Source organism: Lipophrys pholis (genome assembly GCF_963383615.2).
Source record: "Lipophrys pholis genome assembly, chromosome: 13".
Classification (NCBI taxonomy): Eukaryota; Metazoa; Chordata; class Actinopteri; order Blenniiformes; family Blenniidae; genus Lipophrys; species Lipophrys pholis.
In genome coordinates this window covers 2905128-3049306 of record NC_137632.1, presented here as the reverse complement: position 1 = coordinate 3049306, position 144179 = coordinate 2905128, and the positions used below count along the sequence as shown (strand labels likewise).

At 42.1% G+C, this 144179-nt stretch overlaps 3 protein-coding genes across 6 annotated transcripts in view; 2 read left to right on the top strand and 1 right to left on the bottom strand.

Moving 5' to 3' along the window:
* tent5c (terminal nucleotidyltransferase 5C) overlaps positions 1–1169 on the top strand; it is a 3905-nt gene extending 2736 nt beyond the window's left edge. Inside the window, exons 2-3 of one of the 3 annotated variants that reach the window (XM_080478370.1) lie at positions 1–160; positions 317–588. The exon at positions 1–160 is cut by the window's left edge and continues 717 nt beyond it. In XM_080478370.1, coding sequence (XP_080334496.1) covers positions 1–160; positions 317–457 — 301 coding nt within the window. In that variant the 3' untranslated portion in view covers positions 458–588. The other 2 variants (XM_080478368.1, XM_080478369.1) reach the window with 2 other exon arrangements.
* Positions 1170–33199: 32030 nt separating this feature from the next.
* Positions 33200–83648, bottom strand: gdap2 (ganglioside induced differentiation associated protein 2). Its single transcript, XM_080478681.1, has 14 exons — positions 83420–83648; positions 81761–81972; positions 74378–74517; positions 73773–73926; positions 72714–72802; positions 72135–72211; positions 70912–71071; positions 66695–66842; positions 65770–65846; positions 64420–64496; positions 61226–61365; positions 47869–47923; positions 45189–45332; positions 33200–35801 (listed from the first exon to the last, which is right to left on the bottom strand). The coding sequence occupies exons 2-14, from the start codon at positions 81943–81945 to the stop codon at positions 35760–35762; spliced, it is 1488 nt and encodes a 495-aa protein (XP_080334807.1). The 5' UTR covers positions 81946–81972; positions 83420–83648; the 3' UTR covers positions 33200–35759.
* Positions 83649–84838: 1190 nt separating this feature from the next.
* wdr3 (WD repeat domain 3) lies at positions 84839–106581 on the top strand. 2 transcript variants are annotated; one of them, XM_080477955.1, is made up of 26 exons: positions 84839–85068; positions 86969–87170; positions 88600–88809; positions 88884–89002; positions 90159–90237; positions 90529–90624; positions 92922–93026; positions 93141–93242; positions 96583–96683; positions 96893–97228; positions 97318–97411; positions 97616–97717; positions 98000–98082; positions 98886–99021; positions 99174–99230; positions 100155–100255; positions 101143–101254; positions 101412–101546; positions 101632–101682; positions 101887–101952; positions 103372–103464; positions 103976–104026; positions 104719–104762; positions 104856–104984; positions 106122–106215; positions 106287–106581. In XM_080477955.1, the coding sequence occupies exons 2-26, from the start codon at positions 86997–86999 to the stop codon at positions 106440–106442; spliced, it is 2826 nt and encodes a 941-aa protein (XP_080334081.1). In that variant the 5' UTR covers positions 84839–85068; positions 86969–86996; the 3' UTR covers positions 106443–106581. The 2 variants fall into 2 exon arrangements, with proteins under 2 accessions (XP_080334081.1, XP_080334080.1); XM_080477954.1 differs by having other exon boundaries at positions 98883–99021.
* Positions 106582–144179: the final 37598 nt, after the last annotated feature.

The window sequence follows — 144179 nt, the reverse complement described above, 5'->3', positions numbered from 1 at the left end:
GCGGCCCGAAGAAATTCGAGGCGGCGGCCTGCTCAAGTACTGCAACCTGCTGGTGCGAGGCTTCCGGCCCGCCAGCGAGGAGGAGTTTAAGAGCCTGGAGCGCTACATGTGCTCACGCTTCTTCATTGACTTTCCAGACGTCGGAGAGCAGCAGCGCAAGGTGGAGGCCTATCTCCAGAGCCACTTTGTGGGCGAGGAGAACAGCAAGTACAACTACCTCATGATCCTGCGGCGAGTGGTCAACGAGAGCACGGTGTGCCTCATGGGCCATGAGCGGCGCCAGACGCTCCACCTCATCTCCATGTTGGCTTTCCAGGTGCTGGCGGAGCAGAACGCCATCCCCAACGCCTGCTGCGTCACCTGCTACTACCAGCCGGCGCCGTATGTCCAAGACCGCAACTTCAGCAACTACTACGTGGCCAACCAGAACATTCCAACATGGCTGCCGTGTAAATGACGGCGCAACACGAGAAGAGCAGAGGTTCACGAGGGTCTCGCCCCTGCTGCTTCTGACAAGGGACAAGCAACGAACCAAAAAAAAAAGGCAATAAATGTTCTGGTCCTCTCAAGGCACAGATGTGTTGAAGTAGACAAAGTTTTTTGATTTTGTGTTTTGGCATTAATTCTCATTCTGATCTACAGAGACATCTTTGGTCATTGATTAGAAAGTGACATTTTTAAGTGTTGTTCAGGTTGTTTTTTTCTCGACCATGATTGGTTTTTTCCCCGTCTATCAGCCTCATATGTGCAGTTTCTTCTGCCTTCACCTCAAGGTGTTGTTATCTCCTCTGATTCTTTATATTTTTTGACAAAGTAAAAAGAAAAACGCTGTAGCCTTGAATTTGGTTTTCTAAAACAAAAACAAACAAAAAAAATTCAAATGTGAAAAGGCAGAAAAAAATCTAAAAAATATTTAGTATGGGAGAAGCCAGAAGGGGTTTAAAAAATAAAATAAAAATGTAGGTCACCGGTGTTAAAGGGGAAGGGGAAAGAAGGTGGTACCAAGACTTTGGATCGTATTGGGAAACAAGAATTGGTTTTCACTCTCACACGTGAGCTGTCTTTCTGATGTGTGATTTCCCTGATGTGCCAGCAGTGCCTGCAAGTTGTAAATAACGCAAAAAGACAAAGTATTTTTATTTTCAACTGTGAAGACTTGAGTGTGGGTCGATGTCCTTTCTGTCCAGTTTACTCGGCCTTGTACTTCTGGTAAACGGAGAAAGATAAACCGCCGGTAGTTTATCTTTCCCCGTTTTTACGTGGCTCCCATGAGCCTCGGCGGCGACCTCCAGATGCCACAGTGGTTTGGTTATCGTTGGGGAGCTGACTGATGGCGCAGAGTGAGAGAATGTGGCAATGTGGCTCCGGTAGTCTCTTCCCTTAAAAGGAGCAGCACATGGAGGCTCGGCAGGTCGACCCTCGCCACCAGCTCAGGCTCCAGAGCAGCCCTGAAACGAGATCCTCCTCTGACGCAGCTCCTCGTCGAGCTGCACGCCGTCTATAATTATCTGTTTTGGACGAGGAGGAGGAGGAGACACAGTGTCAGAACCCCTTTTGTGGTCAGGGGAGGATGGCAGACCCCCCCCCCCCTCCCCACATACACACCAACCACCAAAACACCCTGCAAAGCCATGAAATCTCTATTTTTAGCACGACTTCTCATGAGCTGATAATTAGGAGTGCTTGCAGCGTGGCACGTGGCTGAAGAGGTGCTCAATGTGGTGTCACTGCATCCGGCTCTGAGGGGACAAATGTTGCCCCTCCCCCTCCTCCTCCCCTCACTACTTTTGCTTGTGGTAGCACCAGATAACTGGAAATGTGTCTCTTATCGTCACCGGTGCTGCTTCCAGACTAGTTGAGGACAGTTAGCCCGGCCATGCCGTCGGGGTCGAGGGCACGCCTCTGGGTCTGTGTCGAGGGCACGCCTCGGGATCGAGGTCGAGGGCACGCCTCGGGATCCAGGTCGAGGGCACGCCTCGGGATCCAGGTCGAGGGCACGCCTCGGGATCCAGGTCGAAGGCACGCCTCGGGATCGAGGGCACGCCTCGGGATCGGGGTCGAGGGCACACCTCTTTATCGAGGGCACGCCTTTGGGTCGGGGTCACGCCGTGGTGGCTCGGCTGCAGCAGTCTTTTTATAACAACGCCGGACCAAAGTCTGCCTCACTACCAGCAACATGACGCATTAAGTGCCTGTTTATATTTTTAAGGTTTTTTTAATGGTGATCAGAAGGGAAGGCTTAACAAAAGTCTCCTCACGTTTTGACACAAGACTGTCATCGCGGTATTTGGTATTAGTTTATCGGGACAATAGTTTTGGAGACGAGGAGGAAAAGTCATTTGTTTTGATTTATAATTTTTTTGCTTTTCCCATCTGTCTAGTCATTCCTTCCAGTTTATCTGTGGTTTTCCCAACAAGTTTGAGCCTCTGTGGCTTCACTCTTCTCCAGATGTCTTCAGCATACATCATCGTCATCATCATCTCCATTTGTAATGTGTCTGCCAGGCAGAGCGTCGCAGCTCCACCTTCTCCCGAACAGCATTTCTGTCTCAGACAAAACAAACCAAAGCAATACCTGAAGTGCACTGAGGATCCGGACTAGTCCCCCAGCAGAAGCACTTTAAGGAGGCCTTGTCTGACTCCAAACCCGCCTACCTGAGAGGAACGTCAATAAGCTAAGGTGGCGACTTGCAGGGGGAGTCGAGCTGCTTCTCAGGGACGTTCAGTTTTGTACTTTTCCTTTCGCTTTAAAGGGAGAGTGAACTAGTTTTCTCTGCCCTGAACACTCCTCTTCCTCCTCACCTTGATCCTGTGTGTTTTCTTTAGTGCCCCCCCCCCCCCCCCCCCCCGTCACGTCAGGCCGCCTATAGACCGTAGCAGTGGCCTGCAGCTGGCCAGCTTCTTATCAGTGCGTCCGCCTGTTGAGTCCTTATCGTTCCCCGGAGCGTCGTCCCCTCCGGGGTTAGTGTTGCGCTGATCATCACACTCGGGCCTTTCAGGGACTCCACTGGAGTGAAGCTTCAGTCTCTTGTTGACGTCGCTCACCGACATTAAATGTGGACGGAGTCAAAGAAAAGCATTGTCTGGACGACAGATGGCGAACGCAGCCTGAATGTAAAACCTGTTTTTGCCCTGCTTTCATGTGTTGATGGTTATCGTGGTGACTTTTCTTTTTTTTTTTTGACTTGCTGACATCTGATGACTTTGAAGGCTTTACAGCCCTCATGAGATGAGAGTCCCTCCTTTGTCAGGGTCAATGTCCGTACGGTCATGTCAGTCCATGCGTATGTAATATGGGGGGATCCAGAAGATGAAGTGTACCCCCCCCCCATATTCTGCTTCCCCATGTTTTTCTCTGCTGTAAATTTGTCTAATATCCTCTCACTCCCCTCGGCTTTGCTCCTGCAGGCCGTCGTTATTCAGTGCAGTGTGTTTCCGCCTCTCGTTTCTTTTCACTCTGCCGGCCGAAGTCCCTGGTTGGAGGCGGGGAGGCAGAGAAACCTGCAGATTAGATATTTAGTGGTTGTGCTTGTCTGAAAGAACAAGTCTTACACCATAGGAATGTAACGGAGGTCGTCTCGAAGACCTCAGTTTGTATATGAAGAGAGTTGTGAATTATATTTGCAGCAGCTTTGTGTTTACATTGACGCGTGGATGTGTGTGTGCGTGTGTGGATGAAGGGATGCTTGTGGTAATTGAAAGATTACACACACAAACAGGTGTGGGGGGTTCATGCATTGACTTTGTTGCACTATAGTTCTATTTTTTTATTGAAATTGTTAAAGCAGAAGTTCTTTTTTGTCGGCTTTGTGCCGATGACTTTGATGGTTACTTCATAATGCTATTTCATTTTTCAGCACTTTTACCTCACTTGAGTTTTTTTTTTTGTTTTTTTTTTTTTCCTTTAAATGTACGCGTACATCAGGAAAATGGGTTTGAAGAGGAAATAATAAATAAAAATGAGTAAATGCACTCTGGGCGTTATGTGTTTTTGGTGTGAACGGAAGTTGAAACACTTTCAAATAAATTTTCAGTTAAACAAATCAGAATCCCTTTTCCGTCCATCACCTGCACCGTTTCAATGGATTGAGTCGATCCCAGGGGAGTTTTCATGCCTTTAATCACCTTCTTCATTTATCTCTGGGATTTAACTGGTGAGTAAATTCATAATGAAGTGTGCAACAAATCAAATCCAGCAGAGGCTCCTGTGATCTTTTTTTTCCTTTCCAGTGTGTTAGAACTCCTAATCACCGTCTTCAAGGCCGCCGTGCAGCGACGATGAACCTGGCTGCAGTTCAGACGCGACAAAGCAGCAGGGAGATAAAGGCCATAAAACCAATGAGCCACCACAGACCGGAAATACACTTTAAATACTCACCTGAGCGCAGATTAATATATTTAGGAGTTTGAAGTCTTCAGTTCACACAGCCGTCATAAAACATTCTCACCAATGCAGAAATAAAAGTGCATCTTCCACATGGTAGGCGGGTGCAGTTCAGACGGTTTGTTCAGGACAGAAGATGTGAAAGAGAAAGTCCGGCTTTCACTCTGATATAGCGACCGACTTAAAGAAAGAGTTCACAGTTTACAAACCCTAGAAGACCTTGCTGAGCGGCTGAGCAGGTGACGAGAGAAGATTCCATTAAATTCTGGAGGTGATCTGGAGTCATTGCAGGTCATTTTGTGCTCGTTTTATGTCTGCATGTTCTTTTAGAGCCCATTTCTCCTAATTTGGCATCTCGTGAGGCCTTTTGTGTCTTTCTGTTGATGGTGTGTTTGTTCTGTGTCGACATCTCGCTGTGGTCTTTTCTCATCTCTCTGGTTACTTTGTGATTAGTTCATCTCTTTTTGAATAACTACAGAACGTTGGAATGTCTTTTGTTTAGCCTATTTATGCTCAGCTTGTGTCTATAAATATTTGATGACCTGTTTCCAGTAGTTCTGGACATTTAGTGTTTGTTTGCTGGTTGTGATTGATTTTCCGTCTGTGGTCATTTTGCGGCTTTGTAGTTCTCCTGCATCAGGTTTTGCTTGTACTTCTGAGTTGCTTCTGCATGTCTCAGGTTGTATATTTGGGCTCCACCTGATGAGTGGCAGGCAGGTTGTCCTCATCATAAAAACTCTGAAGCTTTGCTCGAGTTCGGTGGGCGTCCTGACGGGGATGTTTCCCGTCTCCCTCACATGGGAAGCGCTTAGCGGTGAGATTCATCAGCTCAGCAGTGAGGACTTGAAGTCCCGATCTCATGTGAGCACAGTGGAAAACAGCTCCCCACTGCCAAAGTTTTTATTGGGTAATAACAGCTTTTTGTAAAGATGGAGCGTTTCGAGGACTTTGCTTCGACTCCACAGAAGCTTCAGTTGCACACGTGTTTATCTGCTGCGTATTTATTGGTAATTTCCCTGTTTGTGTGAACGGTGGTGTTGTGAGTGCCGATGCCTCCTCTGACGCAGCCTGTTGAAGTTTGACATCTCCTGCAACGTTTTACATTCAGACAGACCCCCCCCCCCCTTCCCCCCCGTTGCTAAAACCTGATGGCTTTATCTGAAGCCGGTGACTCATCGTGTGGACTTAAGGTGACGCAGTCATCGGCCTCTTTTTCCACTGTCCTAAGTCCTGCAAATGCTTTATGGCCCCCAGTAACCTTTAATTTTCTAATCCAGCAATGATCCTCTTCCTCCTCCATCTCTTCCTCCTCCATCCTCCTCAACTTTCCCCATCGTCTGTGGTTTGTTTGCAGTTTCTTGTCACTAAAGCAGCCAGCATCTTACAAAATGTATTAAATCTCCTTGAGCTTTATTTGTTTTGATATTTTATTATGAAAACACCTAGTACAGTTTAGAAAGTTCCAAGATTTAAGAAAAACACTCTTTATCAGATTGGTATAGAAAATAGTTTTTGGTCACCGATTTAAACTAAAAAAACATCCACATTGCAAATAAACAGTTGATGAATGAGCAACTAAAATGTTTGTAATACGCATTGTTCTGAAACTTCGTATACATGCAGGTTTGTTTTAATAAAGGAGGTAAAGTCAGGAGGTTTGTTTTTTTCTGCAGCAGCTGAAACTCTTTTCCCAACCACGTCTTGTTGGTGTCACTTGCAAAGCAGCACCTGCTCCTCCAGAACGAGATCCTGCTGCGTTTCAGCATCTTCTCATCCGTCCACGCTTCCTCTCTCACTTTGTTTATTATGAAACTCATCTTCGTCACGATGAAACTTCCAAACGCCTGAAAAAAATCTTCCCTGACAAGATCTCGGATGAACTCTGACATTTGCTCGTCTGACTGGAAAAAGTAACAGACTTACAGATAAACAAGCAAATTATTGTTTCTGTTTTGTTTTGACATTAATTGCTCATCGTTTCTGGACTTTCTGGACACAGTCGCATCTTTTAAAGAGAATTTACTGCATCTTATTAGTTATTCAGAAGTTATTCTCTGATACTGACTGCATAAAACACTGAACTGGCATTTTGTTGTTGTTGGGGGGTTATTATTCTTTTATAGGAGGCACAAACAGCTTGTAGTGTGGGTAAACATCATTTTCACTCTGGGTTAATGGACTAGTGAACATTTCAGCATTTTCAAGTTCAGGTGAAAATACACCCAACACTAATTCACATGTGGTTATTTTGCTTCTCACAAGTAAAAATATAAATTACAAAATGAGGCCACGAGTTGACCAGAGAGACTTTGTGCTTCTTCTAGAGCTTCAGTATTTGATTAGTTAAGAGAGTTAACTTTCCTAGTGAGTCGACATGTCATTACCAGTGAACTGGTCAGAGGTTTTTCCAGCTCACTGGTTTACTAGTTAAACTCTTTATTCTTTGTTTCATGAAGGCCATCAATGTGTCCAAAGTCTTACTGGTTTGTGTTTTGGTTGTTTCAGTCTGAAACTCGGCATCACTGGTGAGGTTTGTTTTACTTCTAGTTTGACCAAAGACACAGAAGTGTGGAAAAAAAAAACAACAAAATCCACAAACTCATTTGAGTTTTTATGATTTTAATTACTAAGACAAACTAAATTACTTGTGCCTCCAACAAATGTCCAACTAGAACAGGAAAGTGAAACACATTTTAGTTCAGGGGCCACATGCAAGCTCGTGATAAATGGGGCGGACCTGGAAAATATTGCCATATTAACCTTTATATTTGAACTTTATAGTTTTGCAGTTGGGGTTGTTCAAATTAATAGATATGGTTATAAATAAGGAATCAAATAAATACATTACTCAATAGCTGCATGAGTTCAGCTTGGAGTAATAATATGTGTATCACTGAGATAATCTCCTTTTGGCAATAAAAGCCTGAGGTAAAGTGAAGAATTGATCATTTTAAGTGGATTAGTCAAATTATACAGAGCAATTGTGATTAAACAGCCACAGTGAACTTACAAAAATACATACTACAAATAAATATTTTAACTATATAATATATTGATTAGTCAAATTTGTTTTAACTGTAGCTTTAAAGCCAGTTTGTGAACATGCCCGTATGCATCATCCCCCCAGCCCCCCCCCACCCACACACACCCACATATTATTCATGCAAACACTCTTCCGTGTGCCACACAGTCACAAAAAACAAAAAACCCTCCAGCAGTGTTTGGTCAGGTCAAACAATGCCCCATTTCTGGAAAAATACTGGTACAAGTGAGCAGAGGGCTGAGAGACAATGAGTGGTTAACACAGAGCACAGGGGGGTGTGGAGGTGTTGGAGGGGATTCAAACTACTGATAACACCCTCGAAATGCTCTTTTATGACATCTTAATTCTTTTTTTCTCTGCAAAGTTAAAGTAATTTACACTTTAACGTGCTACTCAACCATTTCTGGAGCCAATTTGGTGATGCTGTTATCAGTGGAATTTCTAGATGTAAATACTTTGTGGGGCAACATTTTATTTCAGGTCTAGTGACTCCACTGAATTCCATTAAAACATTAAACATTAAAACCATATAGGTGCTGATCCCGTAAAAATGTTGAGCCTGGGAGATAGCCGATCAGTTAAATAAAAAAATGTATTTTAAAAAACCCAACAACTCAATGACAGGATTCAAACCAGGTCATACTGATTCAAAGATGGTAACTCAACCACTGGCTCACCGGTAAAACTTTGTCACCACGACATTCTTAAAAGATTTTCATCATCACTCAGTTTACCACTAGTTATCTTCAACTTCTCTGCTAAAGTAAGAGTTTCAAACTCGTACTGGTAAATAATCCACCTAATTAATTTGGATTCTTAACTGTTTGTTAGCTTTAGCTGCTAACAAGATGGTATTTGTTCGACTCTTTCCGGTTCTGTGAAGCAGAGCCTCAATCAGCAACAGCCAATCAGCTCTGAGTACCTAAATGAAATTGTTAGTGGGCGGGGCTTCAAGCTTCAAGACCCACGAAGCATCAAAATCATGTGATCTGAATGAACGGAGGCACAGCCTGAGCATGAACACTTTACTGCATGCAATACACACTGCATGGTGAGAGAGGGGCGAGCTACACTAATGCAATACACACTGCATGGTGAGGGAGGGGCGAGCTACACTAATGCAATACACACTGCATGGTGAGGGAGGGGCGAGCTACACTAATGCAATACACACTGCATGGTGAGGGAGGGGCGAGCTACACTAATGCACCATCAGTGTAGATCAGGAGGAAACAGCCTGAAGCAGCAACAGGCAAAGACGATCATCTGTATGAAAAAGATGAAGTAGTCGCCCCCCTCTTCCCCACCGTGGTCTGTGATGTCATCAAATAACAGCAACAATCAAACTACAAGCTCTGGTGGCGCTGCAGAAGCTACTGATGCTAGCAGCAGGAGCAGCGGGGCCATAGACCGAGACAACTCAGTTATGAATAAGTTTATAAGCGGGAGTCTACTTCCAAATTTCTATGTGCTCCGTGTGTTCTTCTGCGTTTTTGGTGTATTTGGTGAGTCACAGCGCCCCTAAGTGGTCAGAACAGAGTAACGTGTTACCGGCATCGCTGGTCGTCGGCACGTCAAAATCATGTGTTCTGGAAAATACTTTTCACTTAACTGTTTTCAATAATAATAACGGAACGTTTGCGACCGAGCCGCCATGTTGGCCCGGTTTGAAGACCAGGAGCAGACAGACCCTGAGACGACCCGTTTGTCCAGTCAGGTGCCGAGCGACATGCTACTTGCTAAAGAGTTTTAGGGCTCACACACCTGCGATACTACGTGCTAAACATGATGCAAATATGACTGATACACACACACACAGATAATGAGTGTGTGTGTGTGTGTGTGTGTGTGTGTGTGTGTGTGTGTGTGTGTGTGTGTGTGTGTGTGTGTGTGTGTGTGTGTGTGTGTGCGTGTGTGTGTGTGTGTGTGTGTGTGTGTGTGTGTGTGTGTGTGTGTGTGTGTGTGTGTGTGTGTGTGTGAGATTTCTGCCTGGACTTTGACCAGTGAAGGCAGCAAATGAACATTAAAAAAAGGAAGTGTGAGAGTGAACAGCTTGTGTAATCTGTCCACCCTCCAAAGGAACTGAGCAAAGCTGCTCAAACACCAGCGAACCGCCGCCGAGCCCCACAGGAGAGCTGCAAATATAGAAGGACATCAAACTGAGAAACAGGTGACGGGTTTGAGCAACTTGTGGCTGAAACAGAGAGGAGAGGGGAAAAAAGTCGCTGAGCGAGTCGGCATGTTTTTCATGTATTTCACCACGCATGGTTGGTTTGTTTCCCAGAACCAGCTGCTGTAAATCCTTCAGCTCACACAGATACGCCGACGTATCAGCACGATACAGTAGGCACACAGTCGTTTCAGGTCTCCTGAAGATTTACATTACCTTTGGTATTTGAAGTAACATCTGTGTTCTCTGTGTTCTGCACATTTCCAGCACAGTCCAGCATCTGTTTGGCTCAAAATCATAATCAGCTCGACTGTATTGGCTTCAATCCCTTCTAAATTCTGCAAATTCTTTTCTCTGGACTTTTTTAATGCAGTTTGACACACTGTTCCCATTATATCCCTTCTTCCTTTGTTTGTCGGGGTGTCTGATGCCCCCTCCAGCTGCATCCTGTCAAACCACCTCAAGTATGAAGTGCAAAAGGGGAGATAAAGTCAAAAGCTGCATCACAAAGAGGATGTTGATTCAAACAACTTTATTCCAAGTCCAAGAAATGTAAACGAGCTTCATAAGAGAAAAGTTTTATGCGATAAGTTACACAGGCTGAGATCCTGGTGAAGAAAAGTGGTGGGTTTTTGTTAGTTTTTTTATACCGTCAATCAAAGTTAAAACAAATTCATGTGAAATGTATGAATAAGTATTCCTAAATAAATATATAAAAACTAGGGATGTCCCTATCACACTTTTTTGCCCCCGATACCGATCCGATTTTTCAGAATTGAGTATCGGCCGATACCGATACTTTCCCGATCCGTTACTTACATTACGATTGCAAATATACTCAATAGTCTATTTTTGGAGCAACAAAGATGTCTGAAGCTAAAAGCACTATTGGCAGAAGCTTTGTTTACCTAGAAATTATTGTAAAACTCACTTATTGAATCAAAATTCTTCTCAGAATGACTTAAACATAAATGCTCTCAGGCTCCAATGTAACTTCTTTGTGTATTAAATTTCAGTTTACCTTAAAGCAGTATGAGAGGTTTGACCTGAATTGTCACTAAACATTTACATTTCAATGTGAATTATAAAAACTTAATTCCACTTCAAAGTGGTAAAACCTGTTTGACAAAAGTACTCTGAACATAGTTCTCTCAAAAACTTATTCAGAATATCCCAGTCTCCTTTCAAACTAGCGTAACTTTCTGGGTTATTTTTTTCACCATATCGCTCCCCTGTGGGGACTGATCCTTTATTTTAAAATCCTTTATTTTAAAATCCTTTATTTCAAAGCCGCACCGAGTTTGCTGCTTTGGTGCGGCTTTACTTTAGTTGTTGTTGTAAACTGCGGTACATCCACACGACGATGTATTACACATACCAGGCCTTTAGGGGCGCTGTGACTCACCAAACACAACAAAAACGCAGAAGAAGACAGACTACATAGAAATTTAGAAGTAGACTTCTGCACATAAACACATAAACCACTATATATAACTCTAGTTTTATAGGTCTATGGCCCCGCTCCGCCTGCTTCTAGCTTCTGCAGCTCAACCGGAGCTTCTAGTCCCTGATTGTTGTGGTTATTAGGGGACGTTGTGGACCGCGGTGGGGGAGGAGGGGGGTGATTACGTCATCTTATGTTCCACAGATGATGGTCTTTGTTGAGCGTACTCCGCCGCATGTTTACTTTTTAGATGTCTTATCAAATTAGTTGTGTTCAACGAAGCTCTGGTGCTCCACCTCTCGGGACTGTGGTGAAGCTCTGGTGCTCCACCTCTCGGGACTGTGGTGAAGCTCTGGTGCTCCACCTCTCGGGACTGTGGTGAAGCTCTGGTGCTCCACCTCTCAGGACTGTGGTGAAGCTCTGGTGCTCCACCTCTCGGGACTGTGGTGAAGCTCTGGTGCTCCACCTCTCAGGACTGTGGTGAAGCTCTGGTGCTCCACCTCTCAGGACTGTGGTGAAGCAAATAGTACAACTGGCTGCTGGACTGGTTTGGTTATCCACCTTAAAAAAAAAACAGACTGCTGGTTTATCCTCTCAATGGCTTTAGGCTGCTAACGTTAGTTTACGGCAGGTTGCCAACGGGGCTCGCTTTACGGCAGCTGACGTGAAAATTCTTTACATTTTAAAAAAATGTTTTTAGATCGGCGAGGTGATCGGCTGGATTTGCCGATTCCCGATCACTTACAAATCACCAATATTGGCCCCGATCCGATATCTACCGATCTGATCGGGACATCCCTATTATATAGATAAATTTGTACAAAGTTCCAATTTTCCACTCTTCATAACAGATGTTTGTAAACGATGCCCTAAATGATTAAAATAAATATGAATAGGGGGCCGTCCACACGAGAACGCAGATTCACGTCACTGAGCTGTTTATGGCCGATCATCCAGACGAGGCGTTTTAGAAGCTGTAGAAAAAGATGACGTAATCGCCCCCCTCTTCCCCACCGTGGTCTGTGATGTCATCAAATAACAGCAACAATCAGGGGCTACCAGCTCTGGTGGCGCTGCAGAAGCTGCTGACGCTAGCAGCAGGAGCAGCGGGACCATAGACCGAGAGAACTCAGATTTATATACAAGTGCATGAGAAGGAGTCTACTTCTAAATTTCTATGTGCTCCTCTCTTCTTCTGCATTTTCAGTGTATTTGGCGAGTCACAGCGCCCCTAAAGGCCTGGCATATGTACTACATGCCCTGAAAGCTCGTGCTGAGCCGTGCTCATAGTGACGTGTGGATGGATTTTTTTGAGAACCTCAGGAAAAAAGGGTTTTGGCTCATGTGGATGTGGCCTAAAACAAAGCAAGAATAAATATGTTAATGTTGCTTACAGGTTTATGTTCAATAGTGTCAATATCATAGTATCACTTGCATTAAGAATTTTGCAAGGTGGTGTTTATGTGATAAATTTGCTTTCTCTTTCACTGCATGTGCTGCTATTATTTACTTAAATGTTTTATTTATTTTATTTTGTAGCACTGTATTAATCCCTGAGTGGAAATTCATACGGTTTGGCCCATTGGTGGCAGCCGCACAGAGCAGCACACAAGGGGAGTTGGGGGGTCTTGCTCCGGGACCCCCAGTGCATGTTTTTGGGAATGTTGGAGGAAAACCCACGCACACACAGGGAGAACATGCAAACTCCACACAGAAAGGCCCTGGGCTGGATTTGAACCTGTGACCTTCTTGCTGTGAGGTGAGAGCACTAACCACTGTGCTTTTATTTTATTTTATAAAAGCAATATGGGAGAAGTCAAAGCTGTGAGAAAAACACGGCAAACACTGATTGTGTGTGTTATTTTGTATGTGTGACATTGTCCTTGGTGTGCTCACCCAATCTCCTGCATGCTCTTGTTTTTCTATCTGCAGCCTTTCATGCATCAGGCCCTTTGCATGCCTGTTTGACCACGTTTGTTGTTCAGGACAACGAGTTGAAAAGAAATGACCAGCAGCCATCATTGAACTCACCGCTTTACCTCAAATTAGACTTAAACTTGTCAAGAGAAAGAAAACATAATTTTGGGATTCCTTTGGGGGAAAGGACTTCTCAACACCTCGTGCTTGGGGTCAAGGGTCTGGGTCAGGGATATGCAGTGGTTTTTCTGTCAGGAATGGGATTTGAACCTGTGAACTCTGGATCCCCAGCCCTCCTGAGCTCCGACCCCGTCATGCTCCCGCCACATTAAGCACACAGTGTTCAGATTTTCAGACTCGGGGCGGGCGGGTACAGCTTTAATCAAGCCAGCACTCGCTCCGTTTGAACCTCCGTCACGTATCTGGGCTGTGAAACAAGAGTCCGTTTGACCAGGACACGTTGGAAACACAGAAATACCAGCACACTTCTATTCCATAAAGCTGTTTTCTCGCCTCCAGACAAAGTTTGAACACCATGTGTTTGTAAGTAATCTACTTTTTATGGAATAGTGAAGCTGATTGTAATCTTCACGGTTGAGGGTGGGTTTTCAGGCAGTTCTTTTCTCCTCCTGCAATATAAAATGTTTCTGCCTCAGCGGAGGACATTCAAACTTGGTTCTGGCTCTTGGTGAAAGGACTGCACAGTGGTTAGTGCTCTTATGTCATAGCAAGAAGGTTATTGGTTTGAGTCCAGGATGGGCATTTCTGTGGGGAGTTTGCATGTTCTAGCTGTGCCTGCATGGGCTGATTGGTGACGGAGAACGTGAGCTTGTAATGTGATGGACCAGGGTCTACATAACCCTCCTTCAGCTGGTGTCCAAAGGCCCAGGACCATGACTAAAGCCATCAGATGGTGGACGGACGATACGAACAGATTAATGTTTGTGGTTTAGAATGAAATACAATCACAACTACAGGAAAAACCTGAACTTTTTTCAATAGATGTTCAAGGTCCATCTTTTTTCCTCTTAGTTTTATATGATTTTTCTCAACATGCACAACTTCTATTAACCTAAAAAAATGGAAAGTTGGCAATCAGCCAAATATTTCAGATATTTGAGTTTGTTTGTTTTTTGGGGATTTTAACGTTTCTCCCCACATTCAATGTCTTTTCACCTCCTTATATTACTAAAACTGGCTTCGTCCATTTATCCACAATGAGTCTGCATAAGGTGCCGGAATTAAAGATGATCCGAGTTCTATCAATAATGTTTGAAAGCCAATACTTTCTGTTTCAAAGATTTAAAAAAAAAATAAAAATCCTTCCCAAAAAGTTTTAAAAAGAATACATCATGATTGATAATAATTTTTATAAAATTTTTTAAAATAATTTAGATTCAGATGCAAACCTGTGATACAAGTTGACTTGTAGTCCTGCGAGCGTGCATGTGTGTGTGTGTGTGTGTGTCTTTTCACTAGTGTTTTTACAACTGTTAACGTGCCACCAAAATTCTCAAAACATATCATTTCAGAGTGAATGGACTTCTACCTTACAAGCGAAGACTTTGATAGTTTATCTATTTAATTAGTTTGTGCTCCTGGTAAAGACCTAACCAGTGAGCTGTTGCTGAGGGAGTCTGAGTTTTGTTCTTCGGGGTCCCAAAGTGGGCCGTATGGTCAGTGGCTGTGGGAAACACAAAGATCTGGAGATTTACTTTGGTGACAATTATAATTTAATCAGAAACGTGCCAGAGAAGTTAGATTAATACTTTCGTTTTGTGTTTTTAATACACAGGTTTTGCTCTTTGTACCGAACCAAAGAATTAGGAAGGTTTACTCTTTGTACTTAACGAAAGAAACTAAATTCCGAGTATTAATTATGGGGTTTTATTATCCTTGTAGCCCTACGAAGGAATGGGAGCAGAGACTTTGACTGGAGTCCCAGACAGAGTAAAGGTCATCACATCCTCTGGCTGGTTTATTCTCCTGGTAAAGCTTCATTGTTTGTTTTAATGGATTTCTTTAATTTCTTATATTTCTTTGTAAAACACTGTGACTTGCCCTTTGTTTGAATGGTGCTCTATAAATGCATTTGCCTTGCCTTGCCTTGCCTTGCCTCACCTCACCTCGCCTCGCCTCGCCTCGCCTCGCCTTGCCTTAATCAAACCAATAACGGCTGTAACTGCACCTCACACACGTCTGTAAAATTTCAGTTTCAGACATATGTTTCCTGTGAGTGAGCTGTGCACCATTTTCTGTCTTCAAACCCTCTTGGTGATGTTTCTCTACCTTTATTTGGAAGAGCGGGCGAGTTTCATGATGTCGACTTCCCTGGGGGTCAGAAACACTTGGATATCATGTGAGTATCAGCTACAGAGAAGCACAAACCAACAGCCCACTGGACCAGCACCAGCATATAAAATGCAGCTGTTTCAAATCTCTGTAGAAAAGCTGAACATCCACCAGCACCAGAAGAAGTAATGACTTTGGAAGCGACTCAGCTCCTCTGTGTTCACTGGGAGGCCTCATTAGTGCACCACACACTTTTATTTTGATGGTTTTGACGGAACACGAGCTCCATGAACAGGCCACCTCATCACACCTCAGCACTTCCACATTCCTCCTTGACTTTGTGTAACTGTTACTAATTACCCCGGAGGAGAGTTTTCCATTTTTCCTCATCTGGACATCAGACCTGTCTTTTCATTTCTGATGGAGGGGTCGCAGAGTGCAGGCGCGCTTCACACAACATGGCGAGGAGGAAATGTTGAGTGGTCATCAAAAGTCTGATTGAAGCCACACATGCGTGCTGTCCATGCCGTTTACTGTGTGTTTCATTCATGTTTGATTTCACGTGGCCGTTTTCTTACATTGTCAGTCGTCCTGCTTGTTTGAAAATGAGTCCGTCTCATTCTCAGCCTCTCACTTTTCACGGGTGTCTCCACTAATGTGAGAAACAACAGGAGGCTTTATTAAACATGGATGTTTTCCAACATTGTCATGCAAAACAGCTGCACAGTGGTTTTAATCAACTGGGTCGAGTCACCAGCACTGTTCAAAACTACTTCTACTAAAGTACAGACACTACTACTATTACTACTATTACAGATTGGTAACTTACAAAAATGAATTAATGACCTTGAAAAGTGATTAACTGCACTTTTTAGAATCTGACTGCGTGATATGCTTTTCCAGATTTTGATTTGTCCAGAGAACAGAGGGAGTGGTTGTGTTTTTACAATATTGTTCCTTATTTTTCACAAATTTTTGACAGCCAATTTTGATTAAAGAACAGATGAAAAGAGTCCAGCCAATTTTAACCAAATCAATTTAAAAACTCTACTCCAGCTAAATAAAGTAACCTGGAGTGTAAAATCATCAAAATAACAGACAGAACAATGACAGTCTTTTTATAAAGACTTAACCCGTTTGGTCTACAGATCTTTGTAGTTGTTAATATCTCAGCTTCTCGTGTGACGAGGAAGATTGTGAGTGTTAATTATTTGACACTCTGTGCTCGGAATTCCAGTTCTTAGAAGAATCGGTTGTTTTGGCTCGGCTCGCTAAAAGGAGCCCACTCTTTTAGCGGGGTTCAGCTTTTTCAATTGCTTCAGATAATTTATCACTAACAGGTCAAACAAAATTACTGCAGATAATACTTCTATTACTATCAAATGATTAGTAACTGAAAACGCAAATTCGCTGGAAATAATTTATGGCGCTATTTTAAGAACTGTCTGTCGCTTGGCAACATTTTAAGTGAAATCACATTGTTTTATGTTTTGGTATGATAAAAGTTACACGTTTACACGGCAACGTTTTGAAAATGATGTCAGTTTCTATGGAAACGGCAGAAACACTGAAACAATGTGGTTTTCCTGTTGGGCCTCTAGTAGGTGCTGTTGTTTTGTTTTGTAATGAAAGCACACACACACACATGCATACAGAGAACAATTTACTATAAACCTGAACACTGGGAGAACACCGACATTCTAGTGGACAGACCACAAAGTTGGGTTGTTATTACACTCGCTGTCAAAATAAAATGAAAGTTACGTACGGAACTACGGTTCTATGAATCCCTACTGACCGCCAGAGGTTGTGCTTTAGCACTAGATATCTACGTGTCAGATTATTTTAACTTAAATTCTTCTATGTAGTCTGCCATTTTAGCTTCACTGATACTCGAGAACAATAGCCTGTTGATGTGTAAACAAGGAAGTGACTGCAAACAAAAGCCCACCTCAGACAACAGAGTCCATTGTGATTGGTGCAGAGTGTAAAACAGGAAGTGGTCACAAGGAGGCGGGTCACAGAGACGGAAGGAGAACCGCCTCTCTGATTCAAAAGCCAGTGGCCGTTTTTCAGTTCTACAGGAAGACTACAGATGCAGCTGAAACATGTCAGCAAGGTAGAATCTTCCCTGCATATAGCTGTGGTTAAAAACGAGTCTGTAATATATGAGGCTTATTGATGTGTACATTGACAACTGGGGATCTGTGCAGGATGCTCTTGTCCTGCGCAGATCCTCCATGCACCAGCAAGTACTGGTACCAGCTGGGTACTTTCTGCTGGGTGATGGAGGAAGTACTGTATCCACCAGGTACTTTCTGCTGGGTGATGGAGGAAGTACTGTATCCATGCATGCAGCACACAGTTGTTATTATATCACTGTACTGGCAACCTGCTTTATCTCAATAATCACAATCATGAACACTAAGGAAATAATAAATTCTGATTAATGACAGTGAGGACGCCCAGAGGGACCTGGCAGGAAGTGATGTGCGAGTGAGACTCACTGTCCAGCTACCTGCTCCTGAAGAACGACCTGCAGAACTAGATCCAGACAGGAAGCTCTCCTCATGTGGTCATGTTCTCTACTCATGTGTAAATATATGCAGATAGATGGATAAAGACAGAGAGATCGACAGACTGTAAATGATTATTTATGACTGTAAAATATAGAACTTAACATTTCTCTGTGTTGTTTGATAAACAATGTAATGTTGCTTTAAAGAAGAAATTTTCTCGGGTGAATTTCAACAATTATGAGGTCTATGAGGAGAACATAGAACAAAAAGAATGACACACTACCAATTCAGTAAGTTCTTAACACATGTATGAATAAAATATATACATGTAATAATTCAAGCATCAATAACAATCCTCACTCCTCATCTGGAGGAGTTCCTCTTCTCCACTGGACCAGGCTTCAGGTTCCTCAGGAGTCCTGGATTCAAATAGTGCATGGTGTTAGTTTGAATCCTCAGAATCCTCCAGTAGAACCAGTGGAAGCTCCAGTAGAATTTCCAGTAGAACCTCCAGTATAATGGGTAGAACACTTTAGTGCAATTGAGACTAAACAATATGGCCAGTAGAACCTTCACCTCTCAGTCAAGTTAAACAGTTTTAAACAGGATCTTTCCCCTCAGCAGCAAAAATAAATGTACATGAACACTGTTAGATTTACACTAAAACATTTAGATCTCATGTTTAACCACAGTAGAGAACCACAGCCGGCCTCGTCTCAGTCTGGATCCACAATCTCTGCAAACCTCAGAACAAATGTTCTAGTCAGCGTGATCTTGTAATATCAACCTCATAGCAACATTTTAAACAACTATATTCTGGAATAAAACTCTCTTAAAACTACACTCTTGTTGGGCTGAAGATTCCATTGAACTGCTCCAGAAGATTCTTCCCCAGAGGAGAATCACCAGGGACAATGAACAAGCCATAAAACAGCCTGGAAGAAGCCAAAGACCCGAGGAAGTTTCCAACCCCCCAGGTTGGCAACCAATGAGGATGGTCGAACCCGACCCGAACACCACAGGGGTCCGAAATTCAAGCTTGGTGAAGCTTTTCCTACCAACTCTCTCTGCTTCTCAATCCGACCTCCAGGAGACACAGACGTCTCTGGCTCAGGATGGTAAAGAGAGCACCAAGTAGGTCCAAGAGACAGAACCAACGCCAGCCCGCTGGATGAGCAGCACACAGTTTGGACTACTTCTTCTCTTTCTTTTTTCCTTTTTTGGGGATTCTGGAGACCAGAGCCAGCGTCTCCTCTCCAAAATCATCTGCCTCGCTGTCCACTCCTGCAGCTGAAGCCAGGCCTCTGAATTAAGGACGCTGAATTCAGACCCGGTAACAACCAGTTACCACAGCCTCACAGAACCGCACAGCACCATGGACGGTGCTGTCCAACACAGCAGAACCGGACAGTAAGAGCTTTTGTCTGGGCAGATGATTAGATTAGCGTGAAGCTAACATGAAATGTGTTTCAATGTGCCGCTGATAAGGCCGCAGCATCTCATATGTTTGTGTACGCTCGTTCACGCGCACCAACCAAGTCCGGGAATTGGGTTTTCCACCTCAGAACCAGAGTTCCAAGTGAGTTCCAGTCCACTGGAAGTTCTGTGTGGAGGAACCAGGGTTCAGAACCGAGCGTCGCCAGAATTCTCTGTCTTTCTCTTGTCTTCCCCCTCTCTCATTCTCCCCCTTCTTCCACTAACAAGGATCTGCCCACAGCCCTGCGCCCCTGTTATCTGATCAGATAAGCTCACAGACACACACAGCTACATGTAGCAACCAACTGTTATCGGTTGCAAGACCACATCTGCCTCCATCACCAGAGTTTTAACTGCATGTCCCGACATCCACTTAGAACTCCAGCGCTCAGAACCGGGCCAACGGAACTGCCCGTTTGTTACGCCCTCGGTAGACTGCCTCGCTCCAAGACCGCCCTCGCGCATGCGTGCTCGACGGACGTCTTGTTTATCTGGCCGCGAAGCAATCGCCGCGTCCCCAGAAAGAGCGAGTCAAACGCCTCTAGCGTGGGTCATCGCAATCCCTCTTGACGCATCAAGCCATTGCGCTCTCCCCCTGCGCACCGCCGCCCACCCCTAGTAGTTGTCACGGTCAACACACTGACCCGCCAACGTTTGCCTCCACCTTGTGGACGTTCGGGGTCATTACGCCCATCACCCTCATCACTCCATACCATAAACGCCTGTTAGTTGAATTGAACGATACTTGGTGATTATTGTGTATTTATTGTTGACAATTCACTGGTTTGTAACAGTCTGTCCTCAGATCTCACACCTTCCCCTTTTATTTAAGATTGTTATATTTTATGCAGAAATATTAACTAACTTAAATAAATCTTTTACAAACGAGACTGATATTTTGGTAATTAGCTATTTCCAGTTTATCTGGTGGTGCCCCAATTTATTATTAAAACATAAATAACAAATTTATGCAAATTAATAATTTTTCATTAATAAATTATTTTTGATAATTTATTCATTTTTTTTTTTTTAAGTAATTACTCAATTACTTTAGGAGTTGTTAATGAGTAAATGACCATTTACTTCCATTAATAAGTTAAATTTTTCATAAATTACTTCCAGTGATTTATTACTTTCAGTAATCTATTACTTACAGTAATTTAATGCTAATAACCAACTATAAATCCCAACACTCTGTTAACCAATGACGCTAATATTTCAGATTTTTTACTCACCGTTGTGTGTTTCCTCCTCCGGGATTTCCTCCAACATCTCTTGCCTAATGCATTATGGGTAAATTGGCTTCCCAAGACTGCACAGGTCCGTTTCGATGCATCCTCAAAGAAGTGGGCGGAGCGAGGACACATCCAGGTATTCCATGTGTACTCGGTGAGAAACTACCTAAGAATTAGCACAGTACTTGGTCTCCCACTGATGACGTTTCACGGGTACACGAGAACACAAGTATGGACAGTATGGGGATTGGAAAATGGCCAGTGTTTAGGAAGAGTCTCTCTCTTTCCATCCTTCAGCTGGGGGGAGGGGGGTGGGGGGTGGGGGGTGGGGGGGCGTGACCTGTGCAGCTGACCATGTGGTGAGAATGTCTTTGTTTAATAAATAGATCTGTTGCTTCCATCAGTCATCCACAGTTTAGGAACATGCAGAATCAAGAGAAGTGAGGTAGAAAAATGAATCTAACAATTGGTGACCCTGACGTGAGCTGTGAATGTTAGCTGGCTGTTGGAACAGGTTAGAGTTCCAGCAGGCTTGGCGCCACCACAACTGGTAAGCAGAAAACTTTTTCTGACCTGTTGTGGAAACTTTCTGGATTGTTCATGTTTCTCCTATGCGAAATTAATATTGAATTTTATAGAAGTCATTTTTGTAACCACATGGCAGTTTGTACAGGTTTGTATAGTCAAAGTACTGAAGTAGTTTTCACAGTTTGTGAGGCTGTCGATGTCCTCCCCGTGGTCCTCATAGAACCCTTCCCATCCAGTTGTCTCAAAACAGTCTTTGAGAGCCTCTTCTGCCTCATCGGACCAGATTTTAATGGTGCGGGTCACAGCTGGTTGTCTGTGTACCAGAGGTTTGTACACAGGCAGGAGGTGCACAAGGTTGTGATCTGATCGGCCAAGGGGAGGGAGAGGAGATGAGGTGTATGCCCCCTTGGTGTTGGCATAGAAAAGGTCCAGTATTTTATTGTCTCTGGTGCAGCAGGTGACATATTGTTTGAAGGTGGAGGAGATGGAGGCATGATTAAAGTCACCAGTGATGAGGAGGAGAGCCTGTGGGTGGTGTGTCTGCAGCCTGTTTGTGAGCGAGTGCAGGACATCACACGCTGCGTGGGCGTTAGCAGAGGGGGGAACGTACGCAGTTTATCGCGATAACGTGCGAGAATTCCCGCGGCAGGTAATACGGCCTCATGCTAACCGCTAACAGTTCAATGTCCTTACAGCAGAGTTGTTCTTTAACAGTGATGTGCCGGGAATTACACCGTCTATCGTTCACAAACACTGCCAGCCCTCCTCCTTTCCTCTGACCCTCCTTTGTCCTGTCTGCCCGTGTCAGTTGGAAACCATCCAGCGTAACGTTCGAGTCCGGTGTTAGCTCCGTTAGCCAGGTCTCCGTGAATAGCATCAGGCTACATTCCCGATATTCCCTCTGATGCCGGGTTAGCGCCGCGAGCTCGTCCATCTTGTTTGTAAGGGATCTTACGTTCCCAGTGACGATCGATGGTAGGACGGGTTTGTATTAGATTGAAAACTACAGCCTACAAAGGCCTGTTTAAATTAAAAAACAACTGAGTAATCTATAAAATTAATCTGCGAAAATTGTGTTAAAAGTTTAGAAACTGAGTAGTTAAACTGTTTAATCAAAGCGGAGATTTTTATTCTGGGATAATATAAAATGGTTAAATTAAGAAGTGGATGACGTAAATACAGTAAAAAGACATTTCTTTGTTTTGTTTTTTGTTTATTTGTGAGTGTTAATGATTGTGTATGAGTTCACTTTGCAGCTCTAAAGATGTTTGAATGGAAACAAGTGTTGTGGAACACAATCTGAGGAGAGACTGTGAGTCGTTCACTGATCACGTTGTTAATAGAACGGTGAAAAAATTATGTTATTAATGTTTGTTTTCTTTGAGTTTTGTTTGTGTTACATATTTGTGAATAGACAATCACCACTCCGGTCTGCAGTCCTCCACCCTGCTCCATCACCACCAGCAGCTCAGGATGAGGACTTCACTGGAACCTTAAGAACAGACTTGAATATAAACAGTAAGGGGGACTGTATTCACGTCTTTGTCATGATTGGTGACAACTGTATTGTGTTTTCTCTGCCCTGTTGAGATTCTATGCAGAACAGGAGGTGTGGCTTTGGGAGCAGAGAACACACAATGGAACAGAGAGAGAACCGGTTCTAGTGGAGCCCAGAGGAGCTGGAGGAGCGATTATGGACCAGCGTGAGGAGGATGGTGGAGGTGATGGATTGACCTGCAAACTTGGACAATTCAGATGTGATGTGATGTGATGTGATGTGATGTGATGTGAACTGGATGAAGGTTAGAACATGAACACTCACAGAAGGGAAGCAGACACACATTCTTGAAGAGGTGATGACCAAGTGAGTAAACATAAATATTTAGATAGATTTGTAAATTTACTTTAGACTAGATGATTTTTTTTTTAGTCTCAAATTACATTTCTAGACTACATAAGATCAAACTTTTATATAGATGACAAAATATTCAAATAATGGTTCTATACTGTGTTTTGTTAATCTCTGAGGGAGATATGTTGTAATTGAATTAATATTGGAATAAAACCTAGAGAGTAATAACTGGCTGCAGTAAAATTATGACAAAATGATTCATATTTGATAAAATTAGTATTAGATATTCCTACAGAGAAGTACATTTATGGTATGTTGTTGTATTGAGCCATGGATTCTCTCATGTCTCAACAAGAGGGAAGGTTCATATCATGAATGAGATATTTACAACATTTGGATTTTCAAATTAGATTAAAAACTTTTAGAAAGGCCGATTAGATAAAGGATAGTTTTTAATTAGAGAACTGATTCAAACACATATGTATAGATTTAATTGAAGTAAACAAATGCAGTGATAAATTAGTTGATAAAATTCTGTTACAGTTGTACCTCTCAGTAGGGTAAATAAAAGGAACAAATAGAACAATTTAAAATAAAACTTAAAAAGTATGCAAAATTTGTGACGTATGATTGATAAATAAAAATAGGGACAATTAGAAAGAAGAGCCTCTAATTATTTTATCAAGGACCTGAACTAAAAGTACAGAGAGAAAAATTAGATGGAAAATGAATCCCATTATTAGGAAAAGGTTTGAAATTTTAAAATTAGTGATCAACTGTAATATTATATAGGGAAAAATTATTGTGGGAAGTCATGTTGGATAAAGTTAAATGAATAAAGAAAAATCAGTTTGACTGTTTTATGGGCATAATATTAAGCTCAATACTAGGGACAGAGCCATTCCCTGTGAATTTGAATAAAGGTAAATAAAGTAAATGAAGCATCCTAAAAGTGTTGGCCCCTCTCCTCCTGCTCGTTGAAATCCTCACAGACTCTCAAAAGACTCAACTGTGGTTTGTGGCATTAAAGGGAAACACACCTGCCTAAGAAGGAAGGTTCAGGACAGAACCTGATTCTCTGTAGAGGTTGATGAAGGTTCAGGACAGAACGTGGTTCTCTGTAGAAGTTGATGAAGGTTCAGGACAGAACCTGGTTCTCTGTAGAGGTTGATGAAGGTTCAGGACAGAACCTGGTTCTCTGTAGAGGTTGATGAAGGTTCAGGACAGAACGTGGTTCTCTGTAGAAGTTGATGAAGGTTCAGGACAGAACCTGGTTCTCTGTAGAAGTTGATGAGAAGCGTCACCAGAAGCACCTTGGATGAAGAGTGAGAGGAAGAGGAGAAGACCACCTCATGTGAGATGTTGTTTGTGGAGGAAAAGTCTCATGGGAGGAGACACATGGACGCAGGGAAGGAGAAGTGAGGTGCAAAATGTGAGACCAGGGATGCTTTTATGTGTTAGTATAAAGTAAAATGTCATTTGAAAAATACCTAATTAATACTTTTGTCTGAATTTTAATCATTTCGTATAAGAGGGGAATGGTGATAGTTAAATAAATAACATTTTAATTAGGAACATAAGAGTTCAAAGGTAATCTGTACAACATTTGAAAATAGGAATAAATAAAGAAAATTTGATAATCTCAGGGAGATTTAAATAACTTTAAGGTAAAAACTTAGAAATACAATGATTTAAGTAATGGTAATGGTCGATCATAAATGAAGATGTGTTGGACTGTCTAATGATCTGATGTGAGATGTTAAAGATGGACCACAAGAAGGACGGATGTTGAAGACGCCACCGACCAACATCAACTAAAGTGCAGCAGCTCAGGAGGAAATGATTTGGGACTTGGCTGTGGACCCTGAAGGGAGAGAACAATGACTCAGCAAGATCTTTGTGAAGCTCTGGAAGAAGACGTCTTTGAAGAGCACAGAGACTGGGAAGCAAAAGTGACGTCTTCCAGCCACTTGTGAACAGCGCCCCCTAGTATTTATAGGATGAATTTGATAATAAAGAATTTGATGTGCTTGATTAAAATTGATTATAACAAATGTGATGATGATGATGATGCAAAAGGGGGTGGTGATGTTAAGAGGATGTGCTGTTTGCTTGTTACTTTCTGTGTTAATTTTTTAGTTGTTTGTGTTTTTGGAACATAGCATGAGCCAAAAGGGGGAATGTCAGATTATTTTAACTTGAATTCTTCTATGTAGTCTGCCATTTTAGCTTCACTGTTACAGAGACATCCTCCCATGTATTTTCCCTCCATTTGCCTTCATTTTGTACCACGTGATTTCATTGGTACTCGAGAACAATAGCCTGTTGATGTGTAAACAAGGAAGTGACCGCAAACAAGAGCCCTGAAAAGACACTTGGTGTCTGTTGTCACCTGTTGCAGAGTTCTCCTGTGGGACACCGAGCTGCAGTTGAGCTAGGGCCCCACAGATTATAGACCGCATAGGGGTGTCCTCAGCCCCATGCAGTAGGCTCTGCCCTGAGGAACGGGAGAGCGACTCCGAGGTATGCGACAGGGAGTCCACCGCAAGATCTGTGAACTGGGTCGCTGATGTGGCGATGGACATGGTGTCTTCATCGGCCAGAGTTCCCATCTCTGGAGGTGCCGGTGCGGCGGCTCCAGGCTGGAGGTCTTTCATCTGACCCAGCTCAGCCGACAATCGGTCAACCATGGCTGCCAGCTTATTACCCCTAGGTCTCCTGGCCCTTGGGGCCGCCACGGCGCTTTCGACCGCTCGTTTGACCGCTGGGACCTGGCAGGGGAGAAGCTGGTCGTCCAGGGGAGGGTTGGCCCCTTCCCGGGCCTGCTCCACCCCTCTCAGCCTGGTCATGCGTACCGACCATGGCATGTAGCCACAGTTCATGTATGAATCCTCCGATAAACCTGTCCTCAGATGATCGATGCCCAAACAGGGTGGGCAAAGATCATGACCATCCTCCTGCTCCAGAGGGGCCAGGCAATCCACACAGGCGTGGGACAGGGCGACAGGAGCGCACCAGGAGCGAGGACACTGCCTTCACCGGGAGATACTGCGCCGCGCGTCGACAGCTTGAGCAGGAGCACTGCTGCTGATCGAAGCAACAGATGCTGAGAAGAAAAGAACAATACAGCCTCGGGGCGCGTTGTTAGTTTGAGCGTGATCACTGCCACTAACGACGTGCTAGCCACACTGGCTAAGCAGAAAACGACAGCCTGAGCTGCGAAAAACTAGGTGGGCTCTAAGCGCTTCGCTAGCGTGAGCAGGAGCATTGCTGCTGACGACACGCTGCTGTATCGAAAGTAAACAACGAAGCTGTGAACATAATACTGACCGGGGCTGTAAATTGCCTCGTGAGCTCGAGTGAAAACACTGCTGCTAACTACGGACAAACAGCATAAAGCGACAGCTAAAGCCGGGAAAACACTGGCCGGGGCTGCAATCACCTCGTTAGCTTGAGCGAAGGCACTGCTGCTAACTGTGGCTAACCCAGCGCCGCGGTCAAGGTAACACACGGAAACAAGCCGGTTGTACGATACCGTATTATAGCGTCCGATCCAGCCCCTTGGAGGGCGAACACAGGCTCCAACCTGTAAGGTCGCGGGGCTGCCGACACCGCGGCTCGTTCAGAAGTTTTCCTCTCCACGATCTTCACGTCCAATTGACCATACGTGAATGAGAAGATTCCAAGGAAAAGATCCACCGGTGACACCGGAACTTATAGACTCCGGGGGGGGGTCACTCGGGGGATCACAGGTGACTTGTTGGTATAGGTGCTCGACTAGTGTGTACATGAGCACTGGATATCTGGCGGTCAGTAGGAATGAAATAGTACCTGATTGGATTGTTATCACGGTGACTGTCAAAATAGAAGTACCAAGTCCAGGAGAGCATGGACTGGGAGTCATGACACCACGGAGGAAACTTTGTTCTTGTTGTACTTCTACTGAGCATGTGCAAAACAACTACTTACCACAGCTGTGTTTGCTGTGCACAGCAGCTGCATCTCCACACAGAGACGGAGCCCAAGTGTTTCCAGAAAGTTCTGTTTTCCCCATTTACACGATGATGAAGTTGGAGCATTTTCTCATAGTTCAAAAGTTGTGTTTTTAGTGTCTCCGAGTGGCGCTGTCTTGTAAATAGACGTCCAAAACAGAACTAAAGTGTTACGTTTTCACTTGGAAACGTCATGTGAACTGGCCCGAACTTGCGCTGAGAATGTGTGTGTGTGTGTGAGAGAGAGAGAGACTCATTCTTGTAAACACTGCCACATACATCCAATAACTCATAAGATCACGATACCTCGACACATTTGACATAGTAAGAACATAAAAACGTGGTAGTCATGAAATTGTTGTAAAACTGGGATGAAATCAAAGTAAAGAGTTTGTAAAAACATCGAACAAAACAGAAACAAACAAATAACATTTTAAGTTGGTATATTACATTATGGTGTGTATGCAGTCTTATTCCTTCAAGAAATGTCAAAAATGTCCTATTTGAAAGAATACAATAACTGAGCCACCTGAAGTACCTCCGATCTTCTCGACATGTAGGAGACTCTCTGGTCTGTTGGACATGTGTGGGACAAGTGTATTGTCTTAACATCCTACGTTTCAGATGCTTTATTTTTCAGATATCATAAAGTCTCATCATGCAACACACATCCAGACTCCTGCTTTAGACCCTGTACATCCAATCCTTATTAAAGTTGCGTGCAGTGTACCAACTGGTGTGAGTGTGTTGGCTGCAAATATTGGCCTCTCGCTGGTTTGTTTCCTCAGGAAAGGTGGAAACACATAAGTGGTTGAATAAGATGGATAAACAGCAGGTGTTGCACTCAGTTTCTTTTCTTTTCCTCTCACCACCGTCTCTCCACACAGAACAGCATCATGTTCCAGGAAGTGAAGTGGCCGCGTGCCGATTACAAACCTCCTGCTCCTCCTCCCATCCTGTCACCTGCCCACATCCCAGACTGGATTAGAGCAACGAGCAGGGGTGAGGACAGGAGGATGTCCTGTGAAGGAAGAGCGGTGGAGAGTGCAGGAGCAAATCCATCTTTCATGGACCTCCCCCCGTGACTGGCGGGGATTAGCTGGTTAACGCTCGCCGGAACAGGAGGCCAAACCAGGAAAACACAGACCAGAATCAACTGCTTTCTGCCAGTAAACATTACATCAAACAGATCTCTTCTGAGGGTGCACTTGAAACACTGGAGAACAGAGCTAAAGGCTTGACTCAGTTGTCCTCAGTGTAAACATATCTCTGATCAAAAATCATCCGTCAAATTCTTATATCCTTTGCAAGTTTGGATTGGGGCCCTGTGATGTCACGATGACATACAAGTAAGACTAGAACTCAGTAGCATGTGCCGTCGCCAACGACACATTTGTCACCATGGAAACCAATGGATTACAAAATCTAATGGATTGGTACTTGGATGATGACAAATCAGGCCCCCGGCCAGCTCAGCTGGTGGAGCATGAGACTCTCAGTCTCTAGGTAGAGGGTTCATGTTCCACGCTGGGCGCCACCTTCCTGTGGGCTCTCCACCTGCAGGAAGGTTCTTAATGGGTCAATGTGATCTGGGTGACGGTGCTCAGACTGACACCCCCACCACCCGGGAACGGATAAGAGGGAGGAGATGGATGATGGATGGATGGATGGATGGATGGATGGATGGATGATGACAAATCATCCCTGATCCGTTCATCCAATTCAGATAATAGTTTTATGAAAAGTTGATTACATACATACATACCTTGAAAAAGCAATCCAATTATTGATTACTAGTTACTCCTTTAAAAAGTAACTTAATTACTTAGATTACTTGTTTTTAAAAGTAACAAAGTTTGATCACAAGTAACTTTTTAGTTACTTTCAGCAGCTGCCACAACACAACACCCTCCACGGTCTCAACATAATAATGACAACCGGTTTTACCAAAAGCTCTGCTGATCACTGCCTCCTCTCCTCCTCTTTATAGATATTTAACCTTTGACCTTCATTATTTGTTGTATTTACAGGTACGTCTCAAAAATTTGAATATCATGAAAATGTTAAATATTTTCTGTCACTCATTTCAGAAAGTCAAACCCATATATGATATAGGTTCATACAGTGAAATATTTCAAGCATTTATTTCTTGAAATGGTGATGACTATGGTTTACAGATGGTGGAAACCCACAAACCAACACTGCAATAGTAACGCAACAATGGTAATGCTACAATAGTAATGCTACAATAGTAATGCTACAATAGTAACGCAACAATAGTAATGCTACAATAGTAATGCTACAATAGTAATGCTACAATAGTAACGCTACAATAGTAATGCTACAATGGTAACGCTACAATAGTAATGCTACAATAGTAACGCTACAATAGTAATGCTACAATAGTAACACTACAATAGTAACACTACAATAGTAATGCTACAATAGTAACACTACAATAGTAATGCAACAATGGTAACGCCACAATAGTAATGCTACAATAGTAACGCTACAATAGTAATGCTACAATAGTAACACTACAATAGTAACACTACAATAGTAATGCTACAATAGTAACACTACAATAGTAATGCAACAATGGTAACGCCACAATAGTAATGCTACAATAGTAATGCTACAATAGTAAAGCTACAATAGTAACGCTACAATAGTAACGCTACAATAGTAACGCTACAATAGTAACACTACAATAGTAACACTACAATAGTAACACTACAATAGTAACGCTACAATAGTAATGCTACAATAGTAACACTACAATAGTAATGCTACAATAGTAACACTACAATAGTAATGCAACAATGGTAATGCTACAATAGTAACGCTACAATAGTAACGCTACAATAGTAATGCAACAATGGTAATGCTACAATAGTAATGCAACAATGGTAATGCTACAATAGTAACGCTACAATAGTAACGCTACAATAGTAATGCAACAATGGTAATGCTACAATAGTAATGCAACAATGGTAACGCTACAATAGTAACGCTACAATAGTAATGCTACAATAGTAACGCAACAATGGTAACGCTACAATAGTAACGCTACAATAGTAACGCTACAATAGTAATGCTACAATAGTAACGCTACAATAGTAACGCTACAATAGTAACACTACAATAGTAACACTACAATAGTAATGCTACAATAGTAACGCTACAATAGTAATGCTACAATAGTAATGCTACAATAGTAATGCTACAATAGTAATGCTACAATAGTAACGCTACAATAGTAACGCTACAATAGTAATGCTACAATAGTAACGCTACAATAGTAACGCTACAATAGTAATGCTACAATAGTAATGCTACAATAGTAATGCTGCAATGGTAACACTACAATAGTAACTCTCCAATCCATCCATCAATCCATTGTCCACCTCTTCTATCCGGGGCCGGGTCGTGGAGGCAGCAGTCTAAGCAGGGATCCCCAGACTTCCCTCATCCCAGACTCTTCCTCCAGCTCTTCCTGTGGGACCCCAAGGCGTTCCCAGGCCAGCCGAGAGACATAGTCCCTCCAGAGTGTCCTCGGTCTGCCCCGAGGCCTCCTACCGGAGGGACATGCCTGCATCACCTTCATAGGGAGGCGTCCAGGGGGCATCCTAAACAAATACCTGAGCCTCAGCTGACTCCTCTGGATGTGGAGGAGCAGCGGCTCTACTCCGAGCTCCTCCCTGGTGACTGAGCTACTCTACAATAAGAACGCTACAATAGTAAGGCTACAATAGTAACTCTACAATAGTAAGGCTACAATAGTAACTCTACAATAGTAACACTACAATCGTAACTCTACAATAGTAACTCTACAATAGTAATGCTGCAATAGTAAAAATACAATTATAACACTACAATCAAAATGCTAAAATAGTAACACTACAACAGTAACTCTACAATGGTAACGCTACAAGAGTAATGCTACAATGGTAATGCTACATAGTATGGCTACAATAGTAACACTACAACAGTAACTCTACAATAGTAAAACTACAATAGTAACACTACAATGATTACTGGTTTGGAAATAGTAATGTGTTAGATTACTCGTTACTGAAATGGGAGCAACGGCTTGCTAATTAATGTTTTACCGGCAAAGTTCTTTGTTTGTTTCCCGTTTTGTTCGATGTTTTTACAAACTCTTTACTTTGATTTCATCCCAGTTTTACAACAATTTCATGACAACCACGTTTTTATGTTCTTACTATGTCAATTTATGAGTTGAGGATGTATGTGGCAGTGTTTACAAGAATGAGTCTCACACACACACACACACACACACACACACACACACACACACACACACACACACACACACACACACACACACACACACACACAAGGTAAGGTTTTTTAACATTGGACCAAAGTAAATCACTGGATCTTCGACTGAATTGATGGAGTTTGATCTGTTTTCAGCTCAAGACGTAGGATGTTGTGATGTTGTGACTGATGCTGCATGACAGCGAGGAGAACCCGTCTCCAGTCTTTGTATATTTCATTCAGGCTGTCTGTGTGAGGAATTTTACTATACAGATTTCTTTTGTGCTGTTTGAAGGGATAAAGCTCAGTTCTTTGACGACCTCCTTACCAGAGGATCATTGAGTTGAGCGAAGCGGTTCCAGGGTTTCGATCCATGGCTAGACCGTCAAACAATAAACTTTAGAGTTCAAGGAAGAACATTTCTGAACCATCCAAGAAACGCAACACGACTCAGTCCACCGTGTCGGGCCGCTGAAGCCGCCAGCGACCAGAAGGATGAGTTCGGCCAGAGAAACTAAATGTACCAAGTCTCCAAACAGACATGCTACAACTCTGTAAATGTCTTTTTTTCCTACTGCTTTCCCATGAGCTCATAGTGGGCCACTGTGCTGTCCGAGATTTTTCCACCTGACTTAGAAATTTCACGCAGACTGCAGAATAAATATGAAGTAAATGCAGTGTTTTGTCTCGAGGCTCAAGGTTTTTTTTTTCTTCTTCTTTCTAAATATAGAGTTTTACTGAAATTATGAGCTAAAAGTAAATCTCCTGCACATACATGTATGTTGTCTATTCATTGTGAGATGGTGGACATGAGGCTTTTTGCTTTGCATCGTCTCTCTGGTGAACAAAAACACACTCGCTGTGCTAATCATTGACTTTAAATATATCTAGACCGTGTAGTTGTGTGCACCAGCCTTTAGCGGGGCGTGTGTTCGTGGGGATTCGCTCTCAATACCTGCAACCCTGAGCTGAATAAAACCTTTATAGATGGTTTGACTTGGAGATAATAATCTCTCCGAGAAACAGTAATGCATATTTCTGCAGAACAATGCTCAAGCACAAATAGCGGAGGCGTAAATCACATTTTAGTTCAGACGTCACATTTTCTCCCTCTTATCCGTTCCCGGGTGGTGGGGGTGTCAGTCTGAGCACCGTCACCCAGATCACATTGACCCATTAAGAACCTTCCTGCAGGTGGAGAGCCCACAGGAAGGTGGAGAGCCCACGGGAAGGTGGCGCCCGGCGTGGGACATGAACCCTCTACCTTGAGATTGAGAGTCTCATGCTCTACCTACTGAGCTCGCCGGGGGCACGACTCTATCCAGCGATAATGAAATATTTCTCCATTATTTGCAGAAGACTCAAGTCTTCGACAGTGAACGGTGCCGATGAAGTGCAGGACACTGTTATTGTGACTCACTGAAGTACTGCGTTGAGGCGGTTGTCCCCTTTGATTCAGTGGAAAACAACATTGTGCACGCAAACTAACTGTCAAACCTAAATCTATGAAATTCACATCGCAGCATATCAGGTTAGAATCTTGTCAAATAGAACATCTGTAAAGACTTTTTAATGAAACACACACATATACTGTATATATTATATATATATATATACATACATACACACACTTTCACATGCACACTCCCACAAATATACATACACACAAACATTCATGCTACTACAGAGACTGGATTATATCACTGGGATTAAAAGGACACAATCTGAGTTGTCTGCAGTGACTCGCCTTCTGACGACCAGCTGTTTGTTGCTTTCTGGCCTCTCCTTTTCTCTCCTTCTACCCCTGAACTCCAACCAGAGAGTCTCCACCTCTGACCCTGGTTCTGCAGGTTGCTTCCTGTTAATTTAGGATTTTATTTCCACCGTCACCTTTGTGCTCGCTAATGTGGATTTGTTGGGTTTTCCTCTGTAGACGAGCTCTGACGTGGTTAAGTTGCTATACCAATACAACTGGATGTATATAAGCACCATCATGTACATAAACATGGAGATAAACAAGCATGCACACACACACATCAAAAAGTAAGTCTAAACACACATTTACAGAGAAAAGCACTTTAATCAAGGTAAAAAAAAAAAAAACCAGCACAGTAAATATGAACACCAATGAAGTCACTTTCTATAAAACTTAGTTATTGAAAACCAAAAAGTGTCCAGTCATCACTTTGACATTTAATATATTAGCAGAATAAAAAAGACAAAAAAAGAAATAAAGGAGTATATACATTTCCAGGAAATCAACGTTTGGCTCATCATTCATATACATTCTTTGATAATCACAGTATGGACAATAAGATTCATGCGATCTCGCCTGAGACAACCCAAAGGAAAACATAGTCGTGGCACGCGAGTGTCTTCCTCCCACCAGGACACACTGTTGTGAACACATGAATTGCTTTCATACTCCAAGTCCAGATGGACTAAACCAACAGAGCTGGAGACACCAGGAAGCTGCACTCTGAAAGTCATGGTGGTAAAACCTGAGCGACCAGCAGCGAGTGGAGATAAAGAGGCCACCTTCCCTCCAATGTTGCTGCGGCGTCGCCGTTAAGGCCTCAACATATTAAATGTGTTTGCTCGTCCGTGGCGCCATCTCCTCCAGCACACTTCAGTCTGGGCTGAACTCTGACTACTCTCTACTGTGGCAACTTGCTTTATAACTAAGGAGCCGAATCGCCTGAGCATGAAACGCGTTTCTACTCCTCACATCTGTAGAAAAGCTGCGAAGCAGCTCCGAGTCGCACTGAAGCAACATGATATTTCCTTCGCTGGTGAGTAAAGCCACAAAAAAAAAAAAAAACTGTTGTCAGCACGACTTCAAGAAAACAGCAGTGGCTGAAGTGAGAACATTTTTGTAAAGAAATTAAATGTGCTCATAACAGTGTGTTCTAGTAGTGAGAGGCAATAGTATTATAGTGACGTATCATACGAAGGTACGACTACCCAGCACTTCTTTTCTCTGTTTAGTTGTGTGGAAGCACAAAGGGGGGTGACAAGAGCTGAACGTGGAACAATCACAGCCTCCTTGATGGTTTTTGATTTGGTTGTATATCTGCTCATTTCTCCCAGAACCGGACATTTCACTGGACGAATCCACCAAATCAGGCATCGTGTACATTTTCATTGATACAGTTGATATTTTCGACATAAAGATGAACAACTTTATCGTTCTGCTCGACAGATGTGCGTTTGTGAGTCCTAAAGCATAACGTGTACCTTTCTGGTGTGTTAGTGCAGCAGAAGGAAGCAGCCTTCAAGGAGAACAAGCCACGTGCAGATAAAACCCAGCGACGGAGGAAACGGGGCGACGTCGAACGCTCTGGTGTGATAGTGTTACTACGTACGGCTGCTACATGCGTGACGGCTTCAGCCTCGGTCAGCAGGAATGTTTTCAAAGCTACTTGATTCACGAGTTCCCCGATGAGGTGAACCCACACGGGTCAAGGAAAGAATTAGTGCATTGTGGGAATAGGAAGTAGAAAAAAGAAAGTTAGTGAGGACAAATGTTCATTTTAAGTGAGAAAAGTGATTAAATAATTCAATAATTTAGCTTTCTCATTGGTTTTTGCTTATGCTCCATTTAAAACAATGCGTGTGATAATGAGGTTAATACTGGTGCACAACATTTCTTGAGTGTTAAACAACCGCAAAGTGATTAAACCAAAACAAGCCGCTGATCGTCCTCTGACTTCATGACTGTCCAGTCCTTTTAATTTGTTGCATTAGTCTGAATGTTCACCGCAAAGAAATAGTGAAATCTTCCCATCAGAGCCTCTGAGATCCAGTCAAATGAGTTTTTTTAAGATTGAATTTGAACACAAAGCGTTTTATCCAAGCGGACTGAGTGTTTGCATATTTATTCACTGTTTGAGGGAACATGGAGCTCTCAGCGCTGCAGGGGGATCTCAGACTCCCCATGAGGGTTTTGCCTACAAAGCTTTGTGAGTCGTTGATGCTCAGCAGCAACAGGTCAGCGTTTTGTGGAGGAAAGAAGAGGAGGGGTCCCACTCTGAAGAGTATGAAGCTCCAGCTGTTTGACAGTATTTTGCAGGTTTACTTCTGGAAACTGACTCTTTCCCAGTATTTTCTGTCTGTGGCTTCATATTTACACACAAATCAGAAAGTCATTTTAGTTGATCGATGAATAATTGAATATTACTCTTGTTGAAGTGAGGGTTTTTCTTTTTTTTTCGTACACGGGACCAGCTCATGCAGGGTGACTTCATTTGAGGAGGAGCAGTGCTTTGGTGGAATAGGGAGGGTGGAATTACCACGTACCAGCTGGGAAGTTCCCACTTGTAGCTGAGCGAAGGCCATCGTTGGTCCTCATTTCACAGCGTCTGCATTCCAGTTTGGTGAGGAGCAGAATGAAATGATGTGGAAGAGCCGTTAGCAGAAGTCTCAGCCGTCTTCTGATGCTTCGTATTTTGGGATGTTTGAGGAAATTACTGAATAAAATTTCTTGGCGTAAGGCAGAATCCAGAAGGTGAACGGGACGCAGGATCAAACTTTGGTCTGTTGGTCAGAACCCTAACGGGGGAGGAGTTCAGACCAAACTGGCAACATCGTGTCCATCAACAGCTTCATCATCCCAGCTGAGGGTCACAGGCCGGACGCCACTGCAGGTTGGTAGCGTCCATTCACCTGCACAGGAGGAGGAAATACGTCAGCGCAGTCACAGTCTGTCATGACTGTCATAGATTCTATTACCTTCAGTAAGAAGAAATTCGGGGCAAAGTTGCTAATATAAGTCGTCGGCTGGGATTCCCATCAGATTTCCACTGACCACATCACGTCACACAAACACGTTTGATTTAATGGGAAATTCCTGCTGCTGTAGTTTCTCTGTGTGTGATTCATATTGTGACAATATGATTATGAATTATAAAGACATCAGGGACAAATAAAAGATTATCCCGATAGAACGTCTGGAACGGATTTCGATGACGGTGATTACGATGAAACAACCATCATTAAAATAAGTGGATGAAAATATATTTATGTTTGAAAAGAGAAACACAGACCTGCACAAAAAGATCAATCCAAACACTGCAGTAGATGATTTTAATATCTTAGTGCATTTCTTTTTTTAAGAACAGATCTCAAGGCACATTCACCAAGTTTACATTTTTAATTGGATATTTGCAATTTTTGCAAATGAATTGGGATTAATTGTGCTATTCTTTGACATTTAACACTGTGGTTTTAAATTTGCAGTACTTGAAACATATTTTATTGCATTTTAGTGCAAGATGATATCAAAACAATGATATATTTGGAAATATTGTGCAGTATAAAATGATGAAGATATTGCCCTTTTAAAGATAATAGAGAACATATTTTGGTGAACCGAGTAAAATAAAAGGCAGGTGACATTTCCCACAAGTCTCTCAGTTTATTTATGATTATCTGAAATAATAAATGATATATTTCACATTATATTGTAGTCAATATAAAATAGCAACATTAGAAATAAAACAAAAACATCATCTGCAACTTTATCCTATGAAAAAAAGACAAAATCATAAACTTTAGATTGTGTAGTAGATTTACTAAAGAAAATCTTAAATTCACAGAAGCAGACTAAAATAAAATTAATCTGAGATTAGGAAGGAAAAAAAACTTTCCTGAGCAGAGGCAACTGGAGCTCACCTGTTAATCTCTCACGCCGTTTATCACTGTGACTCCTAATAGAAGCAGCTCTGGAACAACATGTGCAGTTTTAAGCATTTTTCCCACGTGAAGGAAAAAATCTCTGATGGTTGTTCTGGTACCAGGAAATACTGCAGTAACCTTGTGTATGAACACGTGAGTTAAAACCTCTCTGCTACTAATTCAAGTTCTCCACACTCCACAAGAAAAACTAATCTTTAACAATAACGACATCATCCGAGGCCTTCACCCCCCACCCCCCCCCCACCCCAAAAAAGTCAGGGATTCTTCCTTCACACACACGAAGGAAGATCTGCTGCAAACAGACGAAAAGTTCAGGCATTTATCTCATCCTGTGTTTGAACCAATGAGATTATTCTGGTCTGTGCAACGTGCCAACTCTCTGAAAAGCAGCCGTCCATCTGGGAATTTTCCTCCAGCTTGTAGCCACAATTAGTTGTTTCCTTCTTGTGCTGTCAGTCAAAAACCGAAGTAAAGGAGGTTTATTTCTGCTACTGTAGCAGAATTCTGTTGTCCAAGACTGACATCTAGTGGTAACAGATGGTATGCACTGCTAGGTTTAATATATAAATATATACAAGGCGCATATGACGCAACTTATGGTCTACCAAATCGAGACGCCTTTCCTGTGTGGTAGATTAATGTGTGCAATTACAGCGACAAACGTTTTGTTCAAACTTCTGGTGACGTTCTCTGTTTGGGATTTGGTTGTTCTGCTATCGTCCCAAACGATCGAAGGGAAAAATTTCAGCTTGCTTCAACAAGGATTTCTTTTCTTTTTTTAACTTGGACCAAACAAAGTTTTAAAAACTACTGCTGGACTGCTGCTGTGACGTAAATCCTGTGATGTAACTTCTAAAGAAACGCTGTATCCTCAAGTAAGGCCCTGTTTACGCAACAACGGTTTCAAGTGAAAACACCAAACTTCAGTTGTACATTGGGAGTCTGTTTACATGACAACGGTGCTCACTACTCACCACTAGCAGCAGCCATCAGACAGAACAATAACATAAGAGGAATACGAACAGTAAATGTAACACATAAAATATGTCTCTATGCAGATGATGTGCTACTTTGCTGCAAAACGCACAGACTTCCCTTCCAGAAACAAAAGGGTTAATAGACAGATTCTCCTCAATCTCAGAATATTCTATAAATTGGAATAAATCAGTCGTCTTGCCTATTAACTCTATATTTCAGCACACACCTAACACCCCACTAAAACCAGGGAACATCAAATACCTCAGCATTAACGTCTCAGCTGATGGAGGCTACAGAGCCTCTAACTGAGCCTCTCTCCCTCCCTCCTGCTCATTCAGTTGCAAACAAACATGGCCGACCCGTAGTGGTACGACCCGCGGTCCATATTCTAGTTTTATCCTCCAGATCAGTAGTTTAATAGTTGAGACTCTCCCTGATATCAGCCGATGCCTCATCAGTCCATACGGATGTCAGGTTCTCTCCATTTTCTTCACCTTTATAGTGTTTTGTTCTCTGCACACGTCTGTGTAGTTTCATAACAAAATCAAGCAACAGCGCCCTCCTGTGGCCCGGCAGACTAACTACATCGTTGTCAGTGTGTCTGCTGCTGCAGTGGAAACGCACTCCTTTTTTCTTTTAACGGATTAGGTGTTGTCACGTGAAACGTTGTGGTGTAAACAGGGCCTAAGATCATTCATGTATCAGGTTTGGTTCACTTGCAGCTCGTTGGTTGAATCTGGATTCAAACTTTAACTGAACTGGATCACAGATGGTCTCCCAGTTTACAAAGAAGCACATTCCAAGTGGACTTGTTTTGTTTGTGACGTGCTCAGCCGGGGTGCAGACGGCTGTGTTCACACTACAAATACACTAAATGATTCACTAACTCACAAGACCTTCTTTTTCAGTTGAGATAAACTTGGTCCGCGCTACATTGGGAGCTGCTTTTTAACCCTCCTCACTTCCGCTCTGGCTTCAGATGGTATCGCTTAACCATCCGCAAAATGAATCGCAGTAACAAAACCATCACAAGCGAGTTTGTTTGACCTGATGAATGTAAACACATCTGATGAAAGGATGAGCTAAACAGCTTTCTGAAGCTGGCCAAAGCTGAAAACACAAGAGAAGCAGATTGTTGTGGAGAATCATGGCGACTAATGCAACAAGAGAAAAAAAGAAGCTGCTTCACACTGACACTTTTAACATCAAAACAAAAGACGGAAACAAAAGCTATGCTGAACAGTTGCTGTGACGTGTGTGAATGCAAACATCATGCGTCTTCAGTCGACTGGTGGAATTCCTACCAACAGCACGTCATCGGCAGCCTGTTTAATCTATAAAAGAGTTAAAACAGCGGCTAAAACTCCAATGTTCTGCACATCAGACTCTTCTGGCGTCTGCCTCTTTCTCTTGAGCCGGTTTAAAACTCTTTGCTTCGCTCGCGGTTCACACTTCAAACCAACTTCCAGCCGTACTGTACATATGCAGGAGTGCAGAAACCTCCTGTTAAAATAGACTTGGTCCACTTGTTGGGAGTTCCCCAGGTCGCATTAGAACATAAAAACTTGTTTCACCTTCACCAAATGTATGGAAGAGGATTAGGGCCACTGTGGAAAAACACACAACAGTTTTTTTTCTCAAATTCTGAGTTTAAAGTCAGAATTGTGAGAATTTTTGTCCAGTGGCCCTAATCCTCTTCCATACAAACGTGAGATGTGTGAACACACCATTAAAGCTTTTTCAGTCTTGGTCAGTCCCACAGTTTTTCTCTAATTTGAACCCAAGCCTGAGAACGAGTATCCGACTGTAAAAGCACATTTGATATTGGTTAAAGCCTCAATGGAGCTGGAACCATCAGAAGTTGCCGTGGGCCATCACAATTCCGCAATCAAAAAGGAATGCAGCAGCTTGCAGGTGTCAGTAGATGTTCAGGCCCAGTTCATTGGCTGGTGAAGGAGGGATTCACTGTACTACACATTACTGAGAGATGGATTCCATAAAAAATACTGAGATTGACCAAAAAAAATACTTTCTTTAAGTGAGCTCAGGCTGAGGAAGCCACGCCAGTAAAGTGCAGCTTCGCAATTCTGAAGCGCTGAACCCATGCATTCAATTCAATGTTTATTCTCTAATTTCTATCTTGCAGCAACTGAATAAGATCAAGTGGATTTGGTTAAGTGATTTGGAAGTTAAGAGAACAGCATGAACTGATAAAGCCACTGAAATAAGAGATGAAATAAAGACCGGCTGACCTGACTCAATTGCTTTGAGACGCATCCTACCTGGACTCATGAGAATGTGTAAATAAATATTTGGTAAAACCTAAAACTTTAAATTCTAACCTCCTCTCTACATGCAAGTTTGCCAAATAATTCCAGGAATCAATTTACCTCAAGCTGCTTTTGCTAATAACACAACTATATCAGAATTGATGTTCATTCAAAAATGCATCATGAAGAGGAAATGAACGTATAGAAAGAGTTACTGCTGTATGAGACGCATTTATCTGTCCATGTCTAGATCTTCTGCTGTTCCAGAACCTTCTGTGAGTTCGTTCCTCAGCTCCTCGGCTCCTCAGCTCCTCAGCTCATGCTGTCGAGCTGTTATCCCACGATTAGCCTCCTTTGGTTTCGTCAGTTTCTCTACTTTTGATTCCTCCAGATTTTATAGTTCTTACTTTATGTTCTTTGTAGCTTTTTCTCTTTGGTGATATTTAGTTTGTGCAGTAACTAAAATATGGTCATAGACAGATGTTTTTTTTTTTTTTTTACACTATCGTAGCAGCATTCTGTTGCCATACAGTGACATCTAGTGGTCCCAGTGGGTATGAAAGGGTGTATTTGAACATACAAGTTGCTTCTTAAAATAAGTGGCAGGCAAACCACTCAAAAACAGTGCGACTGAACTCTGGAAATGACGGAATGTAAAAAGCATTTTCAGGTGATCATACCTGTAATTTGCACGATACATTAAAAAACATTCCTTTAAATGAAAAACTGAAACACTTGCAGCTTATGTGTAACTTCTAGAATCTGTTTAAATAATTGGTAAAGCAACACATTAATGCTTTTGACTTCTCATATATTGAAAGAAACATTCATTTGTTTTTCTTCTGCGTCTTAAAGAAGCAGCTCTTACAAACGATTAATGCAGGTGATGTGTTTTGAAATAAGTGACACTGAATTTCATCACAGTACACATAAAAGGCACTTTGAAGGCGTGTTTGGTACATGCTGTTGTAAATATCAGCTTACACTGCAGGACTGAACGATTCGATGAATCAACTTCTTATGGAAATGACCACCATTTAAATACATTTTTAAGCAATAAATCAATAAATATTTGCATTTTACACTTTTTCACAGATACTATGATTAAATACTGTTTCATGATTATGACTTTAAAAGATTTTGGGGAAAAATGTCATTTTTCAATAGCATTCAGAATACGCCTTTGTTGAAAGTATTGATGTTTATCTCCTATAAAGAGCTCAACGTATTCCCTTGTCACTGCAGGGAATTGAAAGCTACGGAAGCGTATTGCATTCACATGAAAAAAATTTAATTGACTCTGTTTTTCTGAATTAATGACATAATAATCTCAAAATTCTGAGAAAAAAAGTATAAAAAAGAATTCGGCTCTGCTTTACTGAATTTATGAGAGACTGTTTTTTGAAGAAATTTTAAATTGTTTGTTTTTCTGAATTTATGAGATAATGTTTTCTGAAAAAATAACAAATTGGCTCTGTTGTTCTGAATCAATGGGACAGTGGTGTGTTATTCCAAGCAGAAGCTCTGCCGGACTGCCCCAGCTCTCAAGTTTAATCCAGCTTTATTTCTATTTGGTTGGGAGATACTCCTGTCTTTAAGTATTGTTGATGGTATTGTTATTAATTTGTCAACTTTGCACAGTGTTACCTCCACCGGTTTATAACTCCAAACCGTAGTTAGGAGACGCGGTTTATTTCTGAGCTTTATTACCCGTGAAGCAGGCCACATCTGCCCAGTTGTTCCTGGAGAAACGTCACAACCACCAACAGATCCCAGCGGTGTTTACGTCTAAACAGCCGCAGGGCCCTGAGGTGCCTGTTGTTACATGCTGAGCCTGTCACTTTAAGGGTCTGATGCATTGTGGGAAGTGGAGTGTGACTTCTTTTGACTCTGGGTATTGTAGTTCGTTGTTCCCCGGGCGATGCAGCAGATGTGTGCGTGTGCTGCGATCAGTGTTAGGTTCAGTGTCAGAAGAGGAATAAAAACACCAGTGTTCATCAGCGAGGGATGTCTTCCCTGTCTAACTCCATCAAACTCCACAGACTGAAACTTGTTACCAGCAGACGTGAGCCCCGGCTGAGTGAAGCTCAGGAGTGAACCGGGTCTCCTAACTACGGTTTGGAGTTATAAACCGGCGGAGGTAACACTGTGCAAAGTTGACAAACTAATAACAATACCATCAACAACACAGGAGTATCTCCCAACCAAATAGAAATAAAGCTGGATTAAACTAGAGAGCTGGGGCATGCAGGATTCCTACAACGGTCTAGCAGAGCTTGTGGTTGGAATAACACACCACTGTCCCATTGATTCAGAACAACTGAGCCATTTTTTAAAAAATTTTCAGAAAACATTATCTCATAAATTCTGAAAAACAGAGCCAACTTTTAAAAAATAATTTATTTTATCTCAGATTTATGAGATAATTATCTCATAAATTCAGAAAAAACGAGCTATTTAAAAAAAAGAAAGTTTATCTCATAATTGTGAGATAATTATGTCATTGGTTCAGAAAAACGGAGTTGATTTTTTTTTTTAATGTGAATGCAATACGCATTAGTAGAAAGCTGTTCAACGTAAATGTTCATGAATTCTGACATCAGAAAAGACACTGAAGAGATGGTGAGCTGCAGTTTGCCCGCTGTAGGCCGGTCACTCTCTGCATCCAGGAAATCTTCATCATCCAACACAAACAATTGAAGACGAGCGTCTGAGGCCAAACAAGTCAAATACATCAATTCCTTTTATGCATCCCACGCAACTGCAATTTCTGAGCCTCCCAACACAAACCTGCAGTCTTTCATAATCCCTTTGCTTCTGAGAACTTGAGGTTTTTTACAGAAATGGTTAGAATAATGATGGTAAACTAGGAATTATAGTTACTTATTTAATCAAAGCAATAGATACCCTTCAGAAGCATCTCCAGTCAATACTTTATCAGGTTTGTAGGCAAATGGTGATATTTTTAGAAATGCAGACACAAGTACAATTGCAGGCATAAATAATGAACCGGTCACTTGCAGATGGTTTCCACAATCTCTGGTTTGTATCTGAGAGAATATTAAAAGAAGATAAAAGAATATGCCTTTTCATTTTCATTTCTGCTTCTTTTTCTGTGGAGTAAACTCACGGAATGCAGGGAAACACATTCAGATCTGGAAGCTTCTGAAGACTCAGCACACATTTCTTTCAAAACAACAAAGCAGGAAAATGAACAGCAGCTCTGCAATTCAAAACACATTCAATAAAATGAGTCTTTCAGTTTCAGAACTCTCTGTTGTTATTGATGCATCTTCAGGTTATTTTTGTTTAACCCAGATGTATTTTTAGGCTTTTTTGATTGTTCAGCTCATGAGTGAACTGAGCGGCGCTGGACTTAGAGCTGCTTAAAAATCCTGTTTTTGTGTTTGTGTATGCAGTTGAATTTTGTGAAGTGGAATTCTACAAAAGCAGGCGAGGACCTGTTGCATTGTGAAACTAAGAGGGATGAAGTGTCACAGAACATGGCAGGTATACATATTATCCTGTTCTGTCCCAGCCGGTGCTCATATTTGCAGCTACTAACGTCAGAAAAGTGACAGAAACACAAACAATGGTGTTGATAAGACAAACCAAGCAAATCTTCCCACAAGAGTTCAGTTTTTACTGAAAATTCAGCTTTAAATGGAGTTGTAAGTGTAAAGGTGGATGCAAAGTTAATATTGTATTCAAACACAAGTGAAAGCATATTATTGTCTACATTTATTATAATATTCATAATACTATAAAATCCTTATATTATAATATATGTATATGTAAATTATGTCTTGTTTTACCTCATATTTAACATGCAACCTGCACAGAATAGAACTGGACCAGGGATTTTTCTCACTGTGAGGTTGGAGTGCAAACCTCACATGAAATAAACTGCTCAAATTAGGCTGATATTTCTCATCATATTTCATCGTGCAGATGTGCACTAGTAGCAGTGTTTCATTAGACTCTAACAATAAATGCATGAATCTTATTTTGAGGTTTTGAGGAAATATAACACGGTGGGTGAACAGCTCTCGGGAAGTAAAGTTTAGCAGCCCGCAGACATTTGGCCAAGACATGACTTACATTAGCAACTCGTTAACCTGATGTCATGGTTTCATATGAGATGCAGATGATGATTGTGAAGCAGAATTCACTAACAGGGAAGGTGAGCTGGGATCAGACCGTCGTCAGACAGGTTAGTTTTACCATACTGATCATGTGTTGTTGCATTTGACACAGTTTTATGGGGGATTTTGCATTAAAATAACACAATCCATACATCAATCAGCCACAACATTAGAAACATCCCCAAGAACAACAAAAGGTGCTGCACTTTATGTCCTGACAGTTTTTCATCAAAACTTCTGCAGCAGTTTGAGTACATCTGTCGGATCGGACCGGACAAGCTCAGCTGCATTAATCAGCCGTTTTTTCTGCTTTGACCACATCACCTTTGTGAACAAAATGAGAAAGATGCAATGATAAAAGACAATCTGGTGATATTGGTCAAACTGGTCATAATGTTAAGGCTGATCGGTCTGGCAATAAGTAGCTGAGATGCCACCTTTGGTTTTATCTTGTGTAGTCAGATCCTTCAGTTCTGCACATAAACATCCTCTCCCAGATATGATCAAAGTGAGGACAAGACTAATAACTGGGAAACTGAAGTCCATGTAAACACAGACGGATGGTTGAGGAGTGAAATCTTCAGCCTGTCTGAACTCAGCTTACATGGTCTGGTTGTTCCAGAGAAACGCCGCCTGCCAAAATATGAAAATAGCTCCGCCCGGACTGGACGGATATCACAGAAGTATGTCAGCTGTTTGCATGACAGGCTCACTGTAGCTGCACTGGTGATCAAAAGATCCAGAATCCCGGCTTCATGCAGTGTTTGAAATGTCTGGACGAGTGCCAGACGCAGGTTTAACCATCATGTTTCATTAGATTGCACAGTCAGCACGCGTCTAAAGGTCGGGTGCATCAAAACCATGAGAGGATAGCAGGCCAGCAGCAGGCCTGATGCGCTAGGGTTTCACAGAACATCTGCTACATGGACACGTGAGGTGGGAGGGGACGCGTAGCCGCTTACTCGTGAGTCGTACTCCAGGACGAACGGCGGGATGTCGATCTGCTCGGGTTTGATGCAGGTGAAGAGCTGCTGCAGGCTGTCCAGGTACCGGACCTTGTCCTTCAAACCGGACACGCTGAAGGTGGTGAAGAACCACGTGGAGACCTGGAACCAGGGAGGAAACAAGAAGCCAACAAGGCCTCAGTCATGCTGCAACCAGCAGAACGCGGCTTTGTAGTGAAAACAAGAGAAGTAGATGAACTCTTTAATGATTGAACCGGAGAGTCTGGACCAAATAGTGCGGTCCTTCCTATAAACAATAAGGAAACAGACACAATCCAGAACACACTAAGGAGTGTCTCTCTGCCAAAAAGGAACTATTTAGAGGTTTTTCATTAGCATCTGGACCAGGATAGCGTCTGAATACACAGTCAGAAGGAAACGGAGAGAAGATTCTTGCACGACACTCCACATTTGGGCTTTTTGTTCATAGTTGAAATGATTAAACATTTCAGAATCGCTATTACTTACAATGTTCTTCCTGCAGCCAAATTCATTCATGATCGATGCGAGCCGGTGGTATTTAAGTTTGAACATTGTGAGTAATGGCAGGCCATGGGAGGGGAGGCACAATTAGAGGCCAACAGAGGAAAACAGGAATGTGCAAATGTGGAGTGTGATGGGGAAAAAAGTTGGATGACAAATTTTAACTAAATTCTTTAACTAAATTATTAACTGGATGAAATGTGGTAGAAAGCTTTGCAGAAATTTAAAATGCAGATTTTTTTTTTCCTGAGTCGAAATGTGCATGTTCTGCACCAAAAGGTACGTATTTAATTAAGCCGAATGTTAGAAACTGCTGCTCAGACGTTGTAATGTTTTATTATTGTGTGGGTGATTGCACATTTATAACTCTGCACTAATTGTCCACAGTTCTATGCACATGTTTATATTTCTGTTCTCGGCACAGAGTTTTACTTTGTGTAGTTTTATAATAAAGTTTTAGGCAAAATCATAGTTTTAGAATCAGTTTTTACCCTTTATGGAATGAAAGTTAGGCCAAGAAGATTTTGTGTCTGCGTGTATTTATTTAGTGGTTTCTATGTATGTATGTATTTTACTAACTTTTCAGAAAAACTACTTGCCCAAATTGCATAAAATTTTCAGGGATGATTTGTCATCATCCAAGGATCAATCAGTTATTTTGGAATGTTAACGGCTAACCGTTTCTGAATACAATCCAAAAAAACTGTGAAGAAATGTCCCAAACAAAGCGGATGCGAGAGGTACCTCATGGAGGAGATCAAAGGAGACTGTTGCCGTGGAGACGCTCCCTGCTCAGTGTTTCACACAGTGACAGGCCAGTTAGCATGGATATGAGCTAAAAGCTAACATACTTGCGATCCTAACCTGGTTTCAATAACAAATGTGATGTTGGCGAAAGTCAACGCTCTACCGAGTGTAGCTCTAGTTATGCGTTGTTGATTTTAACTATGCACAATGGCAGATTTTGATATTGCACATAGTGAATGTTGTGAGGAAAGGCTTCATAGTGAGCATATAGTCTCCTGTGATGGAAAACACTTCTTTGGATTCAAATGTCCTTTTCAGGGGAAAAACCCCACATTTGCACATTTTGGCCATTCAAGTGCCGAAATTCCTCTGGATCCAAATTATACCTTTATAAAATCAATATGTTTGTGATATTTCCTATGAACTTTGGCACTGTAGTGGTGAAGGACATGATGAATGACTTCCTACTGGTATTTCTTTGCATAGGAATATTCACATCATGTTGTTATTCATGTCAAAGTCCGAATTTAGTTTAGACGTGGATGAAAAAAAGAAGTGATCTCCCGTAGTATAGTAATATTTCCACTGTTACACTAAAAAATGATTCTCTGCTGGTGTTTTACCTTTACATAGAGAATGAGGAGTTATTAAAGATTTATTTTGGGTTTGTCTATTTTGGCTCAAGGTTTAAGAAAATGGGATGAATGATTTGTATGGAGGATATCAATAACTTGTTTTTACTGTGACTCATTCAGCTTGTAGATTCTACATGATTAAATATCACTAGGAGTGTTTCATAAAGGACAAAAAAAAAGCTTTTTTTGTTGGTTTTTCTTACAGCAGAGGGGATAAAATTATTCTTTCCCACAAAGTGATTCTTGCTACCTCACCTGCAAACCGAACAAATAACATCAAATAAATTTATATTAAAGCCCAGTTAAACTCAAGCAGAGCTGTTGCCTCTCATGCAGAGGGAAACCTTTGTGATTCCCTCAAACCTCTGGCAACGAGTCATACATTCTGAAATAATTCAGCATTTCCTCCATTTTTAAGATAAAAAATTTTGATAATTTTTTAAATAACAGATTTGTTGAAGGTAGAAACTTTCACTTCAAATGTGAGATCTAAACGGACGCTCGCACGGACAGACGACCAACTTGAATTGCTTTTGCAGTGTTTTCAAAAAGTTCCACCTTGGGAACTGTTTTCAAAAAGCTGTGGGGTTCAGTGAGAACCGTTATTGTGTAAACGGACACCCAAAACACAACCTCACTTTGCCAATTTCACTTGAATAATACAAAAAGCAGTAAAAAAACACAAAGAATTAAAGAAGAAACCAGACAAGAATGGACAATAACATCCACAAGCATCAGCCATTTGTAACCAGACCGAGTCAAACTTCTCTTACCTTTGAGCGAAATGTTGGATGTACAAAGTAGAAGGCCTTCAAGTTCTTTTTAAACCTGAAACACAAAAAGAAAGAAAGACTTTAGAAAATAGTGTGGTTATGACTCGTTGTTCAAATAAAACGCAAAAAGAAAAGCAGAACTCGTGTATGAATGAGAATTCTGACAAGCATGACGAGAGAAGGGCTAATCATCTGTAAGGGAAGACACATTGTCCGTGAAGTCACCCTCGGCGTGTTTTCCAGAGCTGCAGTTTCGCCGTCCCAACAAAACAGCATCTCACAATCGGCTCCAGCGTGTCCATCAGAGCTGGAAACATTGAGCACATCCATCCTGCTCAGCTCCTCACGCATCGTCGCAGCCTTCATACTGGACACATCTGCAGTGTACAAGAAGCTCTGGAGGGATATTTCCTCCTGAACAACCTAGACATGCACGCAGAGACTTCAACATCTCACAGAGAACAACAACGGATCCTCTTTTAATCAGGCTGATGTTTATAACACAGCATGTAGACCTGGAAACCAATAAAAAGAGTCCAGTGATCGACAGTGTTGCTCTTGGCCTTTGTCACCTTATCACAATAAACAAGAGCACTGTGGTTTACTTTGAAGGCACTCTCTCTTTCACTGCCCTGCTTGTCTAAATAAACACCAGGGCAACAAATGCATATTAATCTGCCCAATAAAATATCTTTATCTATAAAACTTAAGGCCATAGGATATGAGTATTGGAAAATCAAATAAAAGCTGAAGAAATGTTGATTTTGAATGATAACAGCCTTATCAAAACACGAAACTCAAACGTCTCCATCAAATTATAAAAGTAGTCTTTTCACTTATGTTCCCTCCATCATACTCTCAGCACGACCAACACATAAGCAAAAACACACTATTTGGAAGCGCAATGTTCAGCAGATTATATGATTGAGTTCACTACATCGGCGTAATGTTCATGTATGCAGTCAAACGGTTGTAAATGACACCCAGGAGGGTTCAAGCAAGGTCAGTGTGCATTGTATTAGAGGTGCAAATAAAGAACATCCAAAAGAAAGAAATAAGACCTTATAAAGATAAGAAATAGAAACCTAAATATTGACAAGAATAAATGATCAGTTAAAACAACATGGACTTTATTCATGAAGGTTGTGTTGGATTATAAAAAGAAAGTCAAAGCCAAGTCCCTATTTTGGAAATTTGTCAGACTGGGGAAGGCTTTGCCTCAAAAATGTAAAATAATTGTGAATAAAATGCAGAAAACACATTGATGTGTGAAACAGTCAATTCAGCTGTAGTAACACTTGGTTTTGCCGTTGACTGACTCAATAGAAGAGTAGTGGTGTATCGATGTGTCTGATGAGCACTGGTGTCTCGGTGGAGGTTTTACTGCCACACTCAAAAGAATGTGCATTTGAGGTTAACTAGTTACGGAGGCTCCGTTTACACAAGTTTCACGTGGAATCGCTTTGCTTTTGCGTTTTTGTTCCAGAAAAGTTTTGTGTCTGCCACCTCAGTGTTTGGCTTGTTAAAATGGAGTTTTTCCTTATCAACTGCCTGCTCATGTGGAATTACTGTTTGTTTTTTTTTCTTTTTCTCTACATTTTATCTGAAAGTTTGCAAGCCAGGAGAAGACTATGTTCTATTTGGCATTGGATGAATAAAACTGAAGTGACATAAACCTGAAATGGCGAGCTGAAAACTCTGGTAAACACGTTAAGTTCCTGAGGGTACTCTTTAAACCAGTGAGGTTTTGAGATTTTGTGTAGTGCCATCATCACATTAAGGTCGCCAATGGTTGTTCATTGTTTGTTTCTTGTCAAAATGAATCATAGATCAATTCTCATTCTTTTCACGGTTAAACTGAAAAATTGTAGAGCAAAATACGTCATGATAAAGCCTATTCAATACACGTGAGGCTCAACATTGTTTTTTTATTTTACAATAGTCGCATGACTTCTGCTTTTGTACACTTTCCATTTTTGGGGGTCAAATAAAAATATTAAATACCATCTGGTAGAATACTCTGTACTAATGATATCTGGTGAGTAAAGCTAAAGCAAAAACCCTCACCCTAACCCTGAATCGGAATCTAACGGGTTGACGTAAGGACAGAAATGTCCTCAGTTGTATCAAGTCAAAAGACTGATGGGACATTGGTTATTTTTTCTGATCATGACGGTTTTGTTCAAAGCAGCCAGAACCACAGATGAAGCACCAAACTGCGTGTCAGGAGACACTTCTCTATCACGACTCCCTCGTTTGGGACAGCAACTCAGTTCGAACCACAGCAAAGCACCATTGTATGGGCAATAAAACCCTAAACTCTGACCCTCATTTCCAGCCCCATTCAACCTCGGCTGCCCACCGCCCCAGTGTGCGCTGGAGGTCATGCTCCAATGAGGCAAAAAAAAACCCCACACCATTGGCCAAAGCAGAACGGCCACCATGAGGTCACCAAACCGATAAAAGCCTGTTAAATCTGATTGCTAAAGTATTGAACTTTTCTCTCTTTGCCCTTAGAAATAGGATCCACTAACCCCGACTGCCACTCAATCTCTGTAAGACTCGATCCTACAATCCACTCTTCTTGGTAGTGTGAGCAGGGTCAGTAATAACTCAGGGTTTTTGTTATGTGGTTGGACGCTAATTGATTGGCAGCTGTATGAGCAATGTTAAAGGTTGACCAGGCTTAATTACGTTTTCCAATCATGTTTAGAAACAGTTGCTAAAGTGAATAAAAGATAAAACCAAAGGTCTTCTGCCGAGGCCCAGGGAGGAGGAGATTTTTCGGTGTTACCGAGAACCAAAGTGACTCTGGCGTTGTGTTGCCTCGATAACGGGGATCACTAATGTGATGACTTCCCAACTTGCACACGAGCCTGTTTCAATCAGGTTAAAACTTCAGTTTCAATGAGAAAATGATGTGGCGTGTGGGAGTCTGTCTCTGTGACCAGTCCAGAGTTCACCCTGCCTTCGCCCATTGTTGGTTAGGATCAGCTCCAGCACCCCAGGATCCCGAAGAGGATCAAGCAGGATCTAAGATGGATGGAGGCATAATGACCCTTTAAAAAACCCACTAAGGAAAATGTGTCTGTGACAGAAAGTTGTGGTGGCCTGGTTGTGAGAGGCTACATTTTGTTCTGAAAACATAAAAAGGCAAGCCAATGGAAGGAATAAGTTGATCTGGAAAATGAATTTGGTTCGAATCCAGAGGACTGAAACACAACATGGAGCTTCTGAAGTGTTCCAGATCAGAACCAAAATAATAATTAAACCTCTTAACTTCATCCGTCTCCCCGCAGATGATAATCCACATATTCCCAGTGGGCCCAACAGCTTTGGAAACCCTTCACGTTTGGCTGCAGTTTGCTGGTTATGTCATTCGATGCTACAATTTGTGTGCAGCCAACCAATAGTTGGATGGATTGAACATGATGAACACCGCAGGCCTCCATCGGATCGCCTGTGAAGATCAAAACCACCTCATCAAGCTGCCAAGAGAAAAATGCTGCTAGAGTGAAACTGAGAACAGTTTGCTTCAGGATTAGTCACATATCCTGACATAAGTTGAGGTTAGTTTAGTCAAGAATCATCAGGCAGAATCCGCCACATCTTCAGGGGACATTTTCACAAAGGGTGCATATTTGACAGGGTAAAGCCCAGAAAGCCATCAAAGCTTTTAGTCAAGGCTTATTTTCCTAAGGGAGAGTGGTAAAAGCTAAGATATTGGCCCAGATATCCAACATAAAAACAGACAACAACAGATAAATGCATCATTGGAGGTACATTAGATTAGAAGAATTTGGAGTAAACAAATACAATAAAATAGAAACTGCACAGTGGAATATTTCATGTTGTAGTACTTGAGACGGGTCTTGGCTTGCTGGTGGAGTGCAGCTCGGGGTTTTGGATCAAATCATTAGTAAAAAGAAATGCAGCAGAGTTTGAATGTAAGAATGAGTGCATGTCTGTCCAGATAGAGGACCCTGGAAATGTTGGTATTTCTTAAAGGTGGGCAACCACTGAGTTAGAACCTTTGGAGCAATGACCAACTGGATCATGAACAAGAGTTTTAATATAGTTTGTAAATCAATCGTGAGTTGATGGGAGATACTTTTATAGTTATTGTTTTTTGTCTTGAAGTTTGTGATGAAATGTGACGTTTTTAACTTCTCATTAAGTTCAAACCTGCGGTCATGAATCACTAAAGCTCAGCACATTTTGAACTGCTTCTCCCAGTAAGGTATCTGACCAAGCGTGGAGGTGGAATGTCTCGAATCAAGTTACATAACTTATAAATCAGATTGTGAACAATCTGGTGCATTACGAAAGCCTTCGGAAAGTAATCAATCGTACACAGAAAGATATATTCTAACGACTGAAAAACATTCTGGTAGAAGAATGAAACTCGGACCTTGATGAGGCGTGTATGACTTTCCTTTGGAGAGTCTACCTTTTTTTTTTTTTTTTTTTTTTTAAGAGAGTCTGAAAAAGAGCCGCAGCATGAGAAGAAAATGTATTTATTGAAAAGCATTTAAATCTCACGCAACAAAACAAATGAATGTTCTAACTCCGGGAGACAAATAAAAGAATGAATCTCCCAGAGGAAAGAGATGTCTTTCCCCCACAAATGTATTACTTCTTTTAATTCTCAGATTTTTCACCATTATTCAACCATTTAAGGATTCAAGGAGCTTTATCGTCATTTCAACACACGTAAACATGAGGTGAAGCAAAATTGGTAACTCTGGTCCCGGTGTCAGCCAATTACAGAGAGTAAAAAGTATTAAAATAACTAAGTATAAATAAAAATAACTCATTATAAAAACACTATAATAAATATATGATAATTAAAATGAAATGACACAACAAAATAATAGTTAAAGTGAGAGCTGTAGCTATCCATTCATCTATCTTCTGTACCTCTCCAATGGTGAAGGCAGCCAGAGGAGAGCTCTTACAAAAACCCAGGCAAACTCAGGGCGAAGGTGCAAACACCGCACAGAAATGAAGGCCGGTCCCGGCTCACTGCGAGCGCCAACCACTGCACCAACGTAGGAGCCGGGCTCTGCGCTATGAATACGGTTCAGGCTCAGTTTACAGAATGTTCTAAGTGAAAACACATCTTTTCTGCATTTTCATTTCAGAAACGTTTCACTCTTTTCCCAGTGATGTTTTGAAATTATGTCCGTTTACACGGAAATGGTAGAAATGGTGAAAACGATGTAGTAAGCATGCCAGGCCACACGTTGGTGATTTGTGTAATGAAACCACACACACATGCTTGCAGAAAACTACACTATAAACATCAACAATGGGAGTACACCGACATTTGTATGGATGGAAAGGGAAGTTGTTTTTTCCCCCAATGAAGTTGGATTACTATTACCATGATTGCCACCTATAAAACCACGTCCAGGAGAAGATGGACCGGGAGTCATGACACTCTGGTGGAAAACATTGTGTGGCTACTGAGCATGTGCAGAAGAACTATTTACTACGGATGTGATGCGCATGCACAGTAGCTGCATTTCAGAAAACTTGGACTTTTTCCTTTCTTTCCACAGAGACGTAGTCAGAGCATTTTCAAAAAGTTCCTCCTTGGGAGTGTTTTTTATAAAGTCGTTACTGTTGTGTGAATAGACACAGAAAAAACACAACAAAAGTTTTCTGTTTTCATTTGAAAACGTGGTGCAGTTATCGTGGTTTTGTTCCAGTGGTGTTTCTTAAGCGGTGTGCTTATGTATCGTTATATTACTGCTGAAATATTAAAAGCAGCCCGTGGCTGGAGGTCAGAGCATTGAGAGGAGTAATGAGCTCAAGCTTGGTTTCCAGAGAGTTTGTGAAACTTAAAATAACCGTGACATTTCATGGTCATTTTCATTTCGTCCAGAGCAAATCTCCCTTGAGCTGAATCCGTAGAGAGAACGTTTGCAGTTATTCTGTAAATGAGTGAGCAGGGTTCTCCTCTTCTGACGAAAAGGGAAGTTCAACCAAGGGTCTTTCATTCACTCTTGATGAGCACATGAACGGGGCACCCTTCTGGTTTCCTTTGGGAAATTATTCAAAATGTCAGGGTATAATTCATCAGATAACCAGCTGTCCAGATGTCCTTCTGATGAATTTATGATGATGTAAAAGAAGTCGTTCAAACAGACATGATGAAACCAACTGAATGACTTATTACAGGGGGAAAGCAAAAACACCAGAAACAGCCTTACTGCTGAAAGGTGTGTAATGACTGATCGGGGTTTCCACACCGACACAGGAAACTTGTGATTACTAGAAACCAGCAGGTATCACAACCGCTGACGCTTCTGACGCCGAAGAGCTGCACAGGAAACCTTTTATTTTTAGTCTTTCCGCTCTTCTTCAAATCAGTCCCACACCAGCTATGAGATAGAATCTCTCCAGCAGCCATATTGGGCCTGAATTAGACAGTTTGGAGCACAAAAAGAAATGAAAGATCATAGAGTCACACTTTGTGGATGAGCTAAAAAGATAGAAATCAGCCAACAAAAATCTAAAATGCATTCACTATCAAGTATCTTCATGTGAAAGGATCTTTGCGTTTGATATTTGAGAAATGTCCAAGCAAATGAGGACATTTGATGACTCAGAAATGTAGCAGAACAAGAAATATGCATGACAGCATGAGGATTTTTGCTTGTTTGCTCATTTTTCATCTTTTTTTTTTTATCAAGTCATATGGGGCCTCCTCCCAGTTCCAATGGGAAGCGACCAGGTTCATCCTGATCAGATGCCTGAACTACCTCACTCTCTCCTAATCCTCTGCCGTGAAGTGGCTCGACTGTCCCTGAGAGATTTGAATGAGCTCTTCTCACCACGAGGAGGAAACTCATTTCAGCCAAAAGTATCCCTGATCTAAATCGTTCCTTCATGTCCCCGGGAGACGGCAGGTCATTAGAGGACGGGTAAACTCATGGGGAGCGCCGTCGCTTTGGCTCTTATCAAAACACCACTTTCAGACAATAATTCAAACCTCAGCAACAGCGTGTGGACCACTTCATCTGAAGGTAAAGAATAAAAGCAACTGCAGAGAAAAGTCCAAAGATGCAGTCAGTACTTTAGGCCAAAGTTAAAGACTGCAAACTGCAAACTGTACCGTTTAGATAAAAAGAGATTAGAGAAAAAACGAGCAGGTTCAACTTGGCAGAGAACAACGGAAAACCTCGTGGAAGCATGCTGGAACACACGTATCAAACACACGCAATGTACTCCTTTTACTCCTCTGTGCATTTGTCAAGCCACAATCTGAATATATGGACTGATAGCCAATATAAACATAGTAAAAAGAAATATACATAAATATAGAAGAAAATATAAAGGGAAGGAAAAAAGAAAGGGAGGCAGACTTATAATTCTCAAGCTCTTACTTCTTTATGGAAAACATCAGTTTGTCTTGTATTTGAATTTGTTGTAGGAAAGGTGCTTTATGAATAGATTGATTATTTGTTTGATTGATGAATTCCCTTATGAATGGTAAAAGAGGGAAAACAAAAAAAAAACCTACTTTCTTGTTGCCAGTTAAACGTAGTCTTCGGGGGATCATCCTCCGGAACCAATATTTTGGACAACACTGTGAACTTTGATATCGACACCTGAGATAATTCTGCTTTAATTCAGTGGAGAATCTCACTCTCAATAACATTAAAGGAACTATTCAGAGGGAAACCTGTCATGATAGGCCAGTTTTGACACAGCAACTTAATTGGAAACTCAGAATAATAAAAAAGGCTTTCAAAAGGTTCTGTGGAACAATCCTGGATCCATCCATCCATCTCCTCCACACTTATCCGTTTCCGGGTGGTGGGGGTGTCAGTCTGAGCACCGTCACCCAGATCACATTGCACCATTAAGAACCTTCCTGCAGGTGGAGAGCCCACAGGAAGGTGGTGAGCCCACAGGAAGGTGGTGCCCGGCGTGGGACACGACCCCTCTACCTTGAGACTGAGAGTCTCATGCTCGACCTACTGAGCTCGCCGGGGGCTACAATCCTGGATATTTAAATTTTTCCTTTACGACCCATTCAAAGTACAGGAGGTTTATCTCAGATTTTATAGACAAATGCAGATGTGTTTCTATTGGATGCAGAATTAGGAGAAAATGCCCTGGCCTGAACGCTCTCTCACTCTCCGAGAAGAGAAAAGAAGAACATTATAAGTGGAACTATTCCAATATTTGTTTGAAGCCGATCAAGAGAAGAATGAATAATCAAAACCTTCATTTAAAGAAAAAAGCCTCCATGATGACTCGGAGCAGAATCACTAGTTGGAATCAAAGTTTCAGTGTCAGACCGTTTCATGTTGACCTGGCGAGGAATATCATATGACTCTGGAATCAACCATCAAGAATAACAAAACTTCTCTGAATCGGATTCAAATCCTGTTTCAACTGTGCACTCTTAAAAACTTCACCATACAGTCGTAACAAAGATCTGCTTTCAGGCTGCTGAACCGTTTCATTGAGCCTCAGTCTCAGCCAATACATCATGCCGTGAACTCGCTCCAAGTTTGGCTTCCCTGTTCCAAATATGGCCGCCAGATTTCCAAAACCTGCAGTGAAACTAAAGCGTCTCACAGCTTGTTTGGCTTTCCCAAAAGTCAAAACACCGGACCCTTGGTGGTGTCGCACTGTGGCATGAACGGCTCCTCTGAACTGTCATACGGCTGCAAAGGTCAGAGGAGGACCAAGGGCAGAGTGAAGACCAAACCAGGGGTCCAATAAAGACCAAACCTCCTCTGTGGTCACATCCTCACTGAGAGTGAGAATGACAAGGCAAGAGTGGCTTTTCACCCTGAACGCCCACATTTTAAGGTACAGCAAGAGGCAAAACCTACAAATAGTACTAGAAGAAAGAGCCAGCGGCTGAGAGGCCTTCAGATAAAGAGGAACTCTCTGACTTCGGTGTCTTTTCTTATCTTATATTTGGAACCTTCTACAGGCTAAATAGTAAATTAAGGAAAATCTGAAAAAAGATCACAGCTGCACAGTGTTGCATGTACATGTTATGTTTTTGTCTTTGTTTTCTCTTCTATGTGCTTTTTTATGTTATACCGGCAGCAAAAATGTTTGATATATGTTCAACATGTTTTACACACACGCACGCACGCACGCACGCACGCACGCACGCACGCACGCACGCACGCACGCACGCACGCACTTGATTCCCCTTCTTTAAAACAATGATGTTTCAATGATGAATTGGTTCCTTTCCCCACTTTTCCACAGAGTAATAATTGAAATAAAACAACACTCAATACTTCCTCCACATAAGAACTCTGCCACAATCTCAGTCCTGCTCTAACCCCACAAAGACCCGTCACTCCCATCCAGCTACCGTCCCATCTCCCTTCTCAATGTAGATTTAAACATCATAACACGAGATCACAGAATGGAAAAAATCATTCAACACATAATCCACCCTGATCAGACGGGTTTCATCAAAGACAGACACTCATCCACCAACACTCAGCGACTCTTCCACCTCATGGAATACTCATTACAACAACAAAATCCCTCTATCATCGTCACCCTGGTTGCAGAAAAAGCATTTGATAAGGTCAACTGGTCATTTCTCATCTCCACAATGCAAAAGTTAAGCTTGGGGAAACATCTATTAACTGGCTCAAAATTCTTCACACTGCACTTTCAGCCACTGTTACCACAAACGGACTAACATCCCAACCATTCATGCTGCACAGGGGCACTAGGCATCAGGAACAATCAATACCTGGAATACCTCCAAATCAAATCATCAATGAATGTCAAATCTAACACTGCAAACTTTGACCTCCATCTCTCACATTCCTTAATATAACCTCTACAAAAACCTCCTGTCAAAAATATACAAAATGATATCTAAATTAGACAGTACTATAACATTACCAACAACAAAATGGGAAACAGATTTATCGATTGCTCCTGATGCCGACTTCTGGAACCACATCATCCAAAACATCTACTCCATGTCAAAAAATACAAATGTACAACTAATACAGTAGAAGATTCTCCACCGAACACACCTCACTGGGCAGAAGATGTTTAGAATGGGTTTCACCTCAGAAATCTGGAATAACTGCACCTTAAACACAGCAGACACCTACATTCACGCCTTGTGGTACTGCACACCGGTTCAAAAGTAGTGGAATGAGGTCACCAAATCGGCCTCCTCCCTCATGGGCGGCCACACCCCCATGTCCCCCTCACTCTGTTTACTTGGCCACACATCAATAACAAACCTGAAGAAATCAAACAACAAACTACTCCTCACAGCCCGGACTATCGCCAAGAAAACCATAGTCGACAACTGGAAATCTAAGAAAAATACAAGCATCCCACAGTGGAAACACTTACTCATGCAACACCTCTGACTGGAACGCTCGCCCACTATCACTCACAACTCAACAGTCGAGCCTCTTTCAGTTTGGTCCCCCCTCTCAGCTTTCTACAAACATGAAATAATAACTCTGTAGTTTCCTGAGAGCCAATCCCCCCCCCCCCCCACGCCTCAAACCAGAAACTGATTTACATAATAATCAATTAACTCATTTAGTACTCTATTTAGTTTGCATCTCCATGCTTATTACACAATTATTACTATATGACTTATACTCATGCTACAATTGTCCTATTTTATATGTTATATTTATACAACTTTTTACTTTTAATATGTATGTATGTATGTATGTATGTATGTATGTATGTATAAACAGCTTTCAGACCACTTTTTACATCTTGTATATAAAACTCATATCTTTGTATCATATTGTCAGCTATTATTATTATAGTATGTATTCCGTTATTTGTATTATGTTATCTACTATATATTATATTATCTAAATTGTACATATTTCTTTATTTATTTTCCTTTCTCTCTTTACTTATAACTTAGGTATGTAATATTTGCATTATAACAACATTACATTGCTCAGATCGTGATAAGAAAGATTACCCATAAAATTAAAAGATTACTCATAAGTGCTTCTCTTTTTTTCCCCCCTTTTTTCTTTCTTTCTTGGGTTTCAGGTCCCCCAGCCTTATTATTATTATTATTAATACTATTTTTCAATTTATTTTCTATTGATCAATTTTTTTCTCATTAAGTATTATAATTTTTTCTCTCTTATTTATTTTATTTATTAATATTATATATATATTTTTAAATTTTTATCTTTTTATTTCAGTCTTTTTTTAATCTATAGATTTTGCACTGGAGCTTTGGTGCTTAGAGTTCCGGGGGGCTCGGCCCGGGGGAGCGGCGGGCTCGGGGCGTCTCTTTCTATTGGGCCCCTCACATCCAGAATGTGTAGTTATGAACCTCCACTATCTGGGTCAGCCATAAAGCTGGAGGGGAGGCTGCCCCCCAGTAGGTTCTGGAAGCTGCCCTCCACATGGGATTCTAACAGCTCCGGGTTGATCGTCTCCTAAAATGGTCTTTCGGTGGCTCAGAGGCTGAAAAGAGACTCGGACAGGGAAAATCAAAAGGAGAGTAAAGAAAACAAACAAAAAAGGAATAAAAAAATTAAATAAAAAAAATGGCATAAGAAAAGAAGTGAAAGGGGCCTGGGGGGAGGGGGCTACCGTGGCCTCCTCGTGTCTGCTGGGTTGGGTCCCTCGGCCTCTGTTACGCACCAAGGCTTCAAACTGAATTATATTAGTATTATCTATTTTATTTCTCCTTTCTCTCTTTTGTTATTATCATCATCATTATTATATCATATTTTCTTTCTCCATCCCTCCCCTCCTGCCACACACACACACACACACACACACACACACACACACACACACACACACACACACACACACACACACACACACACACACACACACACACACACACACACACACACACACACACACACACACACACACACACACACACACACACACACACACACACACACACACACACACACACACACTTTACTGTACTGTAAGGATATGTAAATATCATTGAGTGTATGCTGTCGGGGTATTGCGTTGTTGTTTGTTCATGTCTTTTGTCCTCTATGATGCAAAGCAAAAGAAAAAAAAAAAAAGAAAAGAAAAAAGATCACAGCTGACCAGCGTGTGACAAAACCTGTCATGTAAAGAATGAAAGTCGGGCCTGAATCTCAGCCGTGTGATTTTGGTCTGTTTATTGTTATTCAACAGAAAAGTTTTTTCACATTATTTTACACTGGGGGGATGAGATTTTCACTGTAAGTGCTTTATAAAGGGTAAAAATAGTGCTGTCAAAAGTGCTTTGTTTACTTCTGGGGTTTTCCCTCCCTTATAGCAGCATGAGCAGCGTCTCTGGATGCAGCACCGTGACTACAGAGCAGTACAGTACCAAGTGGAATAATATTAAGACAAAAAGTTCCCAGACGGCTGATTGAGAAAGTGAAAGTCATTAGTTTTACTTTGAAAAGCTGAATTTAACCACCACAGAAGAAATTCTGCAGCTAAACAGCAGGTTGCCATGTTGGCTGACCAGCAGCCACCAAACTGCTAAAGCTGGAGGAAAGACTGGTAAAATCTTTCTCTGGCTCTCCTGTGTACTGTGTGTGTGTGTGTGTGTGTGTGTGTGTGTGTGTGTGTGTGTGTGTGTGTGTGTGTGTGTGTGTGTGTGTGTGTGTGTGTGTGTGTGCTACAGTATATCATTGCCAATTTGTTCATGTAATAAATTACAACTTTGTTTGTAGAAATATTCAAATTCTCAAAGTGGTGGACCTGCACTCTAACAAAACCCAGACTTATGTTAGATGTTTATTAATTAATTTATGTTTTTATTATTTTGCTGATCTTGAAGCTAAAAGGACGTTATAAAAATAGTCTTTGAGTTTAAATATACTGTAGTCTCTGTGTGTTGAGTCGACATTAATACCGTAGGTGTACCTGAATAAATATCCATTACAAGCTTCAGTCTTCAGTAGAATAACAATGTGATTAATCACAATTAATTACAGAAGAATTGTGCAATTAATTAGTACATTTTTTTTAATCGATTGACAGCACTAGTTAAAAAGAAAAAGAAAAAGGCATTTTGTGTGATTCATATTCATTTCTGGCTATTGTAGACCGGATACGTGGTCGTCCAGATCCATTAGAGGTTAAAGCTCCAGACTTTTCCTGTTCAACTGCTGTGAAGAGCGGACGGTATGGACATAAATGGCGTCTAAGTTAACATCTAATCTAATCCACAACCTTAAAGTAAAGACATAATGTCTATGAAATGCCTGCAATCAGAAGTAATCAGAGTTTTAAGGGTAAAATCTGACAAATGCAACATTTGCCAGCGTGCTTTTAGTCTGAGGCGGCGCACACTTCCTGGAGGAGGTGCTGTCGGACTCACTTTGCATCAACGATGTCGTACAGGTTCTTTAGGAAGTCTGAATCCAGATGGTTGTGCTCTCCGGTCAGAGTGTGGAAGTAAACCATCACATACTCCTTCACTGTTATGTGATCCATCACATGGATGAAGTACAGCAGAGCCTTCACACAAACAAACAGACAAATTAGGTGTGTACAGACATCCATTACTCTTTTACAGTTTTACTTGAATTTAATGCTAATTCTGATTGTTTTTACATCAGTTGTGTCTTTAAAACTTCACTGGTAATTTTACCATTTGTTTTTTTTACAATTTTCCGGCAGTGTCAACGTGTTTGTATATTCACTCAGAGCTGCCATGCAATGTGCCCACACTCTATTGGGAGAATCTCCTGGTTCTGGTCCAAGGAGAGTTTGATGAATAAGATAGTCAATTCAGTCATGTAATACCACTTTGTACCACAGGAGGGTGCTGTGAGTCTTCCCGCTTTTATTCATTCCAAGAATAGAAGAAGTAGCAGCAGTTTCTACCACAAGTGACAAATGGAAAGACATTAAAGGTATGTCCGAAAAGTCCCTAACTCCTTATCTATCGACTGTACCTTAACCCTCTGGATGACGTCAAGGGGTGAAGGAAAGGTGTTAGGAGGCTTCCTAAAGGAGTTAGTGAAAGGTGTTAGGAGACTTCCTATAGGAGTTAGTGAAAGGTGTTAGGAGGTTTCCTAAAGGAGTTAAGGGAAAGGTGTTAGGAGACTTCCTATAGGAGTTAGTGAAAGGTGTTAGGAGGCTTCCTAAAGGAGTTAAGGGAAAGGTGTTAGGAGACTTCCTATAGGAGTTAGTGAAAGGTGTTAGGAGGCTTCCTAAAGGGGTTAAAGGAAAGGTGTTAGGAGGCTTCCTAAAGGGGTTAGTGAGAGGTGTTAGGAGGCTTCCTAAAGGGGTTAAGTAAAGGTGTTAGGAGACTTCATAAAGGAGTTAGTGAAAGGTGTTAGGAGGCTTCCTAAAGGGGTTAAGTAAAGGTGTTAGGAGGCTTCCTAAAGGAGTTAAGTAAAGGTGTTAGGAGGCTTCCTAAAGGAGTTAAGTAAAGGTGTTAGGAGGCTTCCTAAAGGGGTTAAGTAAAGGTGATGACGGTGGTGAGGCAGTCAGACTTTCACTTAGTGACGTCATAATAATGCGACGGCAGCTCAAGTTAGTGACGTCTGCCATGGTGGGGGAAGAACTACAAGTTTCTGAAAATGGACTACAAGAAGTTCATCTGTGTTCTAGATGATTTCAAGTTGTTCTAGGCAGATTATTGCTTTGGTAACTTACATGATCTGCTCCTTTTTCAGTCATCCTGAGTTTCCCTGAACGCTCCAATGAGCGGGTCCCTTTAAATCAGGGGTCTCAAACTCAATGTACCCGGGGGCCGCTGGAGGCGGAGTCTGGGTGAGGCTGGGCCGCATCAGGGATTCCACAAAAAAAGTTGTACAAAAAACCCTCAAACGTCATTATTAAGAGTTTTAATGATTTCTTCTGAACATGAATGGAACATTGAATGAAGATCACGAACGATTCTTCTGAACATGGTTTCGCTTGTCTACCCTTCTTATCACATATCTGAGCCACATTTGGGTTGAGAGAAGAAGCAGTTAAGACTCTTTCCATGTCTAGAACAGGGTCAGCAACCCGCAGGTTTTTGGTGCCTCGAGCTGTGGACCGTCTACTCTCAATGATACTGATATTAATGGATGTCTATTTTCATGTTATATGTATAGTGGGACATGGCACGTAATCTCGGAAGAACAGTTAATCACATCAGTCTCTCATGATCTGCAGAACCTCAAGCAAAATGAAGTAAGCAAATGTGGAAACCCTTTAATGACATCTGTGAATGATATAAACTTTTACTTTGACCCTCACCCATCATCACGATCACCATGGCAGGAGGAGACCCCACACAAAACCCTCTTCACTCCTGGTTGCCCACCCACAACTAATAAACCAAACTAAACTAGATGAATTAATTAATTACATGAACAAAGCAACAAAAACACAACACTACACAATCATTACCAACGCTACAAACCTAAAATAACCCCCAACAGAAGCAAAAACACGACAAACAGAAACTCCCATGATACACTGCAGTGCATCATGGGAGTTTCTGTCCGTCGTGTTTTAGATGTAATTATTGGGGTTTGAGATTTGGGAGTTTGAGACCCCTGCTTTAAATGTTGTCGCCGCAAGGAATTGTGGGGGAAAATGATCTGGTCTCCTTTGATAAAGGAAGCATCAGTGGTCCCTAGGCTAAAGGAGGTTCTAGAGGAAGCATCAGTGGTTCCTAAGCTAAAGGAGGTTCTAAAGGAAGCATCAGCGGTTCCTAGGCTAAAGGAGGTTCTAGAGGAAGCATCAGTGGTTCCTAGGCTAAAGGAGGTTCTAAAGGAAGCATCAGTGGTTCCTAGGCTAAAGGAGGTTCTAAAGGAAGCATCAGTGGTTCCTAGGCTAAAGGAGGTTCTAGAGGAAGCATCAGTGGTTCCTAGGCTAAAGGAGGTTCTAAAGGAAGCATCAGTGGTCCCTAGGCTAAAGGAGGTTCTAAAGGAAGCATCAGTGGTCCCTAGGCTAAAGGAGGTTCTAGAGGAAGCATCAGTGGTTCCTAGGCTAAAGGAGGTTCTAGAGGAAGCATCAGTGGTTCCTAAGCTAAAGGAGGTTCTAAAGGAAGCATCAGTGGTTCCTAGGCTAAAGGAGGTTCTAAAGTAAGCATCAGTGGTTCCTAGGCTAAAGGAGGTTCTAAAGGAAGCATCAGTGGTTCCTAGGCTAAAGGAGGTTCTAAAAGATGCATTAGTGGTTCCTAAGCTAAAGGAGGTTCTAAAGGAAGCAACGAGCCTCCTTTCCTTTGCTTATATAGAATTCAGACAGTCCTTATCATGGCCGCCACACAAAACACTTCCGGGATGAAAGAGAAGTCGATAGTTAAGGAGTTAGGAGGGAAAATTCGGACGTACCTTACGTGTAGAAAAGCAGTACTCACTGCTGCCATCCAGTGCACAAAAGTGGAATTACTTAAATATAACATAATGTACCTTTACGGTAAAACCACTTTTTAAGTCTGTGTTCTGCAAACAAAACCTAAACTTTTCAGAAAGCCTAATGGGCAGAGAATTATACGCACGCACATGCACAAAGTAAAGTTATAATATAAGTATTCTATTTTAAAATGACTTTTTTCCCCTCCATTACCTTTTCGATATCAATGAGCGTCACCGGCATATTCCGTCCAACAATGACCATCACTGTCCTGCCACACATGTCCACACCTGGAGACACACAGGGGCGGTTGAACATGAAGTAATGGAGCGCCGGTGAACTGTGATGGCTGATCACATGGCTCTGGAACAACAGGGAGGCTTCTACATAACACAGGGCTACTGACTGGACAGTTAAAGCCATTCATGTAAAACAACAAAAAGCATGCCACTTCATAGTTTAGTTTATTTCATATAAATCTGAGTTATTAATGAAACTTTGTGTGTATAAAGTTTCAGGTCCAAGTAAAAATCTGTCACACGTCCTAGAAAGGAAGTGAAAACAGCGGTTTGGAAAGGACTGAGAATATCTGCAGCTCAGCTTTGAGAAATTCTTCTAAGGTCTGTGTTTTATTTAATCCAATTTTTTATCAAAATTCTCAGATCAAACATGCTTATTTTCCCATTAATCTCAGCAGGCCTTTTATCGGTTTCTGTATTCAAGCTAAACAACACAAATCAGTTCTAGAACCATACCAAATACCATATTTAAGATCAGCTACTGCTGTGTTATTAAATGTTTCCATCATGAAACACATACAGAACAGTGCTTTTTGTTTTAAGCACATAAATGTGGAATTATCTCCCAATTGTCCAGGCACCATCTGTTAGAAGTGTATTTATATGGATTATTTTCTAGCCATTTCCTTTCACATTTGAAATGTCTGAATCTATTTTTTTACATTCTTTTCATGTGTCACTTTGTTTTATTATTTATATTTAAACTTAAATTCTTTTTTTTTTTTACATCAACTGGAATTTAGTTTATAAACCACACTATGATGTACAAAAATACATATTGTTATATGCACATTTTATTTCTTAAAATAATTCCTATGTTTGTGAGAATAATAGTTGGATGACGAATGATAAATACTAGTGCTTCTTGGTGTGTCTAATGGTTTGAATTATGAAAATCCTGAGCCATAGTTTGAAAACAGAGCTATACAAAGCTGTCTAATGATGGTTTAAATCAAACCCAATGAGTGCACCACTATTTCAACCACTTCGCCTCATAATGCTGTTAGACTGTACAACACTGCCTCCTATTGGTAATGATATGAAATTACAACTCTGAAAGATTAAAAAGCATGTACTCGGTAGCATCCAAACTAGAGGTTGAGAAAGCTGTGGGTGGATTACACTCACATACTACAGGATTAGTAGTGTGAATGACAGATTACCAGACATCACCGCAAGCTGTTACACTGGAATTATTTTGATATGAACATCCCTGATGGACGGAATCTAAGAGAGACGGACTCTGGACCACACAGAAACCCACCGGTTTGGTATAAGGCCTTCAGGGCAGCGATGTCGGACAGATCCTCGGCTCGCGCTCGACACAACCAGCGACCGTAGCTGCACGATTTAAAAACACACAGTGTTGGTTCATGTTCATTTTGTGCGATGAACACTACAAACAATACAATACAAAGTGAAATGAAATGAAACTTAAATAGCCGTTACTTGGTTGAGAATGTGGATGATTATTCATGACCCACATACTGAAGTTAGGCTGCTCATCCCACAAATGCAGGCGCTATAGATACTGAGCAGCCAACAAGAAAATCGACAAAATGTCCCTTATTTTTTATGCTCCCTTTAATTAAAGCAAACGTGTTTCCCTCCTTTTACCTGGATAAGAAAAACTATTTGGTAAAAGTGAATTAGTCTGAAAACAAAGTAAACACAAAAGTAATATGGAAACACATAGAAATGTTATTGTAATAGTATGACTGATTGTGTGGATACAGAAACGTAACCATGATCCTCATTGGATCATATGTTTGAATCAGAAACTATATGATATTCTGAAATTCTGAATGGAAAAAGCCAAAAAAATTAATAAATCCCACCTATTTTTTGTTTTAATTTTAGAAGGATTTTTGTTTTTGAAACAGGAAGTCTTGATATTTAACAATAAGTACTTTTGTAACTTGAACACTCTTGAAATCGCCTACTTCTGCAGCTTCAATGTGGATATTTGTTGTGCTTTGATCTGAATGGAAAAGGAGTCAATACTGGTGAATACTACACTCAAACAAGTGTATTAAATGTATTAAGTGTATTAAGTGTATTAAGTGTATTAAGTGTACAGCAGTGTGACGCCGATTCTCAGTCTGAAAAGGTATTAGCTGTTGCACTGCTAATGCTGTAATGTTTCTACACTCCGTCCCGGTGGATCCTCAGCGTGGCTGCAGCCTCACTTTCTCTGGTGTTGTTTCTGCATGGCTGCTTCCGACATCTGGCCTTGTAAGATGAGTTTCCGCTGTTTGTCCACGTCGCCCTCCATCCGAGCGAAGGCGTGATTCCCGACCTGGACCAGATCCGACTCCAGGCTGTCCTCACACTCATCTAGACAAAACAGATTCAGATCAATCGATACTCACTCACTGAAATACCTGCAACCCGGACACTTACACCTCGTGAGTGGAGAATATTTCAAGAAATTTCAACTTAAATCAGGTCAAGTATGTCTAATATATTGTAAATTTTTCTGCAAAAATAAAAACTAATCTGTAAGTGGTCACTTTTTCCACATTCGATGTACTTTTGAGCGCTGGCGTCCTCATCTGTAATATGTCATTTGCAAATAAATAGAGTGTGACTTTTCGGATGTCTGCGTTTGCACTGGTTTTATCAGCACAGTGCAAATAATCCAACATGGTGCCTGAGGAGAAAATATCAGTGTAGATTTTATTCCATTGGAAATGCTTCCTGACTGCATCACGACTGCAGTGAGTGGATTTGCTTGCCGTCTTTTATCTGCCTGTTTGTTTGTTGCTCCCCTAAACTGGAGCAGAGCAACAGAAAGCTGCTGTCTGGTTCTGCAGGTTTCTGCCCATTAGAAGTGTTTATTTTCCTCTTTACCGTCTCCTGTGTTTGGTGATCGTGACATAAATCCGACAATCCCACTTGAGCAAAGTGCCATGAGATGTTTTAACTGGCGCGATATGAAACGCATCTGTTTTCAGAATTCCCACAACTCCTGCTTTCAACAATACAAGAAGAAATGTGGAAGTTAGCAAATGTGATCACTAACGGGTTAAAATGACCTCGGTGACCCAGGAGTGTCTGTTGTATATTCAGCCCTCTCTCTTTCAAACACACATATGAGGTCCAAATAACTCCACACAGTTAAAATCAAGTCCTCAATCTGGCTTATTTTTTATGCTTATTTTGTTGATTTATTTTCTGTAGATTTGCTGTGCATAAACAATTTTCAAAAAATAAACCTGATGACTACAGCTGCATTGGTGCTCTTGCTTGTCAGAGTCCATCTCATTGCAGGGATTCTAATTTATCTGCGAAAATGACAGGAATCGCCTGAGCGTCCATGTTTAAGCGTCATGTAAAAGCTGCATCCACACATCAGATTTTTTCTATGTATATTGCACTGTCCCTGATAAATAAATAAATGATTGAAAAATGAATAAACTCTGTTGACAGAATCCAGGCGAAGGTTCAAGCGTGTTTCCCTGCTGCCGCATGTATCGCCGCACGTGCATTTCAACAACATCAAAACGACCATGTGTGCATGTGTCAGCGTGTGCATGTTGTTTTTGGGATTCACTTGAAGGCAGCCTGCTTGCTTTGGATGATCTGCAGCCCTTCAGCCCCCCCCCCCCCCCGGGAGCAACATGTCAGCAGACGTCGCACTGGAGGTCAGTTGAGGCGGCAAACTTGACTGGAAATCACTAACACTCACTCACATGTGGGCTGGTGTGACTTTCAAAGTCTTCCTCACCAAAACAACAATAAGAGAGCAAGTGAAGTTTCGACTAGAGAAGCCCCTCAAACTAGTTTACTGTTTGAAAGACACTTTGAAATGAAGATGCAAATCGTGAGATCAACCATACATCATATCCATCCACCTTCTATACTACCTGATCTAACTTATGGTCCAGAGGGCTGGAGGCCACCGTAGCCGACTAGAGGCAGGGAAACACCCCGGACATGGCCATGTTGCTCTTCACTGAATCAGACGCGACAACGTTGAACAAAATCAGCAACAGTCCTCTCGTCTCTGTTTGGGACAATCTGGTCCAGGACCTGGGGAGAGTGCAGGACTCGCCAGGATCTTTTTGTCCTGTCCGGTCCCACAGACTCTCCTCTGTTTGCAGCTATAGGTGATGAAACGTGAGGATTCACAGTGCATCCAAAAACTGCTCATTTTCAGATGCTAAATGAGGCAGCAGGGAAATAAAAAGGCAGGGTCTCCACAGATTCCAATTTCAGGGTCTGAAGCTGGCAGGTTGCCACGGCAGGATGAAGGGAAAACCGAGTGAAAGCAGCAGTGCCAATAAAACAATGATTAGAGGTAAAAAAAAAAAAAAAGAAACTTTACAAGCTGCAGCAAAGTACTTTGAAAACTTTTGCAGGTGGGAGACTGTTACACTTCTTACACTTTAGGTTCCAACACCTGACCACCCAGCCTCTGAGAGCCTCTTCATAACACCCAGAATGAAATGGATCATATTCCAAAACCAGATCAATGACATCAACAACAACAAGAAATCTTCACCCTGGAACAGTTTAAGTCAAACCTGAAACACAAAAGGCGTGCTCACCGTCAAACTAATCAACTAAATAATTGATTTCCTGTTTCACAGCTGTTGATCTGGTGCTCTGTTCAGTGGACAGCAGGTGAAGTCAGACTCCACCCTCACCAGTGTCCATCACAGGACAAACACAGAGAGACAGAGGACGACACAAAGTCAAAAGTCACACTGAATTAGACAATTTAAACCCAAACACATGTGCTTGGACATGAAGACAAAGCAAACCCATACAGAAGTGCACCCATGACTCGATTTCAGGATATTCAATTGAATAATAAACAGGTTGAAAATGCAATTTTCTCAGCTTGTATCACTTGCTGTTAATTTGCCTACATTTTTAACATGTGTTTTAATTTTTCTTTACCCTCGTTATTTAATGTGGAGCATGCTGTTAAACAGCCGACATGAGTTCAAACCAACAAAGGTATTTGCTGTTTGCAAGAGCTGCTGGTTACCAGCTGGATCTCTTTGTAATATGCAGATGACACAATGTGGAAAACATGAAGTCCTTGATGGAGGCTTGAAACATCTAATGAGTGCGTTAAAGTGTGGGCTGAATTATCCAGGCAGCCAGATGTTCAAGTGATGCAGTAACGAAACACAGCGGGTTGGTTTTTTTTCATGTGTCCTGAAATGTGAATGAGACCTCCGTAAAGACTTTGGTGTCTGCAGCAGCGTGGATGAGGCTTTAGATGACTTGGACATGTCAAATCCCCCCCCCCCCCCCCAAAACAAAAACACAACCCTTGTTTGTGAAGGCTGCACAAGCTGCATGGTGAAGTTTGCATTATCTACCTGTACAGGTGTGGGTTTTCTCTACATGCATATGTGGATAATTGATGGCCTCTGGGTGTGGATGTATACCCATCTTTCCCTTTGGTACTACATTAATATTACTATGCATTACTACTAATGAGGGGCGGATACGGCTCCGTTGGTACAGCCTGTCGTCTCTCTATTGCAGGGTTGCAGGTTTGATCTAACCCTAACCCTAACCCTAACCCTAACCCTAACCCTAACCCTAACCCTAACCCTAACCCTAACCTGGTCACTGTTTCTGGCCATGTCCATTGTTCTCGGGCTGCAGTCTTGAGATAGATGCTCCAAGCAGGACAACACACCAGGTCAGGAAGCTCAAATCATCTTAAACTGAGGGCGTCACTGTCCTCCACAGACCCCTGATCTTAATCCAACTGTGTGGTGCTTTGTTGAAACTTTGCCACCAAGATATAAAGCAGTTCTGAAGGAAAACAGAGGTGTAACCCAGTACTAGCAAGGTGTTCCGAGTGAAGAGCTGGTGAGTGTCTGAGTGTGTTCATCCATAATGAACGAGGATCTGCTGTGACCCTGAGGTGGATGGAGTCGTATAAAAGATGGATGGATGCTGGTGCTGCTTGGTTAACTAACACATATTGACTGTTTGATGTTCTTTTTCTTCATAAAAGTAAAAAGAAATATGTGGCCAGCAAACTTATTCCCTCATCACCCTCATGTGTCCAAAGTTCTCTTTATATATCGAGCAGCTGAAACTTTCTCAGCTAATTCAGCTAAAGAAAGTCTGAAATGTAAAAAAGCTCACATCTGTTGAAATAAATCCAGAAGGAAGAGAAAGCTAAATGGTACCTTCTCTTCAGTGAGAGATGAGTGAAGCCATGTGAAGAAAAATAAAGCGCCTAATGATGCCTGCCTGTGTTTATTTTGATGGCTTTAAAAAGAGAATTTAGGTTGGACTGAAGAGGAAACCGCGATTCCAAAACTTGAACTTTAACCACTTGAACAAATAGGTCTACATTTATGAATCCCTTCCTGACTCAGACACTGTGCTTCCTTACAATTCCAGGAAGAGTGTTGGAGGTTTGTACCTTCCAGGTTGCCCGGTTTCTCCGTGATGCGGATCTGTCTCTCTGGGACGACGGGTTCACCCTCCGAGTTGCCGATGTCGGCGGGGATGAGAGGCAGGCTCGTCCTCTCCTCCTCCTCAGAGCGGGGGTAGTACAGAGGCAGCAGCTTCCTGAACACCGGCTGGAACCAGACACAAACAGGACACTGATCATCACTCATCACTAAAGTTAGTCCCACAATTGCCACCACGTTGCCCTAAAGCAGCTATCTGACCAATGTCAGAAGGTAAAAGGGCGACGATCCCTCAGCACAGCTACTCGAGTAACTTTGTGGCAAAGCATGTTCTCACAGTGTTGGTACACCGGATTCCCTCCTGCAGTCACTCTAAACTGCCTGGATCTGTGAATGTTGAAATTTAAAGTGGAACAGCCAGATAGAAGTTATAAAATATGACTAAAAGGCTAGGATAAGTACAAAAAGATAAGTAATTAAAATAAGCACTTGCACACATATTCTCGTCACCATCATGTACATTCATCCTCTCTCAGTTTTGACTCCAGTGAAATAAAAACTATTAATATATTCATTATAACCATTAATATAACTACTAAGTTTAAGTTTGTGAGTTGTTTTGATTGGTCGGACAGAGAAAGATAGATTAATGTGTTAAAAGAGCTGCAATCAAAAACTCCACATTAAGTGTTGCCTTCTGGGAAATGGAGGTGAAACACATGATAGACTGACGTTCTGCACTTGTTTGTTTTCAACACTGTGACATTTTAAAGTGGGAATAATGAATGTACTGTATGTTGAAGTACGTCGGTGTATTAGTTGGTTATTGTTCGTTTGGAGTAAAACCTATGAAACTTTTTATTACAACCAAGAGGTGAAGAAATAGTTTTTTAAATATTTTTCTGATGATAATAAATTTACCTTTCACAAGATGCAAAATAGAACTTAAACAAAAAAGGTTTTTTAAGCTGTTATTTTCTTTCAATGACACAATCAACACAAAGAAAGTACTATTGTGTTTTCAACCAAGTGAACCATCTCCTTCCTTTCTCTTTGTCTCTGCTGAGTCGTTTCTGCATGAAGTTCTTCTGCAGCAAGGAAACGTTTTAGCAGGAATGACGGTGTCACATTTAAATTTGAAAGCTTAAGAAGGATTTATTATGGTTCAATCAATAATCGATAAGTGGAAAAGTCTAGTTGCAGCCCCCGTTCTTTCAGAAAACATACAAACCTCCTCTGTGTCCGACACTGCAAACACCACCGTCTCAATGCTGTTCCCATGGTTCTCCAGGAACCTGCGCACTGTTCCTAGGAACACGCACACACACACACACACACACACACACACACACACACACACACACACACACACACACACACACACACACACACACACACACACACACACACACACACACACACACACACACACACACACACACACACACACACACACACACACACACACACACACACACACACACACACACACACACACACACACACACACACACACACACACACACGCTTTATTTCCTGCAGAAGTATGTGCATGTCACATGTTGTTTGACTGTCCGTTGTTTCTATTATGCGACTATAATGTGATCCTGACATTTGAGTTTATCTGCCAGGCTCCGTCTCTTCGTACCATTCGTTCATCTAACTTCCACTATTTACCAGCCAGGAGTCACGCCTGTGCAAAATGCTTTTATTATTTGGTTTCCAAGCGACTGTGTTCAAGCGTCTGAGTGTAAAACCACTGCAGAGAGCAGAGAGTGAGGCCATGTACTGCAGCGGTGGGGAGACTTACTGAGAGCGATGTGTGTCGCGTCCTCCAGCGGGTAACCTCTCTTAGCTGTGGTGACCACACAGATACCGACCGAAGCCATCGACTGCTCTCTGTGGCGAGGAGAGGAAAAACCAACCCTTTCTCACACTCTGAGCCACAGTGGTTAGTCTGACGAGGTCTACCATGTATTCATGGAGGCTACTACATGCGGTGGCGAGGGTTTCACCACTTGTTTATTTCTTAGGAGAAATCATGATTGAAAAAAAAGGAAAAAGTTGAACTAACATTTTTTTATTTTAGAAGATCAGAATATGAATCTTAAATTTGTAAAACAATATGTGGTGATATAGTTAGATGAAGAGACTTTATTTTTCCTCCACAAGGACCGTTTGTAATGACTGTTGTTTGAAGTAAATCATTGTTATATTGAGAGAAAAGTTTGTGTAGCTGATACCCGGAGATTGTTTATTTCATTTATTTCATTCATTCAGAATTGTGATGAAATGACAGAAGTTCTTCAACATTTTAAAGAAAAGCTTTTACAGTAAAGCAGAAAGCGTAAAGGGGAAGGACGTCTGCTGTACATATTATTACAGTATGACTTCTTTCTGTTAGGTTTTTGGAAGAAAAGCCAATCAATGCAAATAAGTGGAAGGTAAAACTAAATTATTATTTATTTACATAGAAATACATATTTTTTTTGCAGGTGTTTCTTGGAATGGAGGAAAACCAAAACCCTGACATTTTAGATAATCAAACTGCACAAAACCTGCGAAAAGGCAGTTTTATTTAGGTATTATTAGATGATTGCCTAAAAGGATTTTTTAAAACTTTTATTGTATAATAATACTAGATTATTAGCAAAATGTACTCTTGCTTTAAATATCCTACTCCACTATTTGCAGGTTATTGCATCCTCGACATTGAAAAAGGCCAAAATTATTACATTACTTGCGGGAATTACTTTAAGCTCTTCCCTTTCTCACGCTTTGACCTAAAGACATTGGGTGTGAAATCCCCCTGATGCAAACGTGTGTTTGGACATTTAGAACACAAAGTGACTGAGCTGCCGTTTCTTACGTGACGTGTTGCATGATGTTCCTGTAGCAGCTGTACAGCGAGCTCTCTGCCGCCGTCCTGTACTTGCTTTTGTACTTGGGCCCCACCGTGTGGATGATGAACCTCGCCGCCAGATTGAAACCTTTGGTCAGCTTGGCGTCGCCCGTCCGACAAGCTGCACACAAATCATCCACCGCATATCAAAATGATGAAATTATGTGGAAAAACACAGTTTTGGTTAAAGAAACGCGAAGGTAAATCTTTTCAAAGTTGAATTAACATGTAAGTGACGATAACTGATAAGTCATGAAAAACAAAAAAAAGTCTGAATATTGAAATACGATCTGATGTTTTCCTTTTCTTTCCAGTAATAATTATGAAAATTGCCCACTTAATGCAGAAAACTAAGAAATTTAAAGCTTCACATTTTTATTGCCACCGTTTAGCATGAAGGCATTAAAATGTGATTGTAATCCCTCTTTTCAAAGTTTGTTTACAGTGAATTTCTATCGACACACTGATGTATTATTATCTTTAAATAATAATAGTTGTAGGAGGAAAGACTGGGCAGGACCGGTTGAGTCACTAGGAGCTGATGCGAGAGCTTCTTCCCGCTTCCTCGGTACCTTTGAGCTTGAGCAGCTCGTCTTTGAGCTCGGGTCCGGCCAGCTGATGGATGCTGTCAGACACGGGGTTCTTGTCGCTCAGGGACTCGTTGCTGGTGTTCACGATGGCTGTGCAGTTCAACAAGGCGATGTCCCCGGTGCTGATGTGGAAAGAGACACGTTCAAACATAGACACTCCGAGTAAACATGGAGACACAAGGACAAATCACTACTGTTGTGGTCTGGGCTTCGGAGCCTTTCAAAGTGTGTGTGTGTGTGTGTGTGTGTGTGTGTGTGTGTGTGTGTGTGTGTGTGTGTGTGTGTGTGTGTGTGTGTGTGTGTGTGTGTGTCATAGGTCACCAGTTCATCGAAGGATCAAAAACAAAAAGACAGCCACACACTCACTTTCACACTTACAATTTAGAGTGACCAGTTCACCTGAAAAGTTGTTGGGCTGTGGGAGGAACCTAAACTAGTACCAGGAGTTCACAGTGCAACATGTTAGTGCCGTCTTCTAATGGTGACAAAACGGCTTTTATTTATTCTGCAATGATCATAAAGCTTCTTTTATGCTTTTGTTCAGTGATCTCTTTGCTCCGAATCCCCTCCAGGGTTTGTTTAGAGAATAATGTGGAAACATCCCAGCGTGTGTTAAAAGATCACAAGAGAATTTCAGCTACTCGGACCAAGAGGGATTTCTTTTATTTTTTATTTTATTATTTAGTCATGTTTTATCGAGTCTTATCTTCTGTTTAAATCTGCCACAAATATTCAAACTGTGGCTATTCCTTTCATTCCTATTGACGGTAAAACTATTCTGTGTGCACTGTTTTGAGCCTGTATTCATCCTGTTTTAAGTCCCTTTTCAATCTGTTTTGAGCCTATTTCAAATCTATTTTGAGCCTATTTTAAGTCTGTTTTGAGCCCATTCAGAGTCTGGTTCTAGCCTAATAGAAACCTGTAATTACCATGTTCAGAACCTCTTTTGAGCTTGAAATAAAGCTGCTTTTAGCCTCTTTGGAGCTTAATTGAAGCCTCCTCGTAGCCTGTTCTGGGGTCAGAGCTGCTACACAGCGACATCTCACTATGGAGTGGTAAAGTAGTGACACCTCAACACATCTCTTTCAGATCGGAGAGCAAAATAAATGTTGCAGTCGGCTTTTATTGGCAGGAGCTCAGTGAGGGAGAAGCCTCGATGTAAACAAGTCAAACCAGCGAGACATAAGGAAGAAGGAAGCTGCAGACGTGTGTGAACACAGGAAACCGATGCAATCATCCATACAGTTCTGGATGGCGCACGGTGGGCAGTGGTTAGCGCTCTCGCCTCACAGCAAGAAGGTTGTGGGTTCAAGACCAGCCTTTCTGTGTGTGCGTGAGTTTCCTCCCATATTCCCAAAAACATGCACTGGGGGTCCCGGAGCAAGACCCCCAGGACCCTCCCCAGGTCCCTCCCAGGTCCCCCCCAGGTCCCCCCCAGGTCCCCTCGAGCGCTGCTCTGTGCGGCTGCTACCGATGGGTCAATCGGTATGAATTTGCCCCTCGGGGATTAATACAGTGATTAATACAGTTCTATAAAACTATAAAATAATAAAAAAAACTTTAAAAATCCAGAGCAGAAACATTTAAGCAGAAATGAGCACGGTGGTGTCGTGGTGGTCCAGCTGAGATCCTTTCTGTGCAGAGTTGAAATGTTTTGAACTTTCCTCCCACAGTTCAGAAAGTTCGAGTGAAGGTTAATGCCAGTGTGTGTCTGTGTTTGTTCTGGGATCGACTGGAGACATGTCGAGCGTGTATCCTGCCGTCATACTGCCAAAGATGATGGATGAAGCTCCACAGAAGATGGATGTATGGATAAGCAACTGCTGGCATGTAGTAAATTGTTGAAAAAGAAAATAGGAAAAAAAAGAAGCAGAATAAAATTTTACATATAAAATTTGAATTTTTCATATTTAGTGAAAAATATTGATGTATTTTAATGTTAAATATATAAAATATATAATTTAGAATCTATAAACCTGAAGTACAGACACATATTGTGTTGTGACCATTAAATTAGCAGCCAGTCATCTCTTTTTAAGTGTGGTAGAAGGGCTCGGTTAGATCGACAGGACATTGTTAGTGATCCATCCCAGTCTAAATGATGAAGCAGCTGATATGGAGGATTAAATCTAAACATATATCGAGTAAAGAAAAAAAACAGTGATTTGCGAGGAGTCCAAGTAATCTATAAAAGTCTGAAAATAGTCAAAAGAATTAACATGCCCTTCAGCCTCTCTACAAAACTAAATGTTCATTACATGGAAATGAACACAGATTCTCATCCATATTTGTAATTTAGGCCTCGTTGACACGACATTTCCAGTGAAAATTGGTTTCCGTCTTTCCGTTTCTGGAAAGTTTTGTGTTTACACGGTAACGTTTTGAAAACCACGTGTGTTTAGCAGTAATAAACATAACAAATAAAGCAGACCCATGATATTTTGGAACTTGAACTGGAGTAACAAAAACAAATGATAGCAGGCCGAGAACGCTGCCCTGAGGGACTCCACCAGGTAGTTTTATAGTTGACAGTCACCAAGGTTGTCGTCTGCCCACAACAATGTCTGTGTTCTCCCTTTGTGATCAGTTATGTTTTGTTCTCTCTGCGCATCGTTGTGTGGTTTCATAACAAAAGACAGCGACAACTTGTGGCCCAACATGAATATTACACTGTTTTCAGTGGTTCTGCCGTTGCCATGTAAACGGACTTCGTTTTCAAAATGTCGCCGTGTAAACACAAACCCTTTCTGAGAGGAGAAAGCAAAACCTTTGCGTTTCCACTTGAGATGTTGTGGTGTACACAGGGCCTGAAGTGTCTTCAGTGAGCATGTTTGCTATGTGATCACAGGGTTAAAGAGGAAGTGCCGCTCGAGGCTGGGCTGGAGCTGCGTCATGTAATCACTGCAGGAATGTGGAGCTCTCGATGACCGAGCTGCAACAACGAGGCTCTCAGACAGAAAACGCTGCCGAGTCAGGCAGCGGAGAGTCATGTGCTCCTCCACAAAGAGGATTTATGTGAAGGTCTGGACTCTGGACTGCTTCACCGAAGCATGTGAGGAGACCCAGGAAGCACACGAACACAAAACTCCTCCCTGCACCTCACAGATGGAGAGCAGTAACGACCTGCAGAGCAACAAGAGTCGTCTCTCCTGTTCATGTGGCTCTTTTTTGTCACTGCGTTATCAAAGTGCTGTGATTATGTTTTCTCTGTGGAATATTTACAATTTTTAACAACTTTTCTGCATTTGAGTATAAAAAAGGATTTTTCTCACACAGATAAAAGTGTCTCTCGTTGCCTAAACTGATTTTTAAATGTAACATCAGTACCAGCTGTATCACTCATGAGCTCAGTGTGATAAAGAGATAGATAGTAATCTCAGGTGAAGCAGATTTCAATCATACATGCATACAATACAATTAGACTGGAAAGAACAACAAACTTCTGCACAATGATGTTTAGTATTGTGATAATGATTTATGATAAATAGTTAAAAGCGTGATAATAAAAAAAAAAAAAAAAAAAGATCAATCTGTCATGTATTGTGTGTTCCAGAAGAGTTTGCACCGAAAATTTTAACGGTTAACTTATTGTTTAGCTTGCATCTTTCGTGTGTGTGTGTGTGTGTGTGTGTGTGTGTACACACTACAGGATTTTTTAAATCTTCACCTATCAAGAGACACACACTTGATGATCACAAGAGACAGAAGATCTCCCTCTTCTGATCTGACAGTGTGACGACAGAGCTCAACACAGAGTATCAGGCTCTGCACCATAGACTTCTAGAAAACTATATATATAGGTCTATGTTATTCACACTCAATATTCCAAATCTTTCGTAGTCAAATGTGACTTCTAGTGCAGCAGTTAATTTAAATTCTACACTAAAATACTTCAGTTAATGATTCAAGCATCACATTTGGCATGTATGTTCTCTAATGGCCCATCAAGGTTTTGATCTGTACCAATGTGCTGCTCATCATTCTTTTGACATTTGTTTTGCTTTTACATGCTTTTAGAAGCGCAAGTAATGTGCAGTTCTCTTAAATATTCCTTATAGTACAAACAAACTAAGATGGCATCCAATATGGCGGCAATAATCTTCAAATTATGTTGTTTCGGGATCAGTAGAATGCACAAAATGTTATGTGCAATTTAGCAGTGTTTAATGCCATGGGCATCCTTGAAACTACTAGTTTGTAAGTGTATGTATCTCCATTTCTTTTCTCGGTGGTGGTGTTCGTCTAAAAGAGAGAATGTCAATGCACAACCAGGGTACACTGGTGACTTCACTGCTGTGAAACTCAGCATGGGGTTCAGTGTCAGCTGACGTTGCTTATCTATGCTGTGCTTAGCTTTACTAACTTTAACATAGTAGACGAGTACTAGTTGTGGTGTAGCTTAGTTTAGTTTCCCAAATATTGTCTAATAGCCCCATATGGATCAGCTGGTAGAAAGTAGTTGGTAGATTTAGTTAGACAGGGTGGAGTGAGGAAGGAAGACTGTACACTTGCCAGAAGTCTCAGTTGACCTGTATCTTTGAAACGTATGCCCCATCGGTTTACCAAGAACCTGAGGCAGAGGTTCTCATTGTAGATGGCTCAGCTCTGGTCCATGGCCTGCCTGCCTCCCAAAAGATCCAAGACATTTGAGGATTATGCAGTTCTCGACTTCCTGCCAGTAATACACATGTACAGCAACAAATACCAACTGACACATCTAGTCTTTGATGTGTACAGCCCAACGAGTCTTAAAGCTGAAACCAGGTCCAAAGGTGGCCGGGGGGGGGGGGGGGGGGGGACGCAAAGTAACAAACAAGAATGCAATTCCATCTAACTGCCGTAACTTCTTGAGACACAGTGACAATAGGACTGAATTGTACCACTTTCTTCCTGACAAGGCTGCTCAAATGTCTGCTACAAACTTGGTGATTGTTACAAAGGGACCGGCTGTCCTGAGCACTGGTGAAACTGACCTTGATGGGCTGGATGGATGCTCTCACGAGGAAGCTGACAGCCGACTCTGTCAACATGGGAGCCAATCCATCACGATCAAATGACACAGATGTTGTTGTCTTGGCACCAAGTGTCTTCATCAGCCTTCAAGAATCTGGGCTGCAGCACATGTGGATATCATTGGGACAAGGCCAGAACCTCCGTTGGTTAAGTGTGCATGACATGATCCATGATGTTGGCCAGGATAAGGTCAAAGGCTTGCTATTCTGTCATGCCTGTACAGGATGTGGCACTGTTTCAGCCTTCTGCAACAAGTGCAAGAAAACCGCATGGCAAACATGGGATATACGTCCCGAGGTCTCTTCTGTATTCTCTAAACTGAGCGTTTACCCTGCCACAGTTGAGGCTTGTGACCTGGAGATCCTGGAAAAGTATGTCACTCTAATGTATGACAGATCAAGCACAGTTGCAACTGTGGATGAGGCCAGGCTTCACATGTTTGCCAGGAAACAAAGGCCTTATGAGTCAATCCCACCAACCAAAGCAGCTCTACTCCAACACACCAGACGTGCTGCCGACCAGGCTGGCTGTGTTTGGGCCCAGGCAACCCAGTGTCAGCCGGAAGAAATGAACCCTGCTGACTCGGGGTGGCAAAAAGTCGATGAAGAATGGCAGGTCTATTCGACTGCGAATTCTCCAATTGCCAAGAGCTGCGAACAGCTCACCAAATGTTGCTGTAAACCTGTCTGTGACAGGTGCAAGTGCTACAGACTGGGTCTCACCTGTACTGCTCTCTGCAGTTGCAAATGTGAGGTGTAGTTGCAGACTGTGCACACAGTCACTTTGTTGCCAAGAAAGGAGATATGACTTTGCTCGTCTTATCTCCAAAAGAGCAGCCGTAGCGTTGCAGTCACGACTGATCAACACATACAGGTGTGGATGGTGAATCATATGAATGACCAAAGTTACAGAAATGCTGTCAGTGCCAGAAATATCCACAATAGCCATGTTCATATTTGACTGCAATACATACCTACATTTAAAAATCCATATTTTCAATGTTATGGCTCATATAGTCTTTTTTTTTGCTCTTTCACGTCTGTAGAAGTGCCTATGCATTGTAGCTCAAGAACCATAATAGATACAGACATACAACTGGTACCAAATTGTCTGCAATATTCAACTTTATATACGACTTTCACACATTATTGGGGCATAAAACCAACGCCCCTCGAGTTACAAAGGAAAAAACTAATTTTTGGGCAGCCATCTTGGAATTTGGGTCACCATTTTGGATTTTTGGGCGGCTACCCGGATGTTTTGATAGAGTGGGTTCTGGAGAGAATATGTACCAAATTTCATGCTTGTATCGCTATTTGAAGTATTTTTTCATTTATCTGCTGCACCATTCAGTCTAAAACACGGCTGGTAGATGTAAACAAACATGTTGCCACAAATCAACCTGGGGCTGAAGTTACGACTCAGGATTTTCTTTTATGGAGGGAACTTCAGGATTAACCTGGGATTTAAGTACTGCGAAGCTGATTCACTTACTGGGATAAATCTGATGTACCGGAGCAGAGAACGAAGGCGCAGTCTACTGACCAATCAGATCTCTTGGCAAGTAACCTGCCTATTTTTACAATATCCTGATTGGTGCACGGTTTGTCCCGCCCACTAGGAATACTCACGAGCACAGCGCAGTGGAGACGGAGTGTTTAGAACAATCTTTATGACCTAATAAAACTTAAGCTTAAATAAAGCTTTGAACTTCAAAGCCCCAGTGACCAGGATTTGTTTGTTTGTTCAAAGTTTAAAGGATGTTCTTGTTCTTGTTCTTGACTTGTTCCTAGTCTGTTTGGCTCCACGAGGGTTGATCTGGAATAATGAGCTTAATAATAATGCTCACGCTGACAGAACTGCAGAACCATGAATTTATGGAAGCAGAACTACTCCTGTCGTCACGGTGATGAATTAATATTCCAACACGAAACACACTCACACGGAGGAAACTCAGCCTCAGAACAGGTGGAAGTAAAATGTAAAGTAAAAGAAGAGCAGTGAGGAATAATAAAGTGACAGTGAGTCATCACAGCGCCGTGCACATCTGCTTGTATTGTCCAATGAATGAATATCGTATAATCTCATGAAGTCAGCATTAACAAGTCATGAACTTTCTGGCTTTGGCTGCAGAAGCAGCGTTCAGCCTGATTGGTTTTCATACTGGTACATGTGACGTTACGCCCCCTGCTGGTCGGCTCCTCTCTAGCAGAACACACTACAAGAATATCAGACATGATTTTTTTTTTGCAGACATTCAACAATCGGGCCTGTGCTCCCGGTTCTCGGGGGAGATCGGGACTAAGATCGGCCCGATGATCCTGTAGCGTGTGCCGGCCTTCAATGACTCACAAGAGGATGATCTTGCGGTTGATGTCGGCTCTGAAGGGAAAAGGTGAGGGGAAGGACTCCATGCTGGGCAGACTGTTGCTGAGGTCCGGCGGCGGCTGCCGCTCCACGTCCTCGCCCAGCCACTGCTGCCATGTGGGGAGAGTCTGAACATCCAGGAACCGCGAGCGGGCGCCCAGAGGATCCATCCCCTCTCACACTGGATCTCCCAACCGCTGCAGACAGAGACACACAGAGATCCTCAATCCAACCACCCAATTACTGCCGAAAGTAAACAAGTTGGCTTGGAGACTTTTTCTTGTGTGGAGTTCTGTGTGTGTGTTTATATGCAAGTTTTTTTTTTTTTAATTTAGAGGTTAACTCATCACTACATCAGGCCCGTGGGCCAAAATTGGCCTGCAAGAGGCTCCAGTCCGGCCGCTAAACCACCCGGCAATTCGTAAAAATTCCAAAGAAAACACTGATTGTTTTACAAATTTCATAAGAGCAACGACACAACAGAGACCCGAGCTGAGATACTGGGGATGCTGCCATGAAGCACAACAAGATAGCATTAGCCTCAAAGCCACGCTGTCAGGGGGATTTTATAAAAACTCCCAGAATGCAACAGCTGTAGGAGAAGTTTTGTGCAACATTTCACTGTAATTTGCACCAGAGGGTTTCATTAAATTGGCTTTTTAGAATCATTTTCCACAGAAGATATTTGCTTTTGTAAATATATAGACATTAGGCAACAGAGAAAAAGCTTTGAAGGTTATTACAGCATTATTTTACTGCGCCGGGCCACTCCAGATGAACTGGGACTGTGTGTGGCCCTGAGCTGAAATGTGTTTGACAGCTCGGATCTAAACTAATGTGTGATTGTCTTTGTGTTTGCAGGTTGCACAAAGTCTCCCTCCACAATCAGCTGGGATGAAGCTGCAAAGAAAATAAATAAATATAGGGACGGACAAAGCTGATAACCATGAACCCTGCATGTAATGACATGATCAGCTCATTCGAGATGAGCTCCATGGTTCATTAATCACATGCATGACAGAGGCACTTTGTACAGAGAGCAATGGAGCTTCGATAAAAACCATCTGACATGCAGAACAGACCTCAAGCTGTGAAACCACCGAGTCCTGTTTCTCTTTCAGAGGCTCCCACCGTAGATCAACAATAACAACAACAACAATAACAATAGATGGAAAGGGTCTGCAAACTTTTTCACAGCTTCCAATATGAGAACTGAGCTTTGTGTTTCTGCTATTGTTCATATTTAGGAGGACTTGTGGGTCAAAACACTGAGTGAAAACACAACATGTACCACCCAGATTAATACAAATCTTATTTTTTATCAAATGTGTTGAGTGAGTAATTCCACAAAGCATAGATAAGTAAAGATATTCAATTTTAAAGCAATAAAAATATTAAAAAATTATAAAAAAAACCCTATCAGAATGCAACATTTCTACTAATTAAATAGTATTTAGTTAAAATAACATCAGTGTTTGTTGATGGGCATTCGTTACCTTCACCATCATGAACTTCCTTAGGGAAACTGAACTTCCTACACAGATTACTTTGCTCCGGGGAGGATGGTTATCTTAGTAAAATGTTTTTTAAAACAGCATTTTGGTCATTTAATGTCTTTTAACAACAGAATCATGAGAAACCTACCAAAACTACTTCCAGTTCCTCCAGGCAGAGCACTCCAAAAAAGGTCAAAAATAAAGACTAAATCCGGAAGCGACGGTGTAAAAGACTCGGGAGGTTTTTTAGTTTCTCGGCGTTTTCATTTTGTCAGACGAACAAAACCACAAGAGGGAAAAAGACATTTAAAAGTGCTGAATACCTCGTTTTACACACTTAGCTGACATGCTAGGAGGTGATGCTGCACAGCGAAGGTGGAGCAATCTATACAGTAGCTTCCGGTGAGGGATTTCAAAATAATTCCAAAAAGGAATTTGATTTAATTTAATTTAATTTGATTTAATTTAATTTAATTTAATCTTTATTTTATTTGACAATGTTTTACTTCTTATTCTAATTGAAAAATTTAGTATCTGATTCAGAAGCACAAACCAGAATTTATAAGTCAGCTTTTACAAAAACACACAAAACTTGAGACTTCTATTTTTGAATCGTCAGACTCAGTTCAAATGGAAACAGACAACCAGAAAGGCAGCAAACAACAAGTCATCAATGGGGCGATAACAATAAATATGTATTTTTGTGCTTGTTTGTTTGGATCAGCTGAGGATCAAACTGTTAAATAATTCAGCAGACAAACACTGAGTTTCTTTCATCCTCAGTTATTAAAGTTTCTCTTTCATTTACTGGCTATTTCAATGCAGCGGGAATGTAAAATATCAAAGAACGTGATTGAACCTAAACAGTTTCATCATGAACAACCTCAACAACCACTTTGCAAGGTTTGAGGCACTCAACACGACTCCAGCGAGGAAATCCACCCTTCGCTCCGATGAGCAGCCACTCAGCCGGGATACAGCCGGGATACAGCCGATGTCCAGAGAACCCTGAGGGGAGTGAACCCCCGGAAGGCAGGGGGACCTGATGACATACCGGGACGGGTGCTTAAGGAAGGTGCTGACCAGCTGGATGGTGTTCTCACAGTTACAATACTAAATACTCACATGTTATAACAATCACAGACACCAAATTATCTCAAACGATTTTGTAAAGTGGGAGTCAGCGGGAGTTCCAATAAAAACAAAACCACAACAGTGAGAACATGCAAACTCAGTACAGAAAGTACATATTTAGACTGGAACGTCTGCTTTAACTCTTGTGAGCACTACAAGCACACACTTCCGGTAAAGTTTACTTTATTTCCGTTGACTTGACTTTTCTTTTGCGACAATCAGGTGACTAATAAAAAAAAAACACTTCCGCTTTGAGAAGTCACGATATATCGCATAGATATATATAAACTGTAATACTACAGAAAAAAGAGTCCCATCTGCATTTTAAGATTCTGTAACGGATATAGAAAAGAATGCATCGTGAAGAACTATGTTTTTTTGTTTAGTTTATTTTCCAAAAACTGACTCAGATGTGAGCGAAGACAAAAGCAACAGAGCTAATCCGATAAACAACCACATACATAACTCACGTATTCTGTTAGACAACATTCATTGATTAAAGAAATCCATATACTATCTCACTGTGTAGAAATATGTCTGTATATTCTCGAACTTTACATAGGTAAAGACTGATCTTTCTCAGTGTCAGTGATAGATTAGTTTGGTCTGAAAGAGCAGCGCAGGAAGGAAAACAGAGAATAGCTTAGCGGCAGCTAATCAGAGGTAAGAAGACAACATTTTATAAACTGTAACGTTTTACGGCGACAACGGAAATACTAACATACTATCTAACATTTGATCACACAAGCCTCCGTTAAGTCTGACTTTAAAACGCGCATTTACTCCGGAATACAACCACGTGGGCTCTGAAGCTGCCGGACTAATGTAGTTAGGGGCGCTCGATTTGATGTAAAGGGACTGTTTGATGGGCGGATACTGACATGTATAGCGCTTGATCGGCTTAATTTTGTAAAACTCCGCTCGCGCGGGTAGTGTTGTGTTTAAAAACGAACAATTACGCAACTCAACACGTTTTTCTTAATTTAAGTATTAGATGTTTTTATCAACTAACGATCATTTGATCGCGTTTACAAACTACAGATTTCATCAAATAAAAATGACTAACTTGCTCAAGGTACAAAAACGAGACAATAAAGCATTCCAAACAGTTTGGCGCGTTATTAACGCGTAATTCCACACTGATATACGAAGTAATCTGGGATAAGGCTTTTTTGTGTATCATCACTTTTCAGTAAAGCTTTATCTCTTCAATATGAAATCTATGAGATGTCTACACGCAGATCTGCACACATCTCTGAGTCTGGTTCTGTAGGTTCCTGCTCCTCTGAGTCTGGTTCTGTAGGTTCCTGCTCCTCTGAGTCTGGTTCTGTTGGTTCCTGCTCCTCTGAGTCTGGTTCTGTAGGTTCCTCCTCTGAGTCTGCAGGTTTCTCCTCTGAAATCTGGTTCTGCGGGTTTCTCCTCCTCTGAGTCTGTTTCTGCAGGTTCCTCCTCTGAGTCTGGTTCTGCAGGTTTCTCCTCCACTGACTCTGGTTCTGCAGATTCCTGCTCCTCTGATCTGGTTCCGCAGGTTTCTCCTCCACTGCAGAACCAGACTCAGAGGAAGAGAATGAGTTTGTCTGTTGAAAGCACCTTGAAATGACTGTGGTTTACCGCTATACAAATAAAGTTCAATTGAATTGAATTGAACGAAAAATTCCTTCTTCAATTTTCACCAACAAGATTGTTTGTAGTATTTCTGTACTTGTCATATATATTCCTGATGTGACTTCCTTTGCTTTTTACCTGGATGTAGTTTGATGTACACAGTTTGTGTACATCCTGCAGTGGCAGTGTACACAATACGTTGAATTTAATGCAGTACAAATTGAAAAATGAAACATTGGCGAGCCAGGTTCCATTGTCCAGCAGAACCCCCCAACCAGCCCCCTGGTTCTAGTCTGCAGAAGAGACCAGATACCAATGTACTTTGAGTGGTCAGGAATGTGTTTCCAGCTCCTGTTAGATCCAAATAATGCGTATTAAACGATCACGTCCTAATGCTGTGATCACCTGCCGAATGCTCTGGAGCTCACCGCTGGCTGAGCAGCCCTGACACATGAGAACCTTCGGAAGGTTCCTGGCAGCAGATCCTTCGGGTCCTGTAGGTTGAGAGGTGGAGCTGAGGCGTGTGTTCTAGTGACGGCTCCCTCTTTGTTTTTAGCAGGGGGTTTTTCTAAGTTTTTATTGATTGATTATATATATTATTCTCAGATATTATAGAATGACAGTAAAGGATCGATGGATCTGGTTCTGGATCTGGATCTGGATCTGGATCCATACTGACCGCAGCAGACCACAGAGCCCCCTGCTGGCTGCCTGATACTCTTTGGTGATTTAAAAGAAAACACTGATTTCTTTCTTTCTCTACGATTAAGATTCTTAGTTGTTTGCTTCAGTGTTTTTTTAATTCCTCAGTAAAGCGCCTCGTGTCTTAATGCCGTAAAATACCTCAGAAGAATGAGTTCTCCCTGTGTCACTGCCGTCCTTTCTTTAGTTTGTCTTTTCTATTCTGTCAATGTTTTGATCCATTTCAATCAATCCTTTTCCTGTTTCTGTGCATCAGGATCCATCATCACTTCCCGCCGCCGGTCATGGGTTTGACCAAGCAGTACCTGCGCTACCTTTCCAGCGCCGTCTTCGGCGTGATCGGGAGTCAGAAAGCCAACATCGCCTTCGTGACCCTTCGAGGAGGGGAGAAGGGACGCTACGTCGCTGTGGCCGCATGCGAACACGTCTTCATCTGGGATGTCCGCAAGGGGGAGAAGGTGAGATCCACCTGGACCAGGAACCTGATCCAGACTCCAGACCAGACAAACCTTCTACCTTTGACCACACGGGGGCGCAGTGGTCAGCACACGCCTCACAGCGAGAAGGTTGTGGGTTCAAACGCAGGGCCTTTCTGTGTGGAGTTTGCATGTTCTCTCTGTGTGTGTGGGGTTCCTCCGGGTTCTCCGGTTTCCCCCACAGTCTGGGGGGGGTCCCCGAGCAAGACCCTCAGCCCCCCCAGCTCTCCAGGACACACTTGAAAAAGAGCTTATTAGGCCCCGTTTACACGACAACGGTTCACATAACAACACCTAATCCGCTAAAAAAAAGAAGAGTGTTTCCACTGCAGCAGCGGACACAGAGACAACGATGTAGTTAGTATGCCGGGCCACTGGAGGGCGCTGTTGCTTGATTTTGTAATGAAACTACACAGACGTGTGCAGAGAACAAAACACTATAAAGGTGAAGAAAATGAAGAGAACCTGACATCCGTATGGACTGATGAGGCATCGATGATATCAGGGAGAGTCTCAACTATTAAACTACTGATCTGGACCATAACACTAGAATATGGACCGCGGGTCGTACCACTACGGGTCGTACCACTACGGGTCGTACCGCTACGGGTCGTACCGCTACGGGTCGTACCACTACGGGTCGTACCGCTACGGGTCGTACCACTACGGGTCGTACCGCTACGTAGCCGCCATGTTTGTTTACAACTGGATGAGCAGGAGGGAGGAGGAGATGAGCAGTAACAGGCTCTGTAGCCTCCATCAGTCTCTGTAGGAGGGATTTGCACCGTGAAAGAATCTTTCCACTTTGGGAGCCGGATTAAAAACTTTGTGGATACAGTGCATCAGAACACTGGTGTCGTGTAAACGGACCCCCCAAATATGAAGAAAGTTTTGCGGATACACTCGAATTTGTTGTCGTGTAAACGGAGCCTTAATCTCAATGGGCTTCTCCTGGCTAAATAATAAAAAGAATAACCTTGTTCTCGCACTTGGACTTTGCTTGTAAAGACATTTACTATTATTGGCTTTATTACAGGTCTGATTGTTCACATTATTGGATATTAATACATTGTTGGTTGTGGTTAGCAAAGTTAACTATTGTTAACTCCCAATTGGTGTTAAAGACGGTTAATGAAAAAATATAGTTCTTATATATTTAAAAAAATATTTTTTTTTATCATGAGATAATCTTTATGGAGCAAAATTGAAGTCAACTTAATTATCATCAAACTCAAAAGGCGCTTTGAGGAAAGTGAGTTTTCTCCCCGCGGCACCAGCTTTTGTTTTAACGGGACAAAATGTGACGAGTGAGACGAGACTTTTCAACGTGTCGCATCAGATTGAAATCAAAACTTTCCTGGTTCCTCACGGTTTTGTTCTCCTTCCTGTTGTGGCGTTGATCTTCCTCCAGGTCCTCATCCTGCAGGGTCAGAAACACGAGGTGACCTTCCTGTGTCCGTCCCCCGACGGACTCCACCTCGCCGTGGGATACGAGGACGGCGCCGTCAAAATCTTCAGCCTGCTCAACGGCGAAAGCAACGTCTCCTTCAACGGCCACAAGTCTGCGGTCAGCGTCATTCAGTACGACGCACTCGGAGCGCGACTCGTTACCGGATCCAAAGTGAGCGGAAGAGGGTTCAGAGACGCCGCCTGAACACGTGAGATTAGTCTGTGACGCATGTTTTCTGTCTCCAGGACACTGATGTGATCGTGTGGGACGTCATCAACGAGTGTGGGCTGTACCGGCTGAGAGGACACAAAGACGTCGTCACTCAAGTGTTGCTGCTGAAGGACAGGAACCTTCTGGTCACATGGTAACGCACCAAAAGCACAAAAATTAGATTGACAGTTTAGGATTACAAAACATGGAGCACGTCATTGAAGCGTTATTAAAGATGGGCCATTTGAAAAAGACACGTTGGTGCTGCTCAGGCCAGTTTCAGGCCTCGTGACACAACGTTTTCAGATTGAAAAGGGAAAACGATGCGTCTTGGGTGTTTGTTGGAATGACAATGGTGCTCGGAGCCTCTGAAAACAAACGGCTCACTAAGGCCTCGTTTCCACCGCCCAAAAAGTGCAGGAATGGAGTGATATGGAGTGATATGGTCCGCTATGCTTCGGGTTTCCACTGCAGGAATTGTTAATGGTACCAAAAGAACCGCCCCAAAGGTTGAGGATTCTCCGTCGCCCTTCCCATGAGGTACTCAGGACAGCTGAACGGTCTGGTTGTGAGGAGAGAGAGGAGGGGAGGGGGAGAGAGGAAGAGAGAGAGGGGAAAAGAGAGAGGGGAAGGGGGAGGGAGAGAGAGAGAGAGAGGAAGAGAGAGGAGGAGGGAGAGAGAGAGAGAGGAGGTGGGGGAGTGAGAAATACACAATCACAGGGTTTTATCTCTGTTGATAAAGTATTTAATGGGTTATTTGCTGACTGTGATCTGAGGAGGAAGATTTCTCGGCCACAGAGTCCAGCAGGCGGCTTTACGTGATGCACCTGAACGCATCACTCACAGCGGTCAGCTGCTGGAGCTCTGGACCACGGAAAGCAGCACAAGACAAGCTCACCATAGCAGAAATATTACTTATAGGGCAGAAGCAGAGGCTCAAAACAGCAAGTATCTACATGCAGAAGTAGAGTCTGGCGGCATGAAGCCCGTTAAACTGTAAAAATCCATAAATCAGCCGCGTCGTTTTATAACTGCAGGGTTCAAAGAATGTGGAAAAAGTAGCAGCTTGTAGTCCAGAAATTACAGTACTTCATCTTTAATTGGGGTTATACAATCTCCCTTAACATGTCACACTTTTAATTAACTGCCTATACCTGTGTGTGTGTGTGTGTGTGTGTGTGTGTGTGTGTGTGTGTGTGTGTGTGTGTGTGTGTGTGTGTGTGTGTGTGTGTGTGTGTGTGTGTGTGTGTGTGTGTGTGTGTGTGTGTGTGTGTGTGTGTGTGTGTGTGTGTGTGTGTGCTGTCACACAGCTCCAAGGACACGTTTGTGAAGTGGTGGGACTTGGACACTCAGCACTGCTTCAGGACGATTGTGGGCCATCGCAGCGAGGTGAGAAACTTCTCCAGTCTAGAATAGAGAGCGAGAGTAGAGCAGAAATACTCCATTGATCACAGAGGGAAAAGAACACGGAACAATAGAAGAAATGACAACATCAAGACGTTGGAATGAGTTTGAATCAGTAATATTAATCTATACAGGGCTACGAGCCACTTCCTCTACATTTCACATCCTAGGAAGGTTCTAGCAGCAGAGGCAGAACCTGAAGGACGTCCAGCACCTGCAGCTGGATTCTCATTCAAACTGTGATGACGAATCTATTCTATTGTTGCTGTGGATAAGGTGTGGGGGATGGTGCTGCTGAACCAGGAGAACCGGCTGCTGACCGGGTCAGCAGACAGCGAGCTGCGAGCCTGGGACATCCACTACCTGGAGGAGGTGAGGAGGAACACAACAACACACAACAACACAACACAACACAACACACAACACAACACGAGCCTGAGACAGCCACTACCTGGAGGAGGTGAGGAGGACACACAACAGCACAACACAACACACAACAGTCATAGGGACACAACCTGATCGCTGATCACCAACATGCCAGGACACAAACTTACACGTGCAGAAAGAAAATGAGTGCAGACATTTTCACATCAAGTAGAGCCGAGGTCTGTAACCTGCGGCTCTGGAGCCACGTGGCTCTTCAGCCAGTAACTAAGTAAAATGTATTTATATGGCACCTTTCTCACATGGAGATCTCAGTAAAAGCAGAAAAGATAAAAAAAGAAAAGAAAAATGTAAGTATATCTAGTAAAAACGTCAGAGTAACGGCTGAGATAAAGAGCGGTAAAAATTATACATGAACAAAACAATGATTAAAATACATCAAATTGAGCATCAATTGTCTGAATCAACTGCCTGCAGCAGCTCCCTGCAACGTCCAGAAAATTATAAATGAATATTCATTCTGCTTTCTTTTTTTCTTTTTTTCATTTTCAGACCACAGTGTTTTTCCAAATTGGTCTAATCTCCAGGCTGAAAACAGCCAGAATTAGTCAAAACATAAATAACTAAAACTACTTTAAAACAACAACTGGAAAAACAGCTGCAATGATAAAATAACAGTCAAAAAAGTTTAAAACTGCTGGTACAGCTAAAACTGTACTGACCATTAGGAAATGCACAGCGGCTATAAACGACTAAACCAGCTGAAATGGGCAAGATGCATAAAGTGGCAGAAGATCCATGAAAACAAGGATAAACATTGTAAAAATTGGCTTTAGCAAAACACAAAAAAGTAAGGTTAAGTATATCTGAATAGTAACTGTTCTATGTCTTGAATACAATTTGAACTTTTTTCTTAATGTCAGTAGAAGATCGCAATATTGGCTTGTTTAGTCATAAAGGTTGCAGACCCCTGATTTAGAGTGAAATGAAATCGTTTTCCATCTTTTTTCTCATCTTTCAAGTTTTCTTCCTCTGATTTTACACAACTCAACATTAAAAACCCCTAAAAAAGTTATCCTGTAATTTGGCCACACAGACGATGTATGGCACCCTTTCATGAATTTATACTTTTTAATGCTGTCAATCGATTAAAAAAATTTACTAATTAATTGCACAATTTTCTGTAATTAATTGCGATTAATCACATTAATCACGTTATTCTACTGAAGACTGAAGCTTGTAATGGATATTTATTCAGGTAAACCCACGGTATTAATGTCGACTCAACACACAGAGACTACAGTATATTTAAACTCAAAGACTATTTTTATAACGTCCTTTTAGCTTCAAGATCAGCAAAATAATAAAAACATAAATTAATTAATAAACATCTAACATAAGTCTGGGTTTTGTTAGAGTGCAGGTCCACCACTTTGAGAATTTGAATATTTCTACAAACAAAGTTGTAATTTATTACATGAACAAAGTGGCAATGCTATACTGTAACACACACACACACACACACACACACACACACACACACACACACACACACACACACACACAGTACACAGGAGAGCCTGGGAAAGAGAGAAAGAGGAGAAATTAATATTTTACCAGTATTTCCTCCAGCTTTAGCAGTTTGGTGGCTGCTGGTCAGCCAACATGGCAACCTGCTGTTTAGCTGCAGAATTTCTTCTGTGGTGGTTAAATTCAGCTTTTCAAAGTAAAACTAATGACTTTCACTTTCTCAATCAGCCGTCGGGGAACTTTTTGTCTTAATATTATTCCACTTGGTACTGTACTGCTCTGTAGTCACGGTGCTGCATCCAGAGACGCTGCTCATGCTGCTATAAGGGAGGGAAAAACCCAGAAGTAAACAAAACTGTTAATTATGTAAAAAATGTAACGAATTAAACATTTCAAATCAATTAATTAAATTAACGTGTTATTTTTGACAGCACTAATAATTTTTAATAATCATAATAATTAATTCCTAATTAATTTCAACCATGAGGAACCGCGGTTGTCAACAATCGTCAAATTTGACTTGTAGAAGTACAGATACTCGTGAACACACATTATAAAATAACATTTTCTGTTTGCGTCCAGCAGCTGAAACATGAAACATGAAACACGACACAGCTCATGAGTCAACTTCTATTTTTTAACTTGTTTTGAAATGCAAAAATGTCCTAAAAGTGTAGAAACTCAAGTAAAGTCAGATTCCTGAACAATTAGTTTAACTAATGGAAGTGGCTTTCTTTCATTGTCGTCCTGAGCAGGGAAAAGCTCAGGGGGAGCCAAAAGGGAAGAAAGGAAAAACTCTGCTGGACAATGACGATGATGATGAGGACAAAGAGGAAGATGGGGATGAAGGTGTTGAGGAGGTACAGTGGTGTCAGTGTTGTCCTTCAAAGTGATGAATAAAACCTTTACATCTTAAATAAATGCTTGTCTTGAACGTTGTTCAGTATGTGGTGCACGTCTTGCTCCGTCCGTAGCGCATCCTGAGCTGCACGAAGGCCGGCTCCATCCTGAGGGAGGCCAGGGACCGGCTGGTTTCCATGACAACAGACAGCAGGGCCAGAGTCATCGCCTGCCATGTGAGTGGTGAAGCATCTGATAGAGCGAGAATAAAGATCCCTGAATGTACTGTAAAGATTTCACCTCTGAGTGGAGTGAAAACAAAGGTTAACATTTTGCCTGTTTTATTCAAAAGTAAATTGAATTTGAATTGAATGGCGAGATGCTGTGTTTGACCAACATGAGGAACTTGAGGAAAAACCTGAGGGGCTGGAGTTGGAACTGCAAAGTGAAAGTCTTTTGGCACACGCCGTCAGAAAGGAGACTGAGAAGCTTAACCAGTCTTTAACCAGCTTAACCAAGCGCCAACTTCTCAAAACTTTGGAGGCCAAGAAAAAGGCCGCTGTCCGGGAGAATGTCGTTTGCAGCAGGAGATAAAATGAATGTCCAGACGGGTTCCAGACGCACAAACATGCAGAAAGATGACGGCCGAACGAGTCGTTGCCACAGACGCCATGGAACGTCACACCAAGGCTCCAGCTTCTCACCAACCAATATGGGAAACAGCCTCCTTGGCAGGCCTTGAGTGAGGAGAAGGCAAAATCCTTAAATGAGCTGAAGAAGACCAATGACAATCTGCAACAGAGTTGGAGGATCAACACCGGATCAAAGACATTCGCAAGAACACATATGCTGAACTGGTGTTGGAATATAATTTCCTCCAGACCAAGAAATCTGGGGGTAAAACCTACAACGAGCTCTTCAAAGTGTGATTTTCTAAAAAAGGAAATTGATGACCTCAGTCAAATAAAGAACGACTTGACAAAAGAAATGAATGGTTGTCACCAGAATCTTCACAGAAGTAAACAGTACAAAGAAGAGTACAAGTCACTGGCAACAGAAAACACGTCTCTGGTCCAACAAATGACCTCCCTTGAGAAAGAGCTCAAAGTGCTGGAGACAAAGCAGGCAGAACAACAAGCTGTGGAGAAAGAGGACAAAGCACTGGAGGCTCAACAGATCGCTCAGGAAATCTAGAGTTTCACTGAGAAGAATCAGACACAACCTACACAGGCACAGTAATCTGACGGTGGAGAGACATGCACTCATACGGCAGTGCAGCCTTCCAAGGAAAGAATATCCTGGAGAACCTGCCGTTAATCCCAAAAGAAGGAGAAGATACTTTTTTTTTAAATAAGATATATGAATAAACTAATTCTGTCGAAATCTGTTTATGCCAACAAACTAACAATGGGCTCTGAATGTATTCCAGGAGGCTTAGTATCGATCTCACCTCTGATTAACACCAGAGTGACTCACATGAAATTAAACCAATCAGCTTCAACTTCACCCCTGTAGCTCCACTTCACTCTAGAGCTCCACTTCACCCCTGTAGCTCCACTTCACCCCTGGAGCTCCACTTCACCCCTGTAGCTCCACTTCACCCCTGGAGCTCCACTTCACTCTAGAGCTCCACTTCACCCCTGTAGCTCCACTTCACCCCTGTAGCTCCACTTCACCCCTGGAGCTCCACTTCACCCCTGTAGCTCCACTTCACCCCTGGAGCTCCACTTCACTCTAGAGCTCCACTTCACCCCTGGAGCTCCACCTCACCCCTGTAGCTCCACTTCACTCTAGAGCTCCACTTCACCCCTGGAGCTCCACTTCACTCTAGAGCTCCACTTCACCCCTGTAGCGCCACCTCACCCCTGAAACTCCACTTCACTCTAGAGCTCCACTTTTCTTTAGAGCTCCACTTCACTCTGGAGCTCCATCCCTGCACTTCACCACCAGGGGGATCCACCAATTCCATCCACAGCCGGAGGAAACGCCCCGTAAACTCTGCCGCTATCCCCACTCTGATTGGCCATGGCCATGGTGAAACCAGAAGGAAACCTCAACATGATGCGCAGCTATAAAAGTCCGACCCGTGAAAACACATTGATCTCAAGACGGATTTGCTTCGATCCAGATACAGGACTTCGTATGGAGACACAAGGAGCCGGAGTTAACTCATGTGGACCGGCCCGGAACTTTTAACTTGCTGGACAAGTTGGAAAAGCCGTGGGATTACTTTTTAACCTTTTTTTCTTTTCTTCAATGGGACCCGAATGCATTTAGCTACCAAGCTGCTATCTGGTGCCGCTAAACCACATCCGCACGATCATCAGAGTTCTGGCTGCATGTTCCGACATCCAGTTAGAACTCTGGCGCTCAGAACCGGGCCGACAAATCCGCCCGGTCGTTACTTTAATAGCTCTGCTCCAGTGAGACCGGGCTGCTCCGAGACGCCCTCGTGCATGCGCGCGCAACAGCGTCTTGTTAATCTGGACGCATCAAGTCGTTGCGCTCTCCCTCTGCGTGCTGCCGCTCGCACCCTTCTAGTGGTCGTCATGGTCACCACACTGACCCGACATCTACCTCCACCTGGTGGACGTTCGAGGTCATTACACCCATTCACCCTCATCACTCCAGACCACCCACCCACGCACGCACGCACACACACACACACACACACACACACACACACAGTGTACAAAGCGTTTGCTGTTTAGTAGATTAGATCTCCATGTTAGATGATGTTTGCTTGTTAGCCTGTGAGCTGAATTGAACGATTCTTTGTGATTATTGTGTATTTACTGTTGACAATTCACTGGTTTGTAACAGTCTGTGCTCTGATCTCACACCTTCCCTTTTATTTAAGATTGTTATATTTTACACAGAAATATTAACTAACTTAAATAACCTTTTTCCAAACGAGACTGATATTTTAGTAATTAGCTAATTCCAGATTTTCTGGTGGTGCCCCTTTTATTATTAATGAATAAATAATGAATTTATTCAAATGACTACTTTTCCATTAAGTAATTAATCAATTACTTTAGGAGTTGTTATTGAGTAAATTACTTAATAATTTAAATTTTTCATAAATTACTTCCAGTGATTTATTACTTTTAAGAATCTATTACTTATAGTGATTTAATGCTAATAACCAACCGTAAATCCATAAAGTGTCTTTCATATAGAAAATACAGGAAACGTAACCCTGAGTAATCACTTGTAGCTTGTGATCTCCATGTGATGTGTTTTGTCTGGTCTGAATAAGTAAACCAAAAGGAGGGTAACAAATCACACCCTGCAGTCTGACAACTTAAAAAGAAAAACATTTTAGTGCATAAATATTGTAATTTTGCCCGTTTATATTTGGACTTCATAACCAGTTGTTTAGCGTGGTGTCAGCTTATTTTATTGTGTGATTCGTTTTGTTTTTAGTTGACCTGGAGCTGTTTAAGAGAACACTTTCTATTGTGATTGCTCGCTGCCTCCAATCTACCTGATTTTAATGATGTTTGGTACTTAAAAAAAAAAAAGTTGCAACATAACTTTATACTCATATTTGAATGTTTGGCTGTGTGTTAGGGTAGTGATTCCATCCTGGAGCTCTTCACTGTGCTGTCAGAGGACGAAGTGAATAAGAAAATGACAAAGAAACTGAAAACAGCCAAAAAGAAGGCAGCCAAGTGAGTACAGCCACAAGATCATCTTCAACTTTTGTAGAAGATGTGTATTTCTGTGAAGTATTACTCACAGCATTTTTAAGTTCTTCAGCTTTAAATGTATTTATGCTATTTTCAGTGTTTTGCACAGAGTCCTGTCCTGTCTTATAAATGCAGCATTATGGTCTGAAGTCATCCAGATGATTAGTGTGTTATGCTGCCCCCTGGTGTAGAGCTCAGGAAGATGCCGACAAGGAAGTGGAGGAACCGAAGGTGGAGAAGATGCTGAAGGACGAGATCATCAGACTAACAAACATCAAGGCTTCTGCCAAAATCAGGTGGGTGGACTGCCTGTCGTGTGCAGGCGGTGAGCTGAAGGTGGCGCTGCTGCTGCAGAATAACACCGTGGAGACCTACAGCCTGAAGACAACTGATAAAACTCCCGAGGCCAACAAGACGGCCCGCCTCACACTCGGCGGCCACCGCACCGACGTCCGCACGCTGGCCTTCAGCTCTGACAACCTGGCCGTCCTCTCCGCCTCCGGAGACACAGTCAAAGTGTGGAACAGGTGACCGGCGCTGCTTCAAATCCCAGAAATGACCTCATGAGATCATGTGCAGGAAGGGATGGATGGTCTGACTGTTTGTCCCGCTGCAGGTCGACGCTGCAGGTGATTCGCACCATGGCCTGCGACTACGCTCTCTGCTCCATGTTTGTGCCTGGAGACAGACAGATCATCCTGGGAACCAAGGTAGTCAAGCTCAGCCCCTACTGTGAATTTAAAGAATATTTTAAAGGAATGCACACGTAATTGATCCAAATGAAATGTCAGTGCACAACAAGTAACCAGAGGAAGGCGACCCGCCGCCTCTCCTCCTGAGGCCCAAACACTGCTAGCAGATCTCTTTATTCCTCTCCTGTGGCGACTAAATGGCGTTTGGTTTTTCCTCCTCAGAGTGGGAAGCTGCAGATCTTTGAGCTGGCCTCAGGAAGCCTCCTAGAGACTGTGGACGCTCATGATGGAGCCCTGTGGTCACTGTGCTTGGCTCCAGACCAGGTAAAGCTGGAGCTTCTGTGGCTCTACTCTGGTCTACAGGAGATACTGTCTAATGTTTATTCAGAGAGCGTTGGGATTAAAAACAAGGAATCCTGAACTGCTCCAGAATGATTGTGATGAGCTTTAAGCTTCGATGTAGGGTACACACAAGTTCTCCTTTCTTGCATCAAAACTAATAGAAGGAATCATAACCTCCCAACATTCCATTCTACTGAGTAGTTTACACATTTCTCTTGTTTGATGGCATTTGAGTTTGTTTTTCCTTGTGTTTGTGTTGTGTAGAGAGGAATAGTCTCTGGAAGTGCAGATAAGACGGCGAAGTTCTGGGACTTTGAGCTGATTAAAGACAAAGAGAGCACCCAGAAGTAAGTCCACACCATCTTGTTCCTGCATGTTTTTAACGACTGGAACTTGAATTCGAAATAAATGGGCCGTCCACCCGAGAACGCCGGTTCACTTAAAGGAGCTGTTTTGAGCCGATCATCCACAGGAGGCGGAGCTTCAGGAGCCCGAAAACCTTTTATTTTTTTGACACGGGTCCCAGAGTGGGGAAATTCTAAAACCCCGGCTTGCTGTGAGGTGTGGACGGCAAAGACCATCATCTGTGGAAAAAAGATGACGTAATCGCTGCCCCCCCCCCCCCCCCCCACCATCTGCAAGGTCATCTAATAACCACAACAATGGCAGACTACATGCTCCAGGTGGCGCTGCAGAAGCTACTGATACTATCAGCAGGAGCATAGAGCTATAAAACTCAGAGTTCTTTGGAAGTCTATGAACACAAATCTACTTCTAAATTTCTATGTCTTCTGTTTTGTTGGTGTATTTGGTTAGTCACAGCGCCCCTAAAGGCCTGGCATATGTACTACATGCCCTGAAGCCTTGTGATGGTTTTGAGAACACCGCGGAGAAAGAAGATGGTTTTGGCTCATGTGGACGTGGTCAAAGTCGGATGTATGGAGGAGATACACGTTTTGTGTGTCTGACTTTTTACTTGACAGTTTAAATATTCTCAGTATTGCTTGTTTATTTGTTTTGTTTTTTCTTTATAGTAATTGGGCTCTGTTAAGCAGATTTGGTGGATTTGTTGACTCTAGTGTGTGTGTGTGTGTGTGTGTGTGTGTGTGTGTGTGTGTGTGTGTGTGTGTGTGTGTGTGTTTTGCAGGAGGCTGACGGTGAAACACACTCGCACCCTGCAGCTGGAGGAGGACGTCCTGTGTGTGAAGTTCTCTCCTGATCACCGGCTGCTCGCCGTGTCTTTGTTGGACTGCACCGTCAAGATCTTCTACACAGACTCTCTGAAGGTCCATCCTAAATACACCCGGCCAACGGCCACAACATGAGAGCCACTTATTAAAAAACCCATTGTTCTGCCATGAGATTGGATAAAGAATTGAACATGTCCTAATGTTTTCCTGGTTCTGACCTGCTGCTGTCGTCTGTGTTGCTGCTTCAGTTCTTCTTGTCTCTGTATGGACACAAGCTGCCGGTGCTCTGTCTGGACATCTCACATGTGAGTATTACAAACATTTCATTCTGGAAAACACTTCAGATGCAGCTTCCTTAAAGCTGAACCATGTGAGACTCATCACTCATTAGATCTTGTTGTTTGTAAGTCATCTTTTCATTTATATTGTTGATGGATTCCTCTTTGTTTTGTATCCTTGTCCTTCCTCTTATTCATCTTCCCTTTCTTTTTCCTCTTTATCGCTTCATTCATCTTCCTCCTTTATCCCCTTTTCTGTTTACATCTTCTTTGACGCTCCACTTTTCTCTTTCTTCTCCTCCTCCTCCCTCTAGTTCTCTTTCTCCGCCTTCTCTTCCTTTCCCTCGCTTTTTTCTCTTCCACTCGTATCCTGTCTTTATCTCCTGTCTTTGTATCGCTTCCCTTCCTCCATTTCTTTGATCCTCTTTTGTGTCTCATGTGTCCGTCGTCTTCTTCTAATCCTTCTCTTTTTTCTCTTCTTTCTTTTGTTTTTTCCCTCTCTTTTTAATCTCCTTTTGTTTATCCATCATTTGCTTCTCATCTTTTCCCCCTTTACCTCTTCTTCCTTCTCTTCCCATTCTTCTCCTCCTCCATCTTCTCTTCTTCTTTTTCTTCTTCCCTTCATTCTTCTTCTTCTTGTCCCGTTTAGTTTTTGTCCTTTTTCTCCTCCTCGTAGTCTTTTACTCATTTTTCTCTTCCTTCCTCACCTCTTCCAGTTGTTAGTATTTTTATTGGAGCTCAAAAACTCCACGTCACTTCGTCTGTATTCACCACAGTGTTTGTCGTTGGATGTTCGCTTGTCTTTTTGAATAAATTGCAGTTTATTTGCTCATTTCCACTTTTACTGTTTGTTTGTTTGTTTGTTTGTTTGTTTGTTTGTTTGTTTGTTTGTTGCTCAGACTTGTGCTTGCGGCTGCCCGTCAGACTCTTGACTTCTTGTCTGTGTTTCAGGACGGGACGCTCATCGCCACCGGCTCTGCCGACAGGAACGTGAAGATCTGGGGTTTGGACTTCGGCGACTGTCACCGCTCCATGTTTGCTCATGACGACAGGTACCGTGATGTTTCCGGCTCCGACTCCATCAGAACCATGTGCCGTGAACCCAGGATGGACTGTGACTTCACTCCAGTCGCTCTTTCATCTCCTGCCTTTCCATCCTCTGTGTTCTTAATTCCTCTCAGCCCTTCTCTTCTTTATACATTTTGTCTTGTGAGTGTTTGACTTGTGTTTCTTGTTTCTGCACGCCTTTCTTTTGATCTTTAAGCTGTTTTTTTTTCCTTTGTTTGAATTGTTTAAATTTGCCCCTTTTCCTGCTTCTTTCTGTTTCCTCAGCTTGTGTCTCTAATGCAGGACTATCAAATCTATTTTACCTCAATGGCCAGACAGATCGAATCAGAGAAACACATTTAAAATAATTCCCCATTTTTTATTCCTTTCAGGGTAAATAAGCACAAGAGTATAATGAAACTCTTCCCATTGGGTCCATTTTTGTTTTAGAAAACATATACTGTCTAAAACAAATGCTGGAATCTGAAAATACTCTTTGCTACTTAAAAGTGCATCTACAAAACAAATCATACAATCCATCTAACTTGTATTCCACTTTACCCAACATAGGGTTTTTTTGTGATGTTTTTCCATCCTTCCATCCATCCAGTGTGTATCCTGCCCTCGCTCTGGGCGGGGTCAGGATACACACTGGGCAGACCGTCAGCCAATCACAGAACACGTTGATACCATACCAACTAAAAACCTCGAAGGGATTTTTAAATTGAACATAAGGAACAGCGGTTACTTTAGTTAATAAATGAAAAAATGCATTTAATGTACTCTTTGTAATATTTACAGAGCAGGATTTGGTACACCGTCCAAATGATTCCCTCATCCCCCACTAACCCCGTCCCTTCCTTCATTCTCCCCTTTTGTTTTTCCTCCACAGTGTCATGTTCCTCCAGTTTGTCCCAAAGACTCATCTGTTCTTCACGGCGGGGAAGGACAAGAAAATCAAGCAGTGGGACGCCGACAAGTTCCAGCACATCCAGACGCTGGAGGTAACGCTGCTGTCCACACTGTCCTCTGAGAGGACTCTTCACCGCCTAAAAACTAAACACTGACCTCGTATAAATCACCAGGCGTGAAACAGATGTTTGGCCCGACAGAAAATCCTCAGCAGTTTATTTCTGCCGGCTCTGTAACGCCGTGTTTCAGGGCCACCATCGGGAGGTCTGGTGTCTGGCCATCAGCCCCAACGGCGACCACCTGGTCTCGTCCTCCCACGATAAATCCCTGCGCCTGTGGGAGCGCACCAGGGAGCCCATCATCTTAGAGGAGGAGCGAGAGACGGTGAGACGGAGGAGATCATTTTTCACCAATTCCAACAAACAGTTTGTCATTAAATGTTGTTTTTCTTCTTTTTTTTAATCCACAGGAGCGAGAAGCTGAGTTCGAGGAGAGCCTGGCCAAAGACGACATGCCTGTGGTGAGTAAAACAACTATCATCAGTTGTAAATTGGAATTTTGAAGCTTAACTGCAACCTAAGATGCACATTTCTGTACATATTAGAAAGAATATGTTTACGTTGCACATGTTTTGTGAGTCTTTGGGGTCATGAGGGTTGCAGACGTGTTGTTTTTGACGAACGTCTCTGATTTCAATGAAGCGTCATCGTGTTTGCGTGTGCAGGTACCAGGAGAGACTCCGGGCGAAGCGGCTCCAGCAGCCAAGAAGACCATCGAGACGGTCAAAGCCGTGAGTTCACTTCCACATTAATGTCATTCTGCACATTCTGCGGTGGTGAGCACTTTCACCACTCACCATGGGAACATCCCCAGTTCCATCCCATGCTTGACTGTCTTTCTGTTCGGGCTTTTCCACCAGAAAGAACCAGGTTCTAGTTCTGATCCAGAGCCAGACTTAGCATCAGTTCTTTGTCTTTCCACTGCCAAAGTCCCGGCCTATCGGGGGCTAAACTGGTGCTAAGCGGGGCCAGAGCTGGGCCAGAGCGGGGCCAGAGCGGGATCTGACACGTCATCAGCTGGGGGCGGAGCTGGTTCAGCTTTCTGAAATCTACAGCGAACACGGAGCCCAGAGTGGTTATAGAGAAAAAATAATAGTAATGTGAGGGAAGGAGATCATTTATTCTGCGATCGTGGAGCCGTGGTTCTGCAGAGCTCCTCCCGTCACACTACGTCAGCTGGTGGATCTAGAATCTAGAACCAGTTGTTTTCAGGCTTTTCACGGTGACATCACTGTAACTAACTTCACTTCCAGGTCTTGTCTGGCGTTCTGACCGCAGGCTGAGGTCTGCATGAGGCAGCAGGGGGCGCTCCGCTATGAGACGCTCCACAGAACTTCTTTATAATGAAGCCAGACTTTTGGTTCCTCAGGAACTACTAAACAAACTACTGTAAATGAAAGCTTGGAGTTTTTAGACCTAAAATAAGCCTTTTAATGGCTTCATGTGAAAGAGAACTTTAATCAGTGTTTACCTAGGTTGCCATGGAAATGGCTGTAGAGCAGAAATAAAGTGAAAGGAGCAGAAAGTCACTATGGGATGTTGAAAAATAAGCCCCAAGCTCATTCATGTTATTATTATTATTATTATTATTATTATTATTAATATTATTATTATTTCCCTCTATGTCCACTCCTGGGCTCCGGACTAAAACAATACAGATGTGATAAAACATCAATAGAGCGACGAGGAGACTCAATGTTTTCTGGCTCTTTGGTTTATCCGAGGTTCAGGTCAGACTGGATGGAGTGACCCGGACCAAACCTCTGTTACAGTCCGTCTCCTGGTTCTTGTAGGAGCGCTAAATTGATGAAATCAGTGACGTACCACGTTTTGGAGTGACGTGGCTCTCACTGGCTCCCTGATGATGGAAACACAACCGCTTCTTTGGAGCTGCTCATTCAGAACTGAACTAGAACCTGAACTAGAACCTGGTTCTTTCCTTTATGTGAACTTTGCATGGCCCCACTTAGGTTTTCTCAGGGTAAAATCTGGGTTTTGAGGGTATGGTTGACTCTAAGGCCCTTTGACACATCGATGTTTTAAGTGAAAACATAAACTTTTTGTGTTTTCTTTCCAGAAAAGTTTGCATTTACACGATTTACACGTTTTGTGTTTATTGATGCCTTTTCGGATTTGTCCTGTGTTTGAAGGCGGAGCGGATCATGGAGGCTCTGGAGATTTACAAAGAGGAAAACAGGAAGCTGGAGGAGCATAAATATGCCTGCGGACACGCGGGCAAAGAGGTACTTCAACACTTGTTTCTATTCAGGGGCAACAACAAGGCCAGTTTGATCTCTGTTGGGTAGTTTTAGTGCAAAGAAATAAAAATGTTTGTTCAATCTGAAGAATATTCTTTGCAGGCTCAGCGTCTGCAGGGTTTAGCACAAGTTCACCCTCATGCTACGTAGCATGGAAGCTAATCATACTTCACTAGCAATAAAGCAACTATCACTGCAGTTTCACTTTTTTCTGGGCGAGCAACTTTTCCCAAGTCTGTGTCTTTGTTGAGTTTATCTGTATTTCCATTGAACCAGTGGGATGGAGGCTCAACATCCTCACAGAGGTTTGATGGATGCTGAGAAAGCTGCAGAGGCATTGATATCCCTTTGATTGTTGTGATTTGTATTGCAGAAAACTTTTCCAATGAATTCCTAATGCTTAGATTATGCTTGAAGGAAAACTTTATAAAACCTTTCCACGTGTTTGTCTTTTTTTTAACTCATGAACTTACAGTCAGCCCATGTTTTTCTGCAGCTTCCTCCTCCAAAGCCCAACCCGATCCTCGTGGCCTTCGGGAATGTTTCAGTAAGTTCAACAATTTAGAAGCAAAACCTCTGATTCATGTGTTTTTGAACATAGTTGTCGTATTTTAATGGACTACTGAAGCACACGTGGATACAAGCCGCAGCGGCAAAATTTAAAAAGAAAAAAAACAGTGGTGGGTGGGTGTGTGTGCGCGTGTGTGTGTATACTGGCGACCTGTTCAAGGTTCATCCTGCCGTCACCCAGCGGTGGGTGTGCATGTGTGTGTGTGTGTGGGGGGGGGTGGGTGTGGAAGGAGGGGAGTGGGAAGGTCAGGGGGGTTGTGTGTGTGTTTGGTGGGGGGGGGGGGGGAATACACAATCACAGGGTTTTATCTCTGTTGATAAAGTATTTAATGGGTTATTTGCTGACTGAGTCCAGCAGGCGGCTTTACGTGATGCACCTGAACGCATCACTCACAGCGGTCAGCTGCTGGAGCTCTGGACCACAGAAAGCAGCACAAGACGAGCTCACCATAGCAGAAATATTACTTATAGGGCAGAAGCAGAGGCTCAAAACAGCAAGTATCTACATGCAGAAGTAGAATCTGGCGGCATGAAGCCCGTTAAACTGTAAAAATCCATAAATCAGCCACATCGTTTTATAACTGCAGGGTTCAAAGAATGTGGAAAAAGTAGCAGCTTGTAGTCCAGAAATTGCAGTGCTAATTATATGTGTCACTTCCTCTCGTCCAGCCTTCCCGCTACGTTTTAGATGTGATCAGGAAGGTCAGATCAAGGTAAGATGTCCTCCTGGACCATAAAGCCAGTGACGGTCCTCCTGCATTGTGCTTCGTATTTGAATTTAACCAGCATGAAATATTTTCCAACAGTGAGCTGGAGATTTCCCTGCTGGTGCTTCCCTTCCCGTACGTCCCCGAGCTGCTGAAGCTCTTCAACAGCTACATCCAGCAGGGCCTGGAGGTGGAGCTCGTCTGCCGCTGCCTCTTCTTCCTCCTCAAGTAAGGTCCTCCTCCGTTTAGTGAGACACGGGAAAGAAGGAAATACCGTCACAATCCAGCCCAATTATGAGCTGATTTATGGAGACAAACAAGAAACACTGACAGCAACTGTGTGATCTGTGTGAACAAAACAAGAGGAAACAGAATCAACTGACTTTGTTGTTGTTGTTGTTGTCATTGTCATTTTGAGCAGCGTTTACAGTCTGGGCTGCACGGCGCCTCCATTCCTTTCTCGCTGGTGTTTGCTTGCTTTATTTGTCTTTAAGCAGGGTTTTATTTGTGGTGAAGGCAAAATGAAATCATATAAAGGGTTAGAAAAGATAAATAGAAAATAAATAAAATATCAACAGTTACAATAGAATTAATTTAATAAAAATGTACAATCTCATGTTTCAGTAGAAAATTCATGTAAACAATGTAAAGCAGAGAAAATTCATTTTACAGTTGCACACCATGACTTGTACTTTATTCGTATTAAATAAAGCCTCCAGCTATTTATTGATGACATTTATTACCATTTGTATTAAACATATCAGATATTTCCTATTCAAACAGGTTTTACTGCTTTATGGGAGGCAAACTGTACAGTGTAACTGTGTTCACATGCTGGAGACTAAAACCACCAGAAAGATGAAATAAAAGTATTGCAACCAATTTTGGACATGTCTAAATGTAATAAAGACACAAATAACTTAACGTGTGTTGTAAAAGTACTACACTAAAGGTAGTGTAGTATTTTACATATTAAAATAACATTTTGCGAATAAATTACCTATTAAATTATTACATCGTAAAAGTAGCATTTACAAATTAAATAACTAATAAAATTAGATAGTCTATTGTGCAGTTTGCAGATTAAAAAGTTGAATACTAACGAAGTCTCAATTATAGTAGCAAAAAAAAAAAAGTACTAACCAATTTACTACATTATTATCGGATTTATTACATTTAAAATGGGCAGAATTATCACACTATTGGCAGGTTTTACACAATTGCTTATTATTACATTATTGGTTACTACAATTGTGTATCAACAAAATAATATATATATTCTGTTTCCAAGCATCTCTCTGTACTTTGACATCCTGTGTGAGTTGTTGAATCTGGTTTCATTATTTAGTTTCTCTCTTCCTTTAGGATTCACTTCGGTCAGATCTCCAGTAACCAGATGATGCTGTCGGTCATCGACGAGCTGCGGACCAACACGCTCTCAAAAGTGCAAGAAATCAGAGTAAGATCAGGAGAATTTGATGACGCAGACTAGAAGTCAATTCTTTGTTTAACTTGTTGGTTTCCTCTCAGGACGTGATGGGCTTCAACAGTGCCGCCCTGCAGTTCCTCCAGCGGGAGGTCGAGAGCAAAGAGGAAGTGATGTTCTTCGCCGAGGCCACCGGCCGCCTGGCGGAGAAGAAGAGGAAGAGGAGGAAGAGAGAGAGGGCCATCCTCACCATTGCCTGAGTTATAAATGAACTCTTTACTGTGCTTGTGCTCCGTAACGCCTCCACCTTTACTCCAGGAGTGGAACAGACACTCGGTCTCTGTTTGTTTCTACGTACACGCTTCATTTCCCCAAATAAACTACATCCAAACAATTCAGTCCTCCCTGTCGGAGCATGTGTACACAGCAGCGCCATGTTTGACGCCGCACCACGACAGCCTCTGTTCAGGATCTCCACACATAAAGGACGTGTTGTGATTTCCTCTGGTTTCTGCCCTACAAGCCTTTCAGGCTCAAGGCCAAACCAGTGTCAAGACGGCCGAGCTCTGGAAGCCCGACGGAGACGACATGAGCTCCGGACCACCTGGGTGTTACCCAGAATCCTCTGGTTCAACTCTCAAATCACGGAGATGTGTCTTCACTTTATAGCCCCGGTACCTCAGCCCGAATTGACTTTTCTAAAACCCAGTAGATGTAATTAATATACCAGGGTACGTCTCCCCCCTGTAATCCTCTAGCCTTCAGAAAACCTTCATACACACATCAGACACTTAATTTTCCATAAGTGTGTTTATTTCCTGACTGTGGGCGCTTTTGGAATAATGAAATGGACCTCGTTTAACACCTCTCGCTCAACTTCGTGTTTTAATCTTGCAGTGGACAAAAAACAAATTAACTGTATTTCGAAGGTTGTAAAAAAGAAAAGAAAGTGCCAGCAGCTCTAACAGCTCTTTATGGGGCTGGATTTGATCTCCAGGCTGTAAAAGTCACACCTAGCAAAATTAAAAATTCTTGCGGAAAATCCCACGCTGCACTCTCACACATTGGAACAATGCTGACACCGAGTTCGCACCCAGCGGCCCTTCAGATTAATTGTCACGAGCTCTGATTGAAGGAGGGAAAAGTGCTGCCTTTAAGTGACGGTTTGTAAATCCTGAAGTGTGTTCCACCTTCATTTGTGCCAAAAGTGCACTGGGAGACATTTCAGTGAACCTATAATGAGCTAACACTCCAAGACATAGGTAATTGTCCTTGTAATGTCTGTGTATGAAATCCCAAAGCATTACACTGGAGGGGAGTTTTGCTCCAAAACAGAATCTCATTTGGTGTAAATGAAACATTAATTATGTGTCCTTCCAGCAGTCCTGACTTTATGGTTCGGTGAATTCTCTTCACACTGCTTTCGTTGTAAGAACGTCATTGCACAGCTCACCACACTTATCTAGAGCTGCATGTTGCAGCGACAGAACATGCAAACTCAGCAGAAAGAGGTGAAAGTGAAGGTCCTACCCACCACAAGTCTTCGAGACTCGTGAGAATTCAGCTGAAGCTCAAACAGTAGACGTGCACCGCTTCAATTCAAAGCACTTTAAACATCATTGGTGATGGTGCATGCAGAATGGGCCAGTTGAGCCCCATTGGCCACCATCACGATGTGATAATGACCTGAACAGAGACGTAGTGGTCAACACATAATATTCTACATAATATCAAATAAAGTGACAGGATTAGTCAAATTATAAGGACAGATGTCATTATTGGGTTTTAACATCTGCATAGTTGTATTTTCTTTTATTAAAATCATTCACATAATAACTCAAGGTGGAGTCATGAGTCCAGTTCCATCCTGCAGCAAGTACCAACAGTTACACACTATTATAGCTGTAAAGATTTCTCTCGGTGGTGTTTCCCTTGGTCTCCTTTGGTATTTGTGTTCAACTGGTGACATAAATTGTCCGTAGCTGTGACTGTGAATTAGTTCAAACATAGAAGGCCGAAATCCTTTTCTTGCCACTAGGTGGCAGTGTTGCCTTTCCTCAGGCAGGTTTCAGAGCGTCTCTGTTGGTGTCAGGACTCATTTGGCTCCATGGTCAGGGTTTAGTTTCCTCCCTCCACCTGCTGCACAGTTCACAAGATACACACTCTAAAGGTAGTCAGCTCAACAACAACAACAACAACAACAACAACAACAACAACTGCACTGATTAGTTTTAGACCTGAATCCTCAAAATAGCCCCAAGAAAATCTGTTAGAAAGTATGATTAAAAAGAAATTGACCTGTTAATTCTCAGTAAAATTATCTATAAAGTATCTGTAAACAACTCCCATGTCGAGGATCATTTGCTGTAAGAGCTCTGCCTGCTCCGTGTGCTGCAAGTTGTTTAACGGCCTGTATTTACTGGGCCCGTTGATGGACAGGGGATTGTGTTGCTTTATGTGGCCTGTGCTGCTATAGTCTGTCATCGTATGGTGTGCATGACATTACGAGCCCCGGTGCACAATCAGCTCATAAATGCTGACTTGATTTGGTGGTGTCTGTGCCCGCCGAATGTGAGACGAGCTATAAATGTGAATGACCCGCACTTGAGACGGATGCCACCGACGGGGTCAGGCCTCCAGTTTCACTGCAGGCAGCGCCGCCCTCCTGTTGAACAGTTTACACAGCAACTCTTAAACAGTCCCTCTGAAGTGGAGTTCCATGACGCCTGGGAAATGTGTGGCACTCACTGGTACTGTACGTGGCTCATCTTTATTAATACACCGAGTTTAATGTGTCTGCGCATGCAGAAAGGAAGAGGAGAGGTTTGTTTTGTGCATTTCATAACGCCTCACACCATGATGAGCTTCTGAACGGGGCAACTTTGCCTTTTCCTTTTTTTTTTTTTCATTTATTCATTCATTAAAATACACAACCGCCTGCACACGCACACACCCTTAAGAAATAGAGCCTATCTTAATAATCTGTGTGATGTGGATAGGTGAAATAATGCTCCACGGACTCTGGTATTCATTAATTCATCTGGTGGTTGTTGGTGTTGTGTGTGAGCAGGTCAACATTTAAAAATATATATCACGTTATATCACGTTAGCCCAAGTTGTCATGTTTAATCCAATGTGTTTGTCACTATATATATTCATGTGATAATGTTTTGCGTCAGAGATTCCATTACGCATCTGAAAATAGGACCAAAACAAAAGAATCCGATGTTGGTGACCTTTGACAGCTTTTGTTTCAATGTGAAAAGATCTTTTCCACCTCTTATTCAACAAAAGCAGAAAACAAACTGGACATTATTCCATCACATGTTAAACACAGTAAGATACTCACACTTGAAAGCAATTCAGAGTCTTCAATCAACCTGATATGTGTGTTTTGGAAATCTGTGCACGTACAGAGTGAACATGTAAACTCCACAGACATTTCAATAAGTCTGGACTCAAATTGCTTTTTCTTTATTTTTTCATTGTGATCTGAAAATGTCGACCACTACATCACCATTCAGCCATATTGGTAACTATTAATTAACATATTTGGTTATGATTGAAAAAAATCCTTCCAGATGTGTCTAAACGAGTGAGTCCGATATTCAAGGGAGGAAACAACACTGATTTAAGTCATTTTTGTTCAATTTCTATAATCTGTACAGTCACAAAAATATTAAAAAAAAATTATTTTTCAACAATTATATGAATATCTCAATCATTTCAATATTCTATCTCCTTTTCAATCAGGCTTCTGCTCTGGATACTCCACCACAACAGCTGGAGTTAAACTTACTAATGATGTGATCTCCTCCTTTGATCAAAACCTGTCAAAAGCCTTTGATCTGGTCGACCACTACTTCCTATTGGACAAACTTAATGCACTAGGTCTTAACAGGAACGCCCTCTTATGGTTTAATGCTTATCTCCATAACAGACGTCAATTTGTAGTTTTTAAAGATCCATAATCTGGTCAGCGTCTCATTGAAAAAGGTGTCCCACAGGGTTCTACTCTTGGTCCTCTTTTATTTTCGATCTTTATTAATGATCTCCCTCAAGTATGTAAAGATTGTCAAGTTAATTTATATGCAGATGATACTGCACTTTATCTTTCAGATTTTAAACTTGTCTCAACTTCAAATCAAATTACAGACAGATTTCAACTCCATCCTATACTGGCTAAAAATTTATTTCCTAAAACTCAATATGAAGTTGTTGTAGTTTATCAAAAATACATATAACATCCATCTAAATTCACTTAATCTTATGTTCAACTCTTTGTATAGATTTATTTTAAAATGTCCATAGAGAACTCATCAGTGTGAGCTCTATGATAAGCTTAACTGGCTACAGCCCAAGAAAAGACAGCAATATCACTTTTTAAATGTATTCATTTTTCCTTACCTCCATATTTAAAATGTTATTTTGTTCAATTTCCCCCAACTTATCAATTGAGACTCTCCCAGTATTTAACGTTTATTGTTCCTCCCATCCGTAAAGAGGTTGGTCGGAGACCCTTCTGTTTTAAAGCTACCTCAGACTGGAACCATCTGCCCCCATCACTCAGGTCACTGACCACCTTAGGCTCTTTTAGAACAGCTCTATATCGGTACTTAAAAACAGATTGTCAATAGAAAGAAGGAGATGGATGTGTAATGTATAGCTAGATTCATAAACTATATGTGCCTCTGTGTGTAAAGCTATGCTTCTGTATGTGTGTTGCTGTGTATGTTTATGTCTGCTCTGGATATATTATGAATGTGGATCTATATAATGTAAATGTAGTTGTATATCTATGTATATGTTTATCCTGAGATGTGGGGTTGTGGGAGATTGTGGGTTGTGAGCAAAACTGTGTTTTTTATCCTTATTAGTTGTCTTACTTTCGTATTGTGCTGTATGTGAATTGTTAGGTTTTCTTTGAAAACGAGATGCTACATCTCAAGAGGTTTTCCTCAAATACATTTCAAATAAACTTTCAAATCAGGCCAGCCAACATCCAAAAATACATCCCGACGGCATCTCTTATTTTTGTTTCTGTCTGCGATGACCTCAGCGCCATAAGAGAACGTCCTCCTGTCTGAGAGGCGGGCCATCCATCAGCCTGCCAGGCCGCCACTCAACCCACCGACGGGCCTCGTGTTAAATCTGTGTCCAACACTCATGAATGAGGCCGTACCTGCGCTGAGATATGAGGTGACGGCTCATTCTGATGAGACGCAGTTGTAATGCGGCGTGCTTGGACGGCAGCAGGGAGGCAGTGGGTGTTGGCCGCTGAGTGATGAGGTGACGGTGCGATGGTGCATGCAGAGTGGGCCAGTTGAGCCCCACTGGCCACCAACTGAACTGAGCTGAACTGCAATAGCTGCTCACATACAGTTATGAATGTTTCCTTTCTCTCTGATTTCTGGGGTTTTTTTTTAACCGTTTTTTTTTTTCACCACTCAGCTGTCCTATGGCTTCTCACACTTTCTGCCTCACTGTTTGTTTGTGTGATTGCGTTCAACCACCTCCAGAGCACGGCCAGCGTTAGAGGCCTCATGTCAAAACCCGATCCAGAGAAACCTATTTGTGAATATTGTGATGGCTTGTTCACAGGTTTGTCCGAAAGTACCTCAAAAATCCAGACTGTACCGAACACAGCGGCCAATTATAATCATGTGAAAAATACTCTCTTCAATTGTTCAGTGACTCTATTTATTTGTTCATCCTGCTTTTGATGGTTGAGTTAAGATGATGCGCATGACTATTTAATTTTCCACTGTCAACATTAATATTACATTGGGAATGTCCACTTGGTTAAACTGTTGTATTCAACATCTGGTTCTTCAGTGCACACAGCAAGTTATTCAGCAAAATTCATCCGTCCATCTTCTATTCTGCTTGATCCAGCTCATTAATGAAGTCACTGCCAGCTGGGTGACGGCAGGATGAACCTTGAACAGGTCGCTAGTCCATCACAGGACACACACACACACACACACACACACACACACACACACACACACACACACACACACACACACACACACACACACACACACACACACACGGGAGCAGTGGTCTGCTGCCTAACATATTTAAAACAGCTAAAGCTGCTAAGTAAAAGCTGAAGAACTGAAACGTCCGTCCATCCATTGTCCACCTCTTCTATCCGGGGCCGGGTCGTGGAGGCAGCAGTCTCAGCAGGGATGCCCAGACTTCCCTCGCCCCAGACTCTTCCTCCAGCTGGGACCCCAAGGTGTTCCCAGGCCAGCCGAGAGACATAGTCCCTCCAGCGTGTCCTCGGTCTGCTCCGAGGCCTCCTACCGGAGGGACATGCCCAGAACACCTCCCGAGGGAGGCGTCCGGGGGGGACAACCTAAACAGATGCCCGAGCCTCAGCTGGCTCCTCTGGATGTGGAGGAGCAGGAGCTCTACTCTGAACTCCTCCCTGGTGACTGAGCTCCTCACTCTATCTCTAAGGGTGCGCCCAGCCACCCTACGGAGGAAACTCATTTCAGCCGCTTGTATCCGGGATCTAGTTCTTTAGGTCATGACCCAAAGCTCATGACCATAGGTGAGGATAGGAAGGAAGATCGACCGGTAAATCCAGAGCCTCGCCTTTTGGCTTAGCTCCTCCTTCACCACGACGGACTGATACAGCGACCGCATAACTGCAGACGCTGCACCGATCCACCTGTCGATCTCACGCTCCATCTTCCCCCCACTCGTGAACAAGACCCCGAGATACTTGGACTATAAGTAACTGAAAGTTATGAACAGAACCGGTGACAAAGGACAGCCCTGCTGGAGGCCAACGTGCACTAGGAACAGGTCCGACTTACTGCCGGCAATGTGAACCAAACTCCTACTCCGGGCGTACAGGGACCGGACAGCCCTTAGCAAAGGGTCCTGGACTCCATACTCCCGGAGCGCCCCCCACAGGACGTCCTGAGGGACACGGTCAAACACCTTCTCCAGATCCACAAAACACATGTGGACTGGTGTACAACCCTGATAAACATGAAAACATGCTGGACTGTAGTAGTACTGAGGCCTCTGGACTACGACCCTGATTACATGAAAACATGCTGGACTGTAGTAGTACTGAGGCCTCTGGACTACGACCCTGATTACATGAAAACATGCTGGACTGTAGTAGTACTGAGGCCTCTGGACTACGACCCTGATTACATGAAAACATGCTGGACTGTAGTAGTACTGAGGCCTCTGGACTACGACCCTGATTACATGAAAACATGCTGGACTGTAGTAGTACTGAGGCCTCTGGACTACGACCCTGATTACATGAAAACATGCTGGACTGTAGTAGTACTGAGGCCTCTGGACTACGACCCTGATTACATGAAAACATGCTGGACTGTAGTAGTACTGAGGCCTCTGGACTACGACCCTGATAAACATATCCAGGCTCTCTGTTTCCGGGGTTGACTGACACTTTGGAACCTGATCACCGTTACTACCAGCCAGGTTATCAACTCACTAGTTCAACCCTGACCTATGTGTGAAAGGGGCGGAGCTTGCAGCATGTGACCAATCACAGAGGGAGAAACTCTGCAGAGCAGCTGACTTTACCATAGAGGAGAAGTTAATCTCTGAGATTATGAAGAATTCAAACACATCCAGCAGCTCAAAGCAACACTGCTGCTGCAGCCAAAATCAGAACATTCCTGACTTGTTAATGCTGACTTGGTGAGATTAGAGCAGATTAATTGATTGGACAATAAAAACGGACTCACTTTCACTTTATTCCAGCAGAACGGTTCCAGGCAGAGCTTCCTCACTGCTCTTCTTTTACTTTACATTTTACATCCACTTATTTTGAGGCGGCATTTCCTCCGTGTGAGTGTGTTTCCTGTTCTGTCAGACAGACTGGGAACAAGTCAAGAACAAGAACAAAAACATCCTTCAATGCCTCAGTGCCAAGCATTTCTTTTATTTTGTCGAAAAGATCACTCTAAATTACATTCTCCTATCCGCGCACCAATCACCATCATTTAAGGATGGGCAGGTAATTTCTCAAGAGATCTGATTGGTCAGGAGGAGGAGCTCTGACCTCTCATCGAGAACATATCCTGCTCCGGAGCAGGTTAGACTTTCAGAGTCAGTTACCATGATGACTTATCCCGGGAAGAAGTGAGCCAGCGTCGTAGTATGGAAAACCAGAGTTAATCCTGAAGTTACCTACATAAGAGAAAACCAGAGTTAATCCTGAGTTACCTGGATAAGAGAAAACCAGAGTTAATCCTGAAGTAACCTAGATAACAGAAAACCAGACTTAATCCTGAAGTTACCTAGATAACAGAAAACCAGATTTAATCCTGAAGTTACCTAGATAAGGCAAAACCAGAGTTAATCCTGAAGTTACCTAGAAAAGAGAAAACCAGAGTTAATCCTGAAGTTACCTCCATAAGAGAAAACCAGAGTTAATCCTGAAATTACCTCCATAAGAGAAAACCAGAGTTAATCCTGAAGTTACCTAGACACGAGAAAACTAGAGTTAATCCTGAAGTTACCTAGATGAGAGAAAACCAGAGTTAATCCTGAAGTTACCTGATAAGAGAGAACCAGAGTTAATCCTGAAGTTACCTACATAAGAGAAAACCAGAGTTAATCCTGAAGTTACCTAGATAAAACAAAACCAGATTTAATCCTGAAGTTACCTCCATAAGAGAAAACCAGAGTTAATCCTGAATTAACTGGAAAAGAGATAACCAGAGTTAATCCTGAAGTTACCTCCATAAGAGAAAACCAGAGTTAATCCTGAAGTTACCTCCATAAGAGAAAATTCAGCATCGTAGTACAGGGCTCTGAACTGTTGTTTTGTCTGAACTGATTTATTCGGGTTTTATCCATTACCTCTAAAAACAGAATGTAAATAAGTCTAAGCACCGAAAATCTTTTTTCTTTTTTGTTAAAAAAGAATATAATCAATTTCCGATCTTTTTTTTGGTTGACATTAAGCAAATAAAACCTTCACACATAAATCTATCAGCCAAATTGATTCTGATGATTTCATCAGCTGTGTATTTATATTTTATTTATTTAACTTTTGGGGGTTTTATCGCTGCTGGTGGCTGAAAAAGTGTCTGGCTGCTCCGGCCCCGTCTCATCTCAGCGGAAGAGGGAAACATGTTTTAATAACCAGAGTCTGCAGAGATCAGGGAAGAGGAAACCATTTTTTCTGTTCGAGGTCAGCCCCTCTGACACACACACACACACACACACACACACACACACACACACACACACACACACACACACACACACACACACACACACACACACACACACACACACACACACACACACACACACACACACACTTCCTTTAGGGGCGCTCAGCAGAAATCCACATCGCTGATGTAATTAGTGATTTTAAAGCTCTGCACTTCATATTACAAGTCATAAACAGACATTCAATACTGGGCTTTGAGAGAGCTGTTTATTCTGGAGTTTTATAGTCCGCGCAGGACCTTTCTGTGTTTATTCTCAGAGAACAATAATGCCACTATGCTCCCGGGCAGGAATGCTATTCATTTGTCCAATTAAAGACGGAAAATAAATAAATGGAGCCGCCTTGTTCTGCAGCGACTTTACTCCGAAAACACTTTAGCTGCACGGCTGTGAGCCGGGGATTTACAGGGTGCTGCTGGCTCGCTCAGTGAAATGACATCGAAGGAAACGTTTGCAGGAGGTAATCTGTGTCATTATCTTAATAAACCGTGGCATGAATGTGGATTAGCAAAGCAAAACACAGATTGTCTGGATAACTGGGATATCCTGGAGGAATTATAATTCGCCATTCAACTCATTTTCTCCTTCTCTGTCTAAAACAATGAAGCTGGAAGGAAAAGAGATGTTTCCAATCCAAAGCAAATGTCTCATTCGGTCGAGGGTATTAGCAGGCAAAGGGGTGAATAAACTGAAAACAGGTTTTTTATGTTACATCAATGTTGAAGTTTATTTTTAAGTTTGAGTTTTAATAAAAAATCCTTGATTCACATTTTTGCTAAATAACAAAACTGTGTATTGTGTCGGGGCGAAGAAAGTGATTATATGTGACGTGAAGTAACTGCCTGATCACTGTTATGGCCGTGATTTATGAACAGCATACTGACCCACAATCCCCCCGACAGACTCGCAATTTCCTGTGTGAAAAAAACACTAACTTAATCCATGCAGCAGCAGAAGAAAAAGAAAAAAAGACATCAGACAGAAAGTATTTGTACATGAATGATCGTGGAAGCTTTTGCAGGGAATGACAGACAAGACATTCAAGCTGTCGGAGAAAGTTTCAACACATATGTTCCTGCAAAAACTTTTTTATTTCACGGTGAAATCCATGAACACCAACAGCACAATGTGTCGGCGTGTATCTTCTGTTTGATGCTGCATTGCGGCACAATTCTGGAGAAACACTTCATAAATACTCTCACATCCAAAGCTTTGTTTAAGTTACATCCACGGAGGAACAATGTCATGAATCTCACTGGAAGTTCATTTTGAAATATATGAAACTAACTATGTGCACTGTGTGGGCAACAGACGGTTTGATGTTTCATGTGTGCACAGTGGTGTTTCACGTGCAATGAAAAGCAACTGATTAGGCCCCATTTACACAACGACGGTGCTCAGAGCCTCTGAAAACGGCTTCCAAGGTGGAACTTTTTGAAAACGCTCCAACTCCGTCTCCGTGTAGAAGGCAGAAATGCTGCTACTGCGCAGACACAATAACAGATGAACAATCAGAACAAGGTTTCCTCCGTGGTGTCACGACTCCCAGTCCTTATTCTCCTGGAACATAGTACTTTTATTTTGACAGTCACCGTAATAACAATCCAACTTAGTGGTTTTATTTTGACAGTCACTATAATAACAATCCAACTTAGTGGTTTTATTTTGACAGTCACCATAATAACAATCCAAATTGGTACTTCTATTTTGACAGTCACCGTAATAACAATCCAACTTGGTGGTCTGTCCACTAGAATGTCCATGTTCTCCTGTTGTTAATGTTTAGAGCTCATTGTTCTCTGCTGCATGTGTGTGTGTGGCTTCATTATAAAAACAATCAGCAGCACCAACTAGTGGCCCAACATGGGAACTATGTTGTTTTCAGTGTTCCTGCCGTTTCCTTGGAAATGGACATTGTTTTCAAAATGTTGCTGTGTAAATGTGAAACCTTTGTGAAGCGAAAACAGAAAAACGATGGGTTTTCAATTCAAATGTTGTGTTTTTACAAGTTCATCTGAACTTTGACAAAATGATGGCGTTTTCCTCAGTGCATATAAATCTGACTTCAAATATAGTAAAAGTAATTACAAGACTGCAAAAACATTGGTAGAAGTACCAGTTATTAAGGAAATTAAGGACGTAAAAATTCTGATATAAACTCAATCTACTTTTTTATATCACATCATCAAATGTATTATTGTTTACTAAAAATGAAGTTGTAATTGAATTGTAATTTTTCTGGTTCAATATAGATAAGCGTGCACACACATATTATAATAATTTTTTTTCAATTATATTTTTCATTGTGGATTCTGAAGCTTAATCAATGACACTATCATGATTCAAACTTTTAATAAATCATTCTCTTCAAATAATGTGGCTGAACGGAATTACAAAACACTATGAATTCCATTCGAATGACTAGTTTCTCTAAAACAAAACGTTTTGGCGGAAAATCATTGTTTACTTAATTTGATATAATCATCATCCACACAAGATTAAACAAACTATTTTACAATATGTGAAGCAGTATCTGAAAATACTTGTGTTCAAATGTAGCAGGAAAATGTGACATAAATATCAGTATAATTTACTGTATTTAAATATTTGTGTTCTAATACCACACTAAGATGTTTCTTAACTTATAAACCAAGTTGTTGTCTTTGGCACAGCTACTTTATGAAAGTGGGAAACATTTAAAATGTTCAATGTTTATTTATGTGCATGCTAGAATGTTTGCATCATTTAATAAAACACCTGTTTTCAAAAGTCCCACCTGTCTCCAGCACTCAGATTGGCCCGGCGCTCCGACACTGAGCCCTGTGGTTCTCTGGTCGCACAGCAGAAACCCAAACAGGGCAGCCAATTATCAGCGTCTGACCCAAACATCCCCGGGGGCGACGGGCAGACGCCATCGGTGGCCCATCTCCGCAGCCGCAGCCAAATCCAAATATCTTCGTGTTTGTTCCAGCATTGGATCAAGGTGTCAAAACTCCCATGAACTCTGCCAGAGGAAACAAGGAATAATCAGACAAAGAGGGAAACAATCTGAGGAATGTGTGTGAAGTCTGGTCGGTGGTAAAAAGCCCACATCTGGGAGAGGTATGACACTCCCGGGGCAAAGGCCAATGGCTGTTTTAAGCCTCTAGCCAGGACACGGTTATTAGCCCGAAGCAGGAAGTGAGCTTGTTATAGTCACCAGTTAAAGCCCATGATTGAGTTATAAAATATGGAGAGGAAGAAAGTACAACTCTCTTCCCCCTCCATTCTAGCCATGTTTAGCCCAGACGGCTGTGGACTGGCAGATATCATGACTTTACTTTATTTTGACACACTACTGTCAATATACTGTATGTCAAATGCATGTTAACTGCTTAAGGTTCCCTGTAGTGTATCAAGCCACTAAACAAAGTTTAGGAAGGAAAATGTTAATTTAACGTGTTTATCAACCAATAATGTAATAACCTTCAAAAATGCAATACCTGCCAATAATGGAATTATTTTGGCCATTTTCAATGTATTGGTGTCAATATTGTAATAACCTGCCGAACATGTAAGCCCATATTGAGCCATTGTCATATTAACATTAACACCTGAGGAGTTATTACATGGAGTAGCATAACTGCAGCCAATATTGTAATAATACAGAAATGGTGCTGCATTTCTTTATACTTTTCTTTGGCAGGCGTTGTGCAGCTTGCTTATCAAGCAAATTTATACTGGATGGGATCGTCAACAGGGGAAAACACAAGTGTTCAATAACGCTCCAAATCCAACTCCGTATTGTTCTCTGCACGTGTGTGTGTGTGTGTGTGTGTGTGTGTGTGTGTGTGTGTGTGTGTGTGTGTGTGTGTGTGTGTGTGTGTGTGTGTGTGGTTTCAAAACCAAAACAAACAGCACCACCTGGTGGGCCGGCATGCTCACGACACCGTTTTCAAAATATTGCCAAGTAAACGCAGAACTTTTCTGAAATGAAAATGCAAAATTGATGCTTTTTCACTTGACTTGCTGTGTGAATGGGTCTGAGCTGGAGTTCCAGCAGTGAGTTGGAGGAAGATGTTCTATAATCTAGCAGGAAACAGATTTACGATTCTTTGACAACAAGAAGAAGTAGCAACAAAACAGCAGGTACTTTTTACCAGCAGACAGCAGCAGAGTTTGTCTTAGGGCAGGAGATCGTTCATGTCGAAGTCAGGAGGAATGAGCGAGTTCAGGATTACCGTGGCCCTTTCTTTAAACAGGAGTTTAGTGAACTCAAACCCAAAACAACAACTCTCTTTTGTTGGCTTCGTGAGCACAGACACGTGAGCACAGACACGTGAGCACAGACAGGACACAGAGAGAAACAGCAGCTCCGTAACTCCTTCACTGTTTGGATGTACCAGCAAAGTAATTATTTCAAAACATCAGTAACTGTGCTGATTTCATTACACTAGTCAGAATTACATTTTCCACCAACATCTTGTCAAACTGAACAAATAGCCTTATTTTAGTTCTTCTCATGTGTCTCACACATGAAGACCAAATATTCCTGAGACTGCTGACTGGGACCTTATCTCACCAGACCTGGTCCTGAGCCAGTTGACAGTAACATGGAACCATTCAGTGACTTCAGTGTGTCAAACAGACTCTAAACCATCCTGACGGACTCACAACCTCTCACCCCGTCTCCGGAGCTGCATCCCGGACCGGCTGTGACTCCAGCGTGAACCGTGGTAAAAATCTGGGATTATATCCCAAATGGGGAAAGAGTGAAATCTGTAAAGAGGGCAAAGGGTCTCTTCATGGGAGGTTGGACCGATCCGGGCCCAATATGTCACAATCACCTTCGGGGTGGAGATACAGACACATGATGTGGGTAAAGAGGAGATTTTTGCGGAGGGAAGAAATGGGGGATGAAAAATAGCTGAGAGGGTAACACAGCGCCTGTCAACCCCCTCCGTCAGCCCTTCATCCCTGTTACCAGCACCTCAACCACCATCCAGAGACCACCCAGGCAGAAGAGGCGCCTGTCACTCTTTTCTTTAAGGGGGTGAGCATTGCAGTGTTTTGCTTCATAGTAAAGTATTGCTTGGTATTTCACCAGAGTTCATGTAATGGTTACTGATAAATTGCAGTGGTGTACATTTATTTTTAGGTCTGTTGGTGATGAATTGTTAAAGACAGATGATTGTATATGTTTATGACTTAATGCATTTTTCACACACGTCAGTGGAAACTCATTGACTTTACTGGGCTCTCACAGGTATTTCATTGATTTTTAAGGTGTATATTTCTGAATTAGTCTTGATCTGGGATTGTACAATTAGTTACTCACAGAGATATGTTTGATTCTTTTGAAGTAAAGGATCATCAGGATTGTGCACAAGTGCTGCCTGATCTTTTCCATGATAACACACACACACACACACACACACACACACACACACACACACACACACACACACACACACACACACACACATACACGCAGACACACGCACACACACACACACACACACACACACACACACACACACACACACACACACACACACACACACACACACACACACACACACACTGCACACAGGGGTCAGGCGAGGGCGGAGGCGAAGTGTGTCTCCGGAGTGTGTGTTGACTCTCAGGGGCAAGTTGTCTGTCAGCGCAGAGGCTTGAACGCGGAGCTGGCCGTAATCCCTCTGTCAGTGAACGGCCCTCCTGCCAGTAACACACACACAGCAACCACTGACCAACCAATAAACCAACCCGCTCTGTTAGCATCCGTCCAAACATAACCTGCAGCCTCAGTCCAGACCACCGCACTGCCTCCCGACTGATCAAGGGAGATTTAAGAGAAGTCGATGTAAATGGAGATGCTTTCATGTAATGACAGACTAAGTGATATACGATCACACATCGCAAAAACGCCGAGGACCGCTCGAGACAGAGCCGTGACACAGACGCTGAGCGAACCTGAGATGAGATATTGCCAAAGAAACGGCAGATGTTGAAGCCCCCTCCATGAAGTATCTGTGCCAGAGGACTTATCTGACCAGGTTCAGCAAGGCGTGAAGCAAAAGAAAGGCAGAAACAACTCCAAGTCTTTACAGATGAAATGCAGAAAGCAAGTTACTCTGTACAAGAGTGGAATGAAATATTTGATAAAACACCACATCTACACCTTCAGGTCTTCTGCATTCAGAGGATCATACATTTAGATTGTGTATAATGCTCATAGCAAAAAGAGAAATTACTATAACTTAAAAGGAACAAAGATCTTCATAAAACCAAGATTTAGGACCAAATGAATAGAAAAAGGTTGTGTATTTATGGAACGATGTAAGGATCGACTCAAAATAATCAATTTCACATGCAAGATTTAAAAAAGTAAAATAAGTAATTAAAACCAACAAATTGTTAAAATACAAAGAAATTCAGTAATGGAAGTATGTTTTTGTCATGATAGAAAAACTCTGACTCTTTTTCTTTTAGCACAACATTTTTTAAACATCATGACTCAGTAAGCCCATTAGTGTCTTTTAAAGTTGCCCTCTCATCTTGGTTTGCGCCACCATTAATGCAGGTGAAGCCAGTCGGTGCAATCTGCTCACCAATTAGGCTTTGCATATCTGAGCCACAGCCCTTTAGAAATCCAGGAAGTATCAAGAAGTAATCCAGGTATTACTGCTCATTGAACTGTGGTCAGATATCAAACCATGTGTTAGATGGTGACTTTGGGTTGTGCACCTCCAGGGTGACCACACAATCTATTTTACTGTGTCAGAGCTGCAGTGGCCAGACTGGATGGATGGATGAGTGATGGATGAGGGATGGATGGATGGATGAGTGATGCATGAGTGATGGATGGATGAATGAGTGATGGATGAGTGATGGATGGATGGATGAGTGATGGATGGATGAGTGATTAGATGAGTACTTCAGTGACCTGAGATGGGTTATCTAGGTTTTGATGTAGATCTCCATGAAAGAAAATATGTTTGTTCCTCCTATAGAATGCAGTTCTGTTTTCCATCCATCCATCCATCCATCCATCCATCCATCCATCCATCCATCCATCCATCCATCCATCCATCCATCCATCCATCCATCTCCTCCCTCTTATCCGTTTCCTGGTGGTGGGGGTGTCAGTCTGAGCACCGTCACCCAGATCACATTGCACCATTAAGAACCTTCCTGCAGGTGGAGAGCCCACAGGAAGGTGGCGCCCGGCGTGAGACATGAACCCTCTACCTTGAGATTGAGAGTCTCATGCTCTACCTACTGAGCTCGCCGGGACTCAGTTCTGTTTTAAAAAGTATTAATCATTTCCAAAAAAACAACCTGGGTTCATAGTTAAATACAAGTAGGAAGAAAGAGTCTCTTTAGAATATTATAAATCTGGATTAAGGACAAAAAAAGTCTAAAAGGAGTATTGTCTGGTCTTTAAAAAAATAAAATTATAAAATATAGTAAAGTAAAAAAGTATAAAGTAAAATACAGTATTTCTTTTCTGTTTAAAGACTCCAAGTCAACTGTTAAGTTTGAGTCTGTTAAAGAGTCCAGGTGTGGCTAAAAGGCTCCTATCAAAGGTCAAAATCACATTGATTGTCTTGAAGACATTAAAGGGTTAACTAAGACTCACCAGCAGGTACTCCCTCTCTGAGATCTCCACAGTACATAAACGTTACAGCAAATTTCTATTTCTGTTTTGATTCTACTGACCTGGCTCGAAGCTGAAAGGTTGAAAAAGCACATCAAGTCATGGTCATGCCTTGCTAATGGGCTGAAACCTCCAAACCACTGGTATGGTACTTTACTTGGCCTTAGCAGGCTAAACTTTCAGTTACCTGTGACCTACAACTCAGCGGTTAAGAATTCTGTAATTATAAATCCTTGGCGAAAAGATGTAATTTAGGACTGAAAGATGCACAGCAAAGGAAAAGAAGAAAAAAGAAGATGCAGATGTGAACATTTAGTTTTAATTCATTATGATATTTAACAAAAATCATGTGAAAATGTACTGCGTCTCTGTGAGCTGTGCAGTTTCTATTTTTCTGATGTCAAACTTTCCATTAAACTTGAAGACACAGTCAGGATTCTCAGCCACAAGGGAACTGACGAGGTCCAACTCTGATGCGGGTGGGACGGCCTGGCTCGTGGACGACATTCCACTTCATCCCCAAAAATGGCTGGATTGGAGGCTGAGGTCGGAGATCTGTGCAGGCCAGTCAAGATCTTCCACCCGAAGCCTGGAGGGAAAAGTTTCTTCACCAATCTGGTGTTTTTGCAGAGGCCAACATAAAGGGAATAACACCACAGTCTGTTCAGTTTACCGTGGTATTGATTTAAAACCCGTATTTACACATCCGTTTCTAAACTGTGAGTAAAGCCGGGTATTTTCTCAATTGAGGCCAATGATTTGGACGGGTTGCAAATTGAGTGCAGAGCAACACATTCACATATTCCCACGTCAATTTAGAATCATGAATTAATCTCAAATGCATGTTTTTGGACTGTGGGATGAAACCGGAGTAACACATGGAGAACATGCAAAAGCTAAACAGAAGGGTGGGGTAGGAGAGTTAACCACGACTCAGACATGCAGCTCTTGACCATGAATATTTCTTACAATGAGGATTCCACTATAATGCTTACAGTCAAAAGAAATATCCAAATCGAAACACAGGTCGGCTCATTACTAACTGGTGTTGAGATTTATGGTTGGTTATTAGCATTAAATTACTGTAAGTAATAGATTACTGAAAGTAATAAATCACTGGAAGTGATTTATGAAAAATTTAAATTATTACTGGAAGTAAATTGTCATTTACTCATTAACAACTCCTAAAGTAATTGAGTAATTACTTAAAAGTTAATAAATTATCCAAAATTATTTATTAATGAAAAATTATTAATCTGCATAAATTTGTTATTTATTTATTAATAATAAAAAGGGGTGGCACCACCAGATAAACTGGAAATAGCTAATTACCAAAATATCAGTCTCGTTTGTAGAAAGTTTATTTAAGTTAGTTAATATTTCTGCATAAAATATAACAATCTTAAATAAAAGGTGAAGGTGTGAGATCCGAGCACAGACTGTTACAAACCAGTGAATTGTCAACAATAAATACACAATAATCACCAGGAATTGTTCAATTCAGCTAACAGGCGTTTATTAACTAAATGTATTAATTCATAAATAATTCTGAAATCATCTCATAAATCAACACATTCAAATAGCAAACAACATCTAACACGGAGATCTAATCTACTAAACAGCAAACACTATGTACAAAGAGTTGGAAGTGTTCCAGCCCAGTCCGTGTGAGTCAACACGCGGCCCTTAGTGTCCCCATACGAAGTTCTGCGTCTGGATCAACGCCAATCCGTCTTGGAGATGGTTGAATTTTGCGTGTTGGACTTTTATAGTCGTGCGTCATAATCCGACCCCTGGTGCGGTCCGGCTGCGCTCAGCCAATCTCCTTGGGCTGGTCTTAGGGTTCCAGACCTTGGGTGTGGCGGAGTTGGTGGATCCCCCTGGTGGTGAGCTGCAGGGATACAGCTTCCGAGGTGGGGGCCCCCTGGTGGGGGTCACGTAACCAATGGCGAATTTTTCCAGTGGTGACCACATGTTTCTTTGTTCTCAAAGAAACGTGGTCACCCTTCCCCCCACCCCCCCACCCCCTCCTTTGTCCGGAGGGGGTGAGCATGGTGGTCTAGACCCAACACTGGGAAGTGGGAAATTTCCTATTTTAACACCAAAAACAACCACTTCTGAACATTGTCATAGTTGGAGTAATTACAAATAATTCACTGTACACTTTGGCATTTGTTCATCTCAGGAACAACACTATTGCTTAATGACATACTCTGTAATCAAAACTACCATATTGCAGCGAATATTGCAAGACTGCATAAGCCCATGTCATGCAATTGGATAAAAAGTGATTTTTCAGTATCTGATGGTGAAAATGACTTTACAAGCATTTTTTTCCCCATTTAATTGCATGTCAGTAATGGAAAAAAACAGTTTGTATGTGTATATTTTGACCTTTTGTTGCATCACATAAATGCAAACAACTTTGAAGTGGAAATTTTTCAAATGGTAATATTTTTGAGTTCCCATTTTAAGTTAGGCAGCGAGACCAGAAGGTATCAAACAATTTGTTATGATGCCAGCTGCAGCATATCAAAATTGTAATAAACCCCTAAAATAGCTTTATCTCAAAGGACAGCCAGTAAATAAACGACGTTAAATCTAAATATTTGGCATTTTGTAGCAAAATATTGCAGCTATGACGTATTCCTTCATACAGCTGAGCTTGTAAAAATATTATTAGTATTACGTGCTTTACAGCCTGTTTTATCCTTTATTAGGAGGTGGTAGAGACGACAAATAGAGCTAAAACAAAAGCCAGCAGTTCCATGCACATAAGACAGTATAGAAATACACATTTAATACGTATTTCATACGAGCTATGCTTTTTTTTTTTCCTAAAGAAAATTGACTGAACCAGTTGAAATGAGGTGGCGAAGTCTGAGTTCACGATATCTCACAAGTCTCACTAAATTCTGGGTATAGTGGATTTTTTCATCCTACCTTATTTTCTAGAGTATAAGTTGCATTTCTACTTTTAGTTGTTTGGCTCGAACAGGGCTCTGCAGCTTGTAGCTCTGGAGCCACATGTGGCTCTTTAGTGCTGCTGTCATGGCCTGAAGCTGTCCGAAAATGTAATGTTTTAAAATAAATCAACAAATAAATAAATAAATAAATGAATAAATAGTCCCTTATAGCGCATTGTACTCTATTTTTTAAAGAACTCTTGTCATCTGAGAAAAAAAACTGAAAAAAGGTAGAGCAGTCAAGACTCAAAAATAGCTAAAACATCCAAAAAATGAAACATCGAAATGAGCTAAAACTGATTTAACAGAGATTAAAATATTGATAAAAAATATGTCTGATGCTCTAAATTGTAGTCATCAAACATCAGACAAATATTTATTTATTTTTTGGTTAAAAATCGCAGCTCCAGACAAAAGTGATCCTTTCGGTCATAAAGGTTCCAGACTCCCGGGCTAGAAGCAACTTGCATACCAAAATATAGCAGTCCATCGCATCTGGGACCAGGAGAAGCCTCAATATGACAACAAAATGCTGCTACAGAACTACAGAAGAAAAAAACCACCTCCATTAATACGCATCTGACTGACAGAGCAAACAAAATGTCACCAAAAGAACAAGGCTGTGCAGCAGAAATCAGTGTTTCAGAAACCGGAGGAAAACAGAGAAACTGTAACTGAGATGGAAAAAACAAAGAAGGATAATAATAAAAGTTGGAGGAACAGGACGGTTCTGGAACAGCTGCTGGACCAGGATCATCAACACTGCAGTTACATCTGGACGTGGAAACTAATGCAGCTTAAACACCAGGAGCCACCATGTCTCCTCTTCATCATTTTTTGACAGTCGCAATTTGCATCTTATCATCCAGAAAATACAGTTATTTCTTTTAGTTTAAAAAACCCACAGCAAAAACATTAATGAAATACATTTTTATTTAATGTACCAATGTTTCTCAGCTTCATAATAAAGTTATCTGTAAGGAACTTACATTTGTTGGATGAGCAGTAGAGCTGAATATGATTATGTTGAAAGAAAATATTCATATAAAGGACATATAGAGACATGCACGCACGCACGCACGCACGCACGCACGCACGCACGCACGCACGCACACACACACACACAGATCCAAACAACCCCTGTGTCCTCTGACTAATCCTATAAGAGTAATGCTATGAAAACACACCTCCACACAGTGCCACAAGCCTACACACACACACACACACACACACACACACACACACACACACACACACACACACACACACACACACACACACACACACACACACACACACACACACGAAAGTCCCTTGAAAACGGAGAGGCCCTGACTGCTTGATATTAGTGTTTAATGAAGTTAAAGCCCTCTCTGCAGCGCGCTCACTCACAGCAATGACTCAGTTGAAGTGGTCTTTGCTTGGCGTTCCTGCTGCCTGGGATCACAGGCCAGAAAAAGCAGATTGTGCCGTCGCTGCTGAGGCGGACAGCCGCCTCTGGCACATCACTGATGTCTCACTCATCTGATTAACTCAATAAAACTAACATGCATACCTCCCTCCTATACCCCCAAACCCTCTTCTCTCTCTCTTTCTCCCTCCTGCCTTGTCTTTCTGTTTTCTTTTCATTCTTTTCACCTGCTCTCGCTCACCTCTCTTCTCTTCTCTTCTCGCTTCGCTTTCTGTGGTTCAGGTTTTGCCCCTCAAGTTAAGTCGCCGCTGCCAAAGCAAGCAGGCCGGACTCTTTCATCTCCACCACGTCGCTGGATGTTGGATGGAGCAGACACCTTTTCAGAGCTGATCTTTAATGCTGACTTTAAAAAGTTGAAATACAAAGAAAAATACACAATAGGACTTGTGATTATAGCAAACGTTGCAGCCATCATCAGCAAAACATGAGCATTGTCGATTCACTGTTTTTCTTGGCTTTTGAAAACAATATTATTACTCCAGTATTATGTGCACGAAAACAGAAAGATACACATATTCTTTACTTAAAGAAGTTAATATTTGAACTTTTTTATTTGTAAAATTACAAAACTTTTAAAAAATGTATCCCAAAGCAGGAATGTCAAACATCTTGAATGTTAGTTAAAACAAAAATAAATCAATGTTTTCCTAGATTCTTTTAAAATTTGCTCGATGGTTTGGCCGTATTGGACGTGTTGACACCCCTGTAAAGTTTATTGCGGTGTTGTGTTGTGTTGTGTTGTGTTGTGTTGTGTTGTGTTGTGTTGTGTTGTGTTGTGTTCGGAGTCTGCTGTCATCATTGTAATGTGGTTCACATTTGGTTATGAGATGTCAGTTTGTTAATGCTCTGCACAGATGAAAACAATATTTCCTGGTTTTAGTCATTACGTCAACTTAAATATACTGGCATGTAAAGAGCTTTACTTACTTACTTACTCTGCTTTACTTACAATTTGTTGTCCTCTGATGGTCGAGTTGCTTCAATCACTGTAAGAGGGGCATTAATACAAACAGAGGGCCTGCAGGAACAACAGGGGGTGTAAGATATATTTTAAATATCTTTTTGTATTTGCATACATCAGACATGTTATTAGTGCTGTCAATCGATTAAATTGGTTTTGACTTTTGACGTCTGCTTCCAAGCAAAATCAAACGTTGCATGTTTGATGAAACTGTGTGTGAGTTGTTCCGCCTAATGAGTACACGAAGTAAACTAATGAGTCTGAAATTCTTCAGTGGTTCTTATCTCAAGGACACAGTGACTCCTGCAGGTGTTTCACTTAACTGGTATGAATGTCCTGATGACTCCCTGGTTCAGGCAGTTTTCTCTTGTTCAAACTTAGAGTAGCGTTGTAGCTCAGTTAAGCGTATTACTTGGCATCCCTTCAGGATGTTTCTCTTCAAGAGCATCCATCCATCCATCCATCCATCCATCCATCCATCCATCCATCCATCCATCCATCCATCCCTCTTATCCGTTCCCGGGTGGTGGGGGTGTCAGTCTGAGCACCGTGACCCAGATCACATTGCACCATTAAGAACCTTCCTGCAGGTGGAGAGCCCACAGGAAGGTGGCGCCCGGCGTGGGACATGAACCCTCTACCTTGAGATTGAGATTCTCATGCTCTACCTACTGAGCTCGCTGGGGGGTCTCTTGGCCACTGGTCAGCACTATAAAGCGTTTGCATGTTGTTCCCTGTGTATGTGTGGGTTTAAAAGGTACCACAACCTTCACTCATCATCGAAAGACACAAGGTGAATTCTCAGGCTCTCATGCTTTATTTATCCCCTGAAGGCATCTGTGACAGTGATGATAGATACTAGATTATTAGGTTAGAAGGACTGGGATCAAAATCGTAATAACGAGTGGTTTTATTTGTGTGAACTTCAAGGATGCAGACTCAACCAAAAACTTGTATTTTATCTGTTTAAAAGGCTTTTTTTAAAGTGTTACTCGCTGCTGCAGGAGTCCTGTGGGAGTCTGCTTTCAGTCAGCACGAGATTTACAATCTGAACCACATCGACTTTTTCAGCGCAGTGTTAGTTATACTTCCATCCACACGCCCGTGTTTTTCCACCTCCTGTTCCTCCGATACATCCTGTGTTTTTCACCACCTCTCTACTCCCTTTTTCTCCCCCATCACTTCCATCCTCTCCCTCCCTCTCACCCACATACACATCCATATACACCCTCCTCCTCCTCCTCCTCCTCCTCCTCCTCCTCCTCCTCCTCCTCAGTGACAGATCTCTGCTTAGCACCTTCCGAAATTGTTGATAACCTTTTTTTCTGATGCTGGATAAACATCACTAAGTCTGGTCTCCAGAGGCTGCCGCTATGGTTCCGATCGGATGACGGAGGGGTGGAAAAACAGACGAGAGCTCTTTGAAAATGCCTCTTCTTTCTATGCTTGTTTTATCAGCCACAGGACGAGCCTTGGAAATGGCTTTTCAGCTGCTGCAGATAAGATAAGCTTCATGTGTGAGAGAGATGGTCAGATAGGAAGAGTCAGGTTCACTTTTTTTTGAGTTTCACCCCCCCCCCCCCCCCCTTTTTTTTTTTTTACAAAATTTTGAAATCTTTCAGCAGCGCTGCTCTCTGAGTCCTTGCCACTGTAGGTCCCTTAGGAAGCGCCTACAGCAGGGGTTTTACCTTCTCTCAAGTAACATTTTATCTGGCCAACAAGCTGTTGTAAGGGTGATAAATCTTCCCTCATTCTCGCAGTGACTCCCACGGTTCGATTACACTGCCTTCTTGGCAGCACATTTTATTTCATATCCCCAAATTACTGTGTTAAAGAAGAAAAAGATCTGTGAAGCTGTAATAATCCTTCATTCATCACGCTACTGTTAGAGTCCAGTGAAAGTCCATGTTGATTCAAGCCTTTGGTATTTCATTGCTGGAAAAAAAACCAAAAGCCTAAAATGAGCTGACGATGTGACTGCTGTGTGGAGGTTCATGTTTGGCCTGGGATGAATCAAAGTTTTGGAAATGAAGCGATTCTGGACGTATTGGCAGAGTCGAGTGTTGAGAGGGTTAAGGACCACTATCTGCTGGTGTTGGAGGCGGTGGGGGTCTCCAAAGGCAGGAGCCATTGACAGGCAAGGTACTGAAGCTGTCTCATTCCTCGCCTGAATAGAATCTACATTTACACCGGGGTGAGATTAACCAGCAGCATCACATGAGAGCGTCGTGTGTCTGAATTGTAAAAATAAAGTGTGTGTGACACCACCGCTGTTTTCACTTCCTCTCAATGCACACTTGTGGCACATTTTTGGTGGGTTGGGTAAGAGTATCTTGTTCTGTAGATACCAGCAATGGATACATCCAAGTGTGGAAGGAGGGAGGAGGAGGAGGAGGAAGAGGAGGAGGAAGAGGAAGAGGCAGAAGGTGAGAGACGGGGATGTCCAGTCCTAACGAGAGGCAGTAACTCATGTCAGAGAGCTGAGTTGTGAGTTATGACCTTTTAAGCCCTGGTGGGGTTAAATGTTTTCATTCCCAAACCAGCTGACACTCGACCTAAGGAGTGCGTGGACAGCTTGATGTGTCTGCAGCATAATTTATGAGCATGATCATTGTCTTTGTTATTTTTGCCCTCTCAACTTCTCCTTACTGCATTACAGCCTCCCACCTCATCTCAAACTGTTGGCTCAATGATGTCTGTCTGTCTGTCTGTCTGTCTGTCTGTCTGTCTGTCTGTCTGTCTGTCTGTCTGTCTGTCTGTCTGTCAACCAGTCTGTCTGTCAACCAGTCTGTCTGTTAACCAGTCTGTCTGTTAACCAGTCTGTCTGTCTGTATGTCAACCAGTCTGTCTGTCTGTCTGTCTGTCTGTCTGTCTGTCTGTCTGTCTGTCTGTCAGTCTGTCTGTCATTCTGACTGTCTCTCTACTTTTATTTTATTTCTATCATTTCACATCTACCTTTGCTTGTATATGTGTCATCACTTGTATTGTGCATCACTTTAAATCAGTGACATGTGGTCAGACGGAAAAGTGCAAAAAAAGAGGTTGTCGGTTTGTGGGGTTTATGGGGTTTATGGGGCGGCAGAGCTCGGTTGGTAGAGCAGTATCCCAATCGGAAGGTTGCAGGTTCAATTCCCATCTCAAAGTGTCCTTGGGCAAGACACTGAACCCCAAACTGCCCCCACTGGAGTGACAGCGCCTTGAATGGCTGCAGCCTCCAATGGTGTGTGAATGTGTGTGTGTGAATGGCTGAATGTGATGAGCTTTGTAAAGCGCTTTGGGGCTGCTGTCAACAAAAGGCGCTATATAAGTGAGTCCGTTTACATTTGTGATAAAAAACGTAATTCGTGATTTTTCTTCTTTTCAAATCAATGATTTCTCAAATAAAATCACAACATTTTCAAATTTTTACCCATTAGATTGCACAATCCTATGCAAATTATGATGATAATGTAATAATAATAATAATTTAGACCCTTTTAACTTTCTGGGGACCAGGGGCCTCATTTATAAAACCTTGCGTAGGATTCGTACTAAAAATGTAAAAAGCTGAAAATGGCGTGCGCCAAAAAAATGTGGATCTCTAAAACAGTGTGTACGCACATCTGCAGGCACTTTCCTTTTATAGACCCAGTCCACATGGAAGGTCGGCCGTTCAGGCCCCGCCCTCAACACGACCACTTTCGCCATAAATGATCAATGCAAAGTGCCTCGTCAATATTTTTGCATCTCATTAAGCCTGTTGATCGCCGGCATTTGATGCTAAATTCTGGAAGAAAAGACAAAGAAAAGGAATTTTACGGAGAGAGAAATGGTGATGGAGGAGGTGGAGGTCAGGAGGTGATATTATCTGGTGTCACAGTAGTGGAATCACTAATAAAAGAAAAAACAAGGGATCAGCAGCTCGTCGTCGCTGATGGAGATAGTGTGTGAGTCTGAGAGAGATCAGTGACTAGAGGTGGAGGAGAAGAGTCTGATCTGAAGGTGGAGGTCAGAGGAGAGTGACATCATGGAGGAGAGTGATGTCATGGAGGAGAGTGACATCATGGAGGCCAGAGGAGAGTGACATCATGGAAGCCAGAGGAGAGTGACATCATGGAGGAGAGTGATGTCATGGAGGCCAGAGGAGAGTGACGTCATGGAGGAGAGTGACATCATGGAGGCCAGAGGAGAGTGACATCATGGACGAGAGTGACATCATGGAGGCCACAGGAGAGTGACATCATGGAGGAGAGTGATGTCATGGAGGCCAGAGGAGAGTGACGTCATGGAGGAGAGTGACATCATGGAGGCCAGAGGAGAGTAACATCATGGAGGAGAGTGACATCATGGAGGAGAGTGATGGCATGGAGGCCAGAGGAGAGTGACATCATGGAGGAGAGTGACATCATGGTAGTGACTCCACCGTGTGTCAGAGTGTCGTAGAGGAAGGAGACATTTTGTTGGAGACAGCAGACTGATAAAGTTCAGTTTTATCTGTTTATTAAATGTATAAATTAGATGTTTCAACAGAGACGGTGAAAAGACTCAGTGGACTTTGTGTTTTTTCCTCAGTCACTAAAGGTGGAGGAGGCGGGTGGAGGAGGAGGTCATTCCCGAGCGCATGAATGTACCGGTGTTGTGCCAAAAAGTGAGCGGCTTTTATCAGGATTTACAACCATAACGTAAAAATATACTAAACCGTATTATGTATCACCTATATATGATAGTAAAATAAGTTATATAAAATCTATAATTTCTTTATTTTACATGTAACCATTGGTCAATCATCTCCACTGCAGGTTTGTTTATTTTTTTGCATGAGACTTTCCCAGAGACTCACTTTAGTTGTTACTGTGTTCAGACAGTTTAGTACATTTGTACCTTATAACTGTAAATCCTAATAAAAGCAGCCAGCACAGAACAGACGTCCCCAGAGACAGGAGACAGACAGTCAGTGTGACTCCCGACACTGCAGCTTTACTCACTGTGGCTGTCACCGCACTGTTTAAGTGTTTACTCTGGAATTAGACTGATTGGTACTCACTTTGTCACAATTAATAATCAATCAGTTCTATGCATCGCTCTGTATCATTGATAATCAATCAGTTCTATCCTCTGGATCATTATAATCAATCAGTTCTAACCTCTGGATCATTTGAAGATGAAAGTTTGACATATGAACATGGTTCTGCTGATTCAGCAGTAACGTTCCACTAAAGAAACATCTAGAACTCTGCAGCTCGGCTGTTTATGATCACGTGGATCAATAAGTTATATTTGAAGATAAGAAATGTATGAGATGAATGTGGTTCAATTCTCCACCTCACCACCACCACCAGGTTCTCGTCTCTTGTGCTGCTCAAGGTTCTAAGTTGTCGTACCGGTACCAACATTCTCCAGCAAAGTTTAGTTTTCTAGATCACAAACTTTGCGTAGGAAGTGGCGTACGTATCTTTCAGGACCTGTATGTGCAAAGCAAACTTTATAAATGAGGCCCCAGGTCATGTATTTCATGTGTGTGTGTGCGAAGGATATTTATCTTGCCGTTTTGCCATTTAATCTCAGTGAACATGTTGGTGTCGGGACAATCAGTGCCTCTGCTTCACTTTATTCGTACGTACAAAATTATGGAATCGCTCCATTGAACACGTATACAATTGAGGAAAATGAAATTGTGCAGACACGTTGAGTTTTCCCCTGTGGAGTGGGTTTCCTCCAGCTACTTCCTTTGCACAGTGGCGCAGGGGTTAGTACCCTCACCTCACAGCGACCCAACCCTAACCCTTTCTGTGAGAAGTTTGCATGTTCTCCCCGTGTGTGGATTTCCTCTGGTTTCCTCCCACAGTCCCAACAACATGACCCAGGGGTCACTGAGCAAGACCATCTGCCCCCCCAGCCCCCCCAGCTCCCCCCTGAGCGCTGCTGTGTGTGTCTGCTCCTGATGGGTCCATTCGGAAAGGAATTCCTCCTCTGGGGATTAATACAGTCCAACAAAACAAAACAATTTGTTTAGTTTTTTCACACATATAAAGAGATTGCACATGGTTGTCATTTTAAAAGTATTTATGAGAAGCTTTTGTTGTTGTCATAGGTCCAGTATGGGTGTGTCACCAGTCAGACTGAGGCAACGTGACAATACTTGAGCGTGATGAAATATATGTGACATGAGAGTAGCTGATTCCTGTAGGTGTTGATGCGCGCGTGCTGAATGTTTAAAGGTGTGAGTATAAAGTTTTAACTCTGGATCTCGGCAAAAGACTCCCCCAGGGAGCAAACATCTTTAAAATAGGTTCAGGTAGTGCTTCAAGTGAGTTGGTATGCACCAGTACGCAGTACCAGCTCTTTAGAGGTGAAGTACAAGTCTGCCGAGGGTCTGCCTCTCTCTCTCTCTCTCTCTCTCTCTCTCTCTCTCTCTCTCTCTCTCTCTCTCTCTCTCTCTCTCTCTCTCTCTCTCTCTTATTCTTTCCTTTGATTTTTTAAGGGAATTTTTAAAAATCTGCCAATATTCAAATACATATGTAATTACTTGCAACATGTGCCTGTAATGTATTTTTCTACTATAATAAGGCAGCCGGTGGATCCACACGCTGCACAAGGTGCCTTTATTTTACACTGAGCCCCTGCTGCCCAGAATGTCTGTGGTGCTGCTGAATATCATGTTTTTGTCCATGTTTGTATGAGAGACTGACAGCAGGTCACTAAAGCCCCGTTTCCACCGCACAGAAAGTTCAGGGATGGACTGGTCCGGTCCGGTTCGGTCCGGTCCGGTTCGGGTTTCCACCACAAGAATTTGGGATTTCCCGGAAAATCCCGCTCCAAAGGTGGAGGTCTCTCCGTCGCCCTTCCTTTGAGGTACTCAGAACCATGGAACGGTTTGGTTCTGAGGAGCCGTCTGCTGATTGGTCAGTGAGTTACTACCCGCCCTCAGTACTTTAACATGTGGCTGGATGAATCCTCTGTTGTTCACAGATTCAGCTTTGCACTGGTGGCTTTTTTGTTTAGCTTTTTGCTGCTCAACTTTCATGTTGGTCCCTAAAGAGCAGACGTGAGGCAGGGCGGAGACCGGGACTCTGCAGACGCTACGGCCGTACCCGATGCTCTACCAAATCCACTCGTCACGTCGCTGGCCGGTGCTCCATTGCATGAACCATCACGTGCCGCCCCGGAGCTCCGGTTCCCCAAAGCTGGAACCGGCCGGTGCTCCGGGGGGCGGAGCTGGTCCAAGCCCAGAGCCCCGGTGTCTGTCCTGGCATCACGTTCACCATCTCTGCCTCCATGTGTAAGTTGCAGCCGTCACAACCAGCGGAGCGACACCGACACCGACCGGCTTTGTGACACGGGAGTGGCACAAATAACTAAACAACTAGTGCAAAGCGGAGGATGTAAACAACAACAGAGGACTCATAAGGTCCAGATCTGTCGCCCCGGCTGAGATCACTGTTACACCGTCACATATCTGTTCACCTGACGTCCTTCCTTGTCGGCTCTTCCAAAAAGGGTTTGAGCAAATTGGCCCTTGTGTTACTAAAATGGTTAACCTCTCTTTGTCTACTGGGCCTGGTGGTTCAAAACTCGGTTATCGTTTAACCATCCGTTAAATACATTTAACCGACCGTTAACTTAAACAGCACCGTTATCTTGTTGTTCAAACTGGGTTAACTTTAACCAGGTGCTATCTTGTTGTTCAAACTGGGTTAACTTCTTCTACAGAACTCCTGCTTCATGCATTAACGAGTTTAACAGGATCATCTGTTATATTCTAAACAAAATAGTAAGGATCTTTAGTTATGCAGGGATTTCAGTGTTGATTTGTTGAAATCATGTGAGCTCATGAAAACAACAGATTTTATCAACAATATGTTTAGTTTGGGACTAAAACATTAACATACATCAGGCCAAAGGCCCAAGTCAGCCCCAGCAGACAGAGCAGGGCGATGGCGCCAATCACCCACGATTTGATGTTGTCCAGGCATCAAATCCTCCTATCAGAACCTAGCAGAATAACTAAGGATAGTGCAACTTTAATTGACAATATTTAATTATAATTAAAATATTTAATCACAGTTAATACGATTGAGAAGACTGTAAAAAGTGGATCTACTGACAGATATAAGTGATCATTTGCTCATTTTCATGGTGTTTGAACAGAAGTTGAGGATAGCAGATAAAGAAGATAATTATAAGTTACAGAGTGAGAACACAAGATGCAATCGAGGCCTTTAAAGCTGCACTTAGTAATTATGATTGGAAAGATGTTTCTGTTGAAGATACAAATGATTCCTATAATGCATTCCTGGATATATTTATGTCACTGTATGATTATCACTGTCCAGTGAGGAACATTAAGGTAAAGCCTAAGAATAAGCAGAATGTGTGGAAAACAAAAGGTCTGGAAAAAGCTTGTAAAAAGAAGGAGCAGTTATACAAAGATTTTATTAAACACTGAACCAAGGAGAGAGAACATAAGAACAAACAATATAAAAATAGATTGACAACTATTATTAGAGAGCAGAAATATTACAGTACACTGCTGGAAAGACATCAAACTAAAATTAAAGCTACTTGGAATGTAATTAAAGAGGTGATTGATCAGGACATTTCAACCATTACCAACATATATTGTTAATACTGACAATGCAAGAGTTGAGAATGTACAAGACATTGCAAATTAATTCAACAATGTTTTTTGTCAATGTGGGTTCTAATCTAGTAAAAGAAATACAACAAACCCATGTGGCAGTGACCAATCAAGATCTAAATATTCATCAAAACTCCATGTTTCTTGGAGCTGTGTGTGAAAGTGAGGTGTTAGAAGAGTCAGAAAATGTCAGAAGAAGTCTACAGTAGTAATGATATGACATATCATTGATCAAACAAGTGATTCATTGTATAATTAAGCCTCTGACTTACATTTGCAATAGATCTTTTATAACAGGAACATTTCCTGAGAAAATGAAGCTGCTAAAGTTCTTCTGATTTTTAAGAATGGAAACAAGCAGCTGGTAACAAACTCCAGGCCGATCTCACTATTAGATCAATTTTCTAAAATATTAGAAAAATTGTTTGTTCACCAACGAGACAACTTCCTAGACAGATCTAAAATACTAAATGATCAACAGTATGGGTTCTGTAGCAATAGATCGACATCTCTATTAGTGATGGATTTGAGAACATAACAGCTGTCGACAACAGAGAAAGTCCAACTGGGATATTTATTGATCTGAGAAAAGCTTCTGACACCATCAATCATTCTTTACCTTTACAGAAGTGTCAGTACTATGAGGGGTGTGGTCAATCATTGGTTAAAAAAGCTACTTACATAACAGACTCCAATATGTACAAATTAACAGAATCGTATCATTTCAAAAAACTTTATGTTGTGGCGTCCCTCAAGGTTCTGTTCTAGGACCCAAATTATTTATTCTTTACTTGAATGATATTTGTAGTGAACCAAAAACATTGAAAATGGTCATTTTTTTCGATGATACGAACTTATTCTGCTCAGGACAGGACCTCAAGCAGTTAATTTCAAAAGTGGAAATTGAGCTGAATTTCTTTAAGAAATGGTTTGATCTGAATAAGTTCTCTCTAAATAAACAGAAAAATAAATGTATGATTTTTGGATCCCATGAGAAAAACTGTAACATAAAAGTGTTGGAAAGGAACTGAAATAGAGACCTCTCCCTTCGTCAATCCAGAGATTAAATGAACTGGTTCCCTCGCTTTATTAATTTGAGGTAACAACTTATTATCTGGTTCCCACGTTCTTATTATTTTCCTGTCTGGCCACTCAGTCCACTCTCTAGATGGTTCTCTCTATATCGTTCTCTCTGGTCAAATTAAAAAAGAAGAGGCACCATGAAGCCTCTGATCGTCCAGCTCACTTTTCATCTTCCACTTTAATATCCTGGTAGCAGCGTAGTTTCTCATCTTTTATGGTAGTTTAATAGACCAGATAAAAACACTGACTGCCTCCACCACAATGTATAAAACAAAACACGGAAGCACGGAGACTTGCAAGTGGGTCGGAGCCTTAAAAGTGGGCGGAGCATTGGGCGGAGCGTCAGGGACTCTAACCACTGTTGTTAACCTCACAGTTAACTTTGACGGCGACGTAAACTAACGGGATGACTCACAATGTTTTAAACAACGCATATTTAACGGTGGGTTAGCTAATGGCGGGTTAAGGATTTAACCGGCGGTTAGGGCTTAACCAGTGGTTAAAATAACCCAGTTTTGAACAACTGGGCCCTGGTGAGTTTCCCAATGCTTTCAAACATGCCTGGGTGGAGCCATTACTAAAGAAAGCAGGTTTAGATCCCACAGATCTCAATAGTTTCAGGCCTGTTCCTAAGCTCCGGTTCCGGTCTAAGATCCTTGAGAAGGTGGTCTGTGAACAGCTGACATTGTTCCTGGATCAAAGTAACGTCAGTGAGCCGTTTCAGTCCGTTTTCTGGAAACAACACTCTACGGAAACGAGCTGACTGAAAGTGTCCAGCGACATTATGATGTCTGCTGATTCTGGACAATGCACTGTTCTAGTTCTCTTGGGTCTCCGTTGGGCACCAGGTCCTGCTGAGAAGACTGAGGGATCAAGTAGGACTATGAGGGTCAGTTCTACAGTGGTTCTCCTCATATATATCTGGGCGTAGCTTTAGTGTTACAGCAAACCAAATAAGGTCTGAGTCTGGCCATTTGTTGTGTGGAGTGCCTCAAGGTTCCGTTTTGGGTCCTGTTTTATTTTTGTTGTATTTGATCCTTTTGGGAAAGATCCTCCAAAGGTTCAGTGATGTTTCTTTCCACCTATTTGCTGATGATATCAGCGTTACTGTTCCTTTAAGCCGTCTGAGGTCATGAAGCTAAACTCCTTGCTCCATTGTCTGGTGGAAATAAAACAATGACTCAGCGAAAACTCTCTGCAGCTCAATGCAGACAAAACAGAAACACTGGTTATTGCCCCTGATGATTCAATCCCTGGGATTAAACAGTACCTGGGTGACTGAGGCCAGTCTGCTAAGCCAAGTCTTAGAACCTTGGGAGTTCTCTTTGACAAAGACCTGTCATTACTGCAGCACTGGAAGCAGCTGATGAGGAACTGCTTCTTTCAACTCAGGAAAAGATCTAAACTTAGGAATATGGTCTCACGGAATGATTTGGAGCTTCTCATTCATGCTTTTGTGTCTTCGTGTTTAGACTATTGGAACTGTTTGTTTTCATGTCTGAACAAGAAGGAGTTCTCTCCACTGCAATGAGTGCAAAACTCTGAAGTGAGAATTCTGAGCCGTACTAATAGGAGGACTCACATGTCCCCTGTTCTAAAAGAACTTCATTGGCTGCCAGAGTCCTATAGGATCTAGTTTAAAGTTCTGGTCCTGGTCTTCAGAGCCTTGCCTGGTCAGGCTCCTTCTTATATCAGTGATCTGGTCCAGCTTTACAGCCCTGAGCGGCTCTGAGGTCTGTGGACCAGAACCTGCTGAAGGTTCCACTCATTTTCTCACTCGAGGTGACCGATCCTTCCAGGCTGTTGCTCCGAGGCTTTGGAAGGATCTTCTTCCCTCTTTGTGCTCTATAGATCGTTTGCACTGACGTCACGAATTTCCCATCATCCTCTCTGATTCGCTAGTGTCCGCCATCTTTTATGACAGCTTTTATTCACAACAAACCGGTAACTGTTGAGGAAGGCGCAAAATATTTTATTTCATATTGTGTTGGTGCTTTTTCTGAGGGGATTTTCAACACAGAATGATATAATACATAGACTTACTGTAGTAGACCTCTACTAGATTGTAGACATACTCTTGAGGATCGTTTACTATACGGTGTCGAATGGAGGCTCTATACACATATAGAAAACAATCTACTAGCATATGTCTACGATGTCAGCTCATTGGAGCAGACATTCACACACGGGACAGATTGACGGCAGAGTTAATTTATTAATAGTTCCTCATTAGTTACCTGACGGGAAATTTCTTCACCAAATGGAGTGTCTTCAGCAGCCACACAGCGCAGCGCTCTGGGAGGTGATGGAGGCCAGGGGTGTAGCTCAGGAGGTAATGGTGCAGGTTGTATTGACTATCGGAGTAAACCGGAGTACCGGAGGAAAACCACACACACAGAGAGAACATGAACTCATTTTTGTTCTGGGCCGAACCAAGAGGATAAGCAAGCTGGGGGTGTTGCATTAAGTTTTAGCAGCGTTTAGGATTCAGTTTATTAGAAGTTTGGTTTTGAGGTTTACTTGTAAAAATTTGCTTTCTTTTATTTAACTGATGGGTATGGGTTTGTATTTGAGGATTTTAACAGTGTTTAACCAACTAATGTTACCTGGTGTCACCTATGGAGTTTTAATGGTTTCATCCAATTGAGGGAACTGTTTTTAAGGCCCCATTGAACATCAATCAAGGTTCTGCTGCTGGAGGAGCCACACTCCTGTTAATCCTCCGATGCACTTTCTTGCAATTTGCACTTTTTGTTATTTGCGCACTTTTGAAAATTAAAAACAAAAAGACGTGCCCCACCCAACAAGCTGCCTCGTCATATAGTTTTTGCTACTCACTGACCCAACCGCTCTCTGGCCAGTCTGGGCCACATCAGTAACCGAGGCTAACGGTCACTAAAATAACAAGTATATTTATACCTTTTGCTTGTGTGTGTGGACGGCTTGTTAGTTTGGGCTTCATGACCCTACGCTGTAGAAAGGCGTAATCCGGTGAAAAGTGTGTTGAGGACTGACACATCTCTCTATTGAATGGAATACCAGACTTCAGTTTTAGTACTTTAACATTAATATCCATTCGTACCAGTGTTTAAGCATTTGAGTGGTTGCATCAGACTGGAAATAACAGCTGGTTGGTTGAAGAGGAAAGTGAAGTGGAGCATTCACTGACATTTGGGGTCATAATAAGCATAAAAGTTACTTCTACAGACTTACGCTCCTCTGAAGGTATGTTTTACAGCCACGATGAAGCAGGAAGTGATGCTGGTTCTGACTGGACCAGTATTATATGTATGTGTTGAAGCATTTTCCCACAAACTACAGCTGGTCACACTCTCTGGTCTGAGCTTTATCCATTCACTCTTCTTTTCCATGACCCGTCATTGTGGCTCCACGTTCAGTTGCGACATCCAAATTTCCAACAAGGCTCTCTGTCACAATATTGATTTCATCTCCAAGTAAATAAACAGTGATGGATGGTGTGTCTTTTTTTTTTTCTCTCCTTCTTCTCTTTGGGTCAATCCACTTCTCTTTGAAGGCGTCACGGCGGCTGGCTGACAGAGTTCAAGTGTCTGAAATGTGAAGGAAAAAACATGATGTCCAGAAGATTTATGCTCTGGTGGCAGCTTGTGTTTCCACCGTTAGGGCTCGAGTGGTTGACGAGTGTCGCGAAGAGTAACTTCATTTACTGACTTCATCAAGAATCAACAGTAACACGCTTGGTAAATACGTAGATGAGTGTATTCATGAGTGATAAAGGCTTGAGGATTCTAATCAGTAAGACGACTATCAGGGACAAAATAAATGGCAGCACTACAGCAGGGTTGTATTCTTTCACTTATAGTAGGAAAATATATAATTGCTCAGTCAGTGGCTTTGGAAGACTGTAAACAACTGACTGTGTAATTTGCAGTGTCAGCACTCGCAGAATGTTCAGTAACCCTTTAAAACCAAACTTAGGATAACATGAAAAACTGCAGAACCATAGTTAATCACAATACACATAAAACATGTGATAACACACAAATGTGTTGCGAGTGGCACATATTATAAGACAGTACTGCCATCGGCTCTGTTTTTATCCCCAGAGGAGTTTACAGTGTGCCAACTATTTCAACCGTACGATTTTATATGGCGTCATGTCTTGAAACAAACAAGTTAAGAATTGACTTCATTGTTTGTTTTCTGCACTACACTGACAACCACTTCCTGTCTTTCACCTCTCGGTCTCTCGCACTCGCTCTGTATGTCTTTCTCTGAATTTCCCTCTCTCCACATCTCAGCGGGAGAGCCGAGATGCTGAGTGACGAGCTCGTAAATTTCACGTGGTGTGAAACAGAAGATGGCTTCCCAGGACGGCTGAGAGGTTTTTCATCACTGGAGTCTTTTTAGTGCCTCCCACTGCCACCGCCACATGTCACCAGAACCTTCTCCGTTATGTGTTCATCTGTGTATGTTGGGCACAAGGAATCCAAGCTGTGTGTGTGTGTTTGTGTGTGTGTGTGTGTGTGTGTGTGTGTGTGTGTGTGTGTGTGTGTGTGTGTGTGTGTGTGTGTGTGTGTCTTGACAAAATACAAGAAATACAAAGAGGTTTGTCGGTTTGTATTTCGAGGAGGGTAACTAGATTAACATGCAGCCAATGCAAAGGTTTTTGCCAACAGGGCACCAACGTATCAACACAATTCAGAAATGACACCTCCAACACGGGGCGTTGTTTAGCAGGAGGGACACAGCCATTCCCCGAATTCCTCACCAGCGATCTAGTGTCAGACGGTCTCAGCCCCCCGAGGGGCAGTAAGGTTATCCTGCTCCACAAGAAACACGAACATGGCGGCACGATAAGGTTCTCCGGGACAGCTGTGGCTCTAATCTCCAATCCACACCAGCCGTCCCGCAGATCACAGTCCGTTACCTGATAGCACTGTCACAATGACACAGTTTGTGTTAAAATACATACAAATCAGTATTCATACATCCAGAGTGCATGATTACCTCAATCAGACCTGACAACTTGATTAACTCTCAATCCATCAATGAGCCATATATGATAAGCTCAGTGGATAGAATAAGTTCAATTTAGACTCCATGCATCCATCCACCTTCTCCAGCTTATCCGTTCCCAGGTGGTGGGGGTGTCAGTCTGAGCACCGTCACCCAGATCACATTAAGAACCTTCCTTCAGGTGGAGAGCCCACAGGAAGGTGGCGCCCGGCGTGGGACATGAACCCTCTACCTTGAGACTGAGAGTCTCATGCTCTACCTACTGAGCTGGCCGGAGGCTACAATTTAGAATCCTCTGTTGCAGATAGAACATCATATTGTTATATAGTCGCACCTCGTGAGTTTACAACAATTCACAGAAATCTAGTGAGAAAAATATAGGTAATATTGTTTTAATTATTTACTTCTTTGTTTTAAGATATTATTGCATTTAAGTGGTAAAGAAGCTAAGCAAGACACTCTGATTGAAATTCCTCAGTCTTACAATGAATGAACAGTTAAACAAAAGAAAGAAACAGCTGGAAAAACTTTTTCTGATGATTATAATTTGTTCTCATGATCAAAATGAAGTTTATTGAACAAACACCTGGTGTTTCTTTGTTGTACAAATGCCATTACAGATGATTAACACTTTATTGAGGAAGGAACCTCTTCCACTTTAACAATGATGTTTTAATCACCACAGAATGAAAAATTTATAATAAATGTGAAAAATAATTGCTCAATAGATAAAAATCACTGAAGCATGTGTACTTTCTCTTTTAAATTTGTGTAAATAGTGACATAGCATGGCAATCCTGAATTAAACCTCTCATTTACTGACGTAAACTCTGATGTTTTGCCTTGAAAGAATACCCATTACTCCCAATGTATGCCTTCATAAATAAAAAAAAACAACCCTGATAAAATATTACAAATTTAAATTGAATAGTGTATGATGTCTCAATGGTTAAAAACAGTGACAAATTATAGCATTTGAATTGTTTTTTAAAGCTATAAAGGAACTAATTTATGTG

Excerpts from the sequence above, each read along its gene's own strand:
- gdap2 (XM_080478681.1), bottom strand. The coding sequence starts at position 81,945 with ATGGATCCTCTGGGCGCCCGCTCGCGGTTCCTGGATGTTCAGACTCTC. Across the intron at positions 66,843-70,911 it reads GAAACCGGGCAACCTGGAAG|ATGAGTGTGAGGACAGCCTG; the intron begins GTACAAACCTCC and ends TGTTTTGTCTAG. Across the intron at positions 61,366-64,419 it reads CGCTCATTGATATCGAAAAG|GCTCTGCTGTACTTCATCCA; the intron begins GTAATGGAGGGG and ends GTTTGTGTGAAG.
- wdr3 (XM_080477954.1), top strand. The coding sequence starts at position 86,997 with ATGGGTTTGACCAAGCAGTACCTGCGCTACCTTTCCAGCGCCGTCTTC. Across the intron at positions 87,171-88,599 it reads ATGTCCGCAAGGGGGAGAAG|GTCCTCATCCTGCAGGGTCA; the intron begins GTGAGATCCACC and ends ATCTTCCTCCAG. Across the intron at positions 99,231-100,154 it reads TCTGTCTGGACATCTCACAT|GACGGGACGCTCATCGCCAC; the intron begins GTGAGTATTACA and ends TCTGTGTTTCAG.